General features: G+C 41.3%; 4 protein-coding genes across 5 annotated transcripts in view; 1 reads left to right on the plus strand and 3 right to left on the minus strand.

The window, feature by feature from the left end:
* The window catches only part of LOC113026113 (leukemia inhibitory factor receptor-like), a 13310-nt gene extending 133 nt beyond the window's left edge, over positions 1-13177 (minus strand). Inside the window, exons 1-18 of the mRNA XM_026174563.1 lie at positions 13140-13177; positions 12879-13013; positions 8006-8151; positions 7764-7914; positions 7414-7677; positions 7178-7304; positions 6028-6164; positions 5802-5947; positions 5559-5712; positions 5382-5443; positions 4879-5101; positions 4294-4473; positions 4112-4213; positions 3874-4032; positions 2386-2514; positions 2191-2284; positions 2030-2096; positions 1-1851 (exon numbers count right to left, since the gene is read on the minus strand). The exon at positions 1-1851 is cut by the window's left edge and continues 133 nt beyond it. Coding sequence (XP_026030348.1) covers positions 1366-1851; positions 2030-2096; positions 2191-2284; positions 2386-2514; positions 3874-4032; positions 4112-4213; positions 4294-4473; positions 4879-5101; positions 5382-5443; positions 5559-5712; positions 5802-5947; positions 6028-6164; positions 7178-7304; positions 7414-7677; positions 7764-7914; positions 8006-8151; positions 12879-12942 — 2691 coding nt within the window. The 5' untranslated portion in view covers positions 12943-13013; positions 13140-13177 and the 3' untranslated portion in view covers positions 1-1365. The remainder of the gene's footprint in view (positions 1852-2029; positions 2097-2190; positions 2285-2385; positions 2515-3873; positions 4033-4111; positions 4214-4293; positions 4474-4878; positions 5102-5381; positions 5444-5558; positions 5713-5801; positions 5948-6027; positions 6165-7177; positions 7305-7413; positions 7678-7763; positions 7915-8005; positions 8152-12878; positions 13014-13139) is intronic.
* Positions 13178-35164: 21987 nt separating this feature from the next.
* Positions 35165-44426, minus strand: crata (carnitine O-acetyltransferase a). The gene is made up of 14 exons (XM_026174564.1): positions 44240-44426; positions 43051-43341; positions 42361-42479; positions 41574-41627; positions 41261-41426; positions 39676-39850; positions 39415-39593; positions 38831-38931; positions 38487-38606; positions 37736-37858; positions 36271-36406; positions 36049-36111; positions 35727-35864; positions 35165-35552 (listed from the first exon to the last, which is right to left on the minus strand). Exons 1-14 carry the CDS (start codon positions 44264-44266, stop codon positions 35337-35339), a joined length of 1908 nt encoding a protein of 635 aa, XP_026030349.1. The 5' UTR covers positions 44267-44426; the 3' UTR covers positions 35165-35336.
* A 185-nt stretch (positions 44427-44611) lies between these two features.
* Positions 44612-74817, plus strand: ptpa (protein phosphatase 2 phosphatase activator). 2 transcript variants are annotated; one of them, XM_026174566.1, is made up of 10 exons: positions 44612-44755; positions 47349-47458; positions 49274-49360; positions 49716-49841; positions 49928-50045; positions 50366-50465; positions 51194-51318; positions 53601-53701; positions 67616-67723; positions 73875-74817. In XM_026174566.1, the coding sequence occupies exons 1-10, from the start codon at positions 44683-44685 to the stop codon at positions 73947-73949; spliced, it is 1023 nt and encodes a 340-aa protein (XP_026030351.1). In that variant the 5' UTR covers positions 44612-44682; the 3' UTR covers positions 73950-74817. The 2 variants fall into 2 exon arrangements, with proteins under 2 accessions (XP_026030351.1, XP_026030350.1); XM_026174565.1 differs by lacking the exon at positions 44612-44755 and adding an exon at positions 44776-45379.
* Positions 74818-91193: 16376 nt separating this feature from the next.
* On the minus strand, positions 91194-92337 carry ier5l (immediate early response 5-like). Its single transcript, XM_026174567.1, has one exon. It carries the CDS (start codon positions 92137-92139, stop codon positions 91258-91260), a length of 882 nt encoding a protein of 293 aa, XP_026030352.1. The 5' UTR covers positions 92140-92337; the 3' UTR covers positions 91194-91257.
* Positions 92338-142901: the final 50564 nt, after the last annotated feature.

Raw genomic sequence — 142901 nt, forward strand, 5'->3', positions numbered from 1 at the left:
CGGTCGGTACTGAAGTCCTCTCTTCATTGTTCATTATTTATTTGCTTCAATATGATGAGTTGAGTTTCTGTGGTGATGGCACAGAGATTCAGACACGTCATTAAAGTAAAAATGCAAACAGCTGTAACTTGTACAGACTTTGCAGTCAGGTTTGCAGAGATTCAACACAGAAAAATAATTCAAGCTTTAGAGGGGCTTCTCTCAAATGTCTGACTCAGTGGAACGTCTAGATACATTTAAAGAAACTTTTAGAATTTCTTAGAGATCGGTTAGCAATGCCCTAGGAACATCTAGGATAAACTATGTATTCACTGACAAAGGTCACTGAGGTTTTTGCAGTCTCTCATAATTTGCATGGAAGATGCTGAGCTGGCTGCAAACACTCACCATTTACTCTCTGAGTAAGTGCAACAGAAACAGAAAATGTTCCCTTATAAAGTAAAACTTTAAATGTGATGATAACATTAGTAAGACAAAGCCTTTACTTAGAAGGTGAAGAATCTCCATTTCCAGTTTGTGGCACACTTTTTTCACAGTTTCATTACAGTTCAGAGAGCCGTTAACAAGTTATTTCTAGACAAGTTCAAACTTCTGGCAACCTGCTAGTAACCAAAGCAGTTATCAGTGCAGCACTGTATACCCGTTTGTGACCAATTTCTTGTCAACTGACAGTCAGGGAGCACACATTTTTCCACAGCGACCAGTGGTTGTACTCTCTGATGTGTCCCTAGTATTGTGGGACAGAGCCCTTAAAAATTAAGTACCTTGAGGGATACAATGTCCCGTCATGAGAGCAGTGTTTCCAGAGTAAATTTAAATAATGCCCATTTGGTGCCACTTGGACACCAACAAGAGAAACCTGTCCTTTTCATGTCTTAAAGAGACCTTGATGTGAGCCAGCCACAGGAATGACTGTACAGTAGTGTCTGAAACGAACAGACCCCAAAGGTTCAACAGCAGCATCTTAGAGCAGTGTTTTTCAAACCCGCCATTCATACTGTATGTGTCACTGATGTGGTGACAAACAAAATAAATTTGCAGGGCACAAAATCTTTGAAAACCACTAATGCTCTGGTCCACTAACATAATTGGCTAACAACAAACAACTAGGATTATAATTCAGGTGTGAGTGTGTGAGCATCTAAACAGAAAAGCTTTAATGCCAAAATGTACTCCTAGGATCTCATTTGAAAGGAAACATCTTCTATTTTCTGAAAATGTCCTGTTTGTGTGAATGAAACTAAACTCACACCTAACTTTAGCTGAGTTGCTGATGACCTGGTGGATGAAGCTAACCAACTATGCAGTAGTTAACGATGCATAAAGTGCCTGAATAAGGCTTAAATGTGTTCACATATGCAGCAGCTAGTTAGATGTCTTCTGTGGTAGCAAAATGTATGTGGACACACAGGATATGGGACTGTTTGGGTACTCCTCTAACTCAGTTGTGGTAAAGGTCTCATCAGGACTCTGAGGCTGGTATCCACTAAAGCTTCTGATGAAAGGTATTCCCTCATGGACCTCGGGCCCTGATTTGACTTCACGGTCCACACTTTGCAATACCAGGTTGTACGATGGGTTGTACAACGGATTAGGAAATACGCCATTGATTGGAGAAGATGGCAAGCCTGGCTGAGATGTGAGGCCTGTAGTGGGTAAAGTGAGACATGGCTGGGATTTCTTCAGAGGCTTATTGTAGTAACCTTTGGGAGTCTGAGAGAAGGTAAAAGGCTTGTAGTCCTGGTCAACCTCAGGCTGTGGTGGTCTGAATTGATCATGTAGCTTAGGAATATCCAAGACCTCTCTGTAGTAACTCTGATCAAAATGAAGATGATGACTCGTATGTTCATCCTGAAAAACAGAGAAAATGACCTCACATTCACAGGAAAGATATCTTGGTGCTTAGAGATTAGGATAATGGACTATACAAGGAAATCAACAAATAACTGAATAGTAGAATATCCTGATATATAGATGCATCATTAGCTGGCCAATGCTACATGATATAGTACTGGCCATCTCAACTTACTGGTAATGTCAGCCACTGGTCGGTCAGCACTGGCTTTGGGATTGGAGGATAGACTTTGTGTTTGATGCTGTTGGGTCAAAGAATGCATCAAAATTTAAACAAAACCAATTATTGGAAGCAAAAGTGACAAATTTCACAGAAAATAAATGTGCATTGCTTACCATGCCCATTGTCTGTAGCAGATAATTGTGCTGACAGACAGAATAAGAAAAACTGCTCCCAGGGATATCAAGATCAGCATTATCAGTTGATCAGCTGGTGAAAACAATGAACCGCATCGAGTAAATCAAAGAAAATGACAAATGTTGACAGTCTTACTAAAGAAAATAGTCCATATGGGGAAATAATTAACCTACCCGGGGGATTCAAGGTGACATTGATGGATGAATTACCACAAAGTCCAAATGCTGTTGATGCTGTCACCGTGAAGGTGTACATACTGATGTTCAGGTTCTTTGCAGTGAGGCTGGTGGCTTCAGGATCATCTAAATCAACACAGAGTGACCGCCATTATTACAACATAGATACATGTTTACGATCATCGGGCAACACTGGAGACTTACTTTATTTATCTCAGTCCCAAGCTAATCTTTGTGTGTGGAGAAACAAAACCAGGACTTTGTTATCAGTAGAGAAACTTAATAGTGTGATTAAGTGTGTCATCGTCCGAGTGACAATCAATTTGTAAACGACACGTCGGCAACATGTTTCAGTTAACACCTTAATACTACAAAAGATGCAAGAAAAAACTTGATGTACAGCAAATCAGTTGAAGACATAATTTTTGACATTTTTTAGTATAAAAGACTTTCAAACGAATCTGATATTTTCTGCCACCAATTTGAAGAGTTATAGCCCTTAATATTTCATCCAATTACAACCATAAAACAGGCATGGTTTGTTTTACGTTTGTGCCACAAGGGGTTGTTATTTCCATTTGTTAGATCTGGCATTATTAACAGTTTCTAAGTCCAAGATAATGGAAAAAAGTGGCATCATGGTCAAATTAACCCAATAAAATCATCATATGCCAGGAGGTAAACACTAACGATGGATTAAAATCAGCTAACAGAGCACCTATGGAAAAGTGCTGATCCTTTGACTTCTAAGAACCTGGCGCATCAATTGATTCATTTCAAAACCATACATAGAACAAACATTACACCCTATAGGAGGTTCCAGATGAAACTACAGGCTACGTATCACTGTCACATCTGCAATGATTCGTCACCAGGCACGTTTTTGCACATGTTTTGGGACTGTCCTGTTGTATCCAATTTTTGGGTCTTTGTGAACTCTGTGTTATCTGAGGTGCTGGACGTTTTTTATATTCCCAATCCTGGTCTTTGTCTCCTTAATGATACCTCTGAAATCTCCTTAAAACAAATACAATGCAAAATGTTGTTCGCTGGATTCACATCCGCAAAGAAGACTATTACAAAGCAATGGTTCAGTCCTGACATTTGTATGGAATCATTCTGGATACGATGTCTTATCCGTGTTATTAATTTTGAACATACCACAGCAAAATTAAATAAAGCTCGACCCACGACTGTTGAAGTTTGGAAAATCTTCTCATCCAAAGTTATCTCCTGGAACAGGCACTAACTGTTTTTGACTGTGTTTTTGTGTTTTTTCTTTGCTGTCCCTATGCCTTGTGACCAATGTTTGCTTTGCTACTGCAGTTTACAGATGTGCTGTATATGTCTGTACCCCCCCCCCCCCCCCCAACCCCGTTTTAAATCAATAAAATGTTGATCACAAAAAAAAAAAGTGCTGATCCTATACTTAATGTCCAGACTGAAATCTTAGCTGGCCTGAGTGAGTATGCCTTCATACTGTACCTGTGCTCACGTTAAAAACGTTCCCGCTCTTGTCCTGGTAGTAGAGAATATATCCATGGATGGAAGCAGTCTGCTTTTCCAGAGGTATGGGCTCCCAGGATACCTCAACAGCCGAGTCTTCCTGTTTGTATTTGAGTTTAAACAGCTCGACTCCTATTTCTGGAAAGATGTGACATGCATAAAATACACTGCTGATTGAACCATCGCATTTTGTGAGAAATCACTGAATCAGTCTTACTGGTCTCTCTGATGTAGCCCTTTCTTCTCTGTAGTAGCACCGCAGCTCCCTCAGTGCAGGCGTATATGGACAGCAGGTATCTCCGACCATCTTCAAAGTTCTCTGGAACAACAAAAGGAGCTGTGCTGAAACAGATGCAAATATGATCTGCAACAGTTTTGTAGGCAAAGATGAGGACGTACTTGAAAAAACTGTGGTATGAGTTCTGTTGGGAGGCACTTTCATCCACTCGAAGGTGCAATTACCGAAGACTGGACACCAGTCCACTATGTAGCCACAGCTGGCGTTAGGACTATCAGGCCAGGACAGGAAGAAGCTACCATTGCTGCCACTGATCCAGGAGGTCTTCACCTCGGATGTATCTGAAAAAGACTCTTTAAAATTAGATTTTACAACATACTCCACTTAAAAAAGGAAGAGGTTAAATCAGTATATATAGTTAAACCTTGAGAATTTTTCATGGGTTTTAAAAACAGTTTCATGCACTTTTAAGGCATTTAGCTTCCCTTTGCAGACCAATAAAATGTGCAAAAATGTACATACTCATCATGACTTGGATATATAGAATATAAACAACAATTACAAATTTGTATACTTATAATAGATATAATCTCAATCATGTGATCATGAAAACTGCTATTCCTTTTCTGCAAAGAAAACCTTTTGCTTACAGCCTTCTGCACAGATTAGATAAAATCAAACCTCTTCCCCAAATGGAAATCAAAGTGAGCTTATCTGTAATGTGTGGTGCTCTGTTAGCTTCATACCTAGATTGCTGCGGGGGATGATGATGGTCGATGGTGATGAGCTGCCGTTTATGTTTCTAGCCGTGACAGTGACCATGTACTCCTCACTGGGGTCCAGCGTGAGTGTAAGACTGTGATTGCTTCTGGACACGTTGGTTTGGTTTGACTGATTTTTGTCTTTGGTCTTTGCCCAGGACACTTTGTAGTCAAAGATTTCTCCATGGCTCTGATTGGTCAGTGGCACCTGTGGAGACGTAACATCAAGACCTGAAATGGTAACAGTGTCCTCTGAAACATCACTTTCTAACTGTATAAGATGTTGCACTGATATTTTGTCAAATAGATTTAATAAAGATATTTTTTATTGCATCAAGTTGTGAGGAAAAAAATGAATCCAACATGCAAGTACCAAAAGCTCTAGTTCTTCTAAAGACCACTTGAGGCTGTCTCCAAAAGTCAGTTTCCAGATTTAGACCTTACCAAGAGGCCTCATAAAAGCCTTGTAAAAGCCAACTTGGACTCACCTTCCAGGAGATTACAGCCTGGTCTGCCTTCACCTTCATCCACACGTCAAGAGCATCTGGAACTGTGGTGCAACCAGACAAACGACATCTGTTACATTCACAAACCTTTTAGGTCTTTATCTTAAAATATTTTTTATTTTAAGATTAAAATAAAGTCTTAAAATAAAAACTACTTACCATCACCCTTCGTGCAGATTTTGACACTTTTGCTCCAGTCACCCCATTTCCAGAAATGCTGTGCTGTTCCACATCGGACCCTCACAACATAGTCCCAGTATGGTATCAAGTCCTTGATGACTGCAGCTGTGAGGCCAACTCCAATGTTTTCAGTCTACAAGGACAAAAATTATGTTAGCTGACTTCAGTGAAGACTTTTACTTTGAAAAGCCAATACCTTAGCTTCCTTTTTAATCTACTCACTTTGGTATTAGAGTTTCCATCACTGACATCTACTTGGCATGTGATGTTGAGATTACTGTACTTCTGCACAGTCCAGCTCCATTTCAGACTGATGTTTCTGGGGTTCACAGTTGAAGCTGCCACTTTGTCTGGAGCAACCATGTGCACTAAAACAAGAGATCACAACAATCAGCTGATCTTAAGGATTAAAAATAATCATTTAACCAAATTTTATTCAAAGCTTTACCTCTTTTGGTCAGGTCCGCGTTGTCATGGATCTCGAGCTTTCCCAGCCGATTAGTTGCTGTTAAGGTCCAGTTCCTCTCAGCTGCATCCAGCTTTACTTTTTGCGAGCATTTACCTGAACGTCCATTGATGCATGAGCTAAAATGTAAAAGATATACACCGCTATTACTAAATATTTACAACTAAATAAATACAGAGGCTAGCAGGACTGCACATTCACTAGGAAGCAAAGTAAGAGTACGTTTTAAATTTGTCATTGACTGAACTCCTTATTGCTTAATCAATAATGTTTGGTGCTTTAAAGTTTAGTCTATAGATCCCAAAATGTTTTTGCTTTGATGGTCTTTTAAATCAGAGCATTTCTCTCAACTGCTTGAAACTACTTTTATAAATATTCAGGTTTTTGGGTTTTTTAAGAACTCTGGTGACGAGGTGTAATGTGTGCAGTTTTCACTGCAAATCATATAAAGTGAAATTAAAGAAGAATAGCCCTGAAAACAACTCCACTGTGATTTCATCAAGGACGTTCTCTTTGTAAACTCACTTTGACTTTTGACCTATATGGCATTACATACTGTGAGAAGCATAACTACTGTTTATCCCATAATTAATCAATTTGTTTTTTGGACTATGTTTATTCTGGGCACTTTATTTTAGTTTTCAAATAATGTGTTAACCATCTCTGCGTGTGTGTGTGGCTTATACTTGGATATGCATGGATTTTACAAAGGAGAGTGGCGCACTTTAAAAGGGAATGTTTTGACAAGGCCTGATATGTTGTAGATTTTCACTCTAACTAAAAGTAGTAAACAGGGCAGCCTGTCTGTCTGTGATAGCACTGGAGTCTGCATGCTCTCGCAGTAGAGCACTTTGCTTTCTGACTATTATTTTTTCAGGGTTTTTTTTCCCCAATAAATCATCCTGCAACTGAAGTTGTATAGCAAGTGCTCATTTTTGTAACTTCTGACTACAGATCATCGAGATCATCTAAAAGTACTGTTCATCAACTTTTTGTTCTTCTGAATCTGAAACGGTCTGCAGTGGTTTTTAACAAGGTGTCCAGTGAGGTGTCTTATTTTAAGATTCACACCCTCAGATGCTTCCATACAGGAGACTGTAGATATATTAGGGGTGGTTGGGTCTTATTATACCTTCCTTGGAGCTGATATGTTCTTTCCATTGCAGGATGTTCGTTTGCTGCCCTTCCTACGTTCCAAAAACAATCGATTGATTCCAGATCCCGGGTTTCACACTTAAGATCACTGTCATCAGGAGGATCTAAGTTTGTGGCAAATACCAGGAAAAACAGAAGCACATTTAAAAGAGAACCATTTATTTACAAGATCAATTTGAGAAACCACAATCTCAAATGCTACATCATACTTACAGCTGGCGTGAAAACTGGCTCCGTTGATGTTTCCTTTGGTTGTTTCACATCGTACATCACTATAGTTTTCTGATTCTTGGTCCAGGTGAACAGTCAGGGAGTGCACATGTTCACTGATCTTTGTAGTTGTTACATTAGTGCCTTTGTAGTCATATAGAAACATTGTTTTAATACTTTCCCCATCTGGCACCATGCAGCAGAATGTGGCTGTGCTGCCCACCTCCAATATTTGGTCTCTTGGGAGAACCAGTATTTCACCCTGGTCTGAAGAAGCACAGTGATAAGAATAAACGAGACTGTAAAGTGTTTAAGAATCAAAAAAGATCAAATGATTTGAACTTAATATTAACCAGGTAGTGTCTTCTGCATCCATGGGCTTGATTGGTTGTTGTATTGGGACCTGAGCCGGACTGAATGGCGAGCACACTGCGATGGTAAATGGGAAGTCCATTTCCAGGAATGAGTAGATCCTATCTGTGCAGGTGCCACAACAACTTCACCCTACAACATTATCATAAACACATTAGAGGAACAGCTTTTTGTTTGGAGGCTACAGAAGTGAGGATTATAGTTACCCATAATAATCTCTTACATTGTGTTCAGGTTTGTCTGCAATGAGAAGCTGCAGCTCGTACACGAGCCCATCTCGTATCACAGAGCAAGAAGGGTCATCTTCCCACTTTAACAGGAAACTGTCGTAGTCAAGAGTCACATTCTGAGGTCCACAACGCAAAACACCTAAAGGAAGTGACCACAGGACATTTTATGGTTAAAGTGACCTGAACAATTCTTCACAGTCATCGTTGGGCTATTTGAACAGCAGTCAGTGAGGACACAGCCAGTGGTGCCAATAGTGTCGTCACTGCCCGGGCATCAAATACTGATGTTTTGTTAAAGATTTTGTTAAAAACTGTTGCCTAAAATGGAGTTCATCTATTCTTCATTTGAGATATCCTTAAAAGGTGTGTCAATTCCCATAGATGTGTCACCCTGTTCAAAATGCCCAGCTTTACAGCAAAACATGTTTACAGCCTCATACAATTTTTTTTTTTTTTTTTTTTTTTGCACTTGGTAACAAATTTCACTCATGCAGCAACTGTTTAAGTTGTATTAAGACTCCTCATTATACATTTCAGGCAGATTTTGACTAGCAAATGGGTCCAAATAGGGCACTAGTTCTCTCTTGCCTCAGCTAATTCAAGTAGATTTATCTGTTCTCCGTGCTGAGGGTCAACCTGCTTTCATCTGTGAAAAGAACAGGTTGTCAGAATGTCCATCACTGCAATCTATGGCAGATGCCACTCGGACGTGACGATGGATAACCACCCTAATGAAGTCAGTTTCTGATTGTTTGGTCAGAAAGATTCCCTGCCTCTCTTCCTTACTCCCACTCATCTCTGCTATCCTCCTTATTCAAGATTGCTTCAGTCACTCCCATACTGAAAAAACCTTCTTTAGACCCTAACAACTTGAACAACCTTCGTCCGATATCTAATAAGTAGTTGCAGTTCAACTTCATTCACACTTGGTTAATATAAAACATCTACAAGAGATTTTAATCTGGTTTTCGTTCATGTCACAGTAAAGAAACTGCTTTACTTGAAGTCACTAATGATCTTCTAATCGGAGCCGACTCTGCTCATTCTCATCCTTTTAGATCTGAGCTCAGCCTTCGACACCATCTTTCACTCTGTCCTTATAAGCAGACTCTCCTCTCTTGGCATCTCTGACCAGTGTTGGTGAAGTTACTTGAAAAAAGTAATCAGTAACTAATTACTGATTACTTCCCCCAAAAAGTAATCCCGTTACTTTACTGATTACTTCTTTTCAAAAGTAATTAATTACTTAGTTACTTAGTTACTTTTTAAAAACACGATTTACAACCTGAAGAGGTGATAAAGCGATAGATCTTTCAGCCCAATTCTACTTTTTCTGCATAATCCATCATACAAAATGTAATCAAATGGAAAAGTCTCTTTTTTTTTTAACTTGTTTTATCGGTTTTAATCTTTTAACTTTATGGATCAAGCAAAAATTTAATTATATGCAACATTCTTTGACTTGAAGAAATTAGTTTAACATTTAAACCTATTTTCTGCACATTCCAGCACATAAAATAAAATATTTTTTGTGTTTACACTCACTCTTTCAAATAGATGCAAGTAAAACACAGCAGAAAATAAATAAAGTCAAAGACTCAGCAGTCCTGTTGCTCTATTTTCACCTGTAAAGCAGGACTGAGGTAGGCGGAGGTTTACCCTGGTGCAGGTGTGCCGCGGTCAGTTGAAGAATCCGCGACTTTCTCTGTGAGTTTCCCATTACGTCATGGCGCACTCGGTGCTTGCTTGGAAGTTTAGGGTTTTTTTCGCTGTAAAAAGAAGTTTTCTTCCCACGCACGATGGACGCTAATGTTTTTGTCACTTTTTATGGAATCAAACTCAAAGTAAGGTCAGTACTTCCACGCTTTAAACGCTGCACGCTCATACTCTCTCCCACAATCGATATGTGATCCATTGTTGATCTGCACACAGCTGTTGTCACTAACGGCGCACTCGCTTACGTCACTGTCGTGAGACATTCTCGCAAAAAATCACGGTTTTAGTAACGCAGTAACGCAGCGTTCCTACGGGAAAGTAACGGTAATCTAATTACCGATTTTGCAATAGTAATCCCTTACTTTACTCGTTACTTGAAAAAAGTAATCAGATTACAGTAACGCGTTACAAGTAACGCGTTACAAGTAACGCGTTACTGCCCATCTCTGTCTCTGACACACAGATATGATTGAACCCCTGCTTTCAATCATATCTCCTCGACCGCTCCCAGTTTATTCAACTGAAATCATTCCACTCTCGTCTATTCCCGGTCACTTCTGGTGTACCCTAAGGTTCAGTCTTAGACCCTCTTCTCTTCATAATATACATCCTCCCTCTAGGTACCATTTTCCACAAATTTGATCTTCACTTTCACTGTTTTGCTGATGACACCCAGTTACATCTCTCCTGCAGACCTGATTCCTCCCTCCCACCTGCTTCCCTTACAGAATGTCTATCCGAATTAAAATTCTGGTTTAGCTCTAATTTTCTAAAGCTCAATGAGGATAAAACTGAAATCCTCCTTATTGGCACCAAATCCAACCTTTTGAAGGCGAAACATTTCTCACTCACCATCGATAACTCCACAGTTTTGCCTTCTTCTCAGGTTAAGAGCCTTGGTGTCACATTAGACAGTTCACTTTCCTACAAGTCTCACATCAGGAATCTCACCCGTTCTGCCTATTTCCATCTACGCAACATTAACAGATTACGTCCTTCTCTTTACACACAGTCCACGTCCATTCTTGTCCACGGTCTTGTTACCTCCCGTATTGGCTACTGCAATTGTCTTTTGCATGGTCTCCCCCAAAAATCCCTCCATAAGCTTCAACTGGTTCACAACTCTGCTGCTCGGATTATCACCAGAACCCCGTCCTACCAGCACATCACCCCTGTTCTTCAGGAATATGTCTGTGAAGGTTCTCAGTCATCCAGGTCATCGTAGTCAAAGGAGCTTGCAAAGAAAAGCGTCTGGACTTCTTTAAGTTGCTTGAAGACGTTTCACCTCTCATCCGAGAAGCTTCTTCAGTTCTAAGGTCAAATGGTGGAGAGTCCCAGATATAAACCTAGTGGGAGTGACCCCCCACAGAGGGACAAAAGGACCCCCTGATGATCCTCTAATCGCCTGGAAGTTCTTCTCCTGGAAGTTCTTCAGGAACTTCACTTCTTCTGCTCACCTTCAAGGCCATTCATAACCTCGCACCTCCTTACGTTTCTGACCTGTTAAGCACTACCTTTCCTGCCCGCTCACTTCGATCTTCTTCTGTCCAGCTTGTTGTGCCTTATTTTGGCCTCACCACCACAGGAAGCAGAGCTTTTAGCTGCTCTGCTCCCAGGCTGTGGCGCTCTACCACCAGATATAAGAAACATTGGTTCTCTCCCCCAGTTTAAATCTCAACTCAAAACCCATCAGTTCAAATCTGTATATTCACTGTTTGTTAATTATATCCTGTGCTTTTGTTTTATTGTTCTTCATAGTGTCATTGTTATATTATGTGTTTTTATCTATTGTACAGTGTCCTTGGGTGTCTTGAAAGGCGCTTTAAAAATTAAATGTATTATCATTATTATTATTATTATTACAGCAGTGGCATGGTGGAGGTCATTTTGTGGAGCTCTGGCAGAGCTCATCCTTGCAGAAAGAAACAGATACAGGTCCTGCTGCTGGGCCCTGTCCAGCTGTCCTACCTGTCTCCTGGAATTTCCCCAAACCTTTCTGATTCCAAGATATTTCCTTTTTTTTTTTTTTTTGGGGGGGGGGGGGGGGTCACCATTGGTCCAGCCACAAACTACATGTTTCATTTCCTTTAAGCTCCCTTCATAAATACTTAGATCAAATATTGCAGCCTACCCTGTCTAATAATACTGTTTAATACATTCCACATACCTTTAATACATTTCTATTATTCTGTAATATTTTATTATACATCTTTGTAATTTTTTATATATTTTTGTTTCCTTTCTTCTGTATTGTTCTATTATAATTTGCCTGTAAACAACATTTACATTTCACCTGTAAAAGCCACTCTTCTGTCAGTGATCAATTTTATGTTCTGTCACCCACCCATCGCTCTTTTTTTTAAAAAAAATCACAAGTTTTCTGGGGGAACCTCAGAGGGCACAAATAGTTTAAAAGCCCGTTCACTAACTGGCCACTTGAGAGCTCTTCTCTTTTTACACAATGACTGTTGAGAAAGTTGGAAGGAAGCATTTAAGAAGTTTTGCAAGGGAAGATGGGAAGTTAGAAGCTGACTGTCTGCATAAAGTATGTGGACATAAAGCAAGACAAAAAGGAAATCAATCATGCATTATTGTAGATGTTGAAGACATAGAGCTAACTGTTGGGTTTCAGCCATCATAGCAGCAGAGCTTCAGGGGCAAACATCATAACCACTGCCATGATGCTGGTTTGTGAAGTCTTGCTTCAAAGACAGTTCATCTAGTCATCAACCTCTTGGTCTTTCAAAGTGACCATATTTGGGCACACATGGACGTCTAGAATTTAGGTACTGTTCAATTACACCCACAGAAAAATGTATAATTTGTCAGATATTTGCATTAAAAACAAACTGGGTCAAGAAATCCACACAAATCAGCGGCAGTAAAGCCTAGCAGGGAGCTCACAGTCAAAATAGCCATACTTCTAATACGGCAAAGTGTAATCAAATTTAAACAGGTGGTTAGCAATTAGCAGCTAATGCTCACTGAAATCTGTAGTGTGTGGAAAGCATGATCCCCTGAAACGCCTTGTGTTTGTTATATGAACAGGAAAAACTGCACATAAAAATATCCTGCATGCACACCTGAGAGCATTTACTCATTGGAGCAGCTGAAACACGACATCTTCAATCAAGACGATGAAATACTCACTGTTTTCTTGTCCATCTTGTGTGCTCGTTGTGGAGAGTGACAGCAGTAACAACCATGCGATCATGATAATCCTCCCGTGTTTATTTCTTTGTAGAAAAAAAACTTCATGGATTGAGTCAAATGGTTGCCATAGCTCTGGTGATAAACATTTACAAATGGTTGTAAAGCAGGTTCCTGAGGCTTCCTTTATAGAAACAAAAAACTTTCACACACAAAACACTTTTGTGAGTTTTATTTGAAGACTCTGAAGAGAAAAGTCACCATGTCAGTGTCAGATAACTCCCTGGAGTCGCTCTCCCTTCTCATGTAAGCTTTGGGAAATCATTTCAGTTCATGATTGTGAAATCCATGTGAGCTCCAGTACAGGAAACAGAGCAGTCGCGTTCTCGTAACTGTGACTCACAGCAGCGAGGCCAGACATTCCTCACTTGCTCTAAGATTGTTTTCAGACTTGAAACCTTTTAGAAAAACACTAGTCAGAGAGAGAGAATCGGTCATCAGACTAAGGAAAACACTTGTTATCAGTGGTTCAGAACAGAAGCAGGGAGGGTTTTTTTTCCAGGTAAACAAAAACAACACGCCCAGATTAAATCTCTTAAACAGAGGCTTCTCAGATCTTGGTTAAGGATGAGATTTCTGTCAGTTCACCTATCAGTCAGTATGCTGCAGTTTTTCCAGTAATGAAAGGGAGGAACAGGAAGAAAGGAATACAAGGAAAATTGAAGATAAGGAAGCTCAATAAGTGCTACATTAAACAATACTTCTTATTAAGAGGCTGTTACAAGCTTTTATGTACTCCTTTTGTTTGGCTTTCCTCCAACTCATCCCCTGACAGCAGTAAAACTGACTCCCCTCCCCCAATTCTGAGTAAAATCCTTTCTGCCTCACCCTGCCCTCTGCTTCCTGGAGTGTGGACATTGGTTGAACATGTCATTTGGAGCCAGTAAATATGGACAGTAAATAAAAGTGTTGCGATGTGCCTGGGATGAGCTCTTAACAGTACAGTAGGACTCACATAGACTGCATAAATGGTGCTTCAGGTTTTTTTCTGTCTTATTGTCACATGTGTATGAAATCAAATCACCTAGCCACGTAGTTTGACTTCACAGACATTTGTGAAAGAGCTCATTGAACTGGTCTAATATAGGATGCTACTGTTGCAACATGTCAGTTTCCTCCCTGTTGAATACTAAGGAGTATGTGGTGTTACTGCAAAGCAGAAGCATTTATGAACCACAGGAAGTTGCTGAAGTGCCTAAAAATCACCAATGCTCTACTTACTCAGTGACTGCAGAGCTGCAAAACTTGCTGACATTAACATCAGCACAGAAACCCGGAGCCAGGGGCTTCATGGCATGAGTTTCCACGGTCAAGCAACTCCTTCGGGTGGTCAGGCACTTAATTTCTTCCATTCATCCATCCTTTCCTGCTTATCCAATTCAGGGTCGTGGCTTTAATGTTCCGTATACAGAAAATGACTGGAAGAAGACACTATGAATACATAAAGCATTTAATTAAATAAGGGGGGGAAATAAAACCATAAATCATTAAATAAAATTTAATTTTGTGATGTTTTTTTGTCTCTAATATGGTAATAATAAGATAATAACACAACAAAAACTGCTGTTTACACACATACACACACTTTCATGCACAAAGCCACTTTTTAGTTGTCATGAGTGACTGTGAGAAGGAAAATTACCCGAGTCAGTTATCTAATGAAATTCCTCCTTTATCAGTCATTTGAACCAGATCGTAATGACAGGCTTAGTTTTGTTTTCATACAAAGACAACAAAGAAAAGGTTCAGTCTTTCCTTTTCCCACTAAACATCTAAAGAATTCCCTCCACTCCCTGTTTCCACTGAATTTTCATTTCGGAACCACACAGCACTCCAGAAATTCCAGAGAAGGCAAGTGAGTATGTGAGTTTATAATTGCAGTGTTGACTTTAAACTGAGCTACTAGCTGATCTGCAGCTGCACTGAGAGCCGCACTGAGTCACTGGTTTTACTAGACGTGTATTTAGCCACGTCTTCATGTGTGATGTCAGCTGTTGGGAATTTTTTCTTTCTTGTTATCTCCTGTCCACAGAATTATGAAAACACAACGATCCTATTCTAAGGTGTTCTCACCAATGACACACAGCTTCAAACAGTTTTCTCAGATTTCAGCATATAAGAACATTAAGTTGCTTTTTGTAGTCATCATTCTGTGAGACTGTGTACACAGATATTGTCGGGCATGTCCTTTTAAATTATTACATTTATTTTTTTATCACATATACTTACTCCACCATCATGTGGTACAAATTAATACAATTCAGTTGATAAACAGATGTTTTTTTTTTAATTCTTAACAGAATAATTTACCAGAAGTGACTTTAAATGGTGCCTTTGCTGCTCATTTATAGCTCTTTTGGGGGGGGGATGTTTCCAGGATATTTTACTTGGTGTTTCAGAGAAACAATAAAGTTTGGCCAGAGGATTGAGTGGACAACCACTGGGTGTGACAGAGTTTCATGACCTTGAGGCATACTGTGGGCTCAAAATATGAATATTTATTCTGGACAGCACAGTGACGCAGTGGTTAGCACTGTTGCCTTACAGCAAGAAGGTCCTGAGTTTGACTCCTCCATCTGGGCAGGGCCTTTCTGTGTGGAGTTTGCTGGAGTTTCCTCCCATAGTCCATGCAGTTAGTGTGGTTAGATTTATGCAAAAAATTAAGGGCTCAAAAGTCTGTTAGACTGGACTTTTTTGAAACACAAATATTTAGAAAAGCGTTTGATATATGGAGCTAAAAAAAAATTAGGAATCATTATATATGTCTAAATTTTGGATCATAAATTATTTTTGCAAATCAGAGACGCTTAAGCAGAAAATGTTTTATTTTCACTTGCTGAATACGGGACAGACTTGACTGGAGGAAAGAAGGGGAGAAAGAAAGAGGGAAAGAGAAACAGCTGAGAAGAGGGACGGGGGAGAAGGGCAAAAAACAAGAACCAACAGAATGGGCAGGGGGAAAAAATGCATATATCAATCACCTGGATCACCTGCTGAGAAAGAAAAAAGAAAACAAACAGAAGAGAACAAGAGTAATAGAATAAACAACATCACAATGATATATGGGAATATGACAGTAAATACTAAATATTAAACATTATTGTGCAGCACATAAGATCAACAGAACACAGTGTGCTTTGAGGTAGCAGCCAAAAGGGTGTAGTTTGTGGGTGTGATCACCCGTGTGTACACCTGTGAGCATGGACGCGCTTGTTTTTTTAAAAGGTTCCTTCGTGTAATGATCTGCTAGAGGGTGTGGGGGGGCCACAGCCCCGTCCTTCAGGGCATGAAGCAGGTATGGAGGAGATCAAGACTCCAGACATCCAGAGGCCCCCAGAACACAAGAGACCAAGGAAGACCAACAGAGGGGCAGCCGCGCCACTGTCCCAGTAAGAGCTGAGGAGAGTCCCAGATGAGGGCTCACTCAGCAGCCGCGGAGCAGAAGCCAGGGGGAGTTGCAGTGACACGCCCGTGAGCTCCGCCGGCAGCCAGCCGTGCCTGAGTGACTGAGCCCCAGGCCGAGAGGCCGGGGGCACCCCACCTCCGAAGTGGCCCGAGGGAGCCCCAGGCTCCAGGCCCCGATAAGCGGCCGCCAAGGAGTGAGCCGGTGTGTACCTGGACGCCCATCCCCAGACACAAAGAACCACCAACGCACCGATGTCTGAGGGAGTCCGCCACTGGCAGGGCAAGTGGTGGTGGGGGGAGATAGGCCTCCAAACCTTGGAGGGCCTGAGATGTCCCCAGAGAGGTGGCGTCTGATACCCAGCCTGACATATAGACACAGACATACAGGCACACACAGACACAAACATCCATTCCCACCCTCATGCTCTCATATGCACTTACTCCACACTCAACCAACGAGGAGACAGACATAAAGAGACGCTGTACACACGATCACACTCCCCAAGCGTACTCTACAAACCGGGTCTAGGTACCCTTGCCCCTGGAGGGGGGAACTGCACCCAGACCCAGGTGGTGTTACCCTTTTCCCTGCTACCTGCCAGAAAGCAGCCGGTAAGCGCATGGTCCCTCCTGCTAGCCCTCAATGTCTACGTGTATTTAACATTGAGAGGTGGGCAACGACGCCAGGGGTGGGGCGTACACCCTGATGGTACTTTGGACTCCGTGTATCGTGCCCACCCCCAAGATCCTATATGTATGCGTAATGAGAGTGTGAGTAATGTGAATGTCTAAGTTGTGGGATAAAATTGAGGCAGAGGCAGCCAGAAGGGGACAGAGGGGGGGGTAGCCTCCTCTGCACCCTGGTGACATACCCTTACTCCAAGGTCCTGCATGTGTGGGTGGTTGTGGTGGAGCGGGAAGAGGGAGGCAGCTGGAGATGGGGAGGAAAGGAAGGGAGGGGCAAGTGACCCCTCCCTGGGGCCAGCTCCCCCGCTGACCCCAGTAGGCACCCCCATACTCTGCAACCCGCCAGGGAAAGGGGGCCCAGGCCCATCCAGACCGGGGCCCAGTGCAGCAGTGCCTCCCAGCCCCACAGAGCCCGGGACAGTCCACCCAACCCCACCACAGAGAAAACTGCACCCACCCCACCATCCACTTATCTTCCAGACTACATAAGACAATAGACGCCAAGAGGGGGAAAAGAGAGAAAAAAAAATGAGAAGAAAAAAAAAAAACAGAAACAAAACGTAAACATTCCAATTAAATCACTGACGGAGAGTGACGGTGTTAATTCTGCTATGAAATCACACTTTAAGATGCGATTTGATACTGGTAAGTTAAACAGATGTTAATGCAAGTTAGTGTGAGTGGATAGGGAAATGGTGTAGCTGATTCTTATCTGGTGTGAGGTTAATACAGCCACGGAGTGATGTTGGGGTCGCAGTGGAGCTGTCCGTCCGCGTACAGCCGGTCCACAGCGATGACAGCGCGGGAGCCCTTCTGGATGAAGCCGCGTCGGATTGGGAAGAGGACCCTGCGTCGTTCCAAGATCTCTTTGGGGAACTGGTCGTTCACACTGAAGTCCGTTCCTTTTAATTCCCTGCCGCGGCTTTTCACATGTTGCTTTTGTTTGAAGTGGCCGAATTTGGCCACGATAGGACGTGGCCTCCCGGCCGTAGCCCGAATGGGGCCGAGGCGATGTACCCAATCAAAGACGATGTTCTTCACAGTGTCCTCCGGCAGCTTCAGGTGGGTTTTGATGAAGCTTTTTACCGTGGTCTCCGCGTCCTCTCCAGCGGCTTCTGGAATACCAGAAAATACCAGATTATCATGCATGCTACGAGCTTGTAGATCGATAACTGTTTCTTTTATTTTTTTATTTTCGTTATTGAGCTGGGTAACATTATCTGTGAGACATTTCACCGACTCCCTTAGCGTGGCATTTTCAGCAGCAAGCGTTTCCACCTGCTGCTGGCTGTACTCCAGGGATTCTCGCAAGCATTTAAATTCTCGGTGAAGAATCTCCACCAAGGACAGCCTTGCGTCGAAACTGGACAATCACTTGTCGATTGACTCCAGTATGTCGGCAATATCTTTGCCGGCTGGCGATGTTGAGCCGGGGGAATCTGCCGGGCGTTGTCTTTTCGACGACGGCGTCTCAGGTTTGGCCGGGGAAGCTGCACACTGGGTCTTCTTCATCACGAGATCCTGAAAGCACTGATCAATATAATCTTGGAGAGTCTCTAAACTCTCCCCGTTGTTCTCCAGGGTGTTGGAGATTATTTACACAAATATTGTTAGTTATAAGACAGTTGATAAGTGTATTTGGTAATACTGAAGCTTAAATGAATTTGTTCAAATCTAAACTACCATTTGCTTTAATTTTCCGCCAAAATCTCCGGCGTCTGACGTCAGTTACAACATGAGTCGCTTACCTTGTCCGTCACTTACCTCTCCCTTCCGTCCTCTTACCTTGTCGCTCCTTTGTTTATTGTGCATAAATAGTAAATTGTCCTGACACAATATTGCGTTTCGCTTCTGTTATTACCATGGTACATTGACAAAAACATATACTTTTATTCACAGGATAAAACAGTTGCTTTGTATCACCAATTGTCCAGTGCGATTACAACATACAATATTATTGTCACTGCTACATTTCTGTTATGCTACCAGATATTATTTCCACTGCTAATTAATTACCGTTAAGCTCAAAGGTTATATTAATAAACGGTTAACGAATGTGTATTTATGACGACGATTTGTGAGACTGGTAAACTTACCTTTGTTCGTACGATGGTCTTTCGTTCTACACGGTGCATTTCAAGGTCCTGCACCTGTCCGTCGGTAAACTGTACCTGGGCTTGTTGCAGTGACCTGAAGTTACTAAACTTCACGAGTGTATGCACTCACTCCAAGAACCGTATGATTATAAATATGAGCGTGGTGAAAGTTGGGCAGCACGCTAACGTCTTTTGTCCACTCTGTGTGCTCGTAAGGGTCTAAACCTTTCACTCCTTTGATTTTTTCCTTGTATCTTTTCTTTGTCTTTTCGTTGAGTCTGTCTTTGTACGGACCGGCATTGTTCTCCTTTTGTTTTGTACATTATTTTTTTGTGCGGCAAAGAAAAAACAAGAAGGTATTGGAACCGGAGAATGAACATTTTGCGGTGCCTCAAATGTTTGCATTTGATGCGGTACTTGGATTCAAAGGAGCTTGCCACTTCACAGACACTTCACAGACACTTCACAGGCGCATGGCACAACATAGAAGAGCCACCTCCACAGGACAAGACTCAGCAGTCCATCTGCATCTTAAGGATAAAGGTCACTCTTTCGAGGATGCCAATGTTCACATTTTGGACAGAGAGGACAGATGGTTTGAAAGAGGAGTGAAAGAAGCCATCTATGTCCACTGTGAGCGACCATCTTTGAACAGAGGCGGGGGTTTACGACACCAACTCTCTGCCATCTATAATCCAGTTTTGAGATCCCTTCCCAGACACCTTAACGCCCACTCACATCCTGGGCCATCTGACCTCAGGAATTCGCATGATAAGGTGGGGCCAGGTTTCACAATGAACACACCCGAAACTCTGGCTGATTGGGACCCACACCCAGTTTCACACCTTGGCTCAGGCGATTAGAGGATCATCAGGGGGTCCTTTTGTCCCTCTGTGGGGGGAAACTCCCACTAGGTTTATATCTGGGACTCTCCACCATTTGACCTTAGAACTGAAGAAGCTTCTCAGATGAGAGGTGAAACGTCTTCAAGTAACTTAAAGAAGTCCAGATGCTTTTCTTTGCAAGCTCCTTTGACTACGATGACCTGGATGACAGAACCTTCACAGGTACTTGGATTGTTTTGCCACGAGTTCCCGGCATGCAATGCGTGAAAATCACGTGATTGCTAAACAAGGGGGAGGGTGCATCTGGCCTCCTCGGCTGTAATTGGTCCAGCCCAGAGTCGATCATTTCCAATTGGCCAATCCAACACCTTTCATTATATATACCCTTCCTAAAATAAAAATAAAAATCCATCGGCCCATAAAAACAAAAAATCGCCAGCGACCCACCGGGCAGATGCCCGGTATGCCCGATGGCCAGTCCAGCTATGATAGCTGTGTAAATGCACTTTACACTCCTGGCATGCAACGTGTGACAGCTCATCATTAATGCAGAGCTGGCTCCCTCTAGTGTTCATTACTCATGCCAAAATCAACACCGCAGGTCACACAGTCTTCATGGTGCTTTACTGTTTCTCTGGAAACCAACAACCAAGTTTCTGGCAGTAACCAGACACAATCAAAGCATCACATAAAGCACTTTGGAAGCTTATTGTTTTACTGGTTTACAGCATTGAATCAAAGGTAAGTTCTTGGTTCTTATAAACACAGATCAAAGGAAAATATCTCTCATCAAATTTTTCACTAACATGGGCTAAACATTAATGATCAGTCAGTCGGTTCTAAGGTCACTCTGGTGTGCAATACTTGTTCAATTCAATTCAGTTTTATTTACTCAGCACCAAATCACAACAACAGTCGCCTCAATGCTCTTATTAATGTAAGGCAGACCCTATAATAATACAGAGAAAAGCCCAACAATCATATGACCCCCTATGAGTAAGCACTTTGGCGACAGTGGGAAGGAAAAACTCCCTTTCAACAGGAAGAAACTTCCGGCAGAACCAGGCTCAGGGAGGGTGGGCATCTGTTGCGACCAGGTGGGGTGAGAGAAGGAAGACAGGATAAGACATGCTGTGGAAGCTCCAACATGACCAGTTTAGTTTCTGTAGTGATGGCAGAGCCAGTCTGACACATGAACTGAAATCAGCTGATCATAGTGACAGTGCAAGAACCAATAAACAGGATCGATAGGCAGGCAGACTAGTGATTCCAAGGAATCGTTAGTACTGGATCCAATTCCCATCGCTACGGTTGACTGTAGTTTCCATGGAAAATTCTCTGTAAACACTTTCCATTTAGTTTCCGAGTAAGGGCACTAAAACCGTAAACACAGAAGATTCCTTTCAGAGTAAAAGCTGCATCGTTTAAATGTATTGGTTGCAATGGTAAGGCAAAGTTTTTACTGTGAAGGTGAACACTACCAGTTTCTGGTTTCTGTCACACTCTTCACAATTTCACAACTGCTCAAAGAGGAGTTATCAAGTGTTTTTTAGAGACCTGCTAGTAACCAAAGCACTACATCAGTTTCAAACAAACGACTTCCGGAGCCCATTTGAAGCCAGTCAGGAAACACACATTTTTACATGGCAACCAGTGGTCGCCAGATGATCTCTGACGAGTCTCTAGGGTTGGGCGACTGAGGTGTTAGAAAATAAGGTAACTTGAGGGATACGTTTTGTCATAGGAGCAGTAACCTTTCCTCTTTGTGTCCTAAAGAGAAGCAGGAATGACTGGCCAGTAGTCTGTGTAATGAACAGACCACAAAGGTACAACAGTGCCTTAGAGGAGTGGTTTTCAAATATGAAGGGATTCAAATCTCATAGAAAAAATAATATTTTGCCAAATTTTTCCTTTTCTGTGTGGATAATACGTAGGGCTTGCATGATTTTTTTTTAAAAAGAGAGGCCTCTGTCTGCAGAGATGCAGTTGAATAATAAAGTATGAATAGTTTGAGCAAGGGGGAAAATCATGTGAAACTATGGCTCATGTGAAACTGTGGGGATAGACAACATAGGAAGAGAGGCGCCAGAATGTGTCCATATGTATCTGCACTGTGACCGCTTTCTGACCTGGCCTTAAGCAGGAAACAGGGAAATAAACAGGGCAATGTGACATTTTTCATTTCTGAGAATAGCAGGAGGAATGTGGAGCCAGGATATATGTAGGTAAGAGACAAGACAGCTGCACATACCAACGGTCATAGGATAGTGTGTATGGATTCAGTGATATAGTCACATGTGGGGGTCAGGTCAAAGGTGTTCTAAATTTATTGTGGGCTTAGAGTATAAATGTAACAGACTGAAGGAGCGTCCTTCAGATCTGCAGGAGCACTGTGCACATCTCCACATGTGCATGTGTAAATAAGGAGGAACATGGGAAGTGAAGTATTCTGTCTCGTGTCTTACCAGGTCAGAATCAAAGGATCGGGAGCAACAGCTGGTCGCAACAGTCTGTTTAACCACGTACAACCTTTTGATTTTGCACCTAAACAAATAAAAGAACGGGTGCTAATGTATACCTTTTACAGGTTTTGAACAAGTATGTGCCTCTTTGGTCCTCAGAAGGTACAAATCAATTCAGTTCAGAATCAGAAACCTTTATTGTCATTGAGCATCAGCTGTTAGAAGCAGCTCTTGGTAGCAGCATTTATAATACATAACAATAAAACCAATAAATAGGTAACAATAAAAACAAATTTAAAGAATACAAACTATCTAATCAATAAATTCAATTTTATTTATATGGAGCCAAATCAGAACAGCTGCCTCAAGGCCCAGTACATTGTAAGGTAAAGACCCTACAGTAATAAGAGAACCCCAACAATCAGACAACCCCCTTTGAGCAACAATGGAAATAAAAAACTCCCTTTTAACAGGAAGAAACCTCCAGCAGAACCAGGCTCAAGGAGGGGCAATCATCTGTCACAATCTGTTGGGGTGAGGATAGGAAGACAGCTCAAAGACATGCTGTAAAAGAGAGCCAGTGACTGGCTCATGTGACTGAAGCAAAACCCAGCCCTAACCCTAGCCGAAGACGATAATGAAGTTGATTAACTATGTTGTAGTTCAGGGGTGGGCAATTCCAGGCCCCGAGGGCCAGTGTCCTGCAGGTTTTAGATCTCACCTTGGGTCAACACACCTGAATCACATGATTAGTTTGTTACCAGGCCTCTGGAGAACTGCAGGAGCTAATTTAGCCATTTAAATCAGCTGTGTTGGTCCAAGGACACATCTAAAACCTGCAGGGACACCGGCCCTCGAGGCCTGGAGTTGCCCACCCCTGTTGTAGTTAATGATGTCTAAAGTTCCTGTGTAAAGTTTAAATGTGTTCACACATCTAGCAGCTATGCAGATGTCTTGGTAGTAATAAAATGTATGTGGACACACAGGAAATGGGACTGTGTGGTTACTCCTCTGTGGGTAAAGTGGGGCATGGCGGGGTTTCTGCAGAAGCCTATTGTAGTCATCTTTGGAAGATGGAGAGAAGGTACAACACATCAGGTCCTGGCTACCAACAGGCTCTAGTGGTCAGAAATTATCATGCAGTTCAGGAACATCCATGACCTCGCTGTAGTGACTCTGACCAAAGTGATGATGATCAAACACATGTTCATTCTGAAAAACAGAGAAAATGACCTCATGATAATGCAATATACAGGGAAACTAATAAAGAACTGAGTAGTACAGTTGTGTGGAGTATAGAGGTAGCATTAAGCAGCCAGACAGAAAGTAATTTATTGCACTCCTCGTTGCATCCATAAACTGACCTGAAACACACAAGAAATATCAGCTAACAAAAGAAACAACAGTTCCCCGACAGATATCCTGATTCTCTTACAGATATGTCAATATGGGGTCACTAAAATTAATATTGAATCGGTGCGTGACGTTGCCTAAACAATGCTGGATTCTGTAGTTTGTGGTTCCCTCCCAAATCGGACCACAACTGACATGTTTAGCCGAATGCTCTCTTTGTGCTTGATGCTGTTGGGTGATAGAATGCATGAAAATAAATGCCAAACAAAGATTTGGAGACAAAAGAGGCAAATGTGCACTGCTTACCACACCCGGTGTCTGTAGCAGAGGATTGTGCAGATGGACAGAATAATAAAAACTGCTCCCAGGGCTATCAAGGTCAGCACTGTCAAGTAAGCTGGTGAAAATAATGAAACGCATCGAGTAAATCAAAGAAAATGATACAGTTGACAGTCTAATTAAAGAAAACAGTCTTCAAGATGAAAAAAGTAACCTACTCGATGGATTCAAAGTAACGGTGTTGGATGAAACTGCTGTTTGTGCGTTTATCATGAAGGTGTACGAACTGATGTTCAGGTTCTTTTCAATCAGGCTGGTAGCTCCAAGAGCAACTGTATCAAGACAGAGTGACCACCAATATTAAAACATAAACACATCTTTATGATCTTCAGGCAACCAGCTAATCTTTCTGTGTAGAGAAACAAAATCAGGAGTCAAACCTTGCAGATTAAATATTTTTCTTCTAGAAATGTTCATAATCAATCAAAAGATAGATTGCTGTGTTTTTATGACTCCAGTGGGACCATGATTTACAAAATGAGCACCACATTTACTTCAGTAAGAGACTTTAATCAATCAACTGAGACCAAAAGCTCATCAGGTAAATGTTTACTGAAGTCACATCAGTTGAGAAGCAGCAACTTTTTCTTACTTTCATATGACCTGACTTTACTCAGACTGTATAAAAGATTTGACTCATCTGTATCTCATCATACAGTTTTATTTAAAACCCTATGATTTTTAAAGAAAATACTTACCATCACCCTTCGTGCAGATTTTGACACTTTTGCTCCAGTCACCCCATTTCCAGAAATGCTGTGCTGTTCCACATCGGACCCTCACAACATAGTCCCAGTGTGGTATCAAGTCCTTGATGACTGCAGCTGTGAGGCCAACTCCAATGTTTTCAGTCTACAAGGACAAAAATTATGTTAGCTGACTTCAGTGAAGACTTTTACTTTGAAAAGCCAATACCTTAGCCTCCTTTTTAATCTACTCACTTTGGTATTAGAGTTTCCATCACTGACATGTACTTGGCATGTGATGTTGAGATTACTGTACTTCTGCACAGTCCAGCTCCATTTCAGACTGATGTTTCTGGGGTTCACAGTTGAAGCTGCCACTTTGTCTGGAGCAACCAGGTGCACTAAAACAAGAGATCACAACAATCAGCTGATCTTAAAGATTAAAAATAATCATTTTAACCAAATTTTATTCAAAGCTTTACCTCTTTTGGTCAGGTCCGCGTTGTCATGGATCTCGAGCTTTCCCAGCCGATTAGTTGCTGTTAAGGTCCAGTTCCTCTCAGCTGCATCCAGCTTTACTTTTTGCGAGCATTTACCTGAACGTCCATTGATGCATGAGCTAAAATGTAAAAAATATACACCGCTATTACTAAATATTTACAACTAAATAAATACAGAGGCTAGCAGGACTGCACATTCACTAGGAAGCAAAGTAAGAGTACATTTTAAATTTGTCATTGACTGAACTCCTTATTGCTTAATCAATAATGTTTGGTGCTTTAAAGTTTAGTCTATAGATCCCAAAATGTTTTTGCTTTGATGGTCTTTTAAATCAGAGCATTTCTCTCAACTGCTTGAAACTACTTTTATAAATATTCAGGTTTTTGGGTTTTTTAAGAACTCTGGTGACGAGGTGTAATGTGTGCAGTTTTCACTGCAAATCATATAAAGTGAAATTAAAGAAGAATAGCCCTGAAAACAACTCCACTGTGATTTCATCAAGGACGTTCTCTTTGTAAACTCACTTTGACTTTTGACCTATATGGCATTACATACTGTGAGAAGCATAACTACTGTTTATCCCATAATTAATCAATTTGTTTTTTGGACTATGTTTATTCTGGGCACTTTATTTTAGTTTTCAAATAATGTGTTAACCATCTCTGCGTGTGTGTGTGGCTTATACTTGGATATGCATGGATTTTACAAAGGAGAGTGGCGCACTTTAAAAGGGAATGTTTTGACAAGGCCTGATATGTTGTAGATTTTCACTCTAACTAAAAGTAGTAAACAGGGCAGCCTGTCTGTCTGTGATAGCACTGGAGTCTGCATGCTCTCGCAGTAGAGCACTTTGCTTTCTGACTATTATTTTTTCAGGTTTTTTTTTCCCCAATAAATCATCCTGCAACTGAAGTTGTATAGCAAGTGCTCATTTTTGTAACTTCTGACTACAGATCATCGAGATCATCTAAAAGTACTGTTCATCAACTTTTTGTTCTTCTGAATCTGAAACGGTCTGCAGTGGTTTTTAACAAGGTGTCCAGTGAGGTGTCTTATTTTAAGATTCACACCCTCAGATGCTTCCATACAGGAGACTGTAGATATATTAGGGGTGGTTGGGTCTTATTATACCTTCCTTGGAGCTGATATGTTCTTTCCATTGCAGGATGTTCGTTTGCTGCCCTTCCTACGTTCCAAAAACAATCGATTGATTCCAGATCCCGGGTTTCACACTTAAGATCACTGTCATCAGGAGGATCTAAGTTTGTGGCAAATACCAGGAAAAACAGAAGCACATTTAAAAGAGAACCATTTATTTACAAGATCAATTTGAGAAACCACAATCTCAAATGCTACATCATACTTACAGCTGGCGTGAAAACTGGCTCCGTTGATGTTTCCTTTGGTTGTGTCACATATTACATCACTATAGTTTTCTGATTCTTGGTCCAGGTGAACAGTCAGGGAGTGCACATGTTCACTGATCTTTGTAGTTGTTACATTAGTGCCTTTGTAGTCATATAGAAACATTGTTTTAATACTTTCCCCATCTGGCACCATGCAGCAGAATGTGGCTGTGCTGCCCACCTCCAATATTTGGTCTCTTGGGAGAACCAGTATTTCACCCTGGTCTGAAGAAGCACAGTGATAAGAATAAACGAGACTGTAAAGTGTTTAAGAATCAAAAAAGATCAAATGATTTGAACTTAATATTAACCAGGTAGCGTCTTCTGCATCCATGGGCTTGATTGGTTGTTGTATTGGGACCTGAGCCGGACTGAATGGCGAGCACACTGCGATGGTAAATGGGAAGTCCATTTCCAGGAATGAGTAGATCCTATCTGTGCAGGTGCCACAACAACTTCACCCTACAACATTATCATAAACACATTAGAGGAACAGCTTTTTGTTTGGAGGCTACAGAAGTGAGGATTATAGTTACCCATAATAATCTCTTACATTGTGTTCAGGTTTGTCTGCAATGAGAAGCTGCAGCTCGTACACGAGCCCATCTCGTATCACAGAGCAAGAAGGGTCATCTTCCCACTTTAACAGGAAACTGTCGTAGTCAAGAGTCACATTCTGAGGTCCACAACGCAAAACACCTAAAGGAAGTGACCACAGGACATTTTATGGTTAAAGTGACCTGAACAATTCTTCACAGTCATCGTTGGGCTATTTGAACAGCAGTCAGTGAGGACACAGCCAGTGGTGCCAATAGTGTCGTCACTGCCCGGGCATCAAATACTGATGTTTTATTAAAGACTGTCATATCTATCTGTGCTGGTGGATGAATGAACCTACTATAGCAATCCACTTCTTAGAGCTGATGTCATTAGACATTTTCAGGTTCAAACACTACTTCAGTTCTCGAATTCAAACAATGAGCCACCAACAAAAAATTGGATATCGTATTTGAAGTGCATGTTGTGTTAGCCAGTGTTGAGCATCAAGCTATGAGGCAGAAAATTGTGGTGATCCCGTCATGTGCAATGTCCTGTAATGTAGTTATACCCATCAACTCCCATGGTAAAATATCCAACTTTAGAGCAGAAATAAACATGTTCACAACCTGATACAAAAGAGTTTTGGCCTCTGTAAACCCCTGTAATAAACAAAATAAAATCAGTTTACATTTGAGAAAAAAATACATTGTTAAAGTTTACAAAGCAGGCACTGGTGTACAAAGTTATCACAGCATGTCCAAAGGTCAAAACTGGAATGAGATGTATCATTGAAAAATAGAGGAGAGAGAGACACTGCAGCACAAGTCTGCCAGAGGCAGGAGGTAAAAGATTTCAAAGACTCAGAGAAAGACCAAGAAAAGCTTCTCTTCTGCAGAGAGGCCTTCAAGCCAGACATAAGTATGCTAAGGACACGTGGAGAAAATTACGCATAATAGAAGTATGTCCATTAGTAGATATGACAAAATGAGATCTCTTTGGCTAAATTCAATTCAATTATATTCAGTTTTATTTATACAACGCCAAATCACAACAACAGTTGCCTCAAGGTGCTTTATATTGTAAGGTAGACCCTACAATAGTACATACAGAGAAAAACCCAGACTGTTTGGGGTGAGAGAAGGAAGACAGGATAAAGACATGCTGTGGAAGAGAGCCAGAGATTAATAACAAGTCTGATTCAATGCAGAGAGGTCTGTTAATACATATTGAGTAAGCAAGGTGACTGAAGAAGAAATATGCAATGTATCATGGGAATCCCCCATCAGCCTTCGTCTATTGCAGCATAACTAAGGGAGGATTCAGGGTCACCTGGTCCAGCCCTAACTATATGCTTTAGCAAAAAGGAAAGTTTTAAGCCTGATCTTAAAAGTAGAGATAGTGTCTGTCTCCTGAATCCAAATTGAAAGCTGGTTCCACAGAAGAGGAGCCTGAAAACTGAAGGCTCTGCCTCCCATTCTACTTTTAAATACTCTAGGAACAACAAGCCTGCAGTGTGAGAGCGAAGGGCCTGATTATTTAAGACCTTGTCTGTGAGGAGCAGGATTTTGAATTCAATTCTGGATTTAACAGGGAGCCAAAAAGGGGAAGCCAATACAGGAGAAATATGCTCTCTCTTTCTAGTCCCTGTCAGTACTCTTGCTGCAGCATTTTGAATTAGCTGAAGGCTTTTCAGGGAGTTTTTAGGACTTCCTGTTAATAATGAATTACAGTAGTCCAGCCTGGAAGTAATACATGCATGAACTAGTTTTTCAGCATCACTCTGAGACAGGATATTTCTCATTTTAGAGATGTTGCGCAAAAGAAATGCTGCTTATGTTTGGAGAAAGAAGAAGGAGGTTACAGCTCGAGAACACTGTCCTTCTCATACAGAAAAGACTCCCATGAAGATATCTAAAGATTAAAAGCAAAAAAGCAAAGAAGAAAAATCCATCAAGCAAGTCTTGATGCAAGCTTACTCTTCCAGGTAAGGAAATCCCAAAAAGTTGATTTTGTTTATCTGGATTGAAGCCCGAAGAAGTCACTTGGATGAGTAATGAAACGATACATCCAGATGAACAGGATCAACTTTTTGGGAATCCCACTGTAAAGTTGTGAGGTGAACTGAAGATGTGACCATTTGTGTCCACAATAGTAATAATAATAATAATATCCTAGAATTTTGCTCAAAAAAGCTGAAGCAGACTTCATGGGGCCTGTTAGTAAAATTAGCCACACAGCATTTTATATTTTTTGTCAGATATTTGAGTTACAAAAAAACCCCAAACCCACCAACAAGAGGTCCACAATTATCGAAGCTAAAGACCAACAGATAGCTCGCAATGAGGTCTGTGCCCATCTGCTAGTCAAAACGATGTTGAAAATGCAAACTTTAAACCTTTATAAAACATTTAAATGGGTTGGTTATAAAAAACGAATTATCAATTAAAAAATCACCCCCTGTGCAGTTGTTACAAAGGGGAAATTACAGACACTACTTATGCCTTGATTCTGCATCTCAGTGGCTAATGCTTCCTGAAAACTCTGGTGAGTGCAAAGTCAACATAACCTGGAGCTCCACTGCATGTCTTTGGCTTTTAGCATACATAGTAAAGATTCTTTGTGCAAACTCAGGTGTATACACAACTAAGAGCTGAAATCTGAAATCTTCTTTACTAAAAATATCCAATCCTTTTCATACCTGAAGACTATTACAGAGGACGACATACTTACCCTCTCCTTGTCCATCTTGCGTGCTTTGTCTGAAGAGTGAAAACAGTAGCAACCATGTGATCATGATCTTCTTCCTTTGAGGCAATGAGCATCAGCTAACAGGTGGCTGAAAAGCATATGAAGCAAGGTTCAGGTTTTTTTTGAAGAATCAGTGCGCAAAATATCAGAGAGAAGAAGAAAGTTAGTGTCAGGTTACTCTGTGGAGCTGTGCTCCATTCACACACTCACTCTGCAGATCCATTTATATAGTAATGACTGTGAGAGCCAGGTGGACCACACACAGGAAGCTGTGTGTTCTCATAACTAGGACTCAGCTGCCAGTTGGGACACGCCTCACCCACTCTGCTGCTTTTACTGGGAACTGACCTTTTAGAAAAACATCAGTCAGAGGGAGTGAATCAGAGCCAACAAACAGAATCAATCCAAACTTCCTCATCGGATTCATCCCTCCATTACACCTGCTGGAACTAGTGTTCAGTACAGTTCTTGTGCAGTGTGGCATACCTCATCCTCTTTTACCCATTTCCTTCATAAAGAATGGCTTCTTGACAGCCACCCTTCCACTGAAACCATTTCTGATGAGTCTTCAGTGAACAGCAGATGAATCAGCTGAAGGGGCAGCTGCACCTCTCAGGTGTTTGCTGGATTTTTTTCCCCTAGTTCTTAAGGACATGACTTTCAGATTCTGGTCACCTGCTGTAGATAGCTTTGAGGTCTGTCACTTCTTCTGTTATCCACCACGAGACAAGATCTTGCTTGGAGTCCAAGACTGAGTGTGATTGATGGTCATTTGTAGGAGATGAAACTTTTATGTTATGTGTGTTTTTCTGGATTTTTGTTGATATTCTGTTTCTCTCCTTTAAAATTGGAGGCAGCTAATTTCTTTGTGTGTGAGCAAACTTACAAATTAAGCAGAGGATCAAATAATTATTTCACCCAGTGTACACACACACAGACACGCACACTTCTCAGTCCATACAAAGAGCCCTTCTAAGGTCTGAGTGACTGTGAGGGCGAAATCTGTGGAAAATGATGTGTTGTATGATGATGTATTTCTCATAACCTAATCTCTACTTTTCCAGTCATTTAAAAAGATTAATTATCTTTACACAGATTACAAAGAGGGTCTTCAGTCATGACTAACAGAAGAATTCCTTCCACTTCCCGCTTTCCACTGTGTTTTGGCAGCAAGTGACGGTTTAGAAATTTCAGAGAAATTCAAGCACGACAGTCAAAATGTGAGTTTGCAGTTTCCCTGTGAGTGTTTGGTTTTAGGGATGGGGGCAAGGTAGACAAAGAACAGGGTCTGAATGAACCGGAACTGAACTTCAGCTCCAGCATGAGCCGCACTGAGTCATTGGTTTACTCAAAGTCTTTTCATGTTTAATTCACTGTAATGTTTCGTCTGCTGGGAAATGTCACCTTCTGACTACAGCAATATAAAAACACAAGTGTCCTGCACAGTTCCCACCAGTCACACACGGCATGAGGCTCCTATGATTTCTGCATTTAAGAACCTTAAAGGTACTTATTGTAGTTGTGGTTGAGTTAAACTGAGTTTATTGACTCCAGAGGAGCCAAATTCGTGCTCATTTTATGCTTCATCTTTGGCCAAAAATTTGCTTCACGCCGTGTCCTGGAAACCCATCAGGAGCAGTTGTTTGATTCTGTTTGTGGGTGGCCGGTGCTTTTTGGTCAGCATGATTTGAAAGAATAATCATAGGTCACATATTAAATGTTCATGTCATACTAAATGTCCAGTTGGAATAACATTGGACTCTTTCTCATCCTATTTGTTGTTAGTGGCAAATATTTGGGGCTTTCCAGTGTGACTGTATTCACATGGGCAACACGAGGCCAAGCTTTGCTTCGCATTTGGTGTAACACATCAGACTGTTCATGCTTTCATGCTTATGTAGCTTTGGTTAAAGTGTTTTTTTCCCCTAGTGCTAAACAAATTATTCACCATCACCGTCACATCATAAAAAGGGCTTGTTATATATTTTCCAACAGCAATTTTAGCACAGGGGAACTCCAGGCCTCGAGGGCCGGTGTCCTGCAGGACATGTCTTGAAGTTCTCCAGAGGCCTGGTAATGAACTAATTATTTAATTCACGTGGGTTAACCCAGGGTGATATCTAAAACCTGCAGGACACCGGCCCTTGAGGCCTGGAGTTCCCCACCCCTGTTTTAGCAGATTATGAGTCTACCTTCCGACTGTGGAGCCCATTTAAATTCAGTAAATATTATCACCTTCACAGGACCAAGTTGCTGCCACGTGATTGGCTGATTTGTGTTAAACAACTTAACTGGTATACCTAATGAAGTGGCTGTGAGTGTCCATGAACCATGGTGCTAAGAGAAAAAACAAACAAAAAAACCCCACATGTTACCATAAGAATAAAATAAAGAAAAATATACAAGAAACAAGTGCTTTGAACAATATTCATTTAATCATTCTTTTAACTTTGTATTTTTTACATTCACAATAATTATATCGTTCCCATCGTTTAAACTGGCCAACAAAATTCTGTTAGTCAAATGTGAACACACAACCTCATTTAGACTCCAGTAAACATGTTTTAGTGTAATCTTAAAGCCTAATCTTTAAGTGCTGCAGAACAAAGCAACATAACATATGGCCTTAAACCCAGTTAAGGCCATTTGCGATCTATGATTGTGGTGAACTTTTAGACTCTAGTCAAAAGTCAAGTTCACACAGTGTGGGAAAAGTCATCAAGAAGAGAAGGCAGAGTAGAGCAGGGTTGCAAAATGGCTTGCAGCTGTTACTGATTTCCAACAATGTGGTCTCTGGTGGGCTTGATCTAAACTTCTCTGGTTATGTTTTAAACTATGGAATAGTCCAAACATGTTATTTTCTAAAACTTTCTCCTATTTTTACAAGTTCAAGACTAAAAAAAGTAATAAAAACATTTTCACCCTGCGCAGCTTTGTGCATTACACAATGATGGAAGTCTAAGGCACACAAGTACAAACCAGACTGCTAGCTACAGATAACTAGAGATAACAGATAAATATTCTTATCAGACAACGAGCAGTCTTCATTAATGATTTTTTTTTTCAAAGTACAGAAAATAATCTGTGTGATCAAGTTTTTAGGGCCCGAGCACTGAGAGTGCGAAGGCCCTATTGTATCTGCTCCGTTTGTTCTTCTTCTTCTTGTTATTATTATTATTATTATTCAGGAAAAACAAGGGCGTTTTTCAGGGCCTAAACATGCTCAAAAACTCATGAAATTTTGCACACATGCCAGGTCTGGTGAAAAATTTTGTATTTTAATGGTTTTACATATGAGCACTGGGAAATGGCTCTAGAGCGCTACCTATGCCTTGTTAAATGCAGCCCTACGACCACATCGTTTGAGCTACATGTATGAAATCTGGCACACATGTGTATCATGCCGAGACAAACAAAAAAGTCTGTGGGCCCATTGACGCAAACCAAACAGGAAGTCCGCAATTTAGAAGTGAAGGTGACATTTTGGCTCTAAATTTTCCATTTCCATGCCTCGAACTTTTTTGAACTCCTTGGGATTTGGTCGTATAAGCTTCATCTTTGGTCAGTGCCAACTACACACCTGGGCCATGTTAAATTGTGGAGCTTTTGACTTTTCGCGATACGGTGAGCCCGTGGCGCCACGGCGAATTTCGATGACTCGCCATGAAAATCTTATAGCCTCTCATTTTGTCATACATTGTCCGATCTGGACCAAAGAGCACACATATGATAAGGCTCCACCCCTGAACATATTTCAACTGCCATATTTGACATCAGGGACAGCGCCACCTAGTGGAAACAGGAAATGTCATGTTTTACACTTTGGGGTACAGTACTGTGATGGGTGACATCTGCAGCCTCAAATTTCTCCAGGAAAGCCTTAAGGAGTTGGTCTTGGGTTACAGTGAAAACTGTGAGTTTTCGCGAAAGGGTGTGACCCCAGCAGCATGGCGAAACAAATTAGTGTAACTCAATGAAATCCAGTCTGATCAGTACCAGACTTTACAGGCATGATGTCAGACCCGCCCTGAACAGATTGATGTGCCCATTGTCAGGAATACGCACAGCGCCACCTAGTGGCAACAGGAAATGTCATGGCTTTAATTTTGTTGTACTGATTTTCACAGGTTCATTGTGACCACCTCAAAAGCGGTGAATATCACCATCAGTCCCTCGTGATGCTTCAGTGCAAAAATTGTGACTTTAAACTGAACGGCGCATCCTGGTGGCAACGCGGTTCACCATGAACAATGAAGTGGCTTTTGAGGGGCTTGGAAAGTTTAAAAAGTCTTGAAATTTGGGCCACACCTCCAACGTGATGAAGGCTTTGTTGTTATGTGATCATTTTCATTGAATAGCGCAAAATGGCTCTGCAGCGCCCCCTACAAAATTTCAAAACATCAGCCCCTGCTCTGTGTTTTATGTCTGAAACCTGGTAAACTTATACAAGATATCAAGATGTACAAAAAAAGTCTCTTGGAGCAATATCCCAAATCCAACAGGAAGTCAGCCATTTTAAATTTAATGTGTAATTTCGGTGACATTTTCCCCTCTTTTCAGGCACCGTACTTTGACAAACTCCAAGTGATTTCATCATATTGAACCAATCTCCAGTGTGTGGAATCTAAAGACCTTTGTGATGTTAAATTGCGAAGCTTTTTACGTTCAGGGAAACGGGGTGGTCATGGCGGCACGTAGAGTTTCAGTCACTCGCCAAAAAGAAGTAATCTGCTGTCACTCAAAAACACAATGTCCAATCTCTCCCGAAGGTCGCAGGCATGATGAGACTTGAGCTCGGAAATGTTTGCTATGCCACTTGTCAGTATTGGTTAGAGCGCCACCTAGTAGGATGACTATAATAATCATGATTGACCGAGATGAAAAGTAAGCTGGTGGTTAAATGCATGAATTCCATCAATGTGACATCAGATCGGACGTGCTGGTTTTAGGTGTTGGTCGTGGCTCGACGTGCCGCGGTGTGAGGGCCCTCATAATGCTGCTTGCAGCTTTAATTTTTTTTTTTTTTTTTTAAAGATTCAAAGAGTTTTGACTTGTTGGTTTTCGGTCTGATCAGGTGATCATGTGATGGTGAAATATCCAGTCAAAACCACCAAACAGTTAAATTTTCATGCTGTAAACATGTGCTTCACTCATTCTGTGATTTTTTTATTTTATTTTATTTATTTTTTAGTAACATCATAAAATCATTAGAAATGTGGAGGACAGCAGTTCTCACTGATTCAGTCTCATTTAAAGTGCATCATAAATCAAACAAATCGACTGTCTCACTGCAGCATTTGTTTCATCTCCGGAAACGTTCGATTGGAGCCTCACAGTTTGGCTCTCGGCGCTTGCTCCAGCAGTGTCCTCATGTCCAGCAGCGCGTCCACCACTGCCTGAGCCAGCTGTGCTGCGGCTGTTTCTTTGCAGCTATTGAAAGCAGACACTGCAAAGTTGATGTGGTCGTTCATGGGGTTGTAGCACACACCGTACCCGTTGGGGACAACAGGGCCAAAGCACATGACGCAGTCGGTCTGGGATGGGACCTTTTTGAAGATATAAGAAGTAGAGGTTAGCTTGCAGGACGTTTAGATGTTTCAACTCATCTGGAGTTTGTGTTGCTCAAGTTACATAAAAAGAATTACATATACATGAAAACGCCAAGGTCGCAGGGTCACATTTTCTACTTGCATGTGTTGCTTCAGAATATTGTTGTATACCTGACTGGTAGACAGTCGATAGTGTAAGGCTTTAGTGTAGGCGGCGTCTTTCAAGACATCAGGGACGGAGAGGTTCTCTTCGATGGCCTGCATCTTCAGACCCAGCAGGTGTCTGTCGATGGCCTGACCACTGATTGCCTATGAAGGAGAGACAGAGCAAAAGCAATGATTTTTTTTTTTTTCCAGTGGATTCACTAAATATTCAGGTCCCTTCACTTTCTGCACCCATACTGTAGATGTGAGGCGAGAGTCACCTCTACTGTCACTGCAGAGATGTGCTCATTGCTGGACCTTTTACAGTCCCAGTGCTGTGAGCACTCACCATGTTAGTGTATGACTTGTGAGCCTTTACAGCCTTCTCCATGAGATCCACTTTCTCAGAGTTCTGTGTAAACAGGAAGAAGATGGAAAAATCAAACTTGCATTAAACTTGACTCACATTCATTTAACGAGTCTAGTTTAATAAAACCTGAATTTAAACAAGCCATTAAATCAAATAAAAACATTCATTCCTGGCCGCTGTATGATCAGTTTGGTGGCCGACCTGTTTGCTGGGATCGTCAAAGGCTCTGACAAAGGCGGCTGAGGCACGTGAAGCTGATCGTATCGTATCAGTACGACCGAGTCTGAACATCCGCAGGGAGGCGCTTTCATATGTGGCACAGCACTGCTGGTACATCCTGCAAGGAGAGAGGAGAGGATATTTTACCTCCAGGAACAAAAATGAGGAATTAAACTGCTCTGATGTTCAGTCACAGCTCCACTTCAGAAGACATAGTTAATTTAATTAAGATTTAAGATTTACAGAAGAATTTATATTTATATTAAATTCATATAAGAACGAAACTAAATAAAGATGACACTTGTAATCCTACCGATTACAGCAGTTTACAGAAGCATCCCAAAATCATCTCTCTGCTGAGAGATGCTTAAGAGGATCTTGCAGGACCTTTTTAAAAAAATAATAATTTTTTTACATAACCTGGGTTTAGCTGCACTGAGATGATAAAGAAGGCTAGAAGACACACAGAGGAATAACAGGGAAAATCTTGTAAATTTTTAAATTAAAAGCCCCTACACAGACAGAGCAATGGCTCATATGATGTCCAACCTAGGGCTGGGTATCGTCACTGATTTCTAGAATCGATTCGTTTCCGATTCACAAGGTCCCGAATCCACAATTCGATTCAATTCAATTTGATTTAAATCTGGGAAATTTTGACAGTCAGAAATATTATAATTCAGATCAGTACATTTACATATTTTTGTATCTATAAAAAGGAAGCTGACACACGCAAGACTTTATCAAAGGTGTGAGCATCACAGCAGATGCCTTTGTGTCAAAGTAGCTGAAGATAAAACACAGAAAAACATGAAGGTGATTTTCCTGACCTGGGAATTTATAAAAATATTCTGCAGTACATCAAAAATGAAAGAAAACCATTAATCAACACATGAACGTTAACTCTGAAGTTACAGCGGTTTTGTTAGAGACACGGCTGCATAATTTTAAAAAGTTTACATTTGTAGTTTGGATCTTCTTTTGCTGCTGGTTCGGTCAATATTGTTTGGAGAGAGATAAAACTAACAGCTTTATGATCAGCGCAAAAAGGGCGTGGACACAAAGCGCCAACAGATCAGAATCAGCAAGCTGTCGGCTTTCAACCCCGACCGTCAGCTGAGAAAGGCGACATCTCACTGATTCTGATCCGTCGGCGGGTCCGCGCTGTGTGTTTAAGTCTTTGTGCAGAATCCGTGTACCCGCTCTCATTTACTGTCTTAGCTGTTTGGTGGTTGTTGAAATTTTGTGATCTTTCACCTGAGATTCTGGCATTTCGGGAAAAATAAATTTATATTAAAAAAATCGATTCAGGATTTTAATGAATCGATTTCACGTTATCCAAGTCAGAATCGATTTTAATCGATAAATCGATTATAAAAACCCACCCCTAGTCCAACCTCTGTGCTACAGTTAGAAAGCCAGGCACTAACACCAACCAGCGCCTCACCTGTAGTAGGCCAGCTGCAGCGCCATCTGGATGAAGGCATCAGGACTCATCTTGTGGGCTTTTGGGAAGTTTTTTCCAAAGTGTCCGAAAACCATCACCCTCATGTCCAGGTCCTGGGCTAGTCTGTAAGGGAAAGATGTCACATTTACACTGACTGTTAACACGTATGCAGTCAGCAAGTTTGGACAACATTGTTGTACCAGAGTATTTAGACTATGATTTTCAGTATCATCATATTAAGATGTTCTTCTTTCCTTTTCATAAGGAGATGATATATTTCCATTTGCCTTGTTGTGTGCTGCACAAAAGCCCCACCAGAGGGCAGTATGTACTTGTAAACAATCTGCTGAGCTCAGCGAGATGTGAAACTGGCCACAAAGCGTATTAAAGCGGCAGTATATTTAGCTTTGTCCTACCGATACAGATAAGCTAGGTCACACAGATTAAGCTTGAAGAAAACTTTGGATAAAGAGGGTAAAGCTTCTAACTGGATTCATTTTTAGTCCCCAAGAAAAAAAACACAAGTTAAGAAAATCAAGAAAAAAAAAAGAAAAGAAAAGAAAAAAATCACAACCCATATGTTAGCTTTTTCATATTCACATGTCAGTACTGAACAAGGTTATCTCTTTATGTTTGTTTTACACACAACTGCTCAAATCTATATCAAATTATACCTGGGTTAACACAAATATTGTCCTGAAAAAATAAAATATTGCCCAAACATGATACTCATCCCAAAAGCTGCCCTCACGTGTTCATGCTGTTCTTGGCCTCCTCGATGTCTTTCTTGATATCCGGCGTGATGTGGAAGTCTAATTTCCGCGGCATGGGTAAAGGCACCATGGGAGACCGCACCATCTCAGGCTTCCTCCTGTAAACACAAAGAGAAAATAAAACATACACAGACTCTGTGTTTACACCAGAAAAAGAAATCTGAATGAGTGGATGAGATGGAAATTGAGCTGCAGAGAGCAACTGAAACAAATGTAGTGCTTTCAAACATGTCCAATCACGCTGTGGTGAACATTCCCATACCAGAGGCTCTAAAGGGTTCCTCTATGAAAATAAACTGAAGATAATCTGTGACCTACTTACGTGTACTCTACAACGTGGTCGATCAGGGCTACGATGGGTGGACCTTCAGCCGGAGCGTGCTCGTAGTTTGCTCCACACGCCCCATCCTCTCCAACAATGAACTGGAAGACAGAAGAAAAAACATTTAAGGAAAACACTGCACGTTTTCTCTATTGCTGAGGGATTTAACGGCCTTATTATATTATTATTACAGTAACCACAGTTCCAGTTTATCAAACATCAAAGCCCACTGAAGAGAGACCAAACCACCAGGGTGAGGAAACCAGGCCTTGCTGCAGGAGACAGGTTCAGAAACATCAAATGTCTTGATGCATGAAAACATGCATCCACTCATGTTTTTCAGCTAAAACTGTCCTGCAGTCTAAGATACAGCCACCTTCCTTCAGTTAAACTTGTTGTTTGTTAAGAGTTTGAGGGATTTAAAGGCTCTTCTGTAATACTGATGTTTCTCTTACAACACTTCAAGCTGAATTTAGGCTGAGTGAGAGAGAAACATCTGCATGTACAGACACCTTGGCGTGCAGGCTGTCTAATGAGGTTGTTGCTGTCTTTTGTGATCACTGTTGTATGCATGTGCAGGTCACCTGCAGCGTCTTGTCGAACCAGCGGTTGCCACTGTTCCACTGGCTGCCTCCTCCGTGCAGCATCTGGATGGCGGCACAGCTGCGGTAAAGCTCATTAGACACCCGAGGCATCGCTCCATCCAGACACAGTGTGAAGATGCTCCTCTGGATAGCCAGCACCGACTCTTTGTTGGTTTTATCTGCACACACAAAACAAAAAGTGACTAAACTGCTCCACAGACTAGCAGCTCTCATAACACAGTCAGCGTCCTGTTGGCTCACCTTTGGTGAGGTTGAGGTAGGCTTTGCCCCACGAGTCTCGGTGCTGCGTGGTGAGGATGCCGACAGGCTCCGAGTTGGAGTTTGCTGAGGCACTGCAGATCCTCTCCAGCTGGACGCAGAGCTGATCTGCAGTCAGCGGAGTTCCGTCGCTGTTGTACACGTCCAGCACAAAGAACTGGATCCAAGTGGAAGAAAGAGGTTAAGTCAGAAATCAGTCTGCCAGATGCAGATGCAACAAAAGCTGGTGTCCAGACCTGTGTCTAACACATTCTTTGAATAGTTCCTGATTTAAATTAGGAAGCAAAAGTGCTAGAGTGGTAACTTTGGGGGATTTGTTAATCTTTCTACTAGGGTGACATACAAACATTCATCCATCACAAGTGATTAATATACTAATTTGTTTCTTAAAAACAAGCCCAGTCAAAGTTGTTTTTTTTTTTATGAATCAAAAATGCAAAAGATGAAGGAAATGATCCTGAAACTAGAAGAGCGCTCAGTTCCTCCTTTTATATGAATCACAAAAGGTTTATGTCTGTGGGTATAGATCTGCAAACCTATATAAATATTACTACTTTGGAAGAATGTATTAGGGGGTAATGCTAACTGCAGGCTAATAGCCTGGAACAAACCCTGGAATACTGTATGGCATTAGCTGAATATCGCCCCCTAATGTTGGATGCAGTGAAGAAAAAACCCCCCAAAAAGGTCCCAGTGTTTAAAACTCTCAGCCTTAAAATTAATTACTAACAACAGCAAGCAGCTAGACTCTTAATAAATAGGATGGCTGACTGACTGACTGTGCTTTTCTATTGTTTCTAAAATGCGTAAAGCAGTGCCAGGACTGCTAAAGGCCATGCTCGCTCAGATGTGCCAACTACAAAGCAAGTTTAACATATCCAGGATCGCTTTACTCATCTAGTTTCATTTATTATCACCAGTCAGGATAGGTGATAAAGATAACACATCACTGTTCAATCAAGCTATGAGTGTGTTCACTCAAAATCTTAAAATCTGAAGCAGAGAAAATACATAGCCTATGCATTTTGATATTTCAGCCCCGGTGGTTTTAGATTAGATAAAACTTTATTAATCCCTCAAGTAGGTTCCTCCGGGAAATCCTTCTTTTTTTAAAAGAGCAAGTAAAAATTATATATATATTAAAAAAAAGAAAAAAAGAATTCAAACTAATAACTACAGCGGTCCCCTTGTATAACGCCGTTCACCTTTCGTGTCCTCACTGATTTTTTGTGTGCAATTTTGACTCTGAAGTGTTGCACTGTATGTTTGTAAGTTTTCTCCCCAACAAACGCAACAATGTCGACGAAACATTTTGCACCGTCAAAGGCACCTTTGGTAGCACACAAAAGGCAGAGGAAGATGCTAACCATCGCACAAAAAGTTGGACTTCTGAACATCTGTTATTTCAAACATAGCCTGCCGGCCTGTTTCCGTGGCCAGAACACCACACAGGTTTCACGTGGCTGCTCCGTTCAGACCCATGAAAGTGCCGAGTGTACTCTGGAAAACTCGAGTTTACCGTGTTTGCTGATCTCTAACGTCAGGCTGCAGAAGGCGAGCTGCTTACCTGGAAGTTGTGCACTACGGTGATGTGTTTGGGGGGTCGTGAGCTCTTGGCGTGGTTCACCACCAAGTCTCTCTTCAGACCAGGGATCCGGCATGATGACAGCACCTCGTAGTACTGATTCATGCAGAGAGGCTTCCCTCCCAGGTACTCGACCGGAAGAGTTTCACTGAAAGAAAAATATTCTATCATTTACTGCATGCTTCGGTTTGACTGATTAAAACGTATTCAGGATCATGTTATCTCATTAAAATATAAAATTTCATCCCTGCTGAACATAACTGAATAAAAACCACATTTTAAAATACGTACTCACTTATCAATCATTGTCTTAAAGTCCAAAACGCCTGCTATCAGTTTAGCTGCAAACCTGAAGACAGATAGACAGAGATCAATATAATCTATTGAGTTTCAGTGACAGGAGCCCAGAGATTCACAGGGTATGCCAAAGAAAATGCTGAAAAAACATGAAACTTTGACAAGGGAAAAGAAAAAAGGAAAGGAGTAAAGGAAAGGAAAGATGAAATAAAAAGAAGGAAAAAATAGGGGAAAGGGAGGGAGAGGAAATGAGGAAGTGAGAGTGAGAACAAAAAGGAAATGAAGGATAAAAAAGTAGATGAAAAAGTAGACGAAAGAGTAGAAGAAGAAGAGGAAGATGATGCAAGCTTATGAGTGGGTGGAAGGAAGGAAGGAAGGAAGGAAGGAATGAATGAATGAATGAAGGAAGGAAGGAAGGAAGGAAGGTTCAAAGATCCACATCTTTTATTTACTTCAATGACTGAACTGAATGTGTTTATGATGGACACATGGATTCAGACCTAACCCTAAACACCACATGTTCAGTGGCGTTCACATTTTAGTCTAAAAACATGACATTTAGTCAAAATCTATTTGTTGCATCTTTTTTTTTTCCAAAAAGCCAAAAAAAAAATGGACAAAATTAATTTGGCCCAACCAGATCCTGTAAAAACAAACAATTCAGTCATCATCAGGGAAATCAAGGTGCATGACTTTATACTGCAGGGAAAGAGACACCGAAAACCTGTTTGGGATTCAGAGCAATAAAGAGACTCTGACATTTGGAAGAAGCTGCATGTGATCACCTTATTTGTCCTTTCTTATCACTGAAGTTCATGCGAGGCAAAACCAACCCAGGACTTGAATGGACGACCACAGGCAAACGATAGTCGAGGTAAGCCACCAGAACCCACCACTGTGACAGCTAAAGAGAGACAAACACACAGATAGGCACTGAGTGGATCACACACCAAGAAGAAGGACACAAAATAACTTTGTTATCAGATTTTCCTTTAAAGAAGAAATATTAGATCTTACAGAAAGACCCCTTAGCCTCTCCCTCACCAACAACAAAAACTAAGATGAGGCAGGACGTCTGACATCAACACTGCATAAAAAAGGTTGAGAAGAAACTGCTCTAGACAGTCAGTTTTTTTCTACTCTTAGGTCTGTGTGATGTCATACAGGAATATCATTAATATGGTCAAATCAGGCACAGAAGTCACACCCTCCTGTTCTTTGAGAGGGGTCAGCCAATCAGAAGAAAGTTGGCTGTGAGAAGTGTGAGGAAGTGAAATCTGACTTATTTCACACAGAGGAAGAATTAAAAGCCCAAAGTAAGAAAAAGGGGTATTATTTTGAACTGAAATTCAAACAAAGCTACTCTAGCAGAGTCCACAAATGAGAGTATGGAGGTGGAAATAAGCACCATAAGTCTAGTTTAATATATTTAAAGGACCAGAGTGCCAAAAACAAGGTCCCCTTTTTGAGCTCACCCAGTTCTCAGTTTTGGATGCCCTCTTCTCCAGACCCCTTTGCAGCCTCTCTCCAAGCCCTCCAGCTCGCTGAAACTCCTCCAGCAGCCCTTTGGTGTGCTTCAGCTCGTCTGCCTCCACAATGGGCTCTAGGGCGGCAAGGTATCGCTCACAGGTCTGCTGCAAAGTGGGGACAGGCAGGCATGGCAGCCCCTTCTGGTGGGTGAAGTATCGGCCAGCGGCTCGAGTGGCTGATACCGGTTTGACCAAGAAACTGGTCTTCACAAAACCGCAGGGCTTCATCATCCCCACCTTTAACAGAGAAATAAGAGAAATGACATTAAGACAAAAGGTTTGACTGCCACAGCGGATCATCAGCCACTCCCACAGCACATCTCACCACCTCTCGCTGTCCTCATTCATGTCCTGCACCATCCTCCCATACTTCCCTGCCACTCCTGACTTCCTCATGCACTATAACATTTCCTCTCTTGGCACCCTATCATATGCTTTCTCTATAGCCACTTCTCCATAAACACTGTCAAAGCAAACCTCACATCTACAGTGCTCTTTTCTTGGCATGAAGTCACCCTCCTGCTTGCTGATCCTCAACTCTCTCCTTAACCCAGCTTCAACAACCTTTTCCCATAACTTCATGGTATGGATCACCAGCTTTATACCTCTGTAGTTATTACAGCTTTGCATATTAGTTTCATGGGGAAAACTAACATCACAGGATAATGAGCAGAGGGTCAACAGCAAACCTACAAAACCAGATTATGATTCAACCAAAGAGTATTTAATGTGTTTAAAAGGTGTGCACACATGCTAATCTCATCGGTTTATTGTATTTATGTTGTAGCATCTGCTTTTAATCCAACTTACACAGGCTTGGACTACATTAAAGGTATCTTTAAAGCTGCAGTCACGCTGGTGTTCCACTGTCTTTGAGCTAAATTCACCTTTCACCCACTTCTGTAATTGCCGGTGCGTTAAATATTAGCCACAGCTAACAGCTAACAAACAGAATTTTCCGCCTAGTAGCAGCAGCGAGCTAATTAACTTACTCTAGCTCAGAAAAAAATCGAGTCTCGGGTGAATTAATTAACGTGGATGTCATTAATTCTGTCAGAGTGTGAAAGCTGAACTCGGGGGGTGGGGGACACACAAACAAACCAACAGTCAGTCCGCTAAAGCTGCCGTTACTCACCACAGATCTGCTGCAAATGCCCCACATTCTGCAGTCGGAGGTAGAAACGCCCACAAAAACACAGAGAGCAGTCCAATGAAGCACAGAGTCCGGCCACCACGATCTTACACAGCTTTATTTTTTTTTATCCGTCAGGCGGGCGGTGCTGTAGCCTGACTGCACAGCCTCTCTGCAGCTGCTCAGTGCTTTATCTGCTAAAGTTACTCAGCTGGAAAAGAGCCGGGGTGGCCGGCTGCCCCAGATGCAATAAATAAGTGGCAGAGTAGCAGTTATGCGCACTTATAAGTACAAATTCGATGTAACCTCTTAGTTTCTCGTTTTACCTCCACTATACGAAAGCATTAAATGTACTTTAAGATAAAAGTTTGATTTTCAACAATTTGAGAAATCTTGGGGTGCCACTCAGTATGCGAACATGTGGGGGCAGTACTGAGCCATGAGTAATGAGTCTGCCGGGAAAACACACCACGAAGAAGACTGTCAGGCTCGCCATGGCGGAAACAGAGCAGCAGTCAGGTAAAGCTCGGCTTGATGCTCGTGCTCGGCGTTAGCAGTGTGTCGTGTGATGTTTATTTGACGCTTTCAAGGCAGTGACCTTTAGAAACGAGGCTTTAGGGTTTGATTTAAGGACTGTTAGATGAACCTGGAAGCCAAGAGTTGTCCACACTCACTGACTGCAGGTTCTCCACCTGGGCTGGTTGTATTTGAACTCTGTGGCGCAAATACGGTGATGTTAGCAGACTTTAGCACAGTCTGACAGAGACACAGTCTCCTTACCTGGCTGTGTGTGAGGTGTCAGCTTGCACACAGTGAGTAAAAAGTACTCAGTACTTTCTGGCTGCTAACCGGAGTCAGCACATTGATTAGTGTCGTCTTTAAAGGGGACCTCGATTCCTGTGCTTGAATAAAGTTGTTGAAAACACACTGGAAAGATTATTAAATTACTTTACTAATACTAGGTATTGAATGTCGGTGAACAGGCATATCCTTTCAAGCAGAGAAAAAGGTCTGCAGATGCAGTGTTTGCTTTCAGAGTATTGATGGAGAAGGTCAGAAGGAGCTTCACTGTGTCTTTGGATTTAGAGAAAGCTTATGATAATAGGGCGCTAAGAGAAGAACCGTGGTACTTCTGGGTTGAAGGTGGGTTTACATCAGCGGTCGTCTTTGAGCTTATTTGCAATTCAATTTTATTTATATAGCACCAAATCACAACAAAAGTCGCCTCAAGGCGCTTCATAGATACAGAGAAAAACCCAACAATCATATGACCCCCTATGAGCAAGCACTTTGGCGACAGTGGGAAGGAAAAACTCCCTTTTAACAGGAAGAAACCTCCGGCAGAACCAGGCTTAGGGAGGGGCGGCCATCTGCTGCGACCGGTTGGGGTGAGAGAAGGAAGACAGGATAAAAGACATGCTGTGGAAGAGAGACAGAGGTTAAGAACAGATATGATTCAATGCAGAGAGGTCTATCAACACGTAGTGAGTGAGAAAGGTGACTGGAAAGGAAAAACTCAATGCATCATGGGAATCCCTGGCAGCCTACGTCTATTGCAGCATAACTAAGGGAGGATTCAGGGTCACCTGGTCCAGCCCTAACTATATGCTTTAGCAAAAAGGAAAGTTTTAAGCCTAATCTTAAAAGTAGAGATAGTGTCTGTCTCCCGAATCCAAACTGGAAGCTGGTTCCACAGAAGAGGGGCCTGAAAACTGAAGGCTCTGCCTCCCATTCTACTTTTAAATACTCTAGGAACAACAAGTAGGCCTGCAGTGCGAGAGCCAAGTGCTCTAATAGGGTGATACGGTACTACAAGATCATTGAGATAAGATGGGGTCTGATTATTTAAGACCTGATGTTGATGCACAGGTCTCTGTGGACTATAATGTTTACAGGTGCAGGAGGGTCTGGAGAGAAGAGGAAGAATACATGTGTGCGAATAGGAGGGGCAGGTGTAACGATGATGCTGCAAGGAATAAAAGTAGTGAAGATGGATGAGTTTAAATACCTGGTTGTCAACCATACAAAGCACCAGACAACACTGAAGAGAGGTTGGAGACTGGTGTCGGAGATTTGTGATAGAAGGGTAGCAAAAAGAGTGAAAGTAAATATTAACAAGATAGTAGTAAGACCTGCTGTGATGTATGGTTAGGAGATGGTGACGATGACAAAAAAGAACAGGAGGCTGAGGTAGAGGTGGCAGAGATGAAGATGTTCAGATTTTGATTGGGGTTGACCAGAATGAACAGGTTCAGAAAGGAGAACATCAGAGGGACCGATCAGGTTTAACGTGTGGGAGACAAAGGATGTTAAACATGGAAGGAAAAGAAGCAGACCACAGAGAAGATTCGTGGATCAAACGAAGGAGGACGTGCAGAGGGTTGGTGTGACAGACGAGGATTCGATGGAGGCAGATGATCAGCTGTGGCAATCCCTAAAGGGAGCAGCTGAAAGAGCATTAACCATAGACTGTATATAAAAGATTAATGTAACTGTGATGTCACCCACTAGTTCAAAAATCTGTTTTTGATGCTTTGAGTTTAACTTTTTGGCTGTCACCAAACATAAGTGAGAAAGCGATTGATTTTTGACTCTAAATGGCGATAACATTTACTAAATAAACTTCATGTTTGTTTTGGTAACTGAGTCCATAACATCATCGGGAAAGTGTTTACTCAGATCATAAATCAAGACTGAAGTAGGCTTATTTTCTCATAAACGGCTATACAGTCTAATCTTTGCAACCTGGAGCCACCCCCTGCTGGACATTACAGAGAGTGCAGGTTTACATCTCAGACTGTATAGAAAAGATGGAAACACCCACTGGTTTTTGACTCAGCCTCATTGTTATTCGCCCCCATTTTAGGTTTTTGAGGCCAACGTGACCATATTAGGACAAGAGGGTGAAATTAGATGTTGACTCTAGGGGACTGGCTTGCTTATGGAGCCTCTAGTGGACATTAGAGGAACTGTAGCTTTTGGTGCATCACTTATCAGCTCGAGTGGTTGAAGTTTAGTTAAGAGCAGTGTGCAGCCGGAGCTTTTGGCTCATGGGGATTACTTATTTATGCACTGATGTCATGAAAATTCTCTGTTCTGAATTATTTTTTAGGATCCACTCCTGAAGATGAAGCCCCCGAGGAGGGGGCCAGCTTCACCTTTATGGTGCCCAAGAAAGAAATCAGCATGGTGCCTGACATGGGAAAGTGGAAGCGCTCTCAGGTTGGTTCCTCCCTGTGGGCGTGTGCACGCGTCTTCTTCGAGAGTTGTCTGTCATATTGAACGTGATATAACCATCGACTATGAAGGAAAAGTGTGGCTGTGAGTCGTTTCTGGAGGCTTTCGGCTGTCACATGGTGAAATTGGTGACAAAGATGGTGCTGTAGAGGGCACTCCACCAGAAACCGCCTTCTGATTGTTTTGGATGCTACCAGGTTGCCTCTGTTGCCTGTAATTTGTGAGGAAGATGTCATCTGCAACAAACTTGTTAGCAAGTATTCAGTGATTTTCCAGTTTTGGTCGCCTCCTTGGTTACTTTGCCAGCACTGAGGGCGCAAGCACTCGCCACTCAGACAAAATCTTCACATGAGTTCTGATATAGGAGGAGAAGATCTCAAAATTGGAAGCAAAGGATTTTTCCCAGAGTGTTTGAAGAGAAGTCCTCCTCATGAAAAATATCGGCAGCTGTGGCAATCTGCTAGCAACCAGATCCATCACCAGGTGGTTTCCCTAATAAAATTGTTTTTTTCCCCAATGACATGGTTGCTGGTGGGGGGCCCTACTGACTGACTTTAGTAATCAATTCTCCAAACTTCAGCAAACACTCAATAAACCTGTTAGAGGATACTAATTTTTCGTTGCCACCAGTGGTTACCAGTAGAGCAGGGCGATATGACCAAAAATATTTATCACGATATACATTTGAAAATTTGTGATAACGATATAACTGACGATATAATTGACACTAGACAAAATACTTTACAACTCCACAACTTTATTAGTGCAAAAACCCCATCAATGTATTTTCACTTAAACAAGCTGCTGTTTTTTTTTTTTTTATGTGGATTAAAGTTGTGCAAATTCCTTGCTGACAGTTTAACCAAAAGGTTGCGTATGGGAAAGGAATTACTGCTGTACCATGTGTGAAACAAAAAATAAATAAATAAATAAATAAAAGGCATTTCCAGTGGAAACTGGCCGACATATCCTCAGCATAACCTTGTATACTATCCACAAAACTTAAAAAGAGGTTATACACACACAATACGGTAATATTATGTTGAAGCACTGTACGTATCACTCCGCGAGGCTCCTGCCTACGATAGCCGTACTGCTCCGACAATCCATCAAGCGGTGCGTGTTTGTAGCTTAGCAAAGTCGTACTAAAACATTTGACAGATTTTCGAGCGCCGTGTACATAAAACCGTTTCGAGGTCAGTAAACAAAACCAGAATTCATACATAAGGCACACGGGATTATAAGGGGACCTGTTGATTTTCAGAAAAATCAAAGGATTGATTTTAAGTGTGCCGTATTTTCCAAACAACACGGTAATAACGACGGCCCGCTAGCATGCTCTACCAAAAATAGTGCTTTGTTGCGTATCTGACGGGCGAAAGCTAAACCAGTTCCACACCACTGAAGTTGGAGCATTTTTACAAACTAATTCTGGTTCATCTGTTTCATTCAATGATCCGCTTTCGCTCTTCTCATTCTGCATCGCAGCCATACGCGTATGTAAACAAAGGCACTGCGCATGCGCGTTTTACCCATATTCTATCGCGATATTTCATTTTCCTATCGTTGCCCAAAATTACACCGGTATTACCGTGAACGGTATGATATAGCCCAGCCCTAGTTGCCAGATGGTTGCAGACTGTTCTCTAGGCTTGTGTGACTGACCTTACGTAGTCACCTTGTTTGTCACATTGCCAAAATGGAGGACAAGTTAACATCAAATGTTTAGCAGTCACATGTATGCCATACTGCTGGAACACTGGTCTGATGTGTGTTTTTAACTTGCCTCTCTGCTTTCAGGCCTACGCTGACTACATAGGTTTTATTCTGACGCTGAACGAAGGTGTGAAGGGAAAGAAGCTCACATGTGAATATAAAGTGTCTGAGGTACGTGATCTGCTGGTTTTTGTATACTAAACCAGCAGATCTGCTGCGTAGCAAGAGAAACGCAGCAGAGCAGAGCATCAGCTGTCATTTAACGCCTGTCAGGTTAAACTTTGTCTGTAGAGAATATTTGGTGCATTTTAAAGTGCCAAGCTGATAGTTTGGTGATGTTAACCAGAAAATGTGGCCTCGTGCATGTGTCACATATAACCACACTACAAGTAAGAGCAACAAAAATGAAGAAAGCATTGAAATAAAGAATTTCGATTTTAGAGAAACCAACAGGCTTGAGCTGGTTTGTTATCTACCCCGACTCACGATGGTCCTGCTGCAGTCACTGCCTTGTTACTTTTCCCAGACGGTGGAGAAGCTCATGGATCTTCTGGGAACTCTGGACCGATGGATAAATGAGACGCCTCCCGTCGACCAGCCGTCACGCTTCGGAAATAAGGCGTACAGAACCTGGTTCGCCAAACTAGATCAGGTCGGTACGCTCACACATGTTCTAACACACATCCATGCACATGGGCTGTGGCTAGCAGTTAATTTATTTGTATGTTTTGTTTGTAGGAAGCAGAGGCACTGGTGTCGGTGGTCCTCCCTGCTGATAAACGTGCAGCAGCTCCGGAGATTGCTGTCTATCTCAAAGAGTCTGTGGGAAACTCCACCAGGATAGACTACGGCACAGGTAACAGTGCTCTATGTCACTCCAGTTATCAGTTAGCTTTGATTGGTTATGTTGCTACCGGATCTTTATTTCCTCCACAAATCAAAAAAAAGTTGTTGCTCCACCTGAACTTGTTGCAGCTGTTGTTGTTGTTCTTTAGTAGTTTTGCATCGTCTCATCAGTGCTGGCCCAAAGCATTGCTCTGGTCTACAGCAGCAGTAAAACTCAGACCTGGTGCTGTAGTCAGATGCCGAAAAGTGATCTCAGCGGTGCGTTTGAGTGCAGCTCACACACTTTGCAGACTAATCCTGCAGCTGTTTAATGTTCGTTTGTCTCTTCAGGTCATGAAGCAGCTTTCGCAGCGTTCCTCTGCTGTCTCTGTAAGGTTGGAGCGCTCAGGGTGGATGATCAGCTCGCTATCGTCTTTAAGGTGTTCAACAGGTGAGCTGTCACACTAAACTGCAGTATGCTGTTAATGCAATGGTAAATGTTCAGGTTTAAAAATCTGATTTTGTTACAAACTTTAATTTACCAAAAAGCACTGCTCCCTGTTTATTAGTGGTGCAACGGATCACGGTTGATCCATAATCCAAACCGATCCCACGTGATCCGAAGATTTGAAAAAGAAGAAAAAAAAGTATGCGTATGGTGCGCGTGGTGGGTCGGTATGTATTATTGTAGGGTCTACCTTACAATATAAAGCACCTTGAGGCGACTGTTGTTGTGATTTGGCGCTTTATAAATAAAATTGAATTGAATTGAGTGGTAGATACAAAGACTGTACTGCCCTATATTGTATCATTTTTAATTTTTTTTAATAATTGCGTGGAATGAGTCTTGAGTTGAATGTTTTTAACAGGAAAAAAAATACTTCAATAAGTCAATGTTAAATTTGTCTTTTTTCTTTTTTTGCTGATCCGAAATTGATCCGATCCGAACCGTGAGATTTTTGATCCGTTGCACCACTGTTTATTATACTCCCCACGCACTTCTCTTCTTTTTTTTAAACTCTCCCTGCTTTTATTACACTCTCCATAGTTTTTGCTCTCTTTCTCTTTCTAATAACATTATTTCTGACGTTATTACAGACCTGTGCCAGAATGAAACAGTCGCTGCTGAGACTGATCCCTACTACATGCACGTGAACATTGTCCTGATTGTGTTTTCAGGTATCTCGAAGTGATGCGGAAACTGCAGAAGACCTACAGAATGGAGCCGGCTGGGAGTCAGGGTGTCTGGGGGCTGGATGACTTCCAGTTTCTCCCCTTCATCTGGGGCAGCTCCCAGTTTATAGGTAAGAGCCATCAGGTGTTTTTGTGGAGGGAAGCACATGAGATTTCCTCTACATCTTTAGACCAGTCTGCTTGTTAAGTCTAAACTGAGCACTCCTTCATTTCCTCCATTTCCAAAAAAAAAAAAAAATCCTTTAAAGTAATCAATTTGTTCAGCTCATTCATGATTATTTACAAGCTGAGATAGAAGTGAGAAGAAATTTTTCATCTAAGGATGACATAACTGGTGGCTTCGAGGGAAGAAGCTACCTGATCCATGTACCTTATTCCAGGAAAGGTGTCTTTTCTCCTGTGGAACTTAACATATGATGCAAACCTCAAAGATTATAACTTATTGGCCACCACTAGAGGGAACTGTGAGGTGCCTCATAGATGCTCTAGATTAGGACAAACTGCAGTGTCAGTAAAAGGAAATAAATACTCAAACAGTTTTCCAGTGGCAATAAAGGAGCAGTCTACTATTCCCACATTTAAGACTCAGCTGAAACCTTGTACCTTTGACCATCTTACTTCTATCTGATGGTTTTTTGTCTTATTTGATTGGTGTAATGTTTTTATGTGAGATGACAGATGTAAATTAGCAGTTTTAGTTTATGTCAATTAGATAAAGAGAAAAGAAAATAATCCTCAATTTTGGTGTCAGACAGTGTCTCATTGAGGTTGGCTGAGTGGGCAGCTGTTGTCAGAAGGTCTTTGTATTTTCATTCGTTTTTATTTGCTTTATGTGGGTTTGCTCATTTCTGTTCACTTTTAGCATAAAAGTATTATGTTTTAGTGTCATTTTTAAGTTTCATGGATAGTTTTGCTTGTTATGGTGACGATGGCAGTATTTGTCAGATTGTAAGATTTAAGAAGTTCAGGACAACACAGTATGAGTAAATTTCTCAAACCTAAGCTGAACTATACATATAGGTGTGTGTGTATAACACACACACACACACACACACACACACACACACACACACACACACACTTATTTGTTTATTTATTTTTATTTTCTACATTTTGAAAATGTGAAGGCTTTTTAAGTTTGCATACATGTCGTGCAGTGACTGTCCCTGTACACTAGGGGTCCTCAGTCCATTATCGATCAGAGGCAGACATACCAGCCTAACTGCAGCTGCTAACAGTAAACATATTATATCTGGGTCAGTGCGTGAAAAATCAGTGACTCCCACATGAATCAGCTGATTTTTTTCATGTACAGTAACTTTATTTAATGAGGCAGTTTTACCCTCATACTTTAAATATTCTCACAGTTACATGCCTTCAAAGTGTACATATGCAAGTTGAAATTTGGTACTTTTAAATTATTTTACCACGACTGTGCTCTCATAACTTAACTCGTAACCCCCAACTACATTAAACTTTAAGAAAAAACAAAAAAAACACAAAAAAAACACCACTCATAACCCAGTTTAAAAATAATGCAAACACTTGCAAGACTTGCATTATTTACTTCAACGTGTGAAGGTTGAAGCTCACTTTAATATCAAAGCCTGATTCTATAAACGCAGGCAATGATTTTAAGTGTAAATAAAAATCGTATAAACCCCTATTTTATTCAAATTAGAACACAGAAACCACTTCAGGTGTTTGAGAAAACTGACATTTTTAAGAAAAATAGGAGCTTATTTGGAATTTGATTTTAGCAACATGGCTCAAAGGTTTATCAGAAGCAAAGGTGGGCAGAAGATGATGCAAAACACTGCATCTACTAACTGAAACAGATTTTAAAAAAAATGTTCCTCTCGCTCTGTTCAAAAGCCTGCACCTCTGATGGTATGTGGGTTCATCATCAGTGGAAAGGCACCATCAGTGCTGAAAGGTATATACAAGCTTTAGAGCATCATATGCACCGTCCAGACATCTTTTTCAGGAAGGGCCTTCCATATTTCAGCAGGACGCTACTAAACTTTTCCAGCTCCATATTTTTGTACTTGGACTCTTTTATAGTAGCTTTGCATGATCATCAGTTTAAAATAATCCTTCTTTATCTTATCCTGGACCTTGAAGCAGCCCTTCAAGTCACCCTTTGTCTGTATAACAAATTGGTACCTCCTCCTAGATTAAGCCCACCTTTATTCTGATTGGCTGTCCCTCGTAAACATAAGTGGGTGGGCCTTCTGTGCCTGAAATGAATATGAAATTAAGAAGGGAAGTAGCCTTTTTTCCCCCTCTTTTCTTTAAAAACACTTAAAATGAACTAAAACTGCTGTACTTCAGGTGCATAGTGACACGCGTTGTTGAGCATGTGCACTTACGGTCCAAATCTCCTCCTCAGATCACCCAACACTGGAGCCTCGGCACTTTGTCGACGAGCGGGTGGTGAACGAGCACCATCAGGACTACATGTTTCTAGAGTGCATCAAGTTCATCAATGAGGTGGGGAAATCAAACTCCAGCAAACGTCCACCTGTGTCATTTTACTCACCTGGGTGACCCACTGGTTAGAGGAAATATTAACAGCCTGAGGTCCTCTAGGTTGTGCTCCACAAAATTTAATTTTAGTTTTTTTTACTTCAGTTTGTTCTGCCTCATTTGGTACTAGGGCTGCCACGATTAGTCGACTAGTGACGATTACGTCGACTATTAAAATCGTTGACGACTAATTTAATAGTCGACGCGTCGGTTGACGCTTTGTAAGATCCCGAAAGGCGCAGGAATAAGTGGTAGTATTTAAGAGTGTAATAACGGACTGAAACAGAAGATGGCAGCACTACATGTCCTGGGATACCAGCTGCTGTTAAACCCCGAAGAAGAAGAAGCAGTGTCCGGTTTCATAGCTGTGTCCAAATTTAGCGGCCGCATCCTTTGGATGCCGCATTTGTAGGCCAATTACGTTATAGCGACACGATGAAGCCTGTCCAAATTTCGAAGACTCCCCCAAACGTGGCCGAAAAATGAGTCCTTCATTTCCCCAGATTTGAAGAATGGGTCGGGTGTATCCTTCGTGGCCCAACCTATCTTAGAGTTCATAAAGTGGCCCAGCCAATTCCAGTTTTCAACAATGGCGGCAGCTACTTAGTTTTAATATTACTCTTATTATTCTTTCTGGGTCACAAAATAAACGTTTAATATATTTTCAGGCGAGAATGTAGCTGTGTAAATCTCAAATATCTGCTCAGTTTATCAAGACATCACATATTTGCAAAAGTGCTCCGACGTTTTCGGAGATGTCTCTTACCCACCTGCTCAATAGCTAGAGGGTTCAAGGCTCACTAGAGCTCACTAGAGCCGGCGAGAACAGTGATCTCCCTACTCAGGTTAAACATGATATATAAGTCACTCAGATAATTTAAAAATGTAATTGTTTGGCTTTTTTCAGTGTTTTATTTGTTCCTCAGTAAATTGGTTTGGCTGAGATTAAAGTTATAGTTTTTACACAGCTGAATAAACGTCAAACAGAACTGATTAAACAGAAGTGTGAAATGGTCGAGAATTTACTCCAGTGTCCTGTTAAATTTTACATAGAAAGAACAGACAGCTGAGTTTATTAAACTCCACCGAGACAATCTGCAAATTTCATTTAAAAGTTTAATAAACTATCATCTTGTCTTTATTTTCAGTTAGCACATACCTTAAACACTTCAAGCTGTAAGCTAATGATAGCTATATAAAAGGAGACGCATGCTGGTGCAATAAGCTGTACGTTTTACGCCCAGTGGATGCATGATCTGATTAGTCGACTATCAAACTAATCGTTTGTGGCAGCCCTATTTGGTACAACCTTGTTTTGTTAACCTGCTTCAGTTCAACGTTTTTGGGATGTGTTTATTTATTGGGACATATTTTTATGACCCATCCTACACCCCTGTTAAAACTAAATGTTATTACTTTTAAACAGGGTTATATGACAGATCATAATTTTCTTTTTCTTTTCTTTTCTGGTTGCCTGACTATATTTAGAGGTACTTCACAGGAATTTCTACTCTTCTCTTGTAACAGAAATAAAGCAAAGTTTGAATATTTGCCTCCCACAGCAAATAGGGGGAAGACTCCAACCAACAGCTGGTATCAAATTACGGAAACATGTTTTCAGAACTTACCATTACAAACAGTTTAGTTCACTTTTCTCTCTCAATCTAAAAGCCTCGACTCTGAGCTCCAGCTCCTCCATTTCTGATTGTTGCCTGATGGGAAATATTTTAACTTTTACAAAAAATTTTGAATTGAGGTCAGTTAATTTCATAGCATCAACTTTGTGTATAATCTTGCCATGCAAGATAGAAATTGTGGTCAATATGATAGCTGCATGATGTAAGTCTCCTGATCAACCACATCCTAACGATTCTGGAGGCTGTTTGAGAAAACAGAATTTAATGTCACGTTCAAGAAACCAGTTTGAGGTCCTTTAACATTTGTTTCATGGTGTGTTATGCTTGTGGTAGTGGGTATCATAGGATGGCTACACGGTGGTCAAAATTTCCAATTTCGTGTTGACCAGGCACCATTTTTCATTTTCTGTTGTCCAGTTTCGGTGAGCCTGTGCAGGTCTTACCTGCCATGAGTGGCGTAGGAGTGGTGTGGCCTTCTGCTGCTTTAGCCCATCTGCTTCATGTTATGCATTCAGATGATCTTCTGCACACCTTGGTTGTAATTTGAGTTAGCTGCCTTCCAGTCACTTTTCCTGCTCATTCTGATGCTCGGTTTGAACTTCAGCAGGTCGTCTTCAGCATGTCTGCCTGCTTAAATGCACAGACTTGGTGCCATGTGATTGGCTGATTCGGTTAACGACCATCTGAGCAGGTGTGCCTAATAAATTGACCAGTGAATTCATATTCTATACTGTTAGCAGTGTACAACTAAGCATTTTAGATGTAACATATGTTTGTAGATGTATTGTCACCGTCCTGTAGATACACACGTGTTTTGAAGCAGTTTGTCTGCATTCAATCAGATTTTATTTTCATGAATAGGAGCAGCTGAAAAAACCCTTTAATCACATTTAAGCTGGTTTAACAGAAGAGTCATATTGTTTATTTTGTGATTGTGATTTATTTCAGATCAAAAGCAATAAAAAAGCTAAAAAATAAGCAAAAACCTTTTAAGAGGGAAAGAAACATTGGAAAACTAGTGTTTTCAAGAATTGGCCTTTTTGTAGATGTAGAGGTTAAGCGAACCTTTGTTAGCAGGACGTCAGCTCCCAGCTTTTATTTTTGTTTCTTCACCTTCACTGTTTGGCTCAACAGTCTCCTCGCTCTGCATCACAATAGGACGTGGGTTTGTCCACGTGTGCGCTGCTGCCATCTAATGGACAGCATGACCACTGTAAATGCATTTAAGATTTTTATAAACCACTTCATCAGAGGGGGTTTAATCTCATTTCTGATTGGTATACAATCTGTGTGTGTCGTGAGACATTGCATGTAGATTTAGCTGTTAGAAGTAAATAGTTGGACCACAGATGAATGTGGTTTTGTCCAGGAAAAGGAAGATGAAGAGGGAGGAGGTGGGAGAAAGGAGGCAGATGGATTTTGTTGGGAACATGCCAGAGCAGGAACCGTTTGCTTTGTTTGGGGTTTTTGGAGGAAAAGGAGGGGAGGGAAGTAGATGAGGGCGTCGGTGGAGTGACTACATCCTTTTCCTCCTTCCCTCTCCTCCCTGACCTCTCCCTCCTCCTCTTCCTCCTCCTCTTCCTCACGGTCATGGAAGGATGCTGCCGCTGTGTCCGCGGAGCTCGTCAGCTGGCTCACAGCTTGTTTTTTCAAGCTTTTGTTTTCTTCTTTATCACTTTTCTTCAACTTTGGTTAGTTTTTATGTGAAACTTAAAGCAGGTAGTGTGTTGATTAGATACTAGCCTACACAACAAGCACGAGGCTGATTCTGTATGTTTGTGGCTGTCTTTGGTTGTTTGTCAAAGTTGTATTAAAGCAACAGATCTTCCTCTGTGGAAACTACCAGAATATTCCCATTAAAATATGTATTGTGTCTCAGTGTTAAAAAGGTTTTGAGATTGAGGGGGAAAAAAGAAAGTCTTTCCAGCCGCACCACACTTACCTCAGCAACACCATAGCATGTCATTGCAAAGGAAGAATAAATGTTTTCTTCTGTATGATGGCATCACACAGGCACAGATAAAAAAATCAAACAATTTCACCCACCAAAACTGGAGCTCAGACTTCTTGAAGATTCTGTTAGTGCGAATCTCCAAAGATGCCAACACCACAAACACAAACTGATCGAGAAATTCAACTCAGGGGCTCCAGTTAGCTGAAGTGAAACAGACTAAGAGACAATCCATAAGTTTTTAGACAATGGCGCAATTTTTCTAGTTTTGCCTGTGTGCACCACCACAGTGGTTTATAAACCAAGCAGTCCAAATGTGATTGAAGTGTAGACTTTAATTGAGGAGCTCTAACACAAGTATTACATCCTTATTATTGTAGGTTCTTTGCCTTACAGTATAAAGCAGCTTTAGGTGACTGTTGTTGTCTGTTTGGTGCTATATAAATAAAATAAAATAAAATTGAGTTGAATCGGCAGCACATGGACGTAACTTCGCTGTCTGAAAAAGGAAGTCCCTGCCGAAATACTTAAAACCTGCATTCAGTCTGAAGGCCACCAGACGGTAGTTGATACAGATACTCTTCCTTTTGAAAAGTAATTGGACAGTTCACCAGGAAATAGTGTCATAATTGAATTAAGCAGATTAAAGATCTGAAGCTGATTTCAACTGAACTGGTAGCTTTTCGCATGAACTTTCAATATGAGGTCCAAGAAGATGTTGATGGAAGTGAGGGAGGCCCATCATTGGGCTGTGAAACCAAAACAAACCTGTCAGAGAGGAAGAAGAAACTCTAGCTGTGGCCATATCAACAGTCTGGTACACTTAAAAATAAGGAAAGCACCAACCAGCTCAGCAACATCTAAAACCCTGAAAGATCACAAGATGATTTTTTTTTTGTTGTTGCCTGTCCCGTTTGGCTCTTTTGCCATCAGAATTGTTGTCTAAAGGCAAAGAAAGATGCCCAACGGATTTACTTTACCAAATTGACCATCCCAGCCTTGCCGTAATGGTCCATTTGATTCACCTTTTATTGTTTATTTTATTTTCACTTACTGAATACCGGACAGACTTGACTGGGGGAAAGAAGGGGAGAAAGAAAGAGGGAAAGAGAAACAGCTGAGAAGAGGGACGGGGGAAAAGGGCAAAAGACAAAAACCAACAGAACGGGCAGAGAAGAAAAAAATGCATCTATCAATCACCTGGATCACCTGCTGAGAAAGAAAAAAGAAAGCAAGCAGAAGAGAACAAGAGTAATAGAATAAACAACATCACAATGATATATGGGAATATGACAGTAAATACTAAATATTAAACATTATTGTGCAGCACATAAGATCAACAGAACACAGTGTGCTTTGAGGTAGCAGCCAAAAAGGGTGCAGTTTGTGGGTGTGAGCACCCGTGTGTACACCTGTGAGCATGGACGCGCTTGTTTTTTGTTTTGTTTGTTTGTTTTTTTAAAAGGTTCCTTCGTGTAATGATCTGCTAGAGGGTGTGGGGGGGGGGGGGGCACAGCCCCGTCCTCCAGGGCATGAAGCAGGTATGGAGGAGATCAAAACTCCAGACATCCAGAGGCCCCCAGAACACAAGAGACCAAGGAAGACCAACAGAGGGGCAGCCGCGCCACTGTCCCAGAAAGAGCTGAGGAGAGTCCCAGATGAGGGCTCACTCAGCAGCCGTGGAGCAGAAGCCAGGGGGAGTTGCAGTGAGCTCCGCCGGCAGCCAGCCGTGCCTGAGTGACCGAGCCCTAGGCCGAGAGGCCGGGGGCACCCCACCTCCGAAGTGGCCCGAGCGAGCCCCAGGCCCCGATAAGCGCCCGCCAAGGAGTGAGCCGGTGTGTACCTGGACGCCCATCCCCGGACACAAAGAACCACCAACGCACCGATGTCTGAGAGAGTCCGCCACTGGCAGGGGAAGTGGTGGTAGGGGGAGAAAGGCCTCCAAACCTTGGAATGTCCCCAGAGAGGTGGCGTCTGACACCCAACCTGACATATAGACACAGACATACAGGCACACACAGATACAAACATCCATTCCCACCCTCATGCTCTCATATACACTTACTCCACACTCAACCAACGTGGAGACAGACATAAAGAGACGCTGTACACACGATCACACTCCCCAAGCGTACTCTACAAACCGGGTCTAGGTACCCTTGCCCCTGGAGGGGGGAACTGCACCCAGACCCAGGTGGTGTTACCCTTTTCCCTGCGGTGGGGGGAGGCAGACCGCCCCGACTCCGCAGCAGCAGGGAGGCCCCACACTCCAGACCGCAGTCGGACGGCCAACTCCTCCTCCTAGCCCCCCCGCTCCAGCAGGCCGCAGAGAATGGGGGTGAGAGAAGACTCCAAACCTCCCTCCACCCACTCATTGTAGTGTTGATGCATGTGTGTTCTAAGGTGCATTTAAAACCCAGGAGGGCATGGAGCTACCTGCCAGAGAGCAGCAGGTAAGTGCATAGTCCCTCCTGCTAGCCCTCAATGTCTGCGTGTATTTAACATTGAGAGGTGGGCAACGACGCCAGGGGTGGGGTGTACACCCTGATGGTACTTTGGATTCCGTGTATCGTGCCCACCCCCAAGATCCTATATGTATGTGTAATGAGAGTGTGAGTAATGTGAATGTCTAAGTTGTGGGATAAAATTGAGGCAGAGGCAGCCAGAAGGGGACGGGGGGGGATAGCCTCCTCTGCACCCTGGTGACATACCCCTACTCCAAGGTCCTGCATGTGTGGGTGGTTGTGGTGGAGCGGGAAGAGGGAGGCAGCTGGAGATGGGGAGGCAAGTGCCCACCCGCCCACAACCCCGGCAACACACCAACCAGGACCCAAGCCCCCGAGGCCCGGCCCGGGCCCCAGCCCAGAGACGGAGCGCCCCCAGAACCTCACGCCCATCCCGGACCCACCCAGGGGCAGCCAGGCTACCAGGTCAGTAACCCACGTCCGTCAGCACAGACCCTCCCCTAGCCCCGCTGCACGCAGCCGCGAGGAAACAGTCACCTGAGAGCCAACAGAGCCCCTAACCGGACATGACCGCTACCCCGGGTTGAGCCCCCCAAGGAAGATGCCTCCGGGGAACCCCCCGACGCCCTAAGCCTGTCCCTACCCCCACACCAATCACAACAGTGAAGGCGGGACCAAACTATGACCCCCCACCCCCACTAGGTGATGGAGCTGATCAAAGGAGCCCAGAGCAATTGATCTGATGTGTTGGCAGAGGCTGTATCAAGACTAATGTAATCTAATAGATAATTTCTATATTGGTTAGAATTAAGATTATTTTTATTTTTCCAGTTCATGAGGACTGTTTTCTTGGCTATGCATAGGGCAGTGAAAACCATATGGGCGATATTCTTTTCTGAAGTGACATTATCTAAGCTGCCCAACAAACACACTAGGGGGGAAGTTGGAATGTTACATTTCAGACACTTCGATAAGTCTTCACATATCTCGCGCCAAAACTTCTGAACTGGTGGACAGAACCAAAGAGCGTAGATATAATTGTCCGGTGAATTGGTTTGGCAGTGTGAGCAGTTGTTGGTAGATGTAAAGCCCATCTTGAACATCCGATGACCTGTATAGTGCACTCTATGTAATATTTTGTATTGAATTAATTGAAGACTGGGATTTCTAATTAGATGAAAGGTTTTTAAGCAAATCTGAGACAGAAGTTTAGGTCTAAGTTAACTGATAAATCCGCTTCCCATTTTGCAATAGGAAGTGATATTGATTCATCTGTTTTAGAAAGCATTCTGTATATTTTGGAAAGTAATTTGGGGGTTTTAAGAGTAAGAAATTGAACCACACTTGGTGGTGTTTGTAGTTCAACTTGACCCGGTTTAAATTTCTTTTTTACTATGGATTTAATTTGTTGATATTCTAAAAATCTTTTCTTGTTTGATCCCATATTGTGTAACTAGTCCGTCAAATGAAATAAATTCTGTTCCTTCTAGTATATGTTCTAAATATTTGATTCCTTTACCACTCCAATCTGAAAAGTTTATCATATTATTGTTTTGTAATATGTCAGGGTTGTTCCAGATAGGTGTACGTTTGCATGGGATTAATGAAGACGCTGGCAATTTTAGAAACTCCCACCATGCTGTCAGAGAAGAGCTGATGTTGATGCTTTTAAAGCATCATGGATGTTTGAGCTGATAAATGGTAGATCTGAAAATCTCTAGATTATTGCAAAGTGCTTGTTCTACATCTAGCCAAGGTTCATCTAAGAGGGTATGTTTTAGCCATCCTGAGATAAACTGAAGCCTGTTGGCTAAGAAGTAGTGCTGAAAGTTAGGCAGTTCTAGTCCTCCTTTATCCTTGGTCTTTTGTAGTGTTTTTAAGCTTATACGTGGGGGTTTATTTTTCCAAAGGAATTTGGACATACATGAATCTAGAGATCTGAACCAATCTTGTGGCGGTTTAGTTGGGATCATTGAGAATAAATAATTTATTTTTGGTAAGACCATCATTTTTATAGCGGCAACCCTTCCCATGAGTGATATGGGTAGACATTTCCATCTAGCCAGATCATCTTCTACCTTCTTTAAAAGTGGGATATGGTTTAATTTAGTTAGATCTGCAAGCTTGGGAGAAACATTAATACCTAAATATTTTATATTTCCCGATTGCAGTGGTGTAGAAGAGGAATTATGGAGGGAGCAATTAATCGGTAGAACTGTAGATTTTGACCAGTTAATTGAGTAATCTGATATTCTTGCAAAAGAGTTTATCAATTCAATCACCCCAGAGATATTGGTTTGTGAATTTTGGAGAAAGAGTAACACATCATCCGCATAAAGGCTGATTTTATGTTCCACGTTCTTGCATTTTATGCCCTTAATTACTGAATTCTGTCTAATTGCTGCTGCTAGTGGTTCAATAAAAATTGCAAACAGTGAAGGGGAGAGTGGGCATCCCTGCCTGGTGCCCCTCAAGAGACAGAAGCTGGAGAATGTCTGGTCATTTGTTCTAACACAAGCTGTTGGGGAATTATATAATATTTTTAACCAGTTTATGAAAGAGGATCCAAAACCAAATTTGTGTAAAGTTGCAAATAGAAATTTCCAGTTAACTCTGTCAAATGCTTTTTCTGCGTCTAAAGAGAATATTGTATTTTCGATGTTTTTACTGTATGAGCAGTCTATCAAATTAAGTAATCTACGTGTATTTGTTGATGAGTGCCTACCTTTTATGAAACCAGTTTGGTCAGGATGAATTAAGAGGGGGGTTATTTTCTCCAGTCTCTTTGAGAGAGCTTTGCAGATTATTTTAAGGTCTACATTTATAAGGGATATTGGACGATAGCTTGAGGGATATACAGGGTCTTTGCCTGGTTTTAGCAGGAGATTAATGTTTGCAGAATTCATATTTGATGGAAGTCTGCCCTTTTCTTTAATTTCCAACAACGTTCTGTAGAAAACTGGTGCTAGAATCGACCAGAATTCTTTGTAGAATTCTGCAGCGAAGCCATCTGGACCTGGAGCCTTATTATTGGGCATACTTATCAGGGCTTCCTGGAGTTCACCTGGTGTCAGTGGTGAATCCAGTGCCATTGCTTGAGTGTCTAATAATTTTGGAAGAGTTATGTTGTCCAAAAACTGATCAATTTCTTTTTTAGATGGGTTTATTTGTGGTGAATACAACGTTTTATAGAAATCCCTGAAAATGTTGTTTATTTGTATCGGATCATATATTGTGTTCCCAGATGAATCTTGAACAGCACATATAGTTGTTTTTATTTATTTATTTATTTTTAGCTGGTTTGCTAGAAATTGACCGGATTTATTACCTTGTTCATAATTTTGTAGGCGTAGTCTTTGTACTAAGAATTTTGTTTTTTTTATCAATTATCTCATTTAATTCTAGTTTTGTTTTGCGTATTTTGTTCAATGTTTCCTGATCTTGGTGGGACGCGTAGGCTTCTTCTAGTGATTTGATGTTTTTTTTCTAATTCCTGAATATTTTTGTTTTCTTTTTTCTTTTTATGTGATGAGAAAGAACTTATTTTACCTCTCATCACAGCTTTCCCTGCTTCCCATAGAACAGAAGCTGATGTTTCGGGAGTGTCATTATAGTCCAAATATGAAGTCCACTCTTTTTTAAAATATTTAATAAAGTCTTCATCTTTAAGTAGTGATATATTAAATCTCCAGTTTTTTCTTGGCATAGTATTATTCTTGTGCATTAGTGTTAAAGATACAGGACCATGATCGCTGACAGCTATAGGGTGAATCTCAGTGTCTGAAATGTCGCTCAGCAGTGAGCTGCTGACCAAAAAATAATCCAGACGAGAGTAGGAGTGATGGACATGTGAGAAAAAAGTATATTCCTTACTGGTGGGGTGAAGGGAGCGCCATGCATCGCAAAGACCAAAGTCGCTCATATACAGTTTGATTATATTTATGGACTGCCAATTACGCTGAGTTCCCGCTGTATTGAGCCTATCCATGTCTTCATTTAGTCCAAGTCACAAGATGATTTAAAGCTGATGATCACAGAATCGTTTTCATTGTTAGTAAAAACAACTTCACAGCATCTACCAACTCAAGATTGGTATCGAAGAGGTCGGCGTCTACACTCGAGAGACACCCTAATAAGGAGTGTAAACCCAAGGTTTACAACAAAGAGCAAACCACCGGTTATACTCAAGAACAGGAAGTTAATGTTGAACCTTCAAAATATGCCCAAAAACCAATGAGAGAAGTCACAGTGTCTTTATCCACCTTTGTTTTGAAGTTGCACCATTATGCGGGTCAAAAACTTTTATTTTGAAAGGAAATATTCAGTAAAACCCTTCAAAGTAAACACTTTCCATTAGATTTAAGACAGGATTAGCTTGGGATTGCCTGTGTGTCCATAAAATAATGCAAGGTTTCTTTCCAGCTTACTCTTTGTGTCTATAAATACACTTTAAACACACTTTGTTTTTCTTTGTAAACAGTCTGAGATACACACGATAACACACATCTTCAGCGCCCTTTCCTTTCTTGGATGTGTTACTGGCCTAATTCAGTCTCGACTGCCGGCGTGTTTGTCCTCATTTGTTTACTGTTGCCTGTAAGCATACACTCCACTCCATACCCGAGGATTTTCCTCCCATTCACACACATGTGGATACTTCAGACTCTTTTTTTTTTTTTCTTTTTTTTTTCATTTAAACACAAGGCTCTCGTGTGTGTGAGAGTGTGTGTGTGTGTGTGTGTGTGTGCGTCCTAAACATGAGTCACTTCCTTCCCCACATGCTCTTGTGAATCACTCCTTCCTCCAGGGAATACGGGCTGTCTCCACCCCCTCCTCCATGCCCTTCCCCCCCCATGTGTTCTCATGCGAGGCCCTGGAAAGTGTCTGGAGCTGTGTGAGGAGCCGGGGGTTGGATGAGGGGGATGGAAAGAAGGAAAAAAAGAAAAAAAGGAGGGGGTTGTTAGATTGATTCCCCTCAGGGTCTGGGTTTGGGTTCCTCGGCCCTCCTGGGAGAAAATGGTGGGAAAGCCGTTGATGCGCCTCACTTTTTAATTTATGCATTTAGAAATTCATACATTTGTTTTTGTTTGTGTGTTTCTGAGCTTATGCAGAATGTATTAATTTTGAGGTGATTGCTGGATGAACAATCAGCCTTTTGTTCTTTTTAACATTCATCAAATCACTAAAAGCCCCATAATCAATGTAGCAATAATTATTATTATTAAAAAAAAGCTTGTAATCAGAAGCTTTCTGCATGTCTTTATTGTTAAAAGTGTGACTGAAAGCTCATTATTCATTCGTGTAACAGAGAGACATAAAAGTTAACTGTGAAATGAAAACTAATTATATTATGATTTATATCTCATGTAATGTTTGGTATCATAGCTGAAAAGGAACAATCCACCTGTTAAGTGATGACATATCAGCTCTGTTTCCGGCTCATTCCCAGTCTCTTTGGCTTCTTTTTAGCACCATTCATGTGCAGCACATCTTTTAAGCTCAGTTTTTAATAATTCACAGTGTAGCTACAAATCATGGGTTTGCAGTGTTTTGGTCAACAAAATGTTGGAAATCAGGAAATCATGGCAAATAGAAACTGTGGGCTCTCAGCCTGCCAGCCGTTGGTCAGTTTCCTGTAGTAGCCCTCTCTCGTTTGGAGTTTTTTGGAGTCTTTTTTCACAGGCCTCAAATCTTAGACTTGGTTCTAGATTAGGCTTTGGCACAGACTTGAAAATGAGGATTAAACGAATTGTGTAAATTGGATCTGGCAGAAAACCTACCAAATGGTATCACTCCATTCCTTAGGTGCCTGCTCTGGTTTGCATCACTGTGTAGAACGATTCAACATGCAGCAAGATAACGTGCTCAACCACACCTCCCAACTTGACTCAAAAATGACTCAAAGACTAAAGAAGACCGAGAGGTTGTCACACTTCCTCTCAAGTCCCATGACCTTGACCCTACTGGACCCTAATCGAGACTGATATCACAGGAGCTTTAGGATCTTCCGTGGAGTCCAAACAACTCGAGTGGTTCTGCCATTGAAGCTAAAGCGAGAGAAACAAAAACTCACAGATTCAGCCTTTGACTGCTGATATTTGTTAAGATGATACCATTTATAATGAAACAGTTTGTTGTCATGTTTTGGACTCCACAGTTTCTATCTTAAATCAGCATTTTATGAATTCAAACATTATCTTCATGTTTCTCTGCATGGAATTAAGAAAGGAGGGTGACAGCTTAAAAAAAGTCTCATGAAACCCTGATTAGAGGTTAATCAGTTATTTATAATTGCAAAACAGTTTCTCTTCAAACTCTGAAATGTCACATTTGAAACTCTAATTACTAACCTTTTGGTGTTAGCAGTGGATCACATGACTGTGTGTCATGGAAGAAGACCCTGCAGTTGTTTGTGTCTTTCAGCTCATTGTTTTGGTTGTAAGGTTTGCAGCGTAGTCTTTACAGCTTTATCAGCTGCTGATTTTCAGCCAATAAACATTTAACTGATGTCTTATCACCTGTTGAAGTTGTGTGCGCTTTTACTCATCTGATCGGAGTCTTTCGTACCTTAAACAGTTAATCACATGTCGTTGGTTCTATACATCCAATCAGAACAGTTCTTCATTAGACATGGAAAGTAGAATTTTCTTTTTGGCATCAAGAGATTGCATCAGTTTCTTTAAGGCGGAAGTTCAGCTAATTTGAGCTTTTTCTTTTTCTCCCTAACTCGATCCTTTGTTCATAGCTTGTCACTCTTTGGAATGCTGTCAGTAGCTTCACGTGACTGCCAACCATAGACTGTCTGCAAAAGGTGGACATGACCCTTTGGTTTCTGGAATCCATGTTTTGGAGCCTTGGTGTTAGCATTTTGGCAACCTTGTTGTTTGCGTCTTTGTGTTTAGAGCCAGAACTGATTGTAGTTAGATGAGATGGTGACATGCTAAGATATTAGCTAACTTAAGACTTTTAAACTTTAATTATTTGATCTTTTTCACATTGTTTACATATTTATTGTCAGTAAAGGACTGTATGTCCAGTTTAGTGACTCCCAGCACATGATATGATATCATCATCAAGCACTTTTCTACACCTTAATACTTTCTGTCAAACATTCACACTCTGGAAAACTTCAGTATTTTGCTCAAGGATACTTTGGTACGCAAGGGATCGAACCACAAACCTTCTGATTAATAGATGACCTGCTCTACCTCCTTAGCTATAGCCATACAAAGTGTTCCTCCAACTTCATAATGAGTGTTGTTCCTAGATCGTTAATGGAACTGACCAATCACCTTTCTTTTGACATGGCTTCAAAATGGCCACGCCCCCAACAACCCCTGTGGTTTCAAAGATGTGCCATCATCTGGTCAAAGTGATTGAACACTCACCAAAGCCTCTTACGCCAGTCTGTTTGTACCATACACATCATGTGTTGTCCCTATCTCGCCTTTACAGGTCTATAAATAATTTTGGGCAAATGTTGACTTTTTAGTCTTTTAAGGTCTGCAGGAGTTTACAGATTTAGAGTTTTCACTGTGTAAAAGAAAAGAAGTAATGGCCGTGGAAACCTTTCCTACCAAGTAAATGGGTTATATTTGGAATCCTCTGCATCTGATTCAGTTTAAAATGGCCAAAGCTCCATCAGTGGAGAAACTCTAGCCTTATAAAAGCTACCTTTACCACCCACAGGGGGGCTGTTTGAAGCTCTAAGACAGATTTTGGAGTAAAAAGGTTGAAATACTATCTTTTAAAAAAGTATTTAGGCATTGCGATGAAGTGGATTAAGGAGATGTAGAATTTAAACTGTGTCTCTCTTTGTGTGCAGATGAAGACGGGTCCGTTTGCTGAACACTCCAACCAGCTGTGGAACATCAGTGCCGTTCCCTCCTGGTCCAAAGTCAACCAGGGCCTGATCAGAATGTACAAAGCTGAGGTACGCCTGCTCTCCCCCCCATCCCCCACCCCCCAGTCTCACTGACCATTCATCAGTCTGACAAACAGCTTGCTGTAGAATCCAAATCCAAAACACAGAGAGAACAATTCAAATCAGATGTTTACAGATCAGATAAACAGGGGCAATTCTAGGATCAAACCTCATATTTTCATGCACGTGGTGCCTTGCAATTAATATTAATGTAATATGCTTCTTGCAAACACATTCAGTCCTTTTCACCTTTGCAAACCTAAATTGAACTAGATAAACATTTAAATGTTTGTCTTAAAATGTAGTGTCTAAGAATGACTGGGAATAAATAATCACAGTTCTTAATATAATTTACTGGTTTTAACGTGAGAATTTTAGTTGTGAACCTGAAGCAAAAGCTCAATAACTTTGACCATAATTTTCCAAACTAAGTAAAAGAACAATTTGTAGGAAAGCGAATAATAGCTTTTTTTCAGTCCCTTGTACTCCAAGCAATTAAAAAAGCTCATAATGCCACATTAAACATCTGGACAAAATACAAACGAATACTAGAGTTGCTATAACCTGTAACCTGTCTCCAGTAGAGAAGTTGGGCAATGCTTTGTTTTGTTTTTTCAGGGGTGATGTTATCAAAGTTAGGGTTGCTCGAGCCCTGCCAAAAGGGTCTAAACTCGTCAATCCATGTAAAGCACTTTACTTCATTTATTCTAGTGTGTTTGTACCACTCATACCTGTCTTTTTTTATACTGCAAAGGGAGCTGTATCTCTCAGGTGGACCAGTTTATGTGAAATGGATGGTGTGACAGGTATACTGCAGGGTATATTCCTCCAGTTTAAAGTCTTCACTGTGGAAGCAGAATTAACTGCTGTGTGGTGTTGAACTGAAAATCTGCAGCCATGCTAACAGATCACATCTACTGTTTCAATTTTTTCCACATTTTGAATCCTAATTGTAACACATTCATACACGCAGCTGCAGTAATTTTGGTTGTAATAAAGCAATAATACACAAATACTAGCTCTCAAACATCTTAGGTTGCCTGTCAATACATTTAACCCCACAGCAGCCATATTATTGGTGAAAATAGTGGGCATAGACCTTATAATGCTTTTTAAATAAGTGAACTATAAAAAAAATATATAACTGTATAGTTATTAGGAAAGATGGAAATAAGTTATAAAGATCTAAAGTGTTTTTTGCAGCAGACTGTAAAAATGTTTATTTCTGGTGTGCAGTTGGACATTTTAAATTGGGAGTCTATGGGTATGGACTCGCTGTGGGAGCCTCAAGTGGATTTTAGAGGAACTGCAGCCGCCATGTTTGTTTCTTCCCAAGTGGGATCTTTTTGAATGTGTGGTCTTCCAAACTGAAAGTCACGGCTGATTTCTTGAAAGATTTAAGTGACGTCTGAAGCTCTTTTCTTTTCTCCTGCTGCACTGCTGTAGCTTTTGTGGTTTCGTGAACCCAGTTAGGCAACATGCAGTCAAAAAACTGAAATGCACACAAAAAAAACATTCTTCTGTAAACTGGATTTCTTGTAATTCTTCACCCGGACTCAGGAAACTGCATTTTCTTGTTTATGTGACATTTAAAAAGTCAAGTTAACGCCGACTGAGACCAGAAAATGCCCAGACTGGCTGTGCTTTTAGGGAGCGGAGGAGCGAGGCAGGAAAGGGTTAAGAGAGAATGGAATTACGTGTGTGTGTGTGTGTGTGTGTGTGTGTGTGTGTGTGTGTGTGTGTGTGTGTGTGTGTGTGTGTGTGTGGGCGGTTGGGGGGGTTGTCTAAGCCCGTTCTCCCCGCCTGCATGCCCACATCCTGTGTTTTCCAGAGCAGCCTGTGAGTCTTCCCAAAGAGCTGAGGGGCCAAGCTGTCTGCCTTCCCCTCCTCCTCCTCCTCCTCTGCCGTTCCCTTCATTAAATCCTCCCCTCCCTCTGTCCCGACCTTCCTCCGAGCCTGGAGCAACCATCAGCAGACTTACATTCCTCTCTCCCTTTTCCTGGCCCCACACAGGGTTTCGAGCAGAGAGCCGGAGTAGACCTAGAAAGAGCCGAATTCACCATTTTTAGTCTGAGAGGAGTTCATTCTGGGGCCTCGCTGGCTGTTTTGAAGCATCTGAATTTGTGAAATAAAACACAAACACAGGAAAAACAATGCTAGAGGGACTAGAGGAGTGTGTATTGTAATAGTTTAAATAAAGAAACTGCCAGGATCCTAGTTGCCAGTGATTTTTAGCCCTTTTACAAGTGACATATTTATTTTTCCCCATAATCTTCTGAAATCAGGCAAAAAATTAAGTCTGGAAGGTAGAAAACGCTTTAAAAAACACAGGCCATACTTTTTGTTAGATCACAGTGAGTGTGTAATTTGCTAAAAGAGGTACTTTCAAGTCAGACTGAAGGAAGGTCATGCATTTGCTGAGGAGTGTTTCCTGAAGGTGATTAATAAACATGTTAAAGAGCAACTATTCTACCTTTGCTGTCACATTGATATTAAAATAGGCTACTCAGACACTCGTTTTCACCCAGTGGACCTCTATGCTGTCACAGAGAGAGGAGGTTGCCCATATACCCTTATATGGGCAACTTGAGCACAAAAGACCCAGGCCCTTCTGATTACTAGGACCAGCCAATAAAAAGCTAAAATGGCTAAATGCTACCACTCACTGTTCAAAAATGAGTCCACAATAAAAAAAAATAGCTGTATTGGTGTATGTGATGCTAACAATGGAAATTCCAGCAATGCTCACACAGCACCCACGTGCTAGTCAAAGCCGCTGTGACCTGAAACATACGTAACTTTAAGCCTTAATGAAATGTAAACAGGTAAGTTATTTTAAAAAATCCACCCCCTGTACATTTATGACAGGTTAAACTATCCATAGAGGCCAAAACTCTTTTATTTCTGCTGTAAAGTTGTCCCTTTTAACATGGGAGTCTATGAGGACTGAGTGACCAGTAAAGCCAGCCTCTGGTGGATGTTAGAGGAACTGCAGCCTTTGGCACTTGATGTTTCAGGTCTGGAGTTTACTGCCTGGGTTATTATAAAGCGATCAGGGTGCTGTTAAATTGCTCTCTGATTAAATTAGACGGTGGGTGGGTGAGTAAGCGACTCTGGCGAGTGTTCTTGAGCAGCGGTGCGGCTCGCTGATGTGTTTTTAATCGTTCCTGGAGGACAGCGGAGCTCTGTGAAGATTGGGAAAAGAAACGTAAACAGCCCTTGATAGCAGGAAAAATAGAAGTTATCACCACATAAAATGGTCAGCAGTTAATTAGAGAACAAAATGAACCACTGTAGGTTAACTGCTGTGATGGTTTATCAAAGTAACTTCTCAGTAGCGTTAATTGCATGTGTGTTATTGTCCTGCTAACGGTCTGTGACAGATAACCTACACAGGCTTTTAATGCTGTGTGTGAAGAGTTGGGCTGTGATCAATGACCGTTTGATGCTTTTACAAGTTAAACATTGATTGAATATCTGTTTAGACAAAAGGTCTGTGAGGCGTGTTTTTCCACCCCAGTTCTGCCCACATGATCGTGACCGATAGTGTCACGGCACAGACAGCCCGAACGCTCCTCCCATCCCCCCACCGCCGCTCCCCCCCCAAAAAACAGGTCCGTGTGTGCACACAAAGAGCCTCCTCTGGGCTCCTCCACAACTGTTCTGAACGGAGTCGGCATGAAAGACCGGTGGAAAGAGTTCAGGTCGGGGCGAGCCATTTGCTGTGGCTGGTCTGTGTGTGTGTGTGTGTGTGTGTGTGTGTGTGTGTGTGTGTGTGTGTGTGTGTGTGTATGTATATATATGTATATATGTATAAATAAAAATTTTAGGGGTGCAACGATACACAAAATTCACGGTTCGGTTCAGTTCAATACTTTGGTGTCACGGTTCGATATTCTTTCAATACAAAAAAAATGTTCATGCCTTTTTAATTTGTCATTTATTAAAATTATAAATATATATTTTAACTCAAAAGCACAGTTTTTAAATTTACTGTTGCTGAAACAACAAAGGGATAAAATAATAAATCTGTCTGATCGAGAAATCACTCATCTTTGGAAAAGAGAGTTTATTACAGAGAAATGTCTCTTTCCAAAATAAAAGCTATACTATACGCTTCTTCTGGGCTATATTCTCAGCAGCATATTAAACATATCAGGTCCCCATAAGGAGAATCCTGTGCTAACGGCTGTCTAAATGACTTGGGTAGTTTGTAGCATGCGTGCTTGTTGTTTTTGTCTGCTTTCACTTGTCTTTGCACTAGGATGATGTCGGCGTAAAGGTACAATCTGAAACGACGTTAATGCCACAACACGGCAAATCATCGATTAAAATCGATTCTGGCTTGGATAACGTGATATCGATTCATTAAAATCCTGAATCGATTTTTTTATATAAATGTATTTTGCCCAAAATTCCAGAATCTCAGGTGAAACGTCTCAAAATTTTGACAACCACCAAACATTTTAAACAGTAAATGAGAGCAGGTACACGGCTTCTGCACAAAGACGTAAACACAAAGCACGGACCGCGGATCAGAATCGGTGAGATGTGGCTTTCTCACCCGACGGCACGGACACGGTCGGGGCTGAAAGCCGACAGCTCGCTGATTCTGATGTTTCGGCGGGTCCACGCTTTGTGTTTACGCCCTTTTTGCGCTGATTCTAAAGCTGTTAGTTTTATCTCTCTCCAAACAATATTGACCGAACCAGCAGCAAAAGAAGATCCAAACTAAGCTTCACATAAACATCGTCATGGACTCCCTCTGACTTTTGCTGTTTTGCTTCCACCACAATAAAATCACACTTCATGCACAGCTCTCTCTCTCTCTCTCTCTCTCTTTCTCAGTGTACTTCAAGAACAGTTTCCTGTCTATCCCCGAAATCTGTTTTCTGCATTATTCGCTTGCTTGTTACGCACAAGCCTATGGTGTTTACAGCGCTGTCGGCCGATGTTTTTTTTTCCTTTTACTCACTTCTGAAAAGAAAACCTAATTTCTGCCGTTCAATAGGCTTCTGAACAAATTTAAACTTTTTAAAATTATACAAAATGCAAAACGCTCAGCTGTGTCTCTAATAAAACCGCTGTAACTTCAGAGTTAACGTTCATATGTTGATTAATGGTTTTCTTTCGTTTTTGATGTACTGCAGATTATTTTTATAAAATCCCAGGCCAGGAAAATCACCTTCATGTTTTTCTGTGTTTTATCTTCAGCTACTTTGACACAAAGGCATCTGCTGTGATGCTCACACCTTTGATAAAGTCTTGCGTGTGTCAGCTTCCTTTTTATAGATACAAAAATATGTAAATGTACTGATCTGAATTATAATATTTCTGACTGTCTGAGGCAAAATTTCCCAGATTCAAATCGAATTGAATCGAATCGTGGATCGAATCGATTCAGGACCTTGTGAATCGGAATCAAATTGATTCTAGAAATCAGTGATGATACCCAGCCCTACTAAACACTGTTTCAAATTAGCTAAAAAATGGCAGTCAGCCACTTAATTACGTAGTTCTCTATTTCTGATATCATTAATTTTACAAGTTTTTGGTCCTCGCGTGGTTCATATTTCCTTTACATTTCCTTTACATGCGTACTCTTTCCTCACTTTCTCATCGTCTTGAGTTCGCCTGTACTTTATTGTCCCCTTTAAATCATGTTTTTCATTCACACTTGTTCTCCAGTTTCTCTGCACTTGTGTATTAGTTTCAAATGTGTGTTCGCTGTCACACAGAAAGTACACATTCTGACAGTATTTCAGAGTAACCCTGAGATCACAGTTAGCCATTTTACTTTTTTTACATCTGTTTGCTGACTCGTGTTTCTCTTCCCCTTAACCTGTCATATACATCTTTGTCTTAGTTTCTCAAATATATTTTGTATATTTTCTTCCCACAGTAGTTCCACTTGTGATATTATCTTGAGTTCACCTGGACCTTATTATCCCCTTTTAGATTATTTGTTTTCATTTACGTCTGCCATACGATTCATCTACACTTTTGTTCTTTTGTTGTTTCAGCTGTCACAAAAAATGTTCAAATGGACAAATTTAGATACTTTTGATATTATATTTCAGATCACAGTTAGCTTGCTACTTCTCTGAAGCAAACTGAGATATTAAGTCTTTTTTCCTGCCTGTTTCCCCTTTGTTTTCAGTGTTTGGAAAAGTTCCCCGTGATCCAGCACTTCAAGTTCGGTAGCTTGCTGTCCATCCAGCCGGCAAAGCCTTGACTCTCATGCGAGGAAACACGATGGAAAAGACCAAAATCCCAACTCGTTGGAACCTGCAGTTTCCCTTCCTCTGGCGTCCTCACGTGCAAATCCGACAGTAGCAAAAGACAACCACATGTAGTGTGACACCTCATCCCCTCATGGGCACGCGTGTGGTCATGAAAGCTTGCAGATATCCATAACTTTAATGCAAAGGTGGAAGAAGAGCTTTGTGAATCTGGAGCATCACATTTTTGTCATGTTATTTAAGTGATGGATAGAGTTTGAGGGACTTTTGTTTTGTTATCAGGTTTGCTCATTGGTGCTTTATATTTAAATTTGACACTGGAGTGGATAAAAATATGACTTCTTCATAATCTTCTGCCATAGTTCCATCTTCGGTTTTACTGCTTTTTCAACCAAATGTTTGCATTTGTTTTCTTTTTTGCAGATGTACCAATAATTAAATTTCCCATTTTGCCCAAACTTCTCATTCATAATTTGACATGAAAAATGTACTCTATATTTTATACTTTAAGAAATGTATTGTGGGAAAAGTAACGGATTAGATTTGACTGTCTTTGCATGAAAGCTTTCTTTTTCATTAGTTTTCTGTCCCTCGCTGTCACCGTCAGTAGTGTAAACCGGTGTCTTCTTCCAATCCCGGCCCAGTCTGAATCCATTTATTTCATCTGACATCAGCTCCAATAGTAAATACTGTAAATTGACAAACCATGAATAAATTCCTGTGGTTGTTCTGTGCAGCTTTTTCCTGAAAACGCTCACCACAAACAAAAGATTTATGATTTCTCTCTCCTGCTTTACATTTTACGTGTTCTAAAGCCGTTTTAATTTAATAAAAGAGAAGCTATTTTTGTGACCCCCAAAACTTGATTTCATACATTTCACCTCTCTGTGCACTTGATTTGTCTTCATATTTTTAGTGTAACATTAAAGCCACTATATAAAGTCCTGTGCACAAGTCTTCAGCCACCCTTCATTTCTTAATTTCTGGGGGGAAAGTATGAAATGCATTTATTGAAACGTGCCATTTACCATTTTATTGAAACGTGCAAACACCCTTAACTCTCTTAATCAAGCTGCCCATAATTGCACTAGGTAATCTTCAGAAATAGCTCTTTTTCAAGGACGTTCCAAGGTCTTTGTGGGATGCTGGCTGACACTTTCTGTGACTATGATCCCGCCCTACCTCTGCGAAGGTCTGTGCTCTGAGGAGATCAGTCAATGACTGATCATTTCCCACTGTGTTTTTCTGTCAGCGTATGCTTTTGCTGCATTGGCAGTGTGTTTGGGATCACTGTCATGCTGACAAACGAAGGTGCGGCCAATCAGATGCTTTCCAGGTGGTATCACATTTTGTATCAAAATCTGACTGTACTTGTCTGCTATCAATTTTGACAAGCTCTCCAACAACATTGGCTGAAATGCAGTCCAAACCATGACAGAGCCTCCACTGTGTTTTACAGATGGCTGTAGTTAGTCACTGTTGTACTTCAGTGCATACTGACGGTGATTTGAACCAAAACTGAAATTTGGATTCATCACTCCATCAGACCGGTTTTCACTGATTTTCAGTCCAGTTATTATGTGATGTGGCTCATATCTCAGCCCTGTCTCCCTTTCTCAGTAATGGCTTCTTGGTGGCCATTCTTCCACTGGGACCATTTCTGACGAGGGTTCAGTGAATGGTAGATGGATCAACTGAAGCTCCAGAATGCGTTCCATGTCAAAGTAGACCAAGTTTTCTACTACTAGCTCTTTGAGATGAAAAAATACGCCCACCTTTTATAGAGTACGGTGAGTTCAAGGGACGTGTTATTAGACGATGAGGTCGACAGACACATGTATGCATGTGCTTTTGGAACCTAAATGTTGAGAGGTACGTCTCAGGAGCAAGAAATGTTTTTCATTTTTTCATTACTACATCTTTTTTTTAGTTTTTTAGTTTTATGTCTGCTTTCACTCGTTTTAATCTCTTTTCTTTCCCCTCATTTAGTTGTTGAAGTTGACGTTTTCAATAATAAATTTTATTAAAAAGTGGCTTTCAAAACACCCAAGGACACTGTACAGAGCAAATACTCCAGGCATAAAAACAGGAAATAAACACAATAATAGAAGAAAGTTTAAGAGCATGGAGAAGTTATATAGAGTAGGCTATGTTGAGCAGGTGGGTTTTGAGGGACTAAAAAAAACTTTTTCCAGCTAGTTTTATAACTTCTTGTTTCAGGTCTTCTTTCAGGTGCTTCACTGTGGTCACTTTGCATCTTTTTGTCATTTATTGCTCTTTTTTTAGATTTTGTTTTCTGGCTTTTTGCTGTTGATTTTATCTTTGTAATCATTTTTGTGTGTTTGGAATGATTTTATCCTTCATCTCAGTAATTTTAAATGTTTTTGTGATTATTTTATGTTAATTTTTTATTGTTTTGTGTCTCCCTTCATTAGTTTATGTCAGTTTGCTGTCATTTGCTCATCATACAGCTTTGTGGATCTTTTAATCTCTTTTTAGTCATTTCTGCATCTGCTTGGGTCTTTTTTTGTCGTCTTTGCAGTTGGTTTGCTCCATTTGATGTGTCTACAACTGTTTCAGATTGGGATGTTTTCATTTGAATCTCTGTTCATGTCTGTTTTGGTAGTTTTATATCTCTTTTAATTCTTTTATCCCTGCCGCATCATTTTGCATCTCCTTGTAGTCGTTTTACTTCCCTTAAAACATCTCGTCATCTATTGCTCCACTTCACTCCTTTCTTTGCTTGTTTTTATTTGTGTCTCTTCAGGAGAGTGCACATCTTCACAGACACTACACCTCTCATTATGACCATCATATGTCAATTTTGGGGTGTTTTTACATCTTTTTTGTCATCATTTTATGTCTAAATTGTTTATCTTACATTTTTGTGGTGATTTCAGCATCTTCAGTGTCATTTAATATCTCTTTAGAGTCATTTTGTCTTCTCTGTGCAGTGATTTATTATTGTCTCTTTCATTTCCAGCTATTTTATGTCTCTGAGATTCTTCTTAAACCTCATCTCAGTGATTTGACTTCTCTCTGTGGATTCTTTATGTCTGCTTCTGGTTCATTTATGTTTTTCTCCAGCTGTTTGTCATCTGTGTTTTTGTGGTTCGATGTCTTTTTTTGTAATTTTAAATCTCACTGAGATCATTTTTTTCTCTTATGTCATTTCATATCTTATTTTAGTTGTTTTATGCCTGTGCTTGTTTTCCTTCCCAGTGGTTTTTATGTGTCTTTGCAGTATTTTTAGCTTTATGTCATGTCAGTCATTCTTTGCATCTCTGTGTTTGTCATTTTGTAGTTTTATTTTTGTAGTTTTCTGTTTCTTTCTGGTTGTTTTATCCTTCTCGCTTCAATTTTTAAAAAAAACTGTAGTTAATTTCTGATAGTTGTTTTTTGTTTATTGTCTCTTTTCAGACTTTCTTTGTCTTTTGCAGTTGTTTTCCCTCATTTTGCAGCTGTCTTTGTGGATTATTTCGCATCACTCCTCAGTCATCCAAGGCTATTTTTTTGGCTATTTTCTTTTTCTTCGTGGTTGTCTTCTGGCTCTTTTTCTTTTGTATCTCTGAATTGTTTTACTCCTCATCTGCGTTGTCATTTAACATCTCTCTGTAGTCATTTTCGTGAATTTTAGTCTTGGTTTAGTTTTTTTTACATGTCCTTTCACTTCTTTGATGTCTCTGCTTTTGAACATTTTACATCTTTGTGGACTTTTTTTTGTAGTTATTTTACACCTCTTTTTATTCTTTGTTTTGGCTGTTATCAGTCACCGTGGTACTTTTACATTTGATTATTTTCTGTTCCGAGACATTTGAATCAAACGAGTGTTTCTCCCCTCTGCGGAGAGAGGCCGAGTCTCGCTGACTCAGATATTGACTTCTCGTACAGTGCGAGTCATAAAGCAGGAGGAGTGAGAGGTCACAAATTCTCTTAAATCGCTCGTTCACGTGACCGAAGGCGCGGTCTGCTGGTGCGAGCGGTTCCTGTGTGAGTTTTACACGTCCTGCTTGTGACCCACAGATGAACTGAGCAGTGAGGCAGATGGATTCTGAAACGAGGGGGGAAAGTGTTGAATATTGCATGAGTCGGTCTACTTTACACTGCTCCTTCATGCAGGCGAAGATTTTTAGTTTTCAGATGTGGCTATCAGGAGTAAAAGAGAGCTCTGACAACTGTGAAGGTCCTTTATTTGAGAAAAGTGGGAAAAAAAGCAAAGTCCTGGAAATCCCCTGACTTCCAGGACTGCAGAGCTGAGAGTAAAACACGACAAGTCTAAAGGCGAAGCAGCGGCTTCAGACTAAATGCTGTTCAACCAGAAAAGCAGCTCTCCTTTCACATTTGTTCAACTGCCGTAAGCTAAAAGCTCCACACATGAGTCAGTGTAGTATGACGAGCCCTGCTCCCTGACTCACAGTCATAAACTCCCTCTAACACACGAGTCCCAGGTCTTTGTGTTGACTTAGTTTGAGAACTTTAGGTGCTAGAGAAAGGTTCAGGACTTTTTGAGATTATAGTTCTGAACATTTCTCAGATTTCTCCCCAGCGTTACGACCTCTGCATACAGCAGGGGTATATTTCCAATTGAAGTAAGACTTTGGGCATTCCTCTGTCTTTAGACTCTCAAGTATCTGCAGTCTGAGGTGTGAGGGTTATTTTTATATTTGTTGATCACTACATAGAAGTATCTTGCTACGTAGTACAGGCCTCTGATCAGAGTGTAAACACAGTCAACAAAGGGGCTGAATGTTCCCGGAACTTTTGGAGAACATCTGCAACTGATGCAACATCGTCGAGCTGGCCTGGGATGACGTGAAGAGGTGGAAGAAATGTGCCAAGTTTTCCTACATTCTCAGAAAAAAACAGTCCGTTGTACAACAACAACAACAACAACAACCTGGTTTGGTTTTTATTTGCTCTTCTTTATTAGACTCGTATTTGAAAATCTGCCCTTTCATCTGTCTCTTCAGGTTCTCAGTAAATTTTGTCCCTCCCTGGTGGGGCTAAGAACTAAAGCCCCAAAAATAAATGTGTGGTAAAGAGTGATGTTTGTGTGGGACACTGAAGATTTGAGAAGAAATCAGTGTTCACTTGACACTTTATTAGGTTCGTCAGGCTTCAGAAGATGGTACGCTGTGGTCATGGACATGGTCAGCAACAATACTCAGGCAGACTGCAGGGTTTCAATGATGCTCAGTCATTAGTGAGGAGTCCAAAGTATGCCACACCATTACTCATCAGACCAGACAACATTTTTTCAGTCTTTTGTTGTCCAGTGTTTTGTGAGCCTCTGTGAATCATAGACTCAGTTTTCTGTTTTTAAAGGACCAGTGTGGTCCTCTGCTGCCAGAACAAGGTTTGACATATTGCACATTGAGAGATGGTCTTCTGCATGCCTTAGTTGTCATGACTGGTTATTCAATTCAATTCAATTTTATTTATATAGCGCCAAATCACAACAAAAGTCGCCTCAAGGCGCTTCATAGATACAGAGAAAGACCCAACAATCATATGACCCCCTATGAGCAAGCACTTTGGCGACAGTGGGAAGGAAAAACTCCCTTTTAACAGGAAGAAACCTCCGGTAGAACCAGGCCCAGGGAGGGGCGGCATCTGCTGCGACCGGTTGGGGTGAGAGAAGGAAGACAGGATAAAAGACATGCTGTGGAAGAGAGACGGAGGGTAATAACAGATATGATTCAATGCAGAGAGGTCTATTAACACGGAGTGAGTCAATCTATCTAAGTTATCTAAGTTATTGCTGCCTTCTTATCAACTTAAAGCAGTCTAGCCTTTCTCCTCTGACCTCACACACCAGCAAGGCATTTTCACTCAGACCTGCTGCTAACTGGATATTTTCTCCTTTCTGAAGTGTTCTCTATAAACCCGAGAGATGTTTATGTGGGCAAATCTCAGCAGGTCAGCACTTTGTGAAATACTCAGACCAGCCTGTCTGGCACCAACAACCGTGCCATGTTCAACGTCACTTCAATCACCTTTCGGATGCTCAGTTTGAACTTCAACAGGTCATCGTCACCATGTCTATAAACCTAGGTTACTGTCATGTGATTGGATGATTAGATATTTGCACTAACAATCAGTCGAATAGGTGTACCTAACATAGTGGCCATTGATCAAACTATGAAAACTAAATGACGATAAAAACTTTTGAAAATGCTCCACAGTCTCTATAAAGCTGGTCACATGACCTGAAATGTAATTTGTGATTTGTAGGATTTTATGCGTTACATCCTGTACTTTACAGTAAAACTACATGATGGTTCCTGCATTATATTAAATTAAACTTCTCATATAGCTTTTGAGTTGTAACTTCAAGACTTTAGAAATATGTGCAAGCAGAAAATTAAAAAGGTATTATATTGCATTCATACATTGTCTTCCACTTATCCGAAGTTGGGTTGTGGTAGCAGCCAGCTACGCAAGATGTTCCAGATGTCCTTCTCCCCAGCCACACTTTCCAATTTCTGCTGGAGGATCCCAACGGATTTCCAGACAGAGATGAGATATATAATCTCTCCACTGGGTTCAGGGTCTATCTCAGTTAGGTGTGCCCAGAAAACCTCTGGAGGCATCCTAACCACCTCAACTGGCTCCTTTCGACATGTAAAATCGACAGATAAAGAGTGATTCAGGAAACCCCAGTGAAGATTCAGAGCTCAAGAATCTCACCCATAAGTGACAAACTGGGGCCCTCTCCTGACTGAGGCCTTTGACATTTTATTAAAAAGTCCAACTTTACAGGAGAAATAACCATTTTTACAGCCTTCTACAGAAACAACTTTGGACTCTGCTGATGATGCAGTCGCTTTGACCATCCTTTATATACAGTCTATGTGAAAAAGGTCATACGTGCCAGTATAACCCAGAGTTTTAAGCATGTTAATAAACTCTGTGCCTGGCCCTCTCCCAGTGGGGCAGACATAGAAAGTATGGCCCTTACTGAAAATGATTTATAGCAATAATACTGAGCTGCCTGACTTTTGTACTGAAACATGAACTGCTCCACAGAAAAAGCCACCATTTTTTAAAAAAAAAGAAAGAAAGAAAAGAAAAGCCAGGCATACACTCCCCTGTTTGTTCCTGTTAGCAGCCTGAACACGTTGCTCAACACCGCATGTGGTCTGTTAAACCAACCTTCTGTTCTCTGCTCGTGGGTTTGTGAACAAACTGATACTCTTACTGTTGTTTTACACTCACACATGTAGAGACAGAGAAATTTCATGAATCCAGAGAGATGTTTGCCTATTTTCTGTCGTCTTTAGGTGAAGCATCAGAATTATTTTACCTGGAAACATGGAGAGCTTTATGAACCACTGTCTCAATTGATCGTTCAGAAGTTTAAGTGCAGCTTGGTGAATTCTTTTGGAGCAGAAATGTGAAGCAAAGAAAGGCTGGATTTCATGGCCTCATTAGGAGGAATGTTTGGAATGGGACAGCTGCATCGACCCGTTCTGACATGTTTGGGCTTGAAATGTGGTCGAGCATGGAGGCAGTTTCTGAAATGGGATGCAGCTGCAGACTTAAGTTGGGGTAGAGTGGCGGTGGAAAGAAACCAAATATTCAAGTAACCTATTGTTCTTAATTTTAAAGCCTTTGTCTTCCAGTTTGAATCATCTCTCGAATTCCACTGCACTGCAAAGTGAAATATTTCGCTTTTATTCAGCTTTCTAGTTTGTAATAATTTAGAAAAAAATCAGAATTTTAATGGACAGTAACTTTATTCTTCCACTTGGGGACATAAATTAATTAATTCTATGTGTCAGAAATGTGTCGATGAGCTAATAATGTTGGTGTGATGACATTTTAATAATACATGTATTCTAATAACATTTGTGGGTTATACTCATTTCTAGTATGTATGTCATATTTAATGATTTGTTACTTACTTTTTTTTATCCATATAATACAAATCAATACAATACAATACAGTTTTATTTATATAGCATATTGAAAAAGCCAAAGGCACACCAAAGGGCTTCACAATAATGCAGAGAATCAAAACAACAAAATAAAGCGCAAGATGCGTATTTCTGCACATAAGTGCATTAATAAATCAACTGTTAATTCCACTTCTGAGATTTCGCTCTTGCAAACAGGAAATAAACCTTAATTTTTTTAGTTTCAATTATTTTGTCATTTATACCAGCAATTTCTGTAATCTTTTTGTAAATGTATGCATTTTTGTGTCATTTTTAATGTATTTTGCTTATTTACATCTAATGTTATGTACATGTCCTTTATTTTTATATATACTTTATTTATTTATTTTCTTATTTCTGTTATGGGTACTTTATGTAACATCAAGTAGCTTTTAAACCACTTTACCATAACTGTGTCTTTATAAAGTTTTGATTGGATAAAACTGTCATTTTTAAATGATGTCACAACCTGGTTTTTAGTGTAGAATAACATCCAGCAGACTATCTGACACTGAAACGAGGACGTGACCTGTTTGTTTTTGTTTTAATGTCAAAATGTGACTCTTTCATCAATATGCATCATTAAGTATGCACAGGACGTGTGGTCCGCTTTTTCATTCTAATTTATGATAATGAGGGCGGGGTCCAGTTGTCTTACAGTGAATGCAAAACAAAGTGGTCCACCCTGGTATGTAAATACAGGGGTGGTCTGTATGTAAATACAGACATGGTTGATTTATTTATTTTTAATTTCTCAATATGTAGGTAAGAGGGTATCGCTCTGTTTACTTTTTTAATATAAATATTTAACTGGCCATTGATTATTTTGATGACAGAAAAGTTATTTTATTTACTTCTTTTTTAAAAAGTCCCCTGAAAAAACCCCACTGTGATGACACCCATTCACCTCCTATATTTGAGTGGAGACAAAAATCTCAGAAAACATCCCCAAACCTTAACAAATGAATCACAACTCTTTATTAAACACATTAGGCTGGTTTAAGCCATTATTATCCAATATATTCCAGTTGATTCATGTAAATAAGCAAATATCCTCAAACATATAAGTTAGTCATGGAGTTCTGCAGGGTTTTGTACCGGGACCTATAATTTTTATGTTAGGTATGCTTCCCTTTGGCAATATTATCAGAAAACATAGATTTTCATTGCTTTTCAGATGATACCCAGACTCAAATAATTTAGTTAACTACAGATGTTATATGAGACACAAAGGCCAATGACATTAAGTTTTCTACTCCTAATGTTAGACAAAATTGAGGTTCCTGTATTTAGAAACATGGTGACTCAACACATGCTTTAGATGCTGCTACTGTGAAATCAAAATGAAACAGTGCATTCAAAAGGTTTTATAGGTGCATAAATCCTATAACATGCTACAACATGCTACAGTAGCAATGCTACTGTACCAAGGCAGATTGCTCAATTCCTGATGCTGTAGGAGGAGTTTGCTGACAAACAAATAAACAGGTTTGACATATTATAGTTAGATCAGTAAGCCGGCTTTCATTCATCTGCACAATATCGATAAAATGCCTAACATTAGAAACAAGATGTCTCAGAGTGGTGCTAAAAAACAAATTCATGCATTTGTTAGTTTTTGGCTGGACTACTTTAATCCTTTATTAACAGGTCGTTCTAAAAACGAATTGAAAAAGCCTTCAGTTGATTCAGAATGCTGCACTGTGAGCACTAACAGGAACAAGAATGAAAGCTCCTTCATTCGCTCCCTGTTAAATCCAGAATTGAATTTAGAATCCTTCTGGTTGGATGCAAAGTCAAGCCTCGTGTCCAAAACATTTTATCCCCGTGCTCTTAGACTGCAGGTTTACTTGTGCTTCATAGAGCTTTTAAAAGCAGAATGGGAGGCATAGCCTTTAGTTGTCAGACTACTCTTCTGTGAAACCAGCTTGGAAGTGTTTTTTGGATAAAGTTTATAGTTATTGTGTTATGCTTCATCTATAAAGTGCTTGTGAAATAGGACTGCTACATCATACTGGTCCAGTCTTTTACCTTTTCCTTTTATGCTGCTACAAACCCAAGGTGATGATTATCTATGATCCTTCACTCTCTGTGGATTTATACCTTTTTAAGCTTGCATCTTTTTCCCCTCTTACCTTTGTTTTCTGCATGTGTCTCCAGCTGGTTCCTGATCTGTTGTTACTGGTCCTCCACCAGTTTACCCAGTGTTTTATTGTCTGTTGTGTGTCTGTTCTCTTCTTTGCTCTCTTTGCTCTCCCCTCACCACCCCCAACCAGTGGCGGCAGATGGCCGACCTCCCGAGCCTGGACCTGCTGGAGGTTCCTTCCTTTTAAAAGGGTCTTTTTTCTCTTTCCCCCCTCCCTCCTCGTTGTAATCAGGTTTTCTTCTAACCCAGGTGTAGGAACTATGAAAGGCACAACTTTCTATGAAAAGACACAAAAATATCTGATTTGTATAATGAAAGTGACAATTATTAAGATTGCTAGCGTATGTAAAAACTTAAAATAATAATGGTGACTACTCTGGACCATTATTTGTTGCATTTATATACATATATAAACCAACAATGCAAATGCAAGATTGGCATTTAGATGCTTCTGGGACTGGCTACTTATGCAGAAAGGCAAATCTGGGGTAGACTGGACAACGTACAATTGAGGTATAAAAAATAAAATTCAAAACTGCTGTTGGTGAAACTTTAAATGTTGCCATGGCACCAGTTCCATATCCTTGAACAAAAGTTTCACAATTTAGAATCGCCAAGGTCTAGATAAAAATGACTGAACATTGAAGTCGATCCCGTTAAATCTGAAGGGAGAGTTTTTATAAGACTTGAAAGTGGCAGACTTCTTGTTGGGTTTGTAGCTTCAAGAGTTCTGCGCAGACAGTCTACCAGTCATCAAGAAAAACTCACCTGCCAGACTAAGGAAGCTGGTGTACAGTATATATCAGCCAAAAGATGGCCAAAGTGATGTTCATCTACATGCCAACCCACTCAGTGATTCAGAGGAATGCTGAAGAACTCAACTCGACCTGACTAGCAGTCAGGAAAACATCAAGCCAAGACTTAACAAAGCCAGAGGTGTGGCTCTATAACATCTGAAAGTCAAAACAATATGCTCTAGCTCTGAAACGGCACCATTGCGCCAAGACTACAAAACAAGTCAAACTGTTTGATCAAAACTGCCTTCTACAGCTGTCTTAGAAGGCTCTACAAGCTAAAAAAAAAAAAAAAGAGATCTCTGGCAACAACCTTTGGAAGATGAAAAGCTGCAACTCGAAATTAAGATAACATGGCTAAGGTTGCTCAGATTCATTTTAAGGATTCCCAGTGAAAGAGCTCCAAAAGCTGCCTTTAGACGGACTGCTGTTGGAAAGCTTTAAGAAGAGGTTTAAGATAACCTGAATGAGGACAATGATGTCAGAGTAAAATGAGATGGTGCTTTCATGGGGTGAAGCAAGTGCCAAACCCCAAGAACACATCCAGTGGAGGAGACGTAAATGTTTGCACCAATCTTTTTACATAGAAATGGTGATACACAGGGTTATTAAAGTTAACTAAAACTAGTAGCAGAAAGTATTTTATATTCAGTTAAAATAAAAATTAAAACTGACTAAAAAAATTCCATGAACTTTGGGAAACTAAAATAAAATAAAATATAGAGAAAAAGTTCTTAGTTTTAGCATTTGTCAGTTCAGTGAAATCTGTCATCACAGCTTGCCTGATGAGGCTTTAACAGATGCGTTTAGTTAGACTTCGATGTCTACGAGACCTCGAGTGAACTGATTTTGAAAAGTTAGTTGTACTTACCATCACTTATTTCTCCAAAATATTGCATCAAGCATGTGCCATTAATAATGAAAAAAGACTAAGACCAAACTTCAAACAACAAAAACTAAACTGAAATGAGCAAACCTGCTCTGGAAAACTGCTGTAAATGTGTTCCATGATGGCTGCTGTTGTGAATCAGTGCTATAAAATGGGAATAAATCCTAAATTTACCAAAGCCATAATAGTCAGAGCAGAAACCGATTAGAGTTCAGCTCACTTTGTCTGATCCTGATCCAGATCCTGGTCTGCATCAGATCCTGGTGACAAAAACCCTCCCTGACCTCCCTTCCCCCTCCCATCACACAACCTGTCTGACCTGTGTGGTCACTGCTGCCCCCTCCTCCCAGCACACCTATTCCCTACAGTCCACCTCCTCCCCCCTCTTTCACCCCTTCTGCTGTCACATGTGCCCCCTCCCCTGCAAACCCCCCAACACATCAAACCCCTTCTCCTGACAAAGCCTCCCTCCCCCCTCAGTGCTGCCTCTGTTATCTTCCCCCTCCTCCTCCTTCTCATCCCCCTTCTTGTTGTTGTTCTTTCTCCAGCACCCCCACATAACAACAACAACAACCCCACATCACCCCCTGACACCTGGTATTGTCCTTTCCGGAGAACCAGGTGACCAGAAAAATTGTGAGATTAGTGAAATATTTGCTATTTTTTTTATTGTGCATACGTCCTGATTTGATCTGGATAGCTGTTTAATTTGCTTCATAATCAGATTCTTTAAGAGTGCTAAATGTCTTACTACTGAATAATATTAGCAGATAAAACCAAAATGCATGAAATAACTTTATTTAAACATTTGACTTTGCTTGTGTGTATGTGTGTGCATTAGTGTGTGTGTGCATGGGTGTCAGTCTTTCCCACTCCAGATGGAGGAGCTGTGCATACACCAGAAAACAAAAGCACCATCTACACAGCAGTGAGAGGTCTGAGCCATGAGACATTTCTGGTATCGCTTCGTGTTTTTTATTGTGTTTTGAATCGTGGTTCAGAGCAGTAGGCAGACATTTTCTGTAAATAAATCCCCCTGCTTCCAATTTCCGCATAATTACACAATGCATTATCCACATTGCCTCATCACTTCAATTACAGCCTACCTACTGCAAGTTATTATGGGTAGCGGCGGCTGGAAAAAGCCTGCAGAGCTGGAGGAGCAGCAGCAGTAAGCGATGGATGTGATGTGCTGGGGAAGAGCGATGCCTCACTCTGATGTAAAAAACCCCAAAATACGAGCCAGCCGGGAAGAGGAGGAGGTGGAAAAAGAGGAGGAGGAGGAGGAGGGTGTTGAGGTCTGAGTGATGGAGGGAGGGTCAGCCCGAGGTGGCTCTGCTCTGCATACACAGCCCGGCTGATATCTTCATTCATTGATTTTAAAGAACACCACCAAGTGGCACAGAGCAGAGATAACAGGGCTCAAAGTTGTTGTTTTTTTTTTTCTGGAGGAGGAATTTGCAGGCTGAGATGTGAAGTGTGAGCTATGTCGCATATGGTAGAAGCAGTGCATCATGGGAGCAGGAGGCAAAATAGATAGCCGTTTAGCTCACAGAGTGTCTGATGATTCATTACTGATGACAAATTGGAGAAAAATGAAGAAATGTATTATAATCTAAGAAAACAGTGTTGTGCCTTTGCAATGGCCAATACATACTGTATGTACAACCGCCTCCAAAAGCCTGAATTTTACTGTTCTTAGTTGTTATATTATGTTTAGTGGATTTAATACTATTTAATCTAATGAAAAGAATACATATAATATATTAGCTTCATCGATTAAGATTGATATATGGTCATAAAGAAGAAAAACAGAGTATTTTATATTGTTAACACTCGGAGATGAAATTGACTTAAATCGTGTTAAAAATAATTCTAACCTAAATCAGTCATGAATTTTATAAGGAGTTAGGTTGCTATTAAATTGCCAAAAAGCTCAGTTTACCAGAAACACAGAGTAAAATCTAGCTTAGCTTTTTTAAAAATACACCAAATAACACTTATAGAGTTCAGTAAGTAATGCTATATCTAGTTTTCTAATCTCTAATCATCTGTTTAATCCATTTAAAAGCTATATTTTAAATTATTAGCCTGTCATTTTTTGAGAGATAATAAATAAGACTAGATATTTTTTTCTGGGATTTATAATCTCTTGTTATAACTTATTAGTCTATGTATAGCCAGCAGGTAGTTAGCTTAGCTTATCTTAGCCTAACCTAGCTTAACTCTGCATAAAGAATCAGTGCAAGACAATGGCCGTGCTTTGTTTAAAGGTACTCACTCATTTGTTTTATTGTTATTATTACTACTATTTTATTTGGATCTTTTTATTTAAAAGCCAGTACCATATATAAAGTGATTAGCTTTCACTGGCCATGTTGTGGTCGTCACGTTGCTGTGAATCGCTTGTGGTGTGTATGTAGCTTAAGCTGAGAAAACTTTAAATCTGAATTCTTCTACTTTTGAATGGTTTTCATATTTCTCCTATTATTTGGTAGTTCATGGTCTCTGCTTGCTGTTTTCCCAGACTGGTATTTATGCAGCACTTTTCTATTTGACCACTCAAAATGATTTCTTACAACCAGAGGGATGCAATGGGGGAAACTCGGGGTTCGGTATCTTGACCAACTTGAGGAATTGGAGATCAACCCACTAACTTTCTGACCCACAGCCTCATCCTGTGTGGACGCCTCTTTATGGCTCTGTAATGTTTGTTTGTCACATTGGTCGCCATAGTGCTGTTGTACCATTTATTCAAGCGCTGATGTCACAACTAGTTGTTTCAGCATTCTCCTGAACAATCAGCCTCTACGCTAGGACAAAACCTCCACATCAGCACTGGTGTAGGAATAGATGAAGTCTCTAATCTGTGCATCTCTGACCTTTTGTAGTGTTATATCATTAAAATGGCACTATAAACCGTCACGATTGTACTCTTGTGTCTTCAGCCCAGCTTTGTCGGCAATGGCAACCACACAAGATTAGAAAAATTCAGAGGCCAGATTTGATGACAAAAATAATGATCATCATTTTTATTTCAACTGATATAAAGTATTTCTTGTCTTGTATGTTATCTTATGCCTCTCTGTGAGGGAAACAGCTAACCTGGCTTTATCGCCCAGTGGTTGAAGCACGCCCCCAACCTCATCAGGAGCCAAAGATATGATTGCACTCCCTAACTTCACTAATTCAAACAATTATCAATACTAACAACAACCAAGGGATACTGAGTTGATAGTGAAATAACAATCATCAGGATTATTTTAACCCTAACAGAAGTCATTTTAATGGAACTTAACGTCACTCTGTACTTTTTCTACCAGTCATTCACGCCCCTGTCCAGCAAAAGTGTGATTAGCTGTGAGTGTATATAAATCCAGATTTGAATAACTGACAGACCTTTGAATGTGACCCAGTAACACACATAACTGTAGCCTCAGACCAGCACACTGGTAGCTGTTGCTGTGTTGTTGTTGTTCCTACAACACTGTAATGTTGCTCCAGGAAGTGTTGTTGCAACTGACCAAACACGCTGCTGTGATGTCATCGGTTTGCAATTCAGGAGGTGGGGGGAAAACACCGGAAAAGTACTGAAGAGTGGCTCAGGCAGTGGCGAGAGCAGCACAGAGAGGAACACGGCGAATAAAAGGGGTCAAACCCAGGACTTTCACCTGGTAAAACCGGGCTCAGAGTCCCCCATGCGAAATGAAAATCAATCCTCAGCCGTTGTGTTTTTTGACAGACTATTTTGCTCTTGTGCTCAGCGGCAGTTTGGTTGAGTGTCGATGACTAAACCTGTTGGTTAGGTCTGAGAACAGATCATGGCTTGATGTTAAAATTTACCCTTTCGGTGCTGGAAAGCCCCTCTGATGGCAAACAGCGGCTTTCAGCTCAGCGCAACTTTAACGCCTGTGCATCAAAGTGTGTCATTAATAATTTAGTGTGAGTCTGTGTGTGTGCATGATTATCAGGTTGCATCCCAGCACCTCATGTGGCAGTCAAACACAAGCTTTAAGGTTTTCATTTTTTATTAAGATTATAAATTTTAACAAATATTTTCTTGAACAGTTTTACCCGGTGATATACAATTTATTAAGCACAAAAATACAAGAATAACAACAAAATATGTAGAGAATGGCTGAATACTCTCTTTATTTTGGTACACATAGTGCTCATAAAGCTAACGCATGGATTCTCAGGTTATGGCTAAAAACATGAGCTTGCCTTTTTAAAACAAAAGGACTAAAAATCAATCATTCTCTTTTATTTATGTACTTTTTGTGTATTTTTGTACAAAGTGAAACTCACAAAACCAAAGCTGGAATCATGAATTGCTGTGAAAGGCTTTGAGCAACAACCATGATTAAGAAAACAATGTCAGACTGTCAGAAATGAGCCGGACTGTTTACTACCACACGCTGGAAGGGAGGTGGGAGCGGAGGTGCAGAGACGACCACGTGGAATAAAGTGTTGGCACTCCATCAAGCGATATGAGCTGCTTCAGAGTCCGTGTACCTTCAAGAGTGTTTTCTGGGGAATGAGTTCTCGAACGTGGTGCTTCACAGGACGACAAAGCTGTTGGGAGTGTGCAAGATCAGTTTGAGAGTTTCAGGACGGGAGAGGACGGCAGACACATTCAGTCACTTCCAATAATGGACTTTCTGTTTATGACAATAGCTAGCAGTAGTGTGCATTGGATTTAAGGCAAAGGATCCATTTCTGTCAGATTTTATGAAAAGCCTGCACATGACACCAACAACTCTCCCGCCTCTCCCTGTCAAAGAACTATTATCATTAAATTGCTCATTTAATAAATAGCTTTTCTTCTTTTTCTTTTTTTCCTTGCAAAAATAAAGTCGATTTAGACACTGTAAGGGGAGAGTGGGCTCAGCTGGAATGCCTCCATTTCCTCCAATTAGAAGCATTGCTATTGATTTGTAAGACACAAGTGTGCTTTGAGGTACAATTCAGTTGGAGTTGTTGATTTATTTAGCACATGGGATTTTATTATGGCTGACACTGGAAAAGGCGGGCAGGAAGGGGGAGCTGGAACACACAAACTTAAAACTGGAAACTTTCTTTGCCCAATTCTGAAGAAAGGGGAGTACAAGCTGACCCCTAAATGTCCCCATAAGGGCCCAAATTTCTGTAACCTAGTTTCCACAAAATAAGAGGCTAAATTTGCAAAACTGTTAGGGAAAAGTGACAGCTGTAGTTAGCAGCATTGCTGTGAATACAAGCGCTAAAACTGACCCCCTGTTTACCACTTGTGTCTCATGATAAGTTTCCCTCTCCTGTGACCATGCCATGTTACTGAAGGTGCAAAAGCGTCCACATTTCTGCAGAGTTTCTCTCACTTTCTGCTAGAATGTTGCGATTCTGTAAACTTTCTGGGACCTCAGAACGTTTAAAGTTTGAAGCAAACTGACCCCCCACCCCACCCCCTCATCACCCACACAGGAGCTGGACGCATCACACAGTCCCGCTCCAGCTGAGCCCGCTCTCCCCTCCCCAAAACAAAAAGTGTTCCATTCAAAACGCGACGATGGCTCGGGTCCACGCTCCGAGGCTGGCTAGGGCTTGCTTGCTACAGATCTGCTCCAAGTCCGCCTGCCTGCTCAGCAGCCCCGAAAACCCCGAGCCGAAGATGGAGATCAGATTGGAGATGTTGGAAGTGTCTGTATAGTCCGGGGCAGAGTAGGAGCAGTCCTCGCGTTTGGCCCGTTTGCGAGCCGCCGTGAAGTCCGGCGCTTCCTCCGCGTCCGACGCGCAGCAGCCGAACTCCACCTTCCGCTTCTTGGCTGGGGACTGCGCGCTCTGGCCGCACTGGAGCGCGTCGCAGCAGCAGTCCTGGTGGAGGTAGCCGTTCTCCACCGTGGTCACCACATGCGTGTCCAGGTCCAACACCGTGGTCTTGTTGCAGTGCGCGCTGCTGTTTGCGGGACACTGCTCGCAGAGCGGCGCGGGGGGCGCCTCCATGCAGCAGCTGCGGTAATAGGAGGGCTCCGGCTCTTTGCAGCCGTCCTCCAACAGGGAGCAGCCGGCCACAGTACCCGCCGCCCGGCAATGCGCCGCGCCTCTGTGGCACGGAGAGCCGCACGCGCTCGCCTCCTCTGCGCAGCAAGCAGTCCGCGCCTGCTCCTCGTCCTCCGCGTCCTCCGCCTCCAGATCCAGCGGGTTGAGCTCCTGGATCTCATTGCAGACAGTCATCACCTCCTCGTACTGCTGCATCCTGTAGATCTCCGCGTACTTCTCTTTGATGTAGACCTGCCTGGCGTTCCTCAGCACGTAGGAGACCAGCAGGTTTTTGTGCAGCTTGATTCCTCCTCTCTGCGTCCTGGAGTTGTGGATCTTCATTAAGGAAATGGAGATCAGGCTCTGCGCGTCCACGGCGCACTCCATGGTGCTGATCATTGCTCCGTTCCCCCGGTCAGCCTCCAGCTCCTCTCCGGGAGAGAGAAAGCGGCTCTCAGCTATCTCAGCGGGGCTCGTTTGGTTCCAGGAGAAAGGTTCAAGTGAGCTCTGTGGAGACACATTGGACACAGAGATCCGCCTCCCTCTGAAAGCCAGCAATCATTTGCAGATGCCCTAAAACCAGAATGTATATATAGCCTAGAAACAGCGCCCGCCCACTTCTGCGGGAGCCAATCAGCCGCCTGGGATCTGCTGAGTGACAAGCAGGAGCTCTGGAAATATGTCGCACTCGACCAATCAGCTTCAGGCGGTTCCTCTGTACTATTCAAATTCCACCCAGGCTGTCTACCAGGAATGTCCTCATTTCAGCTGCCTGTAGCTGCAACTCCGAAAACCAGCCAGTCTCTGAGTGAAAGACTTCCACACAGGTTTAAAAGTAAAGAAACTTCTTTATTTTGACGTCTGGATCAAGTAGCTGAAGAAATAAATATTAAGTTTGTTCCCTGCAGTATAATGCAGGGAACAAACTGCTTTATAATGGAAAATAGGAAAAAAAAGAAAAGAAAAAGGGTACAATTATAAAAGCAAAAATACAGGTAGGTCAAATCTTTGACAGAAAAATTACAACAAAACTGTGCTTTCTTACATATTTATACATATGAAATATATATATATATATATATATGTATATATATATATATATATATATATATATATATATATATATATATATATATATATATATATGTATGTGTGTGTGTTGATTCACAAACATCCATCCACGATGAATAATGATAGGTAATTATAGTCTTCATAAATTCATAAAACACCATGCTTTCATGACTTTCTTTTAAATCAAAGAAATATTCCCATAGACTGAACATAAAAGATGGACATATGCACTGTGACATCATCCACAAATTATTTGTTTTCTGGAGCCAGAAGTGACCATATCTGGATGGAGGTCTAAGTTACCAGCTAGTGCTTATTGTAAATGTGGAATATACAAAAACAGATATCTGCTAATTAATGGATGGACTGATAGGAAAATTAACCATGTGGTCAACTAACCACATTTATTCCATTAAAAATCTCTAAAAGCACAAACATGGTCCAGCTCAGGGACTCCAACTGGCTGGGGTGAATCCAAGCAGACTTTTCTTCTGCTGTAAAATTAGACTTTTTAACTTGGTAGTATGGACATTAGAGGAACTGCAGCTTTTCAGTTTGAAGACTGTTGAGTTGTTTAGATTATCCAGGTAGGGATGCTGTTCTCTCTAGACTGTTGGGTGGAGGCAGAAATTAGTGATGAACCTTTTTTATTGTTATATAAGTCTCCACTTGTTCCACAAAAATGTCTTTGTCAGTCTCCTGTTACGATATCAGTAAGAATATACAGATATCTGACTGATATCAGTATAGCCTGGTTTCTCTGACTCGTTGGGCAGAAATCAAGCTGTGGTCAACTGCCGGAATATTTCATTTTGCACACAGTTAAATGAAGGCAGGAGTTTTCACAGGCAATAATAATAAGACTGTTAGATATTTCTGGCCCGCAGGGACTGGAAGAAGATCTGCAGTGCGTTTGTGTTGCAAACTGAAAGCGCACAGTTGGGTTTAGTCATTATGAGTAGGCAGACAAAAGAGCACAACACAGGGTTCTGCAGTAATCACGCACTATTTCATGTCTGACTCAAGCTTGTCCTGTACAAGAATTTCCATTTTATGGATGCAGTAAAAGCACATAAGCAGAAAGCAGTGCTGCTGAAAACTGGAGCAGAAATACTTGATGGCCACTAGATGGTGGCTCCACAAACTCTCCCAGCTGCACAGGAGTCCTGTCAAAAAGCCCCAGCATCTTTCTGTAATTAGACAGCCAGCTCTTCGTCGTGTTTGCTGCTCTTTCTAGTGGAAATTTGAGACTGATTGTGCACTGAGGCTTAAAGAGAAGTATGCTTTGGTACTGGTTGGTGGATTGATCGCTTGCTGAACCTATCACCGTAAACAGGGGTGGATTAGCTTTGGAAAAACCCTTGACACTCTTGGACAAAATCAGAACAAAAATCGGCCTCCCGATTGTTTGGACCTCTAGAATGTGCTCAAACATGGCCCAATTCAAAAGGCAGTGAAAAGAGAGAAAACCCACACTGCTCATGTATGAGCACATTGTGCAGGAAACCAGCCTTGCAGGGGCCCCTACAGATTAATTATAGGTTCAAAAGCTTGCCATGTGAGTGCAATAACCTGTGTTGAACCTGTAGAGGCCAGTGCAGCACTAGTTTTCTGCCCTATGTGATTAGTGTTTTGTTACTCTTTCCAAATCCCCCTCTGAGGTGGGACGGCGCTTCCACACAGCCCACCGAGTGCAACCAGATATTTATTCTCACGGCAGAAGGCTCAGAAAGCTCCTCCTGGATGAGCCCAGGACCATGCTGAGGGATGGCTGCTTGTAATGTTCTCTGTGAATGATGAATGCAGAGTGTGACACACACACACACACACACACACACACACACACACACACACACACACACACACACACACACACACGTAGACTCTCATCTTTTCTTCCAGAGGAGGTAGCTGTTTGCAAAGAGGAGCTCGCCCCAGAGGGTCTGCAGCCCTGACACAGAAAAGGTTTCCTTCAGTTTAGTATAAAAACACGAATATCTGCAAAAATAAAGGCTTGATGGAAGAGCTACAGATTCAACATAAGAAGCATGCGAGGCACATTTGTCTAACGAGGACAGCTCAGGCATGTTTTTTCTTTTTTTAAATCTGCGAACGATGGCCCTGAATACAAATTTAATGACAGCTAAAGAAAAGGACTGAATATGAAATAACATGGTTTCACAAGGGGTTCAGTGTGAGAGGCCTGAGTTATGAGTCTGCCATCGGACCAAGAGAGGACATCTGGACCACCAGGGAACTCCATACTCACTTTATCCAAGTGGAAGCTCTGTGAAACACTAAGCTGTAATATAATTCAAACCATAAAGACCATTCTGCTCATTTCAACCGCAGTTTGTCTTATGAAGGGCCCAGAAACCCATTCCCTCACTATTTAAGCCAACTTTCTTCTGATTGGTTGCCCTTCTTAATCACAAAATTTGAGGTAGGTGGGGCTTCTGTTCTGTGCTTACTGTGGCTGCCCGATCTGTACAAAGAAAAATGAACTCAGTGCACTGTCTTATCCCTACTCTTTGTTTTAGCTAGCACAGGGCGATTCCTTTGGCCGAAGAAGTGTAATGGAGAAACAGGCTTCAGCTCATTTGCTATAAACTCAGTAAACACTTTCCTCCCTGATGAATGTATCCAATTTAATCTCAATTCTCATTGGCTAATGTCTTGTCAATCCTGGGTTTATCAGTCAGATCAAGCCTTTGCTTGTTTTTTCACCTGTGTGAAACAAAGTTTCTAAGATTTCCATATTAGGGTTATCCTCATTATAGGGCTGAGTTTTAATAGCAGTCTAGACCTGGCCAAGCTTTTGTCTCAGAGGGATTACCTGTACAAACACTGACCTCATTATCTGAAACATTGGTTATATTTAATATGAACAGTCACCACTGGAACAGGAGGAACAAGAAGTAAGCAAATGCAGAATAGATCCATTTTAAATGGAACAAAAAAGTCCCACCCTGTTCTCACTCTCATGAAGTCTAATCAAAGCTGCGGATAATCTGCTGGTGTCTCACAAACATACATGGTAACTGAACTGAATGAATGTGTTTAACCTGAACCAAGCATAATTTATGTAGCCACACCTTAAAACCATAGGCCGTAAACGCACGGATGTAGCTTCTGTTCTCTCTAATGGCCAGCAGGGGGCGACACCTGTGGTTGCAGTAAGAAATTCAAGCTGTTATTTGAATTTGTTATTTGAGATTTTGATTTATTGATGGTGATTTCTTTCTTTTTTTTCTGTTTCAGAAACTAGCTTCCATAGTAAACATCTTCCTGGTGAGTTTGTGGTCTCCCATCGCAAAAATCATCAGAAAAATTAAACAGTTTGGGTCAAATACACGAGAAGGTTACTATCTGCCTTAAGACATTTTTAAAAAGTAACAGTGTTTATGAATAAACCTGTTTTTAGCATCTTTGGGGGGGATACGTGAGGACTACTGCTGCTGCTTGGCAAAGACTTACTGGAATATTTACCACATCCACATAAGGTCTGCATATCCTTTATGTACTCTGACCTCATTATTGGAGAATTTGTTTAAACACTGCTGTATACGTGACAGGAAAGAAGGAAAAGCAGTAAGGGTGTCCTTTAACAAAATTTCTACAACATTAGGAAAATGAAGCTAGAATTTGTGCCTGTTTCGATCCTCTTCAGCAGTGACACTTATTACATTAGTATAAGAAGTCAAAATGCTGATTATTTCCACATGCTACAGCTACACTACTGAAATACCTCCAAGCTGATTTAAACCAGCCTGATTAGTCATCATATGCTAACAGACCTTCAAACACTCACTTTTCTTCTTTCACATCAAAAACTCAATCTCTGCTGCTCCGTGCTTCAGATATTCAGTGCTCTATGCACAGAGCATGGGTGGAAGTTTTGTTTGAGCAATCTCTGCCTGTACTTCATCGAATAGTAATGGAAAACCTTTATTTACGCAAAAGTATGTCTAACATCAAGCATCAGGTCACGTTTTAATGCTATATCTATGTGCTAGGATAGACTATGTTAAGGACTATGGACATTATTAATCACTTTCCAATCACTCATTAAACATTAAACCTATATACATACCCATGACTCAGTGATTCCAGATGTGAGAGATGTTCTGTACAGATTTGATAGTTAAATCTGAAATCACGTAACTTTTGTTCTTTCTGCTTCTGGGGGAGGTAACCTGTTTAAATACATGTGTCACCTGTTCAGTTTAAGGATATAATTTTCCTTACTGGATTTCATTATTGTAGGTCTGTTTCTTAAATACTTTCAGTAACTTTAAGGAATCCTGTTCATCTCAACTCTGTTACTATTCCTGATGGAAAACAAGAAAGACAGGCCGCAATATCTTCATTATAAAACCTAATAATGACAGGAAAAAGGACCAAATCCCAGAGGAAGCACTCCCGTGTTTCCTTCGTGTTTTTCTTGGGCAAATATGACAGACCAAGCAGTCAGGTACAATAGTGGAGGTGCAAATAGTACAGTTCAAATTTTAATTAATTAGTAAAATTATACCTAATGTCTAAAACATTATAAAGGAGTCTAGCTACTCAAAAGAGCCAGATATAAATGGGGCCAGCAAGTTTCTCTTGTTAATGAGTTGTTGACTCTCAGTGGGATTACCTATATATATATATATATATGTTAAATAATAAAATAATAATAAAATAATACTAAACATTAAGCCAGCTAAAAAAACAAACAAAAAAAAAACCAAATTTACAACTTTTCTTGGTAAAATTTAACCAAAGATTATAAACACACCAAAATTACATAGATATCAAAGTAAGCAATTTTAAGAACTAATAGTCTAAAAAATCCACAAAAATGATCTTAACCAAAAACTGAAGCTTTATTATGAATATGAAATATTATAAATGCAAAAGGCAGGAAATGCAGATACAATAACTAAAATTACCAATTTTGAGTTACCTGTCTGCTGCTTTACCTCACTACACAGAAACTCTATCCCCCCTATGATTTCACAGCAGATGGTTTGGTCCATTTGTTTGGCCTCTGTACTTCTACAACCAGCTCCACCCTCAGCCTCCTCTTTTGTTCAAACTGGAAGAAGTAGAGCAGCAGATCGGTAAATCAAAAATGGTAATCTTATGTCAAACTATGGCAAAAACCTTGTAAAAGGAATATTCACGCCATCATTAAGAGTACAGTGTTTTGTTGTAAAATGTACTGGAGCAAATTAACCAAATTAATTAAACTGAACTTTGTAACTCTGTCTCTGGTGAATATGGACTTAAAAATCAGAGACTGTGAATCCACAATCTTGTATGTTTATGTAACCAGACCAGTATTTATATGGCACTTTTCCACTTTTATTTAGCACTTATGAGTGGAAGTGGTCCATTCATGAGTTAGTTATAGCACTTGGTTGGTCCAGTCTCCAGACTGAAATGCAGACTGGGGAAGCTGGAAATCGAACCACTAATCTTCAGAATAATTTGCTTAGAAGCATATTTAAATTTAATCACTAAGTGAAATGTCCCACTTTACCACCGTAATGGTGCCAGCAACATTACACTTTGGTGAAAAAGTTTCATTTCGAAAATGTTATCAACCTGTATGCAAGTCTTTATGGATCCATTTATAAGAAAAAGAGATATTAAATCTCTCAGCTGGCCTTCGTGTGCCGCCATGAGCTGGAGAAGATAATCAAGGAGAGAGGGAGGTCTGGGCTTCACTTATTACACTGCTACTCCCACAACCCAAATCCAGATTAGCAACAGACGATGGACAGATGGATATCCCACCTTATCACAACATTCACAATCATTTGTAAGAAAAAAGGTAGCAAATGAAATTTAAAATACTCTCCACACTTTTATTTAACTGTTCAAAAGAAAGAAAAAAAACATCACACTAGTTTCACTGGACAAACTACCTGACTCTAAAGAGTCCCACATTACCCACCTAATTACAATGCAAAAATTTGTAAAATAAGGGGGCCAAATGACGTGTATGTTGATGTTACTTTTTCTGTTTTTATAACTTAGTTTAATTGTAAACGTGTCATAATGAAAAATTATTGAACTGAACAATTTTGGCATAATTAGGTTTTAGTGAAAGTGCCTTCCCTGTGATTTACTTAAGAATAGCAAACAACTGTCCTACTTTACCAACAAAAGGGTACTACCCAATCATAACATTCACTTATGAAAGGGGGGGGGGGGCAACATAATTAATGTCAGTATGATCAAATCAAAACGTTGAAGGGATACTGTTGAAAAAACAAACAAACAAAAATGTCCCAGTCAATTTTTTCTATTCAGCTGGCACATGCTTAACATGATCTCACTGTTAGAGGGGAAGAAAACAGACATTATTGTAATATTCATCTGTTTCTTTAATGTACATTTCCACTGTTTGAACCTCTCTCATAATCTAGGGACATTTGTTCTTCAGTTCTCAGTAAGCTGGTGCTGCTTTTGTTCTAATTAGGATGCAGCACAACCTCCAAGTACATACTAGTATATACAGTTCATACGTACAGCTTCTTTTCACAGTACCCTAAAGCACACATGGAAATCATATGAATATGTTCGCACTAGAAGTGCAGCTTTCATTGCACTACCAAGCTGCCTTTTCTCTCCACATTCTTCCATTATAATGCGGTCTCTTTCTATTTTCAGTCTGTCCTCGTTGTATCTGCACTCCCCCTGCTCACAGCCGTCCTCCCGCCCTCGCCCATCTCCTCCGTTTATGTTCTCCCCTCATCTTTTCAGCCTCGCTGCTCGATACTCTCTGGCTCCTTTTACCACTCCTCTGCGTGCTCTTTTATTTCCTCTCCCCTCTGTTTCTTCCCCAGCATGGTTATTTCTCTCCCGGTGAAGGAATGCAGCACTGCAGCACAGTTGCAGGTGTCAGCAGAGTGGATGGAGTTTTCTCTCAGCTTCCTTTGCATGCACGGTCAGCACTGGAGACCATTTCACAAGTATCCGTCTCTGCAGCTCCTGCCACAGTTCTGCATCCATACCCACAGTTATTACTACCATGCCTCTCCTCTTGCTTCCTCATTTCTCTCTCTTCTACCTTGCACCTAATTACTGCACTTCTACGCAACGCTCAGTCTGGCTTTCTCTGTGTTTGCAGCTGATCTTTGAGAAATTAGATTTCACCAATGTATTCCAAAGGAGAAGGCAATAAACTGTGAAAATGGAGTAGGATGATTTATTGATGAAGACTTGCGTCATTGTTTCCCACAATGAAGTTTGGGAGGGACCCAGTTCTTTACGTCTATCATCACAGAAAACCTATCTGATTGGATTTTAATGAAGCTTTGGAGAGTGATATCTGTCTATGATCAGCCTTGGGCTGCATCACATGCAATATATGGCGCTGTACTGTATGGAAAAATTTTTATTTTGTGTACCACTATAAGTCAGTGCCACTTAATCATAGATGGCATTTTTATTGTTTCCTTGCCAATTAAAGTAAAATCAATAAAATACTTTAAGGGTTGGACCTCACCTCTAACCATGCAGGGCCTTTATAAGTGCATGGAGACAGTTTTTAGATATCAGAAAATATCATTAAATGAAAATAAAGTCAACATTTCATTGTACTAAATAATCCATGTTTAATTATATGCTGATCCAATGAACATTATGGTCATAGGCATTACAGCTAAGTCCTTCAAAGTGCAGTTCTCCCTTTGCCTCTTTAATTCTTCATGGCACAGATTCAACACAATGCAGGAAATGTCCCTCCGAGATTTTGGTCCATATTGATATGACAGCATCACATAGTTACAGCAGATTTGTTGGCTGCACATCAATGAAGTGAATCTCCTGATGTGCATCCAAAAGGTGCTCTGTTAGATTGAGATCTGGAGACTGTGGAGGCCAACTGAGCACAGAAACTAAGATGGCTTGAGTTTTGTGACATGGTGCGTTGTCCTGATGGGAGCAGGCTTCATAGACATGGACATGGTCAGCGACAATACTCAGGTAGTCTGCAGCATTTAAACAATGCTCAATTGGTGATAAGGGGCCCAAAGTGTGGTGAGACAATATCCTCCACATCATTACACATCCATCAACAGCTTGAACTGTGTTATTTTAGGGTCTTTACCTTACAACAATAAAGCACATTGAGGCAACTGCTGTTGTGATTTGGTGCTATATAAATAAAATGGAACTGAATTAAACTAGAAGGTAGGATGGATCCATGTTTTATTGTTGTTGGCACCAAATTCTGACCCTACTGTATGAATGTCAGGAAAGTCATGACCACATCATCAGTTTTCCAGTCTTTTATTTTCCACTTTTGATGAACCCTTTTGAATAGTGTTATAGAAATAACTTAAGTGTTATAACCCTTACAAAAGAAAAACTCTGAAAATCTGATTTTTTTTATTCCTCTTTGTTTGCTTGCTTTATTTGGGAAGGGTTTGTTTTTTGTTTTTTTCATTATACTGTCACTAATTTTCCAGTTACCCCACAGTGTTAGCTCATCTTTTTTGAAACTCCTCTTTCTTTGAGCGCTGTGGTTTTGAATGAGCTCTGATAGCAGCTGGATTTGTGGAGACAAATGGGAGAAACTGTGGCAGCTGCATTTTTGCACCAGTTGAAGTCACTTTATTGATTTCTGGGTGAGTCCAGGCGAAAGAGTGTTTCAATAGTCGAACTGAGATGGTGTCAATCAATTTCTGTGCAAGATGCTGTCTGACTTTAGCAATATTCTTAGATGGAACAATGCCGTCTCAGTGACAAAGTCAATGTACTTTGTAAAAGTTGGGATCCACCAAGACACCCTCTGACCACTTCGAATCAAGTCTGCTTTTCTTTCTTTAATTCTGGACCTGTTAGTACGACTTACAGGTGAAAGCACTCACACCTGAATACAGCCAGGTGTGACATTAGGTGAAGTCAAGAGACAACAGATTTCAACATTTTGACCCACGGAGACAAAATTCTTGTTAAAAATATTTTTTTAAGATATCTGAGGACAAAGTCAGGCACTTTCACTAGATATGACTAGAATCAGTAGAATTCTGCATACCCGAGCATAAGTTGGAAGAGATGGACATGGGTCCAGATCAGGGATACTCTGGTGGAGTATTCTTCTGGTGTGAACGCTGCAAGAAGCTCTTAACACGTCTGCTTCCCTGCATAACAAATGCAGTAACAAGAGCGAACAATCCATTACTACCTTAGAAGTACTACTACCTGGTCTAGATTTTAGCGTTGATTTGTTGTATAATAGATTTGTTATATTTGTTGTCAATTGTTCTTGCGCACCGAGCCTATCAAATATGGAACCAACCATAAGGGTCATAATCTTCTGTTCCCAATTTCCTGTCTCATATCTCCTGTTCCAGAGGAAGATGGTCAGGTCATGGTCATGGTTTTCTTATCCTCCTGTGTTGACCTACCTCTTTAATCTAATTCACCACCTTATGCTCTCTCTTACTCTTCTTTCAGTGTGTGCATAGGTGTGCTAGTTGTAAATTTGCTCATGTTTTCCAGAGGCAAGGCCGATGTGATGATTATTTGCCAGCTACTTAAGGCTGAAGAAATCCCTCAGTTGTCACCAGATCATTGCACTTAGCATGGTTGTGTAATTCGGCTCCTCATGCTCTGTCTCTTTGATTTAGCCACTAGACCTGTTTTAGCCCCGAACTAACCTTACTCTCTTTTATGCAGACACTTTGTGTGGAAGTTACCAGTTAAATCCAAAAAATACCATCTCACTATCAAGTCCTGTCAAACTCTGTGACCTCAATAAACCCATTAAATCCTTACTCCTGTACCTTGTGCGTGGCCCCAGCTCCAGTTCAGTTCCTTGAGACTGCTACAGTAGGTGGTCTTGTTTTCTATGGATAGTTTGGCCCTTTATAATTACTCTACAGGGGTGAATTTTATCATTCATTCAATTGGATACTGGTAAAGCTCAAAGTTAATGTGCACAGATACCTGCTAGGTGTCTGCTGCATTTAGCCTCAGCTAACTGGAGTCCCTGAACTTGACCTTTGAACCTTGTTTGTGCAGCTGGAGCATTTATAATGTAACTAGCTAAATAATAATATGACTGCTGTGCAGATAATTATCTTAATAAACTATTTAAAAGCATGTGCTTCAGTTGTAGTGAGTGAAATTCTAAGCATTACCTGTAACTTAGCATTATTCTGTCTCTGTGTGATGCACCAACACAGATTATGTTGTATTTTTTTATACATGTACAATGGCAAAAAAGTATAATCTATTCTATTTTATTATGGATGCAGCTTGCTAACCAAGTTAACTAATACTAACTCAAAACTTTGTGCGCCACCGTCTCCACCGTAAAGAATGTGGTAAGCTAGACAAAATGCTAAGACTTAAGTTTGAAAATGGATGACATTGCAGTCTACACTGACTAACAGCATGGAAGCTTAACGCATACTGTTTACGAAGGGCAGCCAATCAGCCGAAAGATAACTTAGAGGGGTGGAGCTAAAACAGCTTGCAGTCCAGTGTAAGATAAATAAAGATTATTTTTAGCTGTGAATCATACAAAGCTACTCCAGTAAAGTCCAAGAATAATAAATAACTAGAGCTGGATCATCGCCTTTAATGATCTTGTGATCTTTTCCTCTAGCTCCACCTGCAGGACAAACCTTATATTTATGTCCACCTTCATACTGCAATGAATAATAAAGGCAGCACATTAGCTCTGGAAATCCTTTGTCTTTCCCCACAAGTTGCACATCCTATTTTTCTGGTCCATCATTTATTCTCCCGTCATTATCTCTCACTGAACCCCAGTTATAATGAAGCCTCGTCCTCCCTCTTCCTCCTCTCTGAGACTCTTCGTCATATAAAAACATAAAAGGTTCTTTCCCTGCTGCCAGTAGAAAGAAAATCAGTTTTTTTCCCCCCGTCTGGGTCCCTGCTGCTTTACTCTGCTGCTCCCCACCCCTCCTCCTCCTCCTCCTCTTCATCCTCCTCCTCCCTCCCTCCCTTCCTCTGCTTTTGCTGGCTCTGCTTTCATTCCACCCTCCTGCTCTCCCTCCTCCATCCCTCCCCCATCCCTCCGTCTTCCCTCTGGAGAATAGGGGTCATTGCACAAATGATTACTCAGACCCCGGTCGCCATGGCAATGCTGCCGTGTAACGGGCGACAGGCATGCAGCACAGCAAAGACGCCGATTAGTGAGCTGGCGATGGAGAAAGCGAGCGCTGCCTTTGTGTGACTTCGTTTTGCCTACATTTTTTTACCTTTCCAAACAGCCTCTGTTTTTCTGTGCGTCTCCAGCTAACTGGGGTGGAGGGAATGAGGGAGGGGAGCAGTGAAACAGAAAGAAAAGCCTGCAAACATTCTGCTTTCAGCCCTCCAGCTTTGTCTCCTCTTTTTACTCGCCTTCTGTGCCTGAATGAAGGCTGCCGTTGGTTTATTTCATCAGCCGTTATAACGGTTCTGCCGGCATATATCAGTATATTTTCTTGCAGCTGTTAGTCAGTTTCTTTCTCTACCATGTGTGGTGGGGATGTTTTTGAAAATGAATACTTTATGTTTTTGTGCACCACTACTATACAAATGAGTACCCAGGTACCCAGATATAGCCGGGAGGGTTAATTACTCATCTGTTGTATTAATGAAGCATAAGTCAGCACAGATTGAATAGGCGACCTCTACTGGTCGCGCAAACTTTGAAACCCCAAAAGTTTTTGGTGCAGATACCGGAGACTATAAATAAAATACTATATATATATTCAAGTTATCTTAAAGGCTGTTATCATTCAGGTGTTTCGGAGCCAAGTGAAATCTGATTTGGTTACTACTTTAAGACATGTTAAAACCATAGACTGTACATAAAAGACAGACATAGGAAGCGTGATATTGCATATTAGTTTTGAAACATTAGTACCAGCATTTTTGCACTGCCATTTTAGGTTTTTGGAGCCAGAAGTGACCATACTTGCATGAGACTGTGGAATACTAATACATCAGCTCAAAGTAGCTAGCTTTGTCAACAATTGATCAGTATTGTTATCCAGTAATCCCGGACTGTAATTCTACCAACAAAGGAAGTGCTACTCCACAAATATCTCTACATAATTATGTTACTGCATCATTGTCTGGATTTAAACACTATCACTGTGGGACAACAGCGCCACCATCAGGCCAGACAGGAAAGTACAGCCTAATGATGGAATTATCAAAGGTAATCAGGTCACTATCACCTTAAAAAACATGTTTTCAGCAGCTTTACATAATTTGCATGATTTGCACCTTATTATCTAATTCTGGCTCTTCAGTCAGAAACAAGCTGTTTCAGCTACTCTCACTTTAAGACAACATTGTTCTTATAGGGTGCCCCTCATAAACAGAAGTGGGTGGAGCTTCTGTGTGTCTGAGATGACCATATTAGGAATACCTAGTCTTTATGACATCACACAGATCTAAGAGTTGGAAAAAACAGTCTGAAACTGTTTTTAAATTAGTGTGAAGCCTGAGCTTTTTACTCACGTGGATTCATCCTATACACCAGACTTTCCCAAAGTGTGGGGCCCACCCCCTAGGGGGGGCGCAGAGCCATTGCAGGGGGGGCGCGGCATGAAAAGGGAAAAAAAAAAAAACAAGGCTTGGACACTGCTAGCACGGGGCCTACACAAACGCAAAGCAGGAGATGAAGCATAGCTGAATATGTTTCCAAACCAACTTCATTCTAAGCCAAAGGCTAGAAAATATGGTGAAGCAGATCTTTCCTTTGGCTTCACCTGCACAAGTGCAGAATTGGTCTTTCCTTCCTCGCTGGGCTCTCCAAATCACAGACAAACAGTATCCCACATTCTTGATTTTTAGTTCACAAACACTTGTTGTAATGACTAACTACTCCTGACATTTTGGAGATGTTGGCTCTTTATACAGTAAAGTTACAGTGAGATACAAATAATATCAGGCTGATCCTGCCACGATTTGTTCCCCTTGTCTAAATCATGGACAAACAGTATCCCACAGCTGTTCATGTTTTTGAACCCATTTTGCACAGAGAGGCATTTATTTTGAAAAATTTCTTGATAGCTATGTTGAATATTATTACACAGGAAAATAACAACTACACCGTGCCTCTGCCTTTCTAAATGGAGGGACAGTAACTGCGTGTTTATATGTAAGCGTGTAAAACCTGAAGATAGAGACAAAATACTGTTAATCTAACTATCTGCCATTCTGCAATTCCTCTTATGTAAGCAATAACGTGGCGCACAGCCGACGTGAAAAAAGGTACATTCCTTTAACGTTGCGTGACGAACTCTGTATTCCTCGTCCACACATAAACGCAAAAAAAGAGTTTTAAAAAATCTCCGTTTTCGGTGATTCGAAACGCCGTTTACGTGTGGATGAAACAGCTGCGTTTTGTAAAATACCCGTGTAGGTGCGGACGTAGCGTAAAAGAGTTAGTAGTCTATTTTCTTACTACCTGCAGATTACTTGTATTTGCTTAATTGTTTACTAAATGTTTGAGGTGTGAAATAAACCGCAATTGAGCAAATATGGGTGTGTGTGGTTGGAGGATGTGTTAGTGCGTGTGTGTGTGTGCGCGCGCATGCGAGGGGGGCGCGAACATTTTTCTGTAAAACAAAGGGGGGCCCAGCGAAAAAAGTTTGGGAACCACTGCATACACCTTTGAAAAGGTTTAGTATTATCATGAAATTGAAACAGGAAATGCATGACAGGAAATGAGGAAAGTCATCGCAGGTCAGCTTTAAAGGACATATCAGGGAGCTGAGTACTTAACTAAAAATAAAGGGGGAGTTTCACAGGATGCTGTATCTATGCATATCAGGGTTAACTATACTTGGCAACACAGTAAATTATCCAATAGCAGAAAAAACTGCCTCACTGCAAGTGTATAGAAGAAGAAAGAAATCATCTGAATGTCTCTATCAAACATGGTCATTATGCATTATAGCTCAATTCAAAGTGAAATGTTATCATACACAGAATTACTGGATTATCTGTGAGAGATAGGGACACCAAGGGTACCAAAAATAGAGCTTTGCCCTTAGTGAATGCCTGCAGGAAACATTTGTGGCTGTGGCTGATACAGGCTGTTTGAAGCTATTCCCCATTCACGATCCAGTGCACTATATTTACCCCGGGCAGTTTTATTTGAGCGCCTGAATTCTGAGTGTGAAATTATGGTGCTAGTGGAAGTGTACAGCACTTTTTCATTCTATTCTGGCATGGGTGCTACTTTTTGCTTACACAAAGACATTTCCTGCATTTTCCAGATGTTTGCAAGGCTTACGAATGGTAGATGTACTCTGTAAGTCCACAGAGTGAGAGAGTGTGTGTGTGTGCATGCAAGACTCAGATTACCACTGAAACTGCCTCAGATAGAAGCCATTCCCATACTGTCAGGACACACACTGTTATGTCTGGACAGCTGTTTTTACCCCCTTCAGATGCAGACAGAGATAGTCTGAAAATATATGTGTGTGGAATTCAGTTTGGACAAATCTGAACAACAGTTACAAGGAGTAACTTTTATTCTTTATTTGTGCTCTTTTTTTGTTCAAAAATAATGGTATCCTAAGACGTGGATTTAATAATACATACGCCCGTGATTGAGCTGATTTGAAATAATTTCCCGCAGACTACCCTAACATTAAACATATTTTATTGCCAGCGTCAAATATGCAATATAATCTAAAAAATTAGACTTTTGCTGAGTCTACACTCCATGTCCTCCATGCGTTCGTGTGACATGGCTGGTAGTGGTTCCTGGAGGTTACTAACAGGTTTCCACGGTTACCTTCAGTTTTTCGTTTATACCTGCAAATACTCACTAACTCCTAGCCACGTGGTAGTAAAGCTTGATTACAGTTTTTTCTGAATGCTTAAACCCTAACTGTGATTCCTGTAGCACAATCTCTAAAACTATTCAGACTTATAGCAAAACCACTCACTGAGTTTGCAAAACTAAAAGCACAAAAAATGCTTTGCACTCAGTTTGCAATTTTGTAACACACACTTTGCAAAACTGTAGGCACAATTCACTGCACAACACTCAATTACCAAATTTCCAACACACTCCTAGCAAAAGTATACACATGTATGGCTATCATTAACACTAATTTGCCAACTGTCTGGCACACTTTCACATGTGAAAACTGTTTTAGATAATTAGTCCACTTTGCAATCAGCCTAAGCACTATAAACAGGCCACAGGTAAGCTGTCTATGTAGAGTACAATGGAAGGAGCAGTAAGAGTGAGAAGAGTGAGAATCAGAGGAGGGAGAGGACGTGGAGGTGAAGAAGTTGGAGGAAGAGGACGTGGAGGAGCAAGAAGAGGACGAGGAGGGGAAAGAGGAAGGGTAAGAAGAGTAAGAAACAGAATAACTGATGACACCAGAGCTACAATAGTGGACCATGTCATCAACCATGGGATGACCCTGAGGGAAGCTGGCCAACGTGTTCAGCCTAAACTGAGCCGCTACACTGTGGCAAGCATCATTAGGACATTTCGAAATGAGAATCGGTAAGTACTTTGTAGCACTGCCATACTCTAATGAGAAACACAACAGTACCATACATGCAAAAATACTGAAATTGTTACTTTACAGAATTGCTAGACGTCCAGATGTTGGGGGCAGAGGCAGAATGTTCACTCCAGAGCAAGAGACCCATATAGTGAAAATGGTGATTGCCAATAATGTAATAAGACTGCGTGAAATACAGCAGCGCATAATGGATGATGACACCATCTTTCAAAATATACACAGTGCAAGCATTTCTGCACTAAGTCGTGTACTTGCGCGCGCCACAGAATAAGAATGAAGCAAAGGTCCTTTCGACAGAAACACAGAACGTGTAAAGCAACTGCGATATGACTATGTGCAGGTAAGCTAGTGTCATTGGTTCTGAATTTGGAAGTGCATACTGCAGTGCTGTGCATGGGCCTGATGTGTTGCATTTGTTTTGTCTTGTCCAGAGAGTGATGGAACTAGAAGCAGATGCAATAGGACATGAACTACTTTTTGTAGATGAGGCCGGTTTTAACCTCAGTAAAACCAGGAGACGTGGCAAGAACATTATTGGACACCGTGCCATCATCAATGTCCCAGGACAATGTGGTGGTAACATAACCATGTGTGCAGCTATAAGCCAAAATGGTGTTGTTCACCATCATGCAACCATAGGCCCATACAACACTGCACACATTATTGCATTCCTGGACACCTTGCATGACATGCTCGCTGTTCAGAGACCAGAGCAGACCCGATATGTCATCATATGGGACTATGTTAGTTTCCATAGGGCTGCTTTGGTCCGCAACTGGTTTACAGACCATCCATCCTTCATGGCACTCAACCTCCCTCCATACTCTCCATTCTTGAATCCCATCGAGGAGTTCTTCTCTGCCTGGCGCTGGAAAGTGTACGACCGTCATCTTCATCAACAGGTAGCCCTTTTACAGGCAATGGAGGAGGCATGTGGAGATATTGACCAGGCATCATGTCAGACCTGGATATGGCATTCAAGGAGATATTTTCCCCGGTGCCTTGGACTGGAGGATATCGCATGCGATGTGGACGAAATTTTGTGGCCGGACCCAGAAAGACGACATGATGTAGGCTGATTGTCTTTTTTTCCCCTTTTATTTGTGAAATTCCTATTTTGTGTTCTGACTTTGTCTTGGTTTTGATGAGTGTGAATAAACACCAATACTTGACGTTTGGATCCTTGTATGTTTACATGACACTATGACAAAGGTGTGACCTCAAATTGACATCTGTACACAGAGAAAGCAAAAGCCAGATGTGTTTTGTATTCATACCATCAGTGTGCAGTTGGCGCATTGTGTGCTTAGTAGATGATGGCTTGTGTGTACTGTTTGATACGAAAACAACATTTTTACAAAGGTGTGAAGAGTTAATCTAGCTGTGTTCGTTTTTGCAAGAGAACTAAAATGTTTTGATAATTGGGTGACAGGTTTTCTTATTTGTGTGAAGAGTTTTGCAAAATTAGCCAATAGTTACAAAAAATGTGCTTAAGCAATCAGAAAAAACTGTAACTGCAATACAAATTGGACATGGAGAAGGTTTGCCTTCAAAGTAGAAGTTGTGCCTTAGTGCTGTAACCAACATATTGCAAAGTGTGCAACTTTTACTTTGAAGGAAAACAGTTTTTACAACAGAGTAGTTGGAAAAAGTCTGTCAGTGACTAAGATATTAGCAGTGTTTTTCCCAGCAACTGCCATTAGCTTCCAGGAACAACTTGTAACTGGTTGGAAAATATAATTTTTTTCCTCTTGACCAGTGGTTGGCAATCGATTGTGCACCAGTTTGTATTCCTGTGTCCCTGGACCTTATTCACTTTAACCAATGTTGTAACATCTTCAAAATGGCAGACTAGTCCACGAATCACTTGTGTCACATAACATAGAGCCCATCACAAACTCCAGATAAGGACAAAAAAGTAATATGGATTTGGATAAGGTTAAGTCTCAAACATTTGGATGCTACAGTTTCTGTGTTAAGTTTTGCCTTTTGGTTCTTCCAAGCACAGGAAATTGAAGTAGACATGCAAAATGTTAACCTTAGATTGATCAACATTTAGGGTCAAGTCTTTAACAGCAACCCCTTTGTTACCTGTTTGGAACAACCTAACAAAAGAAATTTTTACTGAAAAATCTTTGGCATGTGACTAAAACCCAGAACCCAGCTGTAACACTAAGTGGCTCGGTAGTGACCTAGTGGATGTCAAACTGGACAGATTGCATTATACCTAAGAGCTGTTGGATAAGGATAAGACAAATATCTGAAAGGCAGCCAGGAGCTGAAAAAGGTTTACCTGTGGAAATCTTTCAAATTACCATTCAGAGTGATCCATCCAAGAAGTTTAAATTCATGTTAAAAAGAAAAAAAATGTTCAGCTTCGGGGACGGAAGCAATTTCATGGCTACCTTGGTCCTGGATGACATTAGTTGTGACTGAAGTTGTTGCTGTTGCATCATCAGAGAGTTGTGGGCAATGAGCCGGGCCGGGCTGGGCCGGGGTAAATGTTCCATTATGATTCAATTACCCCGCGTGGCCAATGGTGAGTTAGCCACAGTATGTGAGCTGTGAGTCTTGCCAGTCAGGTGTGGAGGTCACCAGACAAGTAGGAGGACGTTTTGTCCATCAGCTCTGCATCTCCAAGGACATTCAGGCTCTTACACAGAACAAGACCTTGAAGAAAGGAGACGGGAGGGGGGTTGAAGTACTCAGTATCTGTGACTACCATATAAATACCAGACATCAACCCTATTTATTTTTTATAAGAGGGCACTTAAAAGTCAAGTTTATTTATCCAGACCTCCAGCTTGTAGTGCAGACTCTTGGTTATTGCTCTTTCTGACATTATATACATTTGAGATAACAGTAAAACTGTTACGGCCGGGGCCGCTTCAGACGGGTGACAGGACTCAAATGCAGGACGCCGAACAGCACGTAAGTAGTTTTTAAAGATGATATTTAATTACTCAAAAATATTCATAAACAGGAAAGTGAGTTTGATAAGTACGACGTGCCACAATTGAATCTAAGTAACAGTCTGGTCCTGGTCAGAGAGAACAGCAGTTCCGGGAATTGGGCTGGAGAGCGAGTCACACTAGGTCCAGGAAAAAGGGATCGGGGTCACTGTAACAGAGTGCAGACGTTCAGACACGGATAAGGAGACATATGAATACACTGTTCGTTCAGAATCCTCCTTTGTACTGCGTACTTGCCACGGGTGGTCGGAGATGACGTGGAGGGGTGAGTGGTCCGGGTGTGTAGTCCGAAAACTCCTGGCGTAAAGGCAGGGAGGCAGGTGGGTGATTTGGGTAAACAACCTGTGGGACTGCCAGATGGTCCAATATCCAGGTAGGAGCTCTTCGGCGGAGATTGGCAGTTAGGTGTGGTGGTGTTAGCAGAGAATCTGGCGAAGAGAGATTGAGTACGCTGGCCTTATGAGTCCCCGGCTAAATTACCCGCAGGTGTGAGCGATCAGCAAAACACTGAGGCCCCTCCCCGGGGTGGAGATGCCGGCTCGGAGGGAGACACACTGGCACACACCCGGACCATGACAAAAAGGGTCTGTTTAGTAGCTCTTTTGGAGTTTCTGATACAGTCAAATGACTGTAATCATAACATAGGCTTCCCAGTAGACTGTACGTGTACGTGTGATATGACTGAAACAGTAACTGCCAAACTGTGATCTGACCATTTTCTAAGCTCTGTTTCAAGGTCAGTGAATTCATATCCACTGTATTTCATCTAGGAACAGGATATTGTAAAATGTGCAGAACTTTCCACACCATATGTTTTTATTTTTGCTTTTTCCTGCTGTTAAAATGAATCTTTTTAGGTTCTCCCAATTTGTTCTTTTATTAGAAATGCCAGTCGCATGAGTTACAGATGTGAGAATTAGGTGGACCACTACACTGCTAAGTTTTTATCTAGTGACACCATCAGAACCATCTAATAATGCTGATTTCATCAGTGGTTAGATTAGCATGCTAATGGAGCCAGGTTGGGTTGCTCTGGCGGTAACGGTGAGAGGAAGCTGATAATGACTGGTCATTTACTGTTTCTTTGGCAGAACATGCACGTATGCTGCTGTAATGCTTTGAGCTATCGTAATAGGTCATTAATGCAGTTATTGATTGTATAATATCAGGCGAACAGTGTGTGCCTGTCAGCTGATTCGAGGTAAACGTAAGGGCACAGTTCACTTACTAGTACTGAAAATGGTTTTGTTGGATGTAAGTATTTGGGTAATCCTTGGTAATATTAGTTAATACATCCCCTGCAGCAACCACAAATGTTCTTCTTTTGAATTTTCAGAATTTATTAGGATGAAATTGATATATTGCCCATGAAGCACCAAACATCCATGGATGTTGTTTTCTACACTAAATCAAGATGCATTCATGGCCTTTTAAAAAGATGTACTTTCAAGTTATTACGTTATTAAGGCAATTACAAAGATGTGAATTCAACCTAATTACATTCACCGATCACATTCAGCCACTGAGCAATTTTCTGATGATTAGAGGTCTAACAGCTGTCCAAATGGCACAAATAAATGGTTCAAATTTGGTTCAAAAGGGAAGGTTTTGCTTAGATCACATTGTGTTGGTGATCCAAACACTGGTTAATTTAGTTGTGCTCAAATGGCCACCTAATGTTCTGTGGGGTTATTTTTCATTATGAGCTTCTTCCCAGCAGTGAAGACTGTCTTCTCAATTCAATTCAATTCAGTTCAATTCAATTCAATTCACTTTTATTTATATAGTTTTAAATAACAACAGCATTTGCCTGAAGGTATTATATTGTAAGGTAAAGACCCTACAATAATATAAAGAAAACCCCAACTATCATGCAAGCTCCTTTTACCAAGCTCTTATCACCAGTGGGAAGGAAAAACTCCCTTTTAACAGGAAGAAACCTACAGCAGTACCAGGCTCAGGGAGGGGCGGCCCTCTACTGCAACCTCATGAGGGCGAGAGGAGCAAGATGGGACAGTGTCTGGTCTTGGTTGGAAAACTGTTTGAAGATATAATGTGCCTTTCCTGAATGTCACCTAGAAGTGATTTCTTTGCTTTCTTGGGTTTCCTAGCAAGGAGAAACTTTTGTTCTATAATTATTTCTTTCTTCTCAGAATAAAAACAGTTTCACAGTAAAACAAATGAGGCATCTTCTGAAGTCTCGGACGTCATATTGGTGGTAAACATATCCCTACCATAACCCCGAAAAAAGAAAGGTGACTTCTTTTTTTTGTGTGTGTGTGACAATTAGGATGACTATTTCTTTCGTTCTCTGATTTAGACTTACAAGAACAGTTCATTAAAAACAAAAATTACATATTCTCATTAGCCATGATCCTCATCTGGACAGTGTTTTCAGTGGGAGAAACGTTTCGTAGCTCATCCATGTGACTTGTTCAGTCTCAGCTGACTGCAGGTTTCCCCAACCTTTAAAATGTACACTTGCATAATGGCTGATAGCACCACTGACTAACAATGGGTCGTGCGGTCTGTTTCATGATCATTGATATGCACATTTTCATGACCTTTGATCAACAAGCACTGATCAACGACCATTGATCAGTGCCCATGAGTACCATTCACAGAGAGTTGGGGAATGGCTGCAATCACAGCATTGTAAGATAGTGAAAGATGTACCCTTAGGTCCCCTCCTCGATTCAGAGATGGTCTTTCCCTTTTCACATAAATGGCCTCCTTGACTCCGCGCTCAAGCCAGCGTTCCTCCCTGTCCAGGATGTGTACATCCTCATCATTGAAAGAGTGTCCACTGGCCTATAGGTGTGAATAGACTGCAGAGTCCTGGCCTGACGAGGTGGCTCTTCTGTGTTGTGCCATCCGCTTAGCCAGAGGTTGTTTGGTTTCTCCGATGTTCATGGCAATCCTCCTGGAACTTAGCAGTGTACACTACATTACTCTGATTGTACCAGGGTGGACCAGCCTTCGGGTGGACCAATTTTTGGCGCAGCGTGTTTTGGGTCTGAAAGCTACAGAGATGCAGTGTTTAGAGAAAATGAGTCTCAGCTGTTCTGTTACTGCTGACACATAAGGTATCACTACGGGTTTTTGCTTAGGCAGCAGTTGTCCTTCTCTCCTGGATCACCAGGAGCGTTCTTTAGGTGCCTTTCCAGCTTTGACAAATGTCCAACTGGGATAACCATATTTACGCAGGGCCTTCTTATCCTTCTGTATCTGTGTATGTGGATCTGTGTAGTTACCAATAGAGTTGGAAATCAGATTTTTTTGGTTTGGAAGGATCTGGGTTTGAAGCTGCTGATCATGAGGAGTTTGCTTAAATATCATGAAGCGTATCTTTTTTCTGTAGGACTCAAATGCAGGTGAACAATTGTTATTAGAAACTGATCATTGGCAGTTTGAGAAGGATTACATGTGTTTGACCATTCTGTCAAATAAATTTGACCTTTTAATAACATGCACCTGGCTACCTTTGACCTATTAAGGGTTATGATTAGATACACACATACCCAATTGCATATAATTTTCAGCTATTTTGCATATGCAGATAAAAACCTAAAACCTGTAAAACCCAAATAACTGAAGCCTTGGTGACCATGTGGCTAACCTAACCTACCTCTTAACATACCACTAAGTGGTTAACTGATGACCAGGTATCTGTTAACCTCCTAGGATTAACCTTAGATAGATCATAGGCAACATAGGCTTCAGTTTAATTAATACCATCCCCTGTGATTAGTGCCTAAATTATTGTATGATACCTAGATTGAAAGAATAAAAATGTAATAGTTTCTGAAAATCTGTCTATTTAGCGTACATCTAAACAATCCCCAGTCCTAATCCTACCTCTATAGACAGGTTTCCTGTAACCTGGTGGATGATAAGATGGCAATCTGTCCCTCACAAGTCCCCAGAGATTATTCGAAGTGTGACACTAAATTGATGAAGTATCTTTTTAAGTGCGTAATTAAAGTGATCCAGAAACAGGCTTTCTTCTCTTACTGAAATCAGGGGTGAGGGAGATAGGAAAATTGAACTAATGAGTGGGAAAGATGGAGGAGGAGTGAGGAGACAATACTCAGTGTTCCTGCAAGAATCCAAATGCACTGCACGTTTTTTTCCACATTTGCTGTTCAGTGCAGCTTGGTGTATTTTGTCTGTGTGTGGTTCTGTCAGCTTTGTCCCTCAAAGAGCTCTTTCTCCCCCCACACTTTTCTTTTCCTAGAGAGGGAGAAAGAAAGACACAGAGAGAGAGAAAGAGATGGAGAGGGAGGAGGAGGGAGGCTGGAGCCAGCAGTCTGGAACAAGCATGACAGAATTTGAATTATAGAAGCAGCACAGCAAAGAGGAGAGGGAGCAGGGGAGGGAGGGATTGGGGTGGTGGTGGTGGTGGTGGTGTTTCCAATGTGTGTCTGTTTCTGTGTGGCAGGGAAAGAGAGAGAAAGACAGAGAATCGTTTCAGCGGCAGAAGCTGTTATTTTCAAGGCATTGTTGAGAAGCCGGTTCATAGCAAATTTATTATTTAGATTGGGTTTCTTCTTCTTCACTCTGCCATAATACGGAGTAAAACATGAAACCTAAATGTTTTAGTAAAATAAACTTTACAAGAATACTGAAAAAAAAACTCTTAATATTGCCCATGTAAACCTCAAACATGCCAACATCTGACAAAATGCTGAACTGCCATTGTTAGATAAGACCAGCGATCACACAGTGCAGATGTTGAATGCAATGACAAGCTCAAGGATAAAGGTGATCTAAGAGAGACAGTCCACTTCCTTTTTATACTATTATATTTAAAATATCTGCAATTTGGCTGGGTGTACTGCAGGGGGCGCTTGTGAGATCAGTCCTCAGTGAGTAAACTGTTAAAAATCATTATCAAACACAAGGACACACATAAAAAAGTGTCCTTGTGTTTTGGTTTTAATTTCACAAATCCGCAACTTTATTAATGTCTCCAAACTGAAGTTAAAAAAACAAAAAACTAACAGGTTCTTCTTACAGGGAACTGGATTTTGTTGATAAAGTCTTTGCTTTCAGATATTTCGTGCTTATTGGTTATTAAAGGAGACACTCAGGCGATGTCATTTTCCATTTGTTAACTAGATGCTTCTAATGTAATTAAATCCCAACAGACACTTCCATGTCATTATAAAGGGGCATCTACAGAAGAAGAAATTCACACGTCCCTTTCTAGCTAATGGTCACTTGCTAGCACACAATCTTTGCTCTGGTTGCCCAGGTAACCAGTAATGTTCAGTGGTTTCCATACACTCATCATGACAATGAATGCTATGGTATTTTGGGGCTTTTGCTGATTTGTTTGAATTTTTTCTTTTTCCAGGATGGAATGACTGTAAAGCAGCGGTCCCCAACCTTTTTTGCGCAACGGACCGGTATATGCCCGACAATATTTTCACGGACCGGCCTTTAAGGTGTCGCGGATAAATACAAGAAAATAAAACTAGTACAGGTACCGAAAAAAGGAAGATTTATTCATAACACACGTGAAAAGACCCAGGAAAACAGAGTTAACGATCAAAACGATAACAAAATAACACTGAAAACCGATAAAAACCCTGAAAACCATACATTTCACACCTGAGCCTCAACTCTCGCGGCCCGGTACCGGTCAAAGGCCCGGGGGTTGGGGACCGCTGCTGTAAAGCATAAATCTTTCATGACTTTAAAAAAAAACATGAACTGGTTGCACAAGTTTGACTTTATTTGGGAATTCTTTAATTCACACAGGCTCAAATATATGCACACCTGCAGTGATTTTTGCTTAAATGTCCCTGAGCAAGTTGCACCTCGACCAGATGATTTGGTAGTCATCAACAGACTTATGGCATGGCTATATATTTCACCAATCCTCCTGTCAGAATTGGTAGAGTTAATTTAAATTAGTTATATTAGTTAGTGGATCCGGCTTTTAAGCATAGTCCACAAATTTTCTCTCTTTTTTTTTCTGCCTGTCCCATTTGGTTCTTTAGCTGTCCGAATTGTTGTCTGAAGACCAACAAGGATACCCAATGGATTTACTTTGCCAAATGGATCATCACGGCCTTGCCGTATTGGTCCATTTGATCGACCTTTGTTGTTATTATTTATTTATTTATTTTTTTAGTTGTTACAGACGGGACAGACATGACTGAGGGATAGGAAAGCGAGAAAGAAAGATGAAGGAAAAGAAAAACAGAAGGGAAGAGGGACAGTGAGAAAGGGCACTTAAAAAGAGAAAGAAGAGAAAAAAATTTCCTGGATCACCTGTTGAGAGAAGAAGAATAGAAAACAAGCAAAAAAAACAGAGCAACATACTAAACACAACACCATCACGTTAATCTAGCTAAGTGTAAACAGCAGTAAATACGAAATGTTGAATGTTGTTGTGTAGCAAGCAGGACCGACAGCGCACAATGTGCTTGGAAATAGCAGCCAATAAAGGTATAGTTTACGTCTATGAACAGTGAACACCTGTGTGCACACCTGTGTGGATCAGCACGCTTGTATTCAAAAGGTTTCCCCATGTAATGATCTGCTAGAGGATGTAGAGAGCCATAGCCCTGTCCCCCAGGGCATGAAGCAGGCATGGAGGAGATACAGGCCCCAGACATCCAGAGGCCCCAGAGTGCGAGAGCCCAAGGAGGACCACCGAAGGGGCATCCGTGCCTCCCTCCTGGGAAGAGCTGAGGAGAGCCCCAGATGAGGGGTCACCCAGTAGCCAAGGAGCAGAAGCCAGAGGGGGCTGCAGTGGCGTGCCCGTCGGCCCTGCCGGCAGCCAGCTGTGCCAGAGTGAACCCAGCCGCAGGCCCAGAGGCCGGAGGCCCGAGGGCCCTCTTTGCCCCGGAAGAGGCCTGACCAGTGTTGGGAAGGTTACTTTTAAAATGTATTCCATTACAGATTACAGAATACATGCCCCAAAATGTATTCTGTAACGTATTCCGTTACGTTACTCAATGACAGTAACGTATTCTGAATACTTTGGATTACTTAATATATTATCATGCTTTTTACAACAACGTGAATGTACTATTGCTGTGTGATTTATTACTGTTACTGAAGGTCCGCGACTCCGAACTGTAGTAAAGGGACCTCTGACTACGGTGTACAGTCGAGTCTTAATAGCTTACTTACAGCTGGGCTCGTCAGGCACTCTTCTTGGCTGCAGTGGTTATTATTATATTTACATGCTTCCAGCTCCCGTTTTTCCTCGATGACAACTCGTACCTTTCCACTCCCCTTTTTCTACCTCCTCGTGCTCACAGACCCATAACGTGTATGGCAGTCCATTCTCCCTGCAACACAGACTACACTGCCCATGATGCTACATTCTTTAGAGCTATGCTTGTAGCATTCTGCCTGTTAGCTTAGCACAACAACAACAACAACAACAACGACAAGGCGCTCTCTCACCCAGGAAACACACAGTCGCAGAGAGAGAGAGAGAGAGAGAGAGAGAGAGAGAGAGAGAGAGCGTCGCCCTGTAACCATGGTAACCATAACGCTGCCGCCTGGAACAAAGAGCGTAGCTGTCAAACAAAACCCAAACAGTCCTGACCCGCGACAAAATGAAACAGGAAAGTACCACAGTGTAATCCATTTATTTCAACAAAGTAACTGTATTCTGAATACCACCTTTTTAAACGGTAACTGTAACGGAATACAGTTACTCATATTTTGTATTTTAAATACGTAACGGCGGTACATGTATTCCGTTACTCCCCAACACTGGGCCTGACCAAGCAACAGGCACCAGGCCCCACCAAGTAGTCACCGGGAATGAGCTGGTACATCCCTGAGCGCCCAGCCCCGGACACCAAGAACCACCAACGCACCAACCCCTGAGGGCATCAGTTACTGGCAGGGAGTGTGGTGAGTACCCAGGGAGGTGGTGAAGGGAGATAGGCCTTTGGAGGGCCTGGGAGTTCCCAGAGAGGTGGAGTGTAAGACCCGACCTGACATACAGGGAGTGCAGAATTATTAGGCAAATGAGTATTTTGTCCACATCATCCTCGTCATGCATGTTTTACTCCAAGCTGTATAGGATCGAAAGCCTACTACCAATTAAGCATATTAGGTGATGTGCATCTCTGTAATGAGAAGGGGTATGGTCTAATGACATCAACACCCTATATCAGGTGCGCATAATTATTAGGCAACGTCCTTTCCTTTGGCAAAATGGGTCAAAAGAAGGACTTGACAGGCTCAGAAAAGTCAAAAATAGTGAAATATCTTGCAGAGGGATGCAGCAGTCTCAAAATTGCAAAGCTTCTGAAGCGTGATCATCGAACAATCAAGCGTTTCATTCAAAATAGTCAACAGGGTCGCAAGAAGCGTGTGGAAAAACCAAGGAGCAAAATAACTGCCCATGAACTGAGAAAAGTCAAGCGTGCAGCTGCCAAGATGCCACTTGCCACCAGTTTGGCCATATTTCAGAGCTGCAACATCACTGGAGTGCCCAAAAGCACAAGGTGTTCAATACTCAGAGACATGGCCAAGGTAAGAAAGGCTGAAAGACGACCACCACTGAACAAGACACACAAGCTGAAACGTCAAGACTGGACCAAGAAATATCTCAAGACTGGTTTTTCTAAGGTTTTATGGACTGATGAAATGAGAGTGAGTCTTGATGGGCGAGATGGATGGGCCCGTGGCTGGATTGGTAAAGGGCAGAGAGCTCCAGTCCGACTCAGACGCCAGCAAGGTGGAGGTGGAGTACTGGTTTGGGCTGGTATCATCAAAGATGAGCTTGTGGGGCCTTTTCGGGTTGAGGATGGAGTCAAGCTCAACTCCCAGTCCTACTGCCAGTTTCTGGAAGACACCTTCTTCAAGCAGTGGTACAGGAAGAAGTCTGCATCCTTCAAGAAAAACATGATTTTCATGCAGGACAATGCTCCATCACACGCGTCCACGTACTCCACAGCGTGGCTGGCAAGAAAGGGTATAAAAGAAGAAAAACTAATGACATGGCCACCTTGTTCACCTGATCTGAACCCCATTGGGAACCTGTGGTCCATCATCAAATGTGAGATTTACAAGGAGGGAAAACAGTACACCTCTCTGAACAGTGTCTGGGAGGCTGTGGTTGCTGCTGCACGCAATGTTGATGGTGAACAGATCCAAACACTGACAGAATCCATGAATGGCAGGCTTTTGAGTGTCCTTGCAAAGAAAGGTGGCTATATTGGTCGCTGATTTGTTTTTGTTTTGTTTTTGAATGTCAGAAATGTATATTTGTGAATGTGGAGATGATATATTGGTTTCACTGGTAAAAATAAATAATTGAAATGGGTATATATTTGTTTTTTGTTAAGTTGCCTAATAATTATGCACAGTAATAGTCACCTGCACACACAGATATCCCCCTAAAATAGCTAAAACTAAAAACAAACTAAAAACTACTTCCACAAACATTCAGCTTTGATATTAATGAGTTTTTTGGGTTCATTGAGAACATGGTTGTTGTTCAATAATAACATTATTCCTCAGCAATACAACTTGCCTAATAATTCTGCACTCCCTGTATAGACACAGACAAACAGGCACACACAGACACAAACATGCATTCCCACCCTCATGCACACATATACAAATACTCAGCACTCACCTAACGTAGGGATAGACATACATGGACACTGTACACACAATCACTCTCCCCAAACAAACTCTATACCCCGGGTCCAGGTACCCTCACCCCTGGAGGGGGAAATGGCACCTAGACCCAGGAGATGTTACCCTTTCCCCCGGGGTGGAGGCAAGCAGACCGCCCCAGGCTCCGCAGCAGCAGGGAGGCCTCGCATCCCAGATCCCAATCGGACGGCCAACACCTCCCAGCCCCCCCGCCCCGAAGGCCAGCAGAGAACAGGGGTGTGTGAAGACCCCAAACCTCCCTCCTCTCGCTCTTCAACCTATTTTCAATAGGGTTGAGGTTGAAAATTTGTGAAGGCCATTCCAATGCCTGCTTTATCTATTCCAAAACCAAATAACTCAATCGTTGTCCTCTCTGACCATCAAACGTTTCTCCAGAGGGCATTCAGCTCGTACATGTGAATAGCTGCAAATATCAGTAAAGCTTGAACGTGTCATTTTTAGAGCTTCTTTCTTGATCAGCACCCTCTTAGTCCATGTTGATCTGAAAAACTGTAGACGGTGACGCTTGTGATTCAGCAGTTTACAGTTTGGTTTGGTGGTTCCTAAAAAAATTATAACTAACTCTCACTTGAGGTTGACTGTTTGGGCCTTCTTCCAGCCCTCGGCAAAGGGGTGACACATCGGGATAACTTTTACTTAAGTATAGTTGTTTGATCTGATGATCTGGGAATCTGTAGTTCTTTAGAAATGACTCCAAGAGACCTTCAAAAATTGTGTAAATCTAGAGGTCTAGTTTGGACATCTCTTACAAAGCAGAAAATGTTGTCGATATTGCATTTAAAAAAAAATAATAATAAATGCGTCTTCGATTTTTTAAAAGGGTATTTGGTGGGCAAAAGTATTTGAAATGTTTGTGAGAAGATAACCATATATAGCATCTACTCCATGTTTACAGACACGATAAAGATAACGTTTTGAATATAAACATGTTCAGGCTATTTATTTATCTGTCTTTTGTCTGTCTGTAAATGCTTTCTTATATGTTCCATGGTAAACATGCTGTTTTGGACTTACAGTCTTTAAGCTAATTGGCGTCATCATTATAAAAATGGTGTGATTTGCAACGATAACGTTACATTTTCAACATCAGTATAATTTTCAGTTTGGCAAGTCAGACAATGGTTATTTCAAAAAATGTTTACTGGGTATCAACAGAGTGTGTCTAACACAGCTAGTGCTGGAGCTCCAGCTTCCTTCAGAGATTAGGTTCAGCACATCCACTCAGTAGGTACTGAAAATAAAGTGTTGCAGTGTGTGGAGAGTTATTTCAGGCACCCCTGGTCCCAGAAGTAAAAGGACAATTTACCAGCTGGAGGTCTTGATGTTGATCTGAGGTCAACTTGAAACTCTTCTTGTGCAATCGTAAGTCCAAACTGTATTAAAGATTTTCTTTTTTAAATAAAGCCAAGGTTTTATAATATTTATAATAACCAAGTGATTCTGCCTCTTACTGGTTTCCTCCTCCACAGAGCTCAGCAGAGCTCACTGGTACTGCAGTATTTAGTACTCTCTTTTTTTTTTCTCTCACAAAATGTAGGAGGAAACATGATATCTCAGAGACAAAGTGCAAATAATTAAAACTCCTTATTAAATTATGGTTTAACCTCTGGGGACTGTTGCCTGTGTCTTGGTAGACAGAGGACATACTTGTCTCCACAGAGACCATTTGTGCGCATCAAAACAAAGCCGACTCAAATGTAACAAGTGAAAATGAAAACTACAAAGGTCCTTCAAAAAGAAAATAGATGGATTTGGGCAGGTGCAACCTTGGTGTTTGACTCTTCTCTCTTCACCAGTATTATGAATATTTTTTAAAAGGAAGGGTATGTTTAAACCGGTTTGCTGTGCTGTTAATTATATTAACTTAGGTTGTCTTAGGTAGATGTTGCTTAGGACTCATTAGCAGGTATCTGCACATGTCTGATGCACCCATTCTGTGGATATAGTTTACTAACCAAGCATTCACAGGTAACTCTGCACTTCACCCGCTCATTGTAATATGGTCATTTGTGACTCTTAAAAGTTAACATGGAATATTTCTAACATTTTGAGTTATTTTCCAGTGTTAGAAAATCAGCACTGCTCAGTGTTAGACTTTGTTAATCTTCAAAACTGACTAGGTTACTTTTAAACATATAACACTGTCAAAAGTGTTAATTTAACACTCAACAGTGTTGTATTTAACACTCAGAGGTCTGGACCCATATAGACACTCTCTAGTGTTAATTTAACACTGGAGATTTTGCTGTGTAGGTTGTATATATTTTTTAAAATGTTCAATATATGATGTTTGCCTCTAAAAAATTAAAGTGCAGGTCTAAATTCTAATGTTGAGTTTTCAAAATGTGAAGTACAAAAACAACAGTTGCTACTTTGATGTTTTATATAGACTTAATTTAACATGGGGGTCTCTGGGGGAGGGACGCATTTTTGGAGCCACCCTCAAGTGGACATTAGAGGATGTGCAGTTTTGGTACGTCAGCGATGTCTCCTTCTTTTGCCTCTTTGCACAGGAAAATGTGCAGTTTCAGGATGCAGGTCATAAAAAAGGCTTTGAATGTTGATTAGCTTTACTTCGTAAGACACCAGCTTCGCTACAGACACATCTGTACCACCCCTGTATGTTTTATCATCTTTGCCCTGACAGAGACGGATGAGGAGTGAAGCAGCGAAGTAAACAACTGAACTCTCTCCCTCCCCGTCTTCCCACTTGGCTGTTTGACTCTCTCTCAGTCTCACACTATCTATTCACAGTCAATCCCGTCAGTGCAGCAAGACAGAGCCTGCAGTTGTTTCGCCGTGGTTATTTGCTGGTATATAATCAGCAGCAGTAACACCCTTTACCCTAAGACACACAGACACACACACACACACACACCCGTCAGACTGCTGTGATTCCACCATCTCCCCAATTCCAAAGCTATTTCCTCACAGAAGACTTTCACACAGGCAGAGAGACAGGGAGGGAAGGTGCTGTAGGTGTGCGTGTTATGCCGGAGGAAAATTCCAGAGAAAGGAGACAAAAAGGGAAAGAGAGAGGGACAGATATCATTGTAATGACTGCATGCAAGTCGATACTCTTGCATACTGAATATTCCCCCAGAGGGCTTTTTCCATTACCCCAGAATGGGGGGGGGGGGGGGGGGGGGGTCATTTAGCTGATCCAACACAGCTTTTCCTCACTTTCTTTCTTTCTTTCTTTCTTTCTCTATTTCTTTTTTAGCTCTCCCTCCCTTCCTCTCTCTCTTTTCTCTGCTATTTTTTTCACAGACACATTGTGCAAATGTAACCTTTAGCAAGCCCCCAACCCTCCTACCCATCCACCCTAACCCACACCCCACCGCACCACACTGCTCCCCATCCCCAGGAAGTTGGCTAGCCACTTTGCTGCCAAGAAATATGAAAAACTGGCAGGCTGCCCGTTTCATCTGCAAACACACAGCAAAAAAAAAGAGAGAAGAGGGAGGGGGAGGATGGAAGCAGCAGGAGATGGAGGGGAGAGAGAGTGGGAGGAGGGAGGGAGTGGAGGTGACACAGAGGAGAAGGAAATGTTGCCGCCGCCGCTGCTGTGCTTTGCCACGAAGAAGAAAAAAGGCTGAAAAGCAGAGCGAGCAGAGAGAGAGCAGGCAGCAGAGAAATAAGGATGAATTTTACATGCATGACAAGGGGCGGCATTACTGAGTGAAGATAAATCATATGTGGACGTTTTCTCAGTGAGCTGGGTTCACACATGAACATGCACACACACGAATCCTGCTTTGCATGCCACGTGTGTGCAGAGCGAGACTCGTGTGGTAGGGGAAAGTAAATGAACCCTTTGGAGCCATATTTAGGCTGGTTCCTCAACTTTATGGGTGCATTGCACTGACACAGATACAAGATAAAGCTATTTATCAACAGAGTAATAAAATACTAGATTTTTATCCATCATAGCTGCAGTGCAGACTTCTGATGACAAAAAAGTAAACTTGTCTTTTTAACATGGGATTCTAAAGGGACCAACTCACTTTTGGAGCCAGCCTTCAACTTCACAGCAGAAATAAACATATTTGCAGTCAGATCTGTAGATTGTTCGTATTTCCACCTCCATGTATTTGCACCCTGTGTTGTTTGAAAGGGGTCTGCCTCTTTACTTCCTGTTTTGTTTTGAAGCTTACTGTCTGATTGAATTCACTTCTTCCTTATTAACCTTCTTGTCCTGATGTTCCTCTTCTCTCCAGTGTATACCGCCACCTCTCTAGACTCTCTTTTATCCACTCCCTACAGACCACAGTATCATCTGCAAACATCATGGTCCACAGAGACTACTGCCTGAGCTAATCTGTCAGCCGCTCGATCACTACTAGAAAACAAGGAGGTCAGAGAAGATCCCACTTGTAATTAGGGATGGGTATTGATAAGATTTTAACGATTCGATTCCTTATCGATTCTCTTATCAATTCTTTTTTTTTTAAAAGGAGAACACTAAAGTCGATTAGCTTAGAACTGTGTTTTATATCTTCTCTTTGAACAAGATAGAAATTTAGGAGTAACATGGCCTTACAAACCAAACAGTGAGATCTTAAGAGATCCACAGCCTACGGCTCTTCAATGGGGTGTCACAGGGTCCCCAGGAAAAAAAATGTATATGTAAAATAATAAAATAAATATTCTCCTGTAGCAATAACAAAGTTTAACATAAATTATTCTGTAGCAATTACACAAGAATATCCAGTAATGTCCTGCCTACAATTAAACACATTCACTTACCAAAGTGAAATCGGGGGCATCTGCTGTGGCAAATGGGTGCAAGCCTTTGACCACAAACTTAGTCACTGCTCGGTGACATTCGTCTATCCTGGCCTGAAAGGAGACGCTACCGGTAGACTGCAGCGAGAACTGCCAGCATCTGAGCCAGCCAGACTCTGTCTCTCTCATCATGGTTATCTAAATGCAACGCACAGTAATAGCAGGTTTTGTAATAAGGTAAATCGCGCTAACATAATATGCAATGCTAATTGATTAGTTACCTGCAGTATTAACGGGAGAGGACGTGGAAACGCTACCGCTGCTGCTGGGTTGAGCTTCGCTAGTCCGGAGCGGATCAAAAACACGACATTCGTTGAAAGCAATCGCGTGTTTTTTGAGCAAATGCTTTTGCATATTCGTAGTGTTTCCTCCCTTTGATGAAATCTCTACTTTGCAAGTATTGCACGTTGCCCTGTTGTCATCCTTTCTCATAAAGTGTAACCAAACTTTTGAGCGTTTGTGCCGCTCAGGCGCCGTGTTTCCTACTGGGTAAAAGACGCTACTCAACGTGATGACGTCATTCGGGGCGACTGGAATCGATAAGGGAATCGTTTTTAAAAGTGGCAAACGATTCCAAGGAATTGAAACAGTGGGAACCGGTTCTCAACAAGAACCGGTTTTCGATACCCATCCCTACTTGTAATACTACCCTACCTTGAACCCATCTGTGACTCGTACCACACACTTCACCACTATCTTACTATCTTCATACAAGTCCTACACCAGCAGGAAAAGCCTCCCAAACTTTTCCACCATTCCTGACTTTCTCATGTAGTGCCATCTAGTGTGTCTTTAATCATGTAGTAAAGCATTATGTTCTGCATACCAATGTTGAGGCACAGTGGAGATACCATGATGACTTGGGGTTGCTTACCTGTCTTAGCCTGAACAGCTTGTCAGCGTGGAGAAGGAATGAAGGAGTGTTTAACAGGGTAATGTAAGGATGGCCATGTGAATGTGCTGTTTCTGTTTATATTCTGATTCCGAATACAATTATCTACTAATCAGAAGGTTGGTGGCATCCTTGGAAAATATACCGACCCCAAGTTGTTCCCAGTGTATTCACTGTAGTGTGAATGTTAGATGGCGACACTTATATGTAGAAAAAGTGCTTTTGTGAATGGATGAATGAGACATGGATAAAGCACTTTGCATGCTCAAGTAGAGTAGAAAAGTCCATGTTTGCTGTACCCCAAATCAAGTCCACCTTATGACTTTTAAACCATAGTTGGCCCATTTCCAAAACTGCCCAAATATGCCTGCTAGTTTGGACTTGAGATCAAAACAATAACAAAACACATGGTTTAAACAAGCAGTCTTCACTAGCCATCCAAGTGAAGATTTATGTAAGGAAACTAAGAAAGAATAATCTTCACGACCAAGGTAATTTAATTATACTTTCGTCATATTTTCATCTCAGTTACTATTACATTGAATACATTTGTATATTTCTTCTGTTTTAAATACTGTGAAAACACCTTGGATAATAAACATGAGTTAACAGAATGTTAAAAGTTTTTTCTATACTGTTAATTTTTTGAAAATCGGCAGCTCCAATTTGCTCACCTCATGTGGAACATGGAGCTAAAACCTCCTTCTACTGCAAACCAAAACTCAAAATCGAAAATATAGCAAAGTGTTTACTGACATAGAGGAAATAAATGTATGATGACTGAAAACAAGAATTATGGCTGTCACAGATGAGAAAACACAAAGTCCTGAAGTTGCTGTGGGGAAAAGTGTTTTGTAACCACTCTGACAGTCTGACAGGTGTGGAGCTTATGGATTTTGTAAGGCATCACTGATGAGGACACTCTGCTTTTTGGATTAATATTATTTAAGCAAAACTTTGCCTGCAAAATAAACTATTTCCTATCCTGAAAAAGTAAACCTGAGGTCAGCTTTAGCCTGCTATATTAGGGTCCACTTGTAAAATTGATAAGATGTAAGAGTAGGTGTAGCCCACAGGTTAGAAAAACTTACCCTAGAAGGCCAAAGGATTACCAGTTTTACACCACATACTGCAATTACCATTTTATACATACCAACAGCCATTTTTTAGCCATAGTCATTTTTAGCCATTGTGATGTCTTCCTGTGTCTGAGGACTCTTCATTTTAAAGCCTTACTTTAGCATTTTGGCACTATCAATCTGCTAGAAATCATCATGACTCAAGACTAGAGTGAAAAGCTTCCCAAACATTCGGTCCTTCAACTAAAAGTCCTCAACTGAAGTTCTCAATCATCTATCCATTTTCATCAACTCCTCTTCCCAAACACCTTCTCTAGTTCTTTCAGTTCCCAAGTCAGCTTAGAGACATCGTTCAACCTCACCTATGAGGTATTTCAGGCATGCTGCTCATGCTCGAGGATGCTCTGAGGCCAACTAAAGATGGCTAAAAGCTTATCTATAACACACTAATAAAATACAAATCACCAGGTAGAGGGTGAGGTTCTTGAGAAGGAGACAACAAGGTGGCCATAACTAATCAAAGAATGAGGTAATAATGCTTTATTGCACCGAAAAACATATGGACATATGTTACAGAGTATAGCATGGTGCACAGCAAAATCTCCAGTATTAAATTAACACTAGAGAGTGTCTATATGGGTCCAGACCTCTGAGTGTTAAATACAACACTGTTGAGTGTTAAATTAACACTTTTGACAGTGTTATATGTTTAAAAGTAACCTAGTCAGTTTTGAAGATTAACAAAGTCTAACACTGAGCAGTGCTGATTTTCTAACACTGGAAAATAACTCAAAATGTTAGAAATATTCCAGTGTTAGAAAATCAGCACTGCTCAGTGTTAGCCATTACATAATTTATAATTCATAATTTAACACTCAACAGTGTTGTATTTAACACTCAGAGGTCTGGACCCATATAGACACTCTCTAGTGTTAATTTAACACTGGAGATTTTGCTGTGTGGAAAAGGATGGGGAGAATCCCCCACTAAGCTTTTGGGTTGGCATTACTTTAGATTTTGTTTTGTATTAATTGCATGCTTTGGTGTTTCTTTGTGTTTGATGTGAGGTGTGGGCCACACCCATGTGGGAGTGGAGATTCTACTCTAATCCAGCTGCCAGCTATTTGGAGTTGAATACAGGGAGCAGCTGATTGGGGAGGATTGGAGCCCTTCTCTATAAAGGGGAGAGGAAACAGGAAGTAGGGGTTGTCGTTGTTTTTTTAGTAGGACACTGGTGTAGCAGGGAAGCCTCGAAGATCCAGGATGAAGTGTGCACATTTTAACGGAAAAGATTTTTAACCTGGCCTGGTTTTGCTTTTGAAATAATCTGAGGATGTTGGAGGGAGGACTCATTCTTATTGGGATGTGAGTGGATGTGCTGGGAGGCAGGAAAACAAACACTGGACTGGAGACTCTCTGTGCCCCTGACAAGGAAACTGGACCAGTTTGGGGGAAGTTCCAGCTCCCAGGATGTGATGTGGAGACCCAACCTCGAACGAAGTCAGGCCTGAAAAGGTGGGTGGCAAGCCTTTTTGAGGAAGATGCAGGATTGATACGTTTTGGCTGCTTGTTCTTCCAAGTGACCACCTTTCCCCTGTTTGTTAACCAAGGCTAACAACCCTGACCCGCGGTGGCTTTGGGCCTTGGATTCCTGGCCAGAGTTGTGTCTTCAGCCAGTAGTTTACCCGATTTAAATAAACTGAGTGTTTCAGCTGATCTGAGGCTTTCTGGGAGTTTGTTCCAGATATAAGGAGCATAAAAGCTGAATGCAGCTTCTCCGTGTCTGGTTCTGACTCTGGGAACTGATAAAAGACCGGATCCAGATGACCTGAGGGATCTGGATGGTTCATACTGGGTCAGGAGGTCATTGATGTATTTTGGTCCTAAACCATTCAGAGCTTTATAGGCCAGCATCAGAACTTTAAAGTCTATCCTCTGACGGACAGGCAGCCAGTGTAAGGACCTCAGAGCTGGACTGATGTGGTCCACTTTTTTGGTCTTAGTGAGGACTCGAGCAGCAGAGTTCTGAATGAGCTGTAGTTGTCTGACTGATTTTTTAGGTAGACCTGTAAAGATGCTGTTACAGTAATCAAGCCTACTAAAGATGAATGCATGGACTAGTTTTTCCAGGTCCTGTTGAGACATCAGATCTTTTATCCTTGATATATTCTTGAGGTGATAGTAAGCTGACTTTGTTATTGTCTTAATGTGTTTTTCTAAGTTTAGGTCTGCATCCATCACTACACCCAAATTTCTCGCCTGGTTTGTGGTTTTTAGATGTATAGATTGAAGTTCTCTGGTGACCTGTAATCGTTTTTCTTTGGCACCAAAGACTATTACCTCAGTTTTGTTTTTGTTTAGCTGGAGAAAATTGTGGCACAACCAGTCATTGATTTCCTCAATGCATTTACCAAGAGCCTGTACAGGGCCTCGGTCTCCTGGTGACATTGTGATATATATTTGTGTGTCATCTGCATAGCTGTGATAGTTTATTTTGTTGTTGTTTATAATCTGTGCCAGTGGGAGCATGTAGATGTTAAACAGAAGGGGCCCCAAGATGGAACCTTGGGGAACTCCACATGTGATACTTGTCTGCTCAGATGTGAAGTTACCTATTGATACAAAGTATTTCCTGTTTTCTACGTATGTTTTGAACCAGTTTAGTACAGTTCCTGAAAGACCTGTCCAGTGTTACCCGGAGAAAGAACAAATAAATCTTGTGTAACCCATTACAGTGTGCGTGTGGTGGTTCGTTACTGGTCAATATTAGAGCTACTACTTTCTTGTACGGAGGCCATTTTGGGCCTTACGTAACACATACTACAGGCAGGGCATCAGAACTGAAGTAGGATGTAGGAAGACAACTGAGACTCGACACAAAAAGATGTCATCTTTTTGGGACATCATCTGGACTCCACATCTTTCCCACTTACGTCATATTTGGACATGACGGTGTGTGATACAGATACCTGCTAGCTAGTGTTAAGTACTATCCAAATAGTCTGTGAAGGTTCTCAGTCATCCAGGTCATCGTAGTCAAAGGAGCTTGCAAAGAAAAGCGTCTGGACTTCTTTAAGTTGCTTGAAGACGTTTCACCTCTCATCCGAGAAGCTTCTTCAGTTCTAAGGTCAAATGGTGGAGAGTCCCAGATTTAAACCTAGTGGGAGTATCCCCCCACAGAGGGACAAAAGGACCCCCTGATGATCCTCTAATCGCCTGAGCCAAAGTGTGAAACTGGGTGTGGGTCCCAATCAGCCAGAGTTTCGGGTGAGCTCCTTGTGAAACCTGGCCCCACCTTATCATGCGAATTCCTGAGGTCAGATGGCCCAGGATGTGAGTGGGCGTTAAGGCGTCTGGGAAGGGATCGCAAAACTGGATTATAGATGGCAGAGAGTTGGTGTCGTAAACCCCCGCCTCTGTTCAAAGATGGTCGCTCACAGTGGACATAGAAGAAAACACACCTGAAGACAGTCAGGAGAAATGGGTAAAGAACTTTTCAGACAGGATTCTCACTGAACCTGAAAAGAGAGTATTAGCCAAGGACTCAATTTTGCCATTTCTCCACAACAGTTGCCCATAGTGGACCTCATCACAGCCACAGAATCCGGCATACGGATTAATAAATTATCACAGACAGAAGCAGAGCAAATCAGGATGAAAGTCTCAGCCACCCTCTCCAGTGCCAAAGTCCCTCCGTCCAACCTCACAATACAAGAAAAGAAGGCCATTGCTTCCCTGAGCAAAGACCACAACATCACTGTTTTACCAGCTGATAAGGGAAGATGCACCGTGGTCCTAAACACTACAGATTACCATACAAAGATCACTACTCTCCTCAGTGACAACAATACCTATGAAGCCTTAAAGCGAGACCCCACAAGCAGCTACAAAAAGAAAGTTATAGCTTTCCTTCAAGACTTTGAAAAGGACAAAGTCATTGACCGCCTTACATATCACCGCCTTTACCCAGGGGATGCCATACCCTGCATTTACGGACTTCCTAAAATCCACAAGGAAGCTGTCCCACTCAGACCCATAGTCAGTAGCATAAACTCAGCCACTTATAACATTGCAAAACACCTTGCTACCATCCTTGCTCCTCTCGTGGGGAACACCCCACACCACATCAAGAACTCCACCGACTTCACCGACAAGGTCCAGAAACTTACCCTGGATCCAGATGAAACCATGGTGTCCTTTGATGTAGTCTCTCTCTTCACTTGCATACCCACCACGGAGGCCGTGGAGACTGTTAGAAAACGACTACAAGAAGACAGCTCCTTGGAGGACAGGACACCCGATCAGATTTGCACACTGTTAGACCTCTGCCTCATCACAACATACTTCAAATACAACGAAGGCTTCTACAGACAAAAACATGGCTGTGCCATGGGCTCCCCCGTGTCACCTATTGTAGCCAACCTTTACATGGAGAAAGTGGAAAGGAAGGCTCTTGGCTCTTTCAAAGGAAGAGTACCCAGCCACTGGTACAGATATGTAGACGAAACCTGGGTCAAAATCAAAACACAAGAAGTGGAATCCTTCACTGCGCACATTAACTCTGTGGATAAAAACATCAAGTTCACCAGGGAAGACACAAAGGACGACTGTTTGCCTTTCCTGGACTGCGCTGTGCACATTGAAGAGAACGGCAACCTCGACATCGAAGTTTACCGGAAGCCCACACACATGGACCAGTACCTCCTCTTTGACTCCCATCACCCTCTGGAACACAAACTTGGAGTAATTAGGACCCTACACCACCGGGCAGAACATGTTCCCTCTAAGCCTGAAGGGAAAAAGAAGGAACACACACATGTAAAGGAAGCACTCAAAACGTGCGGCTATCCTAAATGGGCGTTCTTAAAGTCAGCAAAGAGGCACAGAAAAGAAGACCAGACACCAGCGAGGGAGGATAAGGACAGATGCAACAACATTGTCATCCCCTATGTAGCCGGTGTATCAGAGAAACTCAGGAGAGTTTTCTCCAAGCACGACATCCCAGTGTATTTCAGACCCAGCAACACGCTCAGACAGAAACTGGTTCACCCGAAAGACAAAATGCCAAAACACAGACTTAACAATGTGGTGTATGCTGTACAGTGCAGCGAGGAATGCCCAGACCTCTACATTGGAGAGACCAAACAGCCACTTCACAAGCGCATTGCACAACATAGAAGAGCCACCTCCACAGGACAAGACTCAGCAGTCCATCTGCATCTTAAGGATAAAGGACACTCTTTCGAGGATGCCAATGTTCACATTTTGGACAGAGAGGACAGATGGTTTGAAAGAGGAGTGAAAGAAGCCATCTATGTCCACTGTGAGCGACCATCTTTGAACAGAGGCGGGGGTTTACGACACCAACTCTCTGCCATCTATAATCCAGTTTTGAGATCCCTTCCCAGACGCCTGAACGCCCACTCACATCCTGGGCCATCTGATCTCAGGAATTCGCATGATAAGGTGGGCCAGGTTTCACAATGAACTCACCCGAAACTCTGGCTGATTGGGACCCACACCCAGTTTCACACCTTGGCTCAGGCGATTAGAGGATCATCAGGGGGTCCTTTTGTCCCTCTGTGGGGGGTTACTCCCACTAGGTTTATATCTGGGACTCTCCACCATTTGACCTTAGAACTGAAGAAGCTTCTCGGATGAGAGGTGAAACGTCTTCAAGCAACTTAAAGAAGTCCAGACGCTTTTCTTTGCAAGCTCCTTTGACTACCATCCAAATAGAATATCAGACAGAATGTCACATAATTGCTTTAAAAAGCTTCCAACAGCACAAACACGGTCCAGAGGTCCACTTCAGGGACTCCAGTTTAGCTGATGTGAAGCCTAGCAAACAGCTAGCAGCTATAGCTGCCTGCTTCACCATCCACCTGCCAGTCAAAGAGGCCACACCCCTAATACCATCAGAGCAAACTGGAAGCCTTGATAATAGCCCGATGAATGGATAACAAAAACAACCCCCTGATTTTAAAATGGAAGTCTATGGGGATTGACTCACATTTGGAGGCAGCCTCAAGTGGCCACGGGAGGAACTGCTGTAGTTTGTTTTGTCAGCTCGATGGTGCGATTAAATCAGCTTTAACAGATCAAACGTGCATATTTTGAGGGATTTGGGGGTTTTCATTGTTCCTTTTAATCACATTCATACTACCTGATACACTGATGTTGACACCATTTTAAAGATCATGCCAGTTTCCTTTATCTTTAAATTTGTTTTCATTTAAGCCACAGTGCATGATCCTTTGTTGCTAGTTTATTCATTATGGACTCTTTCAGCCCACTGCTGTGCTGGATATAAATAACAAAGCATTTGCTCCCATACACAGGATGAGCTGTGCTGAATAAATTACCAAATCTGAGTTCCTCCTCATTGTATTTACATTTGCTATGGCCCAAACGTCCTCCTTGACATCTTTCTTGGACCCCGTGGCATTTCCCATCACGGAGAGAGGCGGTTTTATTCGGCTAAATCCTTGATGTTTCATGGCACATCTTCGTGATGCGTCTTTCTGTGAGCTCTTCCTGTGGTTTTGACGTCTCCAAGTGATGCTCTTCCTGTCTGTTGCCTGGCAACAGAAGGGGAAAAATAGATGAGGTGATGAGTGAAGGTGAGCCCAAGGGAGATAGGAGGAGAGAGAAAGAAGATATAGGAAGGGAGGGGGAGTAAAGCGCTGGTTGTTATTTTCTTCTTGGCGAGCACTCGTGGCTTGCTCTGTTTCTGTTCTGTAACGTTCCTCTAAAATAAAATTTAAAAAAAAAAACAGAAGCAAACCGCTGTTGAATATGAGATAACACCAAAGGTTAACACATGTCAGGAGGTGGATTTTTTTTCTTATTACATTTTAGTGCGTGAAGCAGGGTTTTACTAACCACTATTAGCGTGATAAATATGTCTTGTTTGTGTAGCTGTAGTTCCTTAGATGTATTCTCTTTAAATGAATCGATCCAATTGTACAAATGCACACACTGCAGTGTATAACTGCCGGAGCATGCATATGTTTGCTTTTATTATAATATGGCTGTGCACTCTCCCTGCACTATACTGTGTACTGTTTACAAGCGACTTTCAGCTTTTATGTGCATTTTAAAACATCCTTATATGTTTTTTGTTTTGTTTGCATGCTGTGCAAAAATCTTGAGCCAGGGCTGATTTCCATATAGTTTGCTTCAAAAGGAGAAAGACATTCTTGTATATTTTTTTTAAGTGGTCTTTATTTATAAAAGTATTTCAGAGTTTTTCTTTAGTTATTGGCTGCTTTTTCACACATTTTCAGTCCAGTCTTTGTACCTGACGATTTTAAGTCATAACCTGACTTATTAATCATTCAAGCATTAAAAAAGGTCGGGGCTCTGGGGAGGCCAATCCATGACTGGCAGTGTTCCACTCTGTGCTTTTCTATCCAGATATGCTTTTTCTGCACTGACAGTGTGTTTGGGATCATTGCCATCAGTTTCATCATTCTAAAATGTAAGATGTTGCCCTTCCATGAAAATGGCTTCTTGACAGCTGTCCTTCCACTGAGACCATCTCTGATGAGGCTTCAGTGAACATCATATGGATCAGCTAAGGGACTAAATGATCTCGAGTCCTTTGTTAGGTCTTTCCTGGATTTTTTTTCCTATTTCTTATATGGACATGACTTTCAGATCATGTTCATCTGCTGTAGATAGTTCTTTAGACCTGACACTTCTTTATTGTCCACTTGTCCAGTTTCTTCAAAATTTTTAAGTACACACCATGCTGAGATATACCAGACAAACTGTTATCTGTTAAAAGAATGCAGGTTTAGGGTACTTTCATACTGGTGTTACCTGTCTTTTTATATACAATCTGTGTTCACAATAAACATTTCACATAGTCATCCACCCTTCTAACCAAGATGAATAAAATGTGACTTTCAAGTTTTTTGTTCTGATCTCAATCCAATGTGTTTGGGTATTAGTTGAAGGTTTACCGAGTTAAGTTTAGTCTTTCCTGTTTTATTTTGAAAGAGTTTCTTTAGTGTTCTCATTGATTGTGTTTTCATCTACTTACAGCTGTGTTTGAATGGCAGGCTTGTCGAGGGGTTGCAGATCTGATGTCGCCCTCGCAGACTTGTCACAGCAGGAGCTGCTGGCACGACAATGGAGCTTGTCTGTGGTGGTGGCTGTCAAGTCGGCAGCTCCTTTAGTTTCATAAAAGTAAGCCAAATCCTCACTTCTGTCACGCTCCTAACCATCCTCAAGACACGGTTTGTGCAAATGTTCTAAGATTTTTGAACATTTTAAAACTTTATTGTTTTTCTTGACTACTTTGAGCTACAGAGGAGCAGTGGTGCAGAAAAATCTGAACTTCTGTTAGTCCATGTGTCCCTCCCAGTGAAACTCTTGGAACTTGTGACATTTATAGAGAGACCTCCCACATCACATTGTTAAAAGCGAGAGGAGCGTTCAGTCTGATTTTCCTCCATTGAATAAACCATGTTCTCATTTCTGGGAACTCAAACTGTCTTGTCAAACCAGTGGCACGTTGCATGCTGTCCTGTGCCAGGACATAGTAAAGATGACGTGAGTCAGTCACTCCCAGCTTGTAATTTTTAAGGTGCAGGGTTACTGTTTTCTAAATCTAACAAAGTAGGTTTTAGGATCTAGACGTAAACAATGAGTAAAAGTACCCAGCAAACGTGTGGATGCTGAATAACCATCTGCTGGCAGTATTTCCTCAATGTAGGTTTACCATCGAGTGTAGTTCTTGAACGTCACCATGATTATTTTGTTCACCATGAACCCCATCATACCACAACCAGTTTTGACCTTGGAGACGAGGTTTCTGCTTCAACCTTATTTACTGGGTAAAAATCAAAGAAAAAACAGACACAGACAAGAGGATGTTGATGTTATTTCCACATGGAATAAAGGTCTCGTCAGACCGTCTGATATAAATGAAGAAATCAGATTACTGTTTATTTTGAGGGGATAGGTTAATTGAAAAATCTAAATTGCCCATAGGTGTGAATGCGGGAGTGAATGTGAGTGCGAATTGTTGTCTGTCTCTGTGTGTTAGCCCTGCGACAGACTGGCGACCTGTCCAGGGTGTACCTCTTGCCATATGACAGCTGGGATAGGCTCCAGCACCCCTCACGACCCTGAAAACACTAAGCGGAAGTGATGGATAGATGTTTATTTTGAACATTACAAAAAAAGTGTAACTCATAGTTTGAAAATGCAAAACAAAAATAGCGAATATATTAATCAGTTGTATATTTTAAAAAAGAAATTACATTTTGTCCTTTAGAGAGAGAGAAGGAAAATCTAAACATCTGTCTCCTTTCTGTCTACATTCATCTCATTCCCTCGCCTTTGCATTCACAAATGTAATATATAGAGGGCGATCGTGGCTCAAGAGTTGGCAGTTCGTCTTGTAACCGGAAAGTTGCTGGTTCAAGCCCCGGCTTGGACAGTCTCGGTCGTTGTGTCTTTGGGCAAGACACTTCACCTACTGGTGATGGCCAGAGGGGCCGATGGCCCGATATGGCAGCCTCGCTTCTGTCAGTCTGCCCCAGGGTACCTGTGGCTACAACTGTAGCTGCCTCCACCAGTGTGTAAATGTGAGAGTGGATGAATAGTGGCATTGTAAAGCGCTTTGAGGGTCTCGAAAAAAGCTATATAAATGCAATCCATTATTATTATATACATGTACACCCATACTCATACAACACATAATCTTTCATTTATTAGTAATTTAATAGTTTTAATAAATAAATATTATTATTTATATAATAATATTATTATTTATATAATAATATTTATGTGGATACTTTTACACATGCATGTATATATATGTATATACAGACACGTCTATCTGTATACACCTACCTACAAATATCTATATGTGGAGATTCAAATACCTGTCAGTGCCTGATAAAGTCCTTCCTCTTCCAATTTCTTTGTGAAAATTGTTTCTTTTAATAAATTTGTTAAATAACAATAACTAAGTTAGTCACCAAATGGTCTCATGCTGGACATGCTGGACCATTACAACGTGAAATGTTTCATATTTGTGAGGGGAGATTCTTAGCTCAGTAAGATGATAAGTGGTCCTCAGTGAGATGAGTGAGTGAACGGCTGCAATATACATGTAATATACATAAAAGGACCCTCTCAAAGTGCATTGGTTCAGAACAGTGCTAAAGGAATCCAAGTAGATGGTGGTTTCTGTTTTTGTTTTGCTCTATGAACACTATCACACTTGGAGTTCATTTGTTCATTTGTGAAAACTTGTAGATTTTGTTCTGGTTTGGTTTCCTTTCATGCAGAGAAAAATACTGAGCAAACGTGAGAACGTTCAGTCTTCTCATTGGCCAGAAGAGTCTGGGGTGGGAGCAACCGAAGTAAATACAGGAAGAAAGTGCTGTGTTCTGGACTAGTACATCTAGAGTTTACTCCTAATATTTGCATTTCAGGCAAATCTGTATTCTTCACGTCTGCTGCATCTCAAAATGCAAAGCATACGTGACTAAGTGAAGGTGTTTAGCTTAAACTTCAAGTTGCACTGAAGTCGCATCCCATTCTCACCATCAACAAACTGCTCTGGAGTTCTTTTGGAATTGGATCCAGACTACTTCCTCCAAGGGGTCTTGGTGTGGTTGTTTTGTTCTGAATGAGCATAATGTGCACAGCATGAGCAGACAATAACATAAGTGCATTCCCTCACCTTTGCACTGTGTACTGTGGTCTGAGAAGGACAATTCTCAGACCACAGTACACAGTGGGACTACCATTGAATGTATAGTAAAAGTGACTGTGACCATGAGCCTTAATGTTAGAATATCGGCCTATACTGTTTTGGTGTTAATCCAGCAGTGGTTATATTTGAATGAGTGGGATGAGTAATAATTAAGTGATAAGGACTCAAAGACAGATGTGAATAAACTACTTACCAGGTGGAAAGCAGAAGTCCATTACCAAAGAACAAAATAATGGGGAACAAACACACTGCCTGATCCAAAATCCAAAACATATTCAAAACGCACTGAAGGGCAGATAAATAGATACTCACACAAAGAACAGAGGGAAATAAAATAAAAAATACTATAATGATGTAAATACTCTCAGACACAATGAGCGCTAATCAGACAGAGAGGAAACACCTGGAAAACAAAACACAGCTGAAACTAATCAAGGACAATGAAGCGGGGAAGTAAATCTGAGGAAGAAATAAGAGACAAAATGATTGTCAAAATTAAACAGTAAACAAGTAAACATGGAAAAAGCCAACACACAAATGGTGATTTAAGCAAGAGGAGACAAAATAAAAATGATTAATACCAAAACATGAACAGTCAACACAGAATAACATTTCTAATAAGAAACATCAGAGATAACAAACCAAACAGAAACTCACAAACACGACCATAACATCCAAATAAAATCCCACTGAAACCAAAGCGCAGATGGACGGTCTGTTAGTACAATTAACTGCACAGCAAGCTGTATTGTTTCTCAGATAACTGCATTAAAAAATTTTCCAAATGGCACCAACAGCACAAACACAGTCCAGATGTCCAGTTCAGAGACTCGAGTTGACCAGTTATTTTGCTAAATAGGCTTAATTATCAACTGTACTACAGCCTAAATTTCAAAGTCAAAGTTTCTACCGATTTAGTTGGACCCCCAGTTGCCATAAAAGTTGAATATAATATAAATGAAATACTCAGTTCAGGCTTCAAAGCTCAGCTCTTTTAATTAACAGATCATGGCTCATTTTTAGACCTTAAATATGGTTTTAATAAAGAGGTAACACAGTAGGAATCCCAGCTGAGCTGACAACAACACTCCCATTCAACAGTGAGAGGCTCGACTGCTGAAGTTCACACAAAAGGTTTGTTGTAGAGATTAATTTGTTGATATAGAGAACATGTCTACTCTCAGACTGCCTCTTGCTTCCAGGAACTTTGGGTTTTGTGTAACTGTGAGCAATACACAAACGCACACACTGTGCTCAAGCGTCCATGAGTCACCACAATGACGCACGCCTGCTGAACATTTGCTGTGTGCTTCAGCGTTTCATATGTACACGATGGCAAAGGAAGGAAGAACTGCAGAGCTGAAGGGAGAAAAACCAGCCTCGAACATTTTATGTCCATATGTTCCTGTGCTGCGTTCATGATCACATTTTAAGGGGAATTAAATCATCTGTGTGTTAGAAAATAGAGGCTGTGCAGAGAAGTCTGTGCTTTAAGCTGAATAGCTAAATGTTCCATGTTTTTAGTCTGTGTTTGCAGTGCTCAGTTTGAGACTTTTACAAGACTTGATACAAAAATCAGGCACACTCACGTCTGTCAGGTTTATTATGTGCTTATAAGAGGTTAGCAAGCTTGGTTAGCATGCTTCATCCATAAAGCACCAGCAGCACAAACATGGTTTGGAGGTCAGCTACAGCCGCCTGTGTCACCATCCACCTGTGGGAGCCAGCCTTAAGTGGACATTAGAGGAACTGCAGTTTTTAGCATTCCAGCGCTGGCTTCCTTTCTTTAAGCTCCAGAGCTTAGAAGTAGTCCTCCTGCTGGCCAGTAGGAAGAATGCAGGATTGAATCTTAAACTGTGTGCCAAAAAGCCTTTTGAGAAACAAGATTACACTAAATAGTGATTTTTAATGGGGATTTTTTTTAATGTTTTTCTAGAAGAGTTACACTTCATGTGTCAGACAGACAAGCATGTCTGCTAGGTCATATTTTTTCTAAACCTAACCTTAGCTGGATGAAATGATATTGCATCTTTTGCAAATGCTCTTTTAATTTCATTAATTTTGTCTTTTCCCACTGAGTCTTAATTAAATATACACCTAAGTATAAAATGACTTACTAATAAGGTCAATAATATTCTTCTATATCTTCCAAATTAATAAAGAAATAGCTTTTCACAGCACATATAACTGACTAATCTCAATAATCTGAAGGTGCATCAGTTATTCTCTCCTCACGTCCCTCCTCTTATGTCCTAAGTGTGAGGATGCAAGGGGTGGAATCAAGGATGCATAAATGAGAAGATTCCCAGTCGAATGAATCTCAAGAGTCAGAAGGACTAAATGAAAGCGAAGGGAATGTGTGCAGAGCCAAAGGAGGAGGGGGAGGAGGCACAGGATCAATATCTAATTTCAGTGCTGGGCTCACTGTAGAGGCTTTTCCTATAAGGCTGGGATGGAACAGCAAAGTTTGAATAGCTGTGTATCTCTGTCTGCCTCTTGGTGCATCTCTGTTTGTCTCTTTGTCTTTTCCTTCTGTCCGTCTCTCCATCTGCAGCCTCATGGGTGGACCACACCTCCATCTGTCTTTAGGTCCAATGTGAGTGGCGTGGACTGAGTAACACAGGCTCAGAGAGTTACTTTTAACATCTTAACATCCTCCAGGTCACTGAATTAGGGGATTTCTATTAGGTTAACATCCAGCTTTTTTTATGGACACAAACAGCAACGAGCCAAACAAATTACCAAAAATACCCACATGAACTCATATTCTTTTACTTGTTTAGCTAACTCAAACTATAAATCCAGACTACCTCACTGAATGATTAAAAGCACAGCAGATATGTATTACTTATGAACACATTCTTGTATATTTGCAGTTTCCCACATGTGGAATTTTCTTGGGTCTCATGGGTATATTTTGAGGCTTATTTGTATTATTTTCACCTATTTGAGACAACACAACAATCATTTTACTAGAGGACAGTATCCCAGCTCTTATTCTGGCCAGTCCAAAATAATACTCCAACTCATCCGTTTTGGGCTGTAGCTGGTGATGGCTACTACTGGTGTTGGTCTGCTGGACCAAGAGAAATTACAACCTCCCAAGGATGAATTAGAAAGTTCATCTCAGGTACGTTGCCCCATGTTTTTCCCACTGTCTGATTTTATGCAGGCTGTATAAAATGAATTTCAAATATAATTTCATTACCTTCACCTTTGGTCACAAGCTCTGTGTGGCGACCAAAGCAATGAGTGCATGGATACAAGGAGCTTTCTCCAAAGGGTGGCTTGTCTCTCCCTTTGAGATAGGGTGAGAAGTTCAGTCATTCAGGAGGGACTCAGGGTAGAGCTGCTGCTGCTCCACATCAAAGGAGCCAGCTGACATGATTCGGGCATCTGATTAAGAGGCCTCCTGGGCACCTCCTCAGTGAGTTGTACTGGGCATTTCCAACTGGGAGGAGGCTACTGGGTAGACACCAGATTGCATCTCTTAGCTGCCCTGGATAAGTTATGGATAGATGGATGGATGTTATCAGTGATGTAAGTTTAGTTTTATGAGTACAGTATGGATTAAAATCCTCCTCTTTTTATTGTGTTTTCTTCCAATTTGTGTACCTACATGGAAACACCTATGACAGAAGAACTGGCCAAGATGTAACAGGTGCCATTTGTTATTCAATCAGCTGTTAAAACATAACCAAACCGCCTACCCTTACCCTAACCCGACGTGGGTCAGCAGATACCTGGTGGAAGTTTACTGACTAAGAAATATGCTCATCTTGACAGTTTCCTAGCCTTATTGTGTTTGAGTCAAAGGTTTATTTAAAGTGCCAGTAACCTCTTATCAACCTCTCAGGGAGCCATCATTAAGTGTTTTATAGGTATTCTTATGAATATGTTCTTAAGACAGTTGGCAGCTGAATGAATTTACCTCACCTCAGCCTTTCATATTTGAGGAAAATCTTGCTCTGATGAGTGTTTCAAAAGCTCATTTTACAGTTTATCATCCAGAGTAATTTACAGGGTTGAACAGCCTCAACAATGCAATGGAACCACCAAGCTTTGGTCATTTCTTTTCTCTTTCACTGCAGTCCAAACCACAGCAGTGAGTGCAGGATGGAGGAGTTTGAAGAGGCGAGTTTTCCTTCCTGAAATATTTATAAGAAAATGCACCAGTGCAACTCTGCAGCAGCCACAGCCCCGATGTTGCCTCTCAGCTGTTAGGCTCTTGCTTTCTTCACATTTGTTTTTGCTTTTTTGGCCATTGTGCACCTGAAGTCATTTTTAACTTGGAAGCTAATCCATCACTTTGTCCCTATAAACATCCACCCCACTTCAGATAAATACGCTGGTTCAAGTAAACGTAACTTGTAGTGTTTTATTTATTTGAATGAAATCAGACCCAATGTAAGCTCACGTTTTCATATT

Source organism: Astatotilapia calliptera, chromosome 7 (genome assembly GCF_900246225.1).
Source record: "Astatotilapia calliptera chromosome 7, fAstCal1.2, whole genome shotgun sequence".
Lineage (NCBI taxonomy): Eukaryota > Metazoa > Chordata > Actinopteri > Cichliformes > Cichlidae > Astatotilapia > Astatotilapia calliptera.

Coding starts and splice junctions, on each gene's coding strand:
- crata (XM_026174564.1), bottom strand. CDS start 44,266: ATGTGGGGCATTTGCAGCAGATCTGTG. Junction 39,851..41,260: donor CCGTAGTGCACAACTTCCAG/GTAAGCAGCTCG, acceptor ACTTGGATCCAG/TTCTTTGTGCTGGACGTGTA. Junction 38,932..39,414: donor GGTTCGACAAGACGCTGCAG/GTGACCTGCACA, acceptor TCTGTCTTCCAG/TTCATTGTTGGAGAGGATGG.
- ptpa (XM_026174565.1), top strand. CDS start 45,280: ATGGAGAAGGTCAGAAGGAGCTTCACTGTGTCTTTGGATTTAGAGAAA. Junction 51,319..53,600: donor GGGCAGCTCCCAGTTTATAG/GTAAGAGCCATC, acceptor TCTCCTCCTCAG/ATCACCCAACACTGGAGCCT. Junction 53,702..67,615: donor GCATCAAGTTCATCAATGAG/GTGGGGAAATCA, acceptor CTTTGTGTGCAG/ATGAAGACGGGTCCGTTTGC.
- ier5l (XM_026174567.1), bottom strand. CDS start 92,139: ATGATCAGCACCATGGAGTGCGCCGTGGACGCGCAGAGCCTGATCTCC.